At 44.4% G+C, this 122,251-nt stretch overlaps 2 protein-coding genes across 3 annotated transcripts; both read left to right on the top strand.

The window, feature by feature from the left end:
- The first annotated feature begins 8,004 nt into the window (after nucleotides 1-8,004).
- Nucleotides 8,005-76,515, top strand: NIBAN1 (niban apoptosis regulator 1). Its single transcript, XM_086617692.1, has 14 exons — nucleotides 8,005-8,059; nucleotides 39,090-39,220; nucleotides 40,626-40,757; nucleotides 41,068-41,182; nucleotides 42,724-42,891; nucleotides 60,049-60,164; nucleotides 66,228-66,332; nucleotides 66,426-66,588; nucleotides 67,539-67,726; nucleotides 68,034-68,195; nucleotides 70,975-71,085; nucleotides 71,684-71,791; nucleotides 73,623-73,734; nucleotides 74,631-76,515. The coding sequence occupies exons 1-14, from the start codon at nucleotides 8,005-8,007 to the stop codon at nucleotides 76,328-76,330; spliced, it is 3,366 nt and encodes a 1,121-aa protein (XP_086473818.1). The 3' UTR covers nucleotides 76,331-76,515.
- A 3,005-nt stretch (nucleotides 76,516-79,520) lies between these two features.
- On the top strand, nucleotides 79,521-113,039 carry EDEM3 (ER degradation enhancing alpha-mannosidase like protein 3). Of its 2 annotated transcripts, XM_086617288.1 has the most exons (21): nucleotides 79,521-79,678; nucleotides 81,636-81,681; nucleotides 87,266-87,366; nucleotides 91,280-91,319; nucleotides 92,685-92,797; nucleotides 93,373-93,526; nucleotides 94,684-94,818; nucleotides 95,741-95,846; nucleotides 96,442-96,539; nucleotides 97,874-97,999; nucleotides 98,597-98,680; nucleotides 100,572-100,655; nucleotides 101,204-101,328; nucleotides 101,839-102,004; nucleotides 104,240-104,394; nucleotides 104,915-105,068; nucleotides 105,561-105,755; nucleotides 106,527-106,692; nucleotides 107,599-107,784; nucleotides 108,656-108,703; nucleotides 109,345-113,039. In XM_086617288.1, the coding sequence occupies exons 1-21, from the start codon at nucleotides 79,521-79,523 to the stop codon at nucleotides 109,740-109,742; spliced, it is 2,838 nt and encodes a 945-aa protein (XP_086473414.1). In that variant the 3' UTR covers nucleotides 109,743-113,039. The 2 variants fall into 2 exon arrangements, with proteins under 2 accessions (XP_086473414.1, XP_086473415.1); XM_086617289.1 differs by lacking the exon at nucleotides 108,656-108,703.
- The last annotated feature ends 9,212 nt before the right edge of the window (nucleotides 113,040-122,251 follow it).

Here is a 122,251-nt window from a genome sequence, read left to right on the forward strand (position 1 = left end):
TTCTCAGGGTTTTTTTTTCCTTATGTTTTTTAGCATTAGTTAACATAAAATCATATAGTTAACATAGAAGATTGTCAAATAAAGCAAAGCTAATGCAACTCATTTTGTCCTAGATGGACATATATGTTTCACAAAGATACACAAAGACGCTATTTTGAGAGAACCCAAGTCAGGTAACGAGCTAAAAATGCAGATTATTTGTTACCCACAGTAACAACTAGAAGATCAATACAGTAAGCGTAAGAAAATCAGTGCCCAGGTAAGTAATATATGAATTAATTACATTTGCTGTCCTAAAGGATAACGAAAAACCCTGTGTCCAGATATTGCTACCCAGGTAAGTCTTGGTAATAATTCATTGCTAAGATTCTTGCGTCCTGCTTTACTGTAAGATGCTTGGTGTGATTTATATACCCATCGGCATCGCTGTGGCAGATCCTGCGCCGTTATCGAACATAGCGTGACACAAAATATACTGGAATGGGGGAGCTGCCCCCGGACGTGCTGGTGCAGTCGAGTAGGTGATGTCCTTCTCTTGTCTGGGCTAATTCTTGTGTGACTGCAGATGAGCCGGAGAGGAGCATGAAGCTAACAGGATTACAAGGATCAGCGGGTGCCTCACCCACCGACGTGATTAGTACATGGTGTCCTTTGTTGTGAAGGCTCATCACCACGTGGCTTTTCCCATGTCAGAAGCCAGGCTTCATGGATGGACTTAGATGGAAGTGTTCAAGGCCAGGTTGGATGAGGCTTTGAGCAACCTGGTGTAGTGGAAGGTGTCCCTGCCCATGGCAGGGGGGTTGGAACTAGATGAGCTTTGAGGTCCCTTCCAACCCAAACCATTCTGTGATTCTATGACTTATGCTCTGAGCATCTAAACTTAATGAACAGAAAAATTTGTAAACGTTCTGGAATCCATTCACTGTAAGTTAAAAACATAGTAGTGCTAAAGTTTTTATAAAATGATCTAGAAAGAAAACGAAGCAGACGAGACAATCGCTTCTGAGAGAGAGGGGAAAAAATACCAAAAATCCAAACTATTCAGCTTTCCTTTGTGTATTCTTTTGAACTCTTGCAGCCCATTCAGTGTGCAAGATGGTTTAGCAAATCCCATTTCAGTCACTACATATGCCTTCTTGGATAGGCTCCCAATGAGAAGCTTCTCCACGGAAAATGGAGACTTGGAACAGGAAGGCTGTGTTTAAACCCTGTGCTTACTCTTAATGAATATACTCGGAATAAAAAGCAACCAAAACCATCTGGGCCCAGAAGAAGCAAATCCAGATGTCGTGGGGATTTAGCCCTCTCCTTCGTTAATCATGTCTGCGGGATCATTCAGCTTCTGCAGCACATGCCTGCTGTACTTTTGAAGGGTCGTTAATAATGCAGGAACATCAGCTCACTTTGGAAGAACGTTTCGGTCACATCTTTGCTAATCAAATGGAAACAGAGTTTCTTACTCCTCTGAGTGGAGTCACACTACAGTTTACTTCATGAAGAAGAAAAATGACAGATCTAATTCCTAGCTTTTGATGTCTTGCCTCGCTAACAGCTGTTTAAAGGCAGTGGGATGCCTTGAGCCTTCCTCCGTTACCTGAGCCGAAAGCCTTTAACGCTGCCTCCTTCAAATTCCACCCTATGGACTCATGTCCACCACCTCTGAAGGTTTTCCTTTTTGTCTTCCCAAGCAGGTGCGGCTGCCCGTCTGAGACAGTAAAGAATCCATTGGGTTTCCAACAGACAGATTTTTATCCTGGATTTTCTGCTGAGATCAACAGATTGAGCCGTGCCTTTGCTCTTCTGTAGCCGTGTGAGCGCCAGGCAGTGAAAAGTGCAGTCAACTACGGGTTTTTTACTGGTTTCTATACTCCACCTCAGTTTCAAGGTGAGGGAACAAATCAATGTGTCTTGTTTGACAATGAGGAAGCTTGCTTCAACAATTAATTTACAAAGGCCTGTATGTTAGCTACTTTGACAAGAACGTCCTAACTAATTAAAATCCAGCCTCTAATGGCAGCTGAGCAGGAATGATCACTTCTAGCTGTGTCGTTTAACAGATTTCATAACCTAGTGGCTAAGCAGAGGAGGAAACGGTGTCTGAATTTACCAAATATGATTTGTCTGTTTCGTAAACAAGAAGAGTTCAACACGTATAATTTATTTTAGTTTACATATATACAAAACTCTGTAATTACTTGGCCACTGAGACAGGCAAATGAAGTATGCAACAGCTGGAGGTGATTCTCAGCTCCAGGATTCTTCATTTATAGGCAATAAAACCAAGAATCACATCTTAAAGATTCTGAATTTCACACTCCTATTCAGGGTCTTCATTCCTTTCCCAGATCCCCTTAGTCCCATGTCATGTCCTAACAATCATGAGTTTCCTCCTTACCGATTCCCATTTGTATTGGGTTTGCTGCACCTCTTTACTTTCCTGTTCTTCTAGATCCAGCATTGCCTCTCCAGCCTTCCAAAAGCAGATTCCAGCTTTGAAGAGTCTAAAGACAAGGCTGACATCTAAAGAACAAGCTCAAAACAGGGTTCTCGTTGGGTTCCTGACATGGCAGGTGACAGGGCCAACAGCATTCCTGCAGTAAAACCAGAAAGGGAAGGAGAGAAGACCAGAGGGACTCTTTATCACAGAGCTGGAGGATAAATTATTTCAAAGTTAAGGTAAGGCAAAGTCTCTTGTTCTTGTGAAGTTACTGGTTTCAGAGGATTTTTCTACTTAAGTACTCATGGTGTGCAGAGCGTTTTTTCCTTCTCCACAGCCACTGTCTAGAGCTGTACTTGAGAGAATCTGTTTATTTGGAATAAATCAATTTTAGAATCCATTTTGAAAAAGCAGCCTTGACATCCAAGTTGGTAAAATGCCCAAAGTACTAAGAGCTTGTGTATTTTGTTATAAATAGTATAACTTGCCCAGAATATGTTTACAAGTTTTTCTTTGTATTCCATGTGAACTGGGAACCTAAGACACACTGAAGGGCCCTTATGGATAGGAAAGAAAAGAACATACTTTCTCTTGAGTCTATACCACTAGCATCATGCCATTCTCCTAAATTTTGAGAAGCAATTCTATGTAAACAGCATTCTTATGTTCTGCTTACCTAGTGTCTTCAAGGCCCAGCTGCTTAAATCCTCCCACTCAAGCATCTTAGGTGTCAAAAGAGAGAAAAGCTCCTCACCCTCATTTCCAGCATAGCTTTCATGGCCCCACCTCACTCTTTGACAACTGAGAAAAATGCGTTTTTACCCCAAGTTTTCTGCCTTTCCACTAAAAAGTATTTATTTTTGAGTAACAAGATGTGTGCTGTTTGGATACCGAGGATGGAAATTCTAGATTTGTAGCGACGCTAATGTCTAGCTGAACCTCACCGTGGGCTAGGTATATATATTCACTAAATGCAGGTGGAGAACTACTGAACTCTGACGTGTCACCGTTAATACATTGGAAGAACATTTCATTGCTGAAAAGTTTCAAAACCCTCTCAGATTATGGATCAGATTCAATGCTGTGGACTAAATGGACATTTATGAACCATTTGCAACCAAGCAGGGTAAAATGATGAAAGTTATTTATGATTTGGTGGTTTCTGAGCACTGGTATTCAATGAGTATTCAAACAAACGTTGTTTACATGTTGAAAGGCAATAAAACATAATTGGGAAGAAAATCAGGAGTGAGGAAGGCAGGCAGCAAAGCCTCCTCCTGCAGGAGGTTGTGCGCTACGTGGGCTGGTTGCGTTTTTTCCTGCACCGTCTTGTACACCATGTCCTTTCACAGAACTACTGAAAGATAGAGATGAAGATACAAATGATATAATTTTACGACCAAGATACCATCTGCTATGGAAATACACCTCTGCCTTGCTCTTCCTCCTTCATGAGTAGTTTAGATGGTCATCCATACGTTTTGAAGTCGCCAAAACAAAGGGGTTTATCTGATTTATCTCTGCCCATGGCAGGGGGGTTGGAACTAGATGATCTTTAAGGTCCCTTCCAACCCAAACCATTCTATGATTCTATGATTCTATGATTCTATGATTTCTTTCTTTGAATAATGACCATAACCACCATTTTTCTCTCTTCCCTAGAATATAGTAGCACTTCATATACTGTCTCCACGCATTTCCCTTTCATCTTGATCTAAAAAATATTTTTTTACAGTAAGAACAATCAATCAGTGGAACAACCTCCCCAAGGATGTGGTAGAGTCCCCATCACTGGAGGTTTTCTAGACACGACTGGACAGTGTGCTGGATAATCTCTTCTCAGCTCCCTTTCCCACAAAAGGTTGGACCAGATGATCTTTCGAGGTCCCTTTCAACCTGGGCTGTTCCATGATTCTGTGGCTAAGAATCTATTAAAATCCACTCTTCTGTCTGTGGGTTTGCAGTGCTTCTTGCTGGGCTCTCAGAATTAGGGTAGTAGCCAAAGAACAACCAACTCTTGACTTCTTTTAAGGCTATTTTATGAAAATATTATTTTTGGCTCTCCAAGCAGACCAGTTGTGATCCCCTTAGAGTATCTTCCCCAGCTAGATCTTAAGACCTTCTATCCTCTGAAAATAACTCATAAGATTAATATTTTTCTGTGTTACTTAGATGGAAAGGATTCAGAATCCTGAGAAAAGGGCTGCTTTTATCTTCTGACACATCTTCCCAGTACTACTTTCTGCAGCCTGACAATAATGATTAAGTTTCCTCTAGCAATAGATAATTATTATTTATTCATGATGGTTTTATTATATTTGCAGCTGTCTTTGTCAACAGCACCTTGTTATCCTGCGTACAGAAATCAGTGGTGTTAAAATGGCTACTTTCCCTTGGAGAAATCTTACAAGGTAGTTTTGGATAATGACTTTTCTCTGCCAATGGCTTTCGTACTCATTTAACTCAAAAGCTTCTGTTTGATAACGAACTGTGTTTTGGAGGCAACCAAGAAAGCTGTGAGATGAACCTCGTGGTTCTCTTGAAAGCAAAGGGCACAGTCGAGGGCCATTATGCAGCATGTCAAAGCAGCCTGGTTCCTTTGCATGTCTTATTTACAGTTAGACAAGCGTTGGTGCGCAGGAGAAGTAGTGGCAAAGATTTTATCGGTCTCTCTTATGACACATCTGCAGCTTGGCAGCCCTGTGGTCATGTTAAGGACTGTGTGTTTGATGAACAACGTCAAGAAACCACCTCTCTCCTGATGTCAAGCTGCTACAAGTGAAGTCACAGAGGCAGCGGAGACAGATCTTCATTCCTTTGTTGGGGAGGGGGTGCTTCTCCTGGTCCCGTTCGCTCCGGAGTTCACTCTCTCTATAGGATGGCAGAGCTCCATCCTGTTGCTCTTTCGGATACGATACAAAACAGGTGTTTAGAGAAGGAACTCTTCGGGAGAGTAAAGGAAAAAAAAAAACTCTCAAAGATCAGGATTTCATTGGAGAAAAAGTGGGGAAACACTTGTTTTGCCTCCAGTGGTATTTTTGTTTGGATAGTCTTAGTTTATCATCGATAACTGCAGTGCAGATATGTTACATCAGACTAAAATCTAACATGGCCAATTTCTTATCTTAGAGAAGGATGGCTTTGTTATTAAGCAGGATAGAAAGAGAATCATTTCTATCTGATCCTGGCTTTGCTCACATTTCTCATGGTATCTTTTTAAGATGCTCAGGATATGAACTTTGCCATGAAAACACAGCATTTCCCTATCTCAAAAGGAAAATGATGGTCTTTAATTAGCAAGCATTTGTGAAATGCGTGGGGATCTTGGGGATCAGGTATTACCGAAGTACAAAGTGTTATAATTAAAAAAACTATTTGCTTCTCGTTTTGTTTTCACCCGAGCTGTAATTAGGCAGGGAGGTTTCCCATTCAGTATGCACGCTGACATCTGTTCTTGGGTATAAACTTCTGGGATTTGGCATAGTTTCATCTGCTAAATGACGAGACAGAATAGCAATCCAGTTTACGGCTCATGAATTTTCCATAGTTTATCTCTCCAGACTCCTGGAGCTGACTTGCCTATTACATGTGACTGTACGTTATGAAAGGCTTCTCCAATACATTTGATGAAAGATACACCACACTCAGTGGAAGCCAAGTTCTCCTCGGAGTTAACGCCTTTAAAATGCACGACAGTGAAGGGTATTTCCTCACCGTTGTCTGCTCACGTGGCTCGAAGATGTGCAGCGAGCAAACCACAGCATCCACCTTTCTGCCAGCAAGGGCAAAGCTCTCAAGCAGACCTTAACACCCAAATAAATCAATAATAAGAGTCTGACTCACATTCCACCTCCAGAAGTGCCGCTGATTTACTGTTACATTCTCAGCTGAGGTGTCTATAGACTTGTGAAGCGCCGTTTTAGTGGTGCTCTAGAGGAACCTGGTCTCCTCAGGGCCGTTGAACAATTGCTCCGTTACACTGCGGAACAACTAACGCGTGCGCAGAGGGGGAATTTTTATTGCAGTCGCCTTCGATCGGCTTTCTTGAAGGAAGAGGCCGTTTAGCAGAATACTGACCTTGATGTTACATATCATCTTCAATATGTCAAATCCGATCGAGTTTAGTGTTCGTTCAAGAGGGTTTAAGGTTCAACCCAAAAATCTGTAAGTATCCTGCGATCAACCGAGCAGCAAAGTGTTAAACGTACCTACTGCACAGTCCACGTAAGCAAAACTGGGCGATGTTCGAGTGATTTCACAGCAAGTGACACCTGTGTATAAGCTCGGGCAGGGACACCCTCCACTACACCAGGTTGCCCAAAGCCTCATCCAGCCTGGCCTTGAACACTTCCAGGGATGGGGCAGCCACAACTTCTCTGGGCAACCTGTGCCAGTGCCTCACCACCCTTATTGTAAAAAATTTCTTCCTCAAATCTAATCTAAATCTCCCCTCTTTCAGTTTAAAGCCATTGCCCCGTGTCCAATCACTACATGTCCTTGTATGAAGTCCCTCTCCAGCTTTCTTGTAGCCCCTTTAGGTACTGGAAGGCTGCTAGAAGGTCTCCCTGGAGCCTTCTCTTCTCCAGGCTGAACAACCCCAACTCTCAGCCTGTCTCCATAGCAGAGGTGCTCCAGCCCTCGCATCATCTTTGTGGCCTCCTCTGGACCTGCTCCAACATCTCCATGTTCTTCTTGTGTTGGGGACCCCAGATCTGAATGCAGCACTGCAGGGGGGTCTCCTGAGAGCAGAGCAGAGGGGCAGAATCCCCTCCCTCGACCTGCTGCCCACACTGCTTTGGATGCAGCCTGGGATCCGGTTGGCTTTCTGGGCTGCCAGCGCACACTGCTCATTTATTGAGGTGACATGCATTTTAGTGCCTGTTTACATAGGTTTATTGTTCATCCTGGAATCGCATGTTTAATAGCAACCTATGTAGGCTACCGGGATTCCCAGTAGGAGGCTGACTGGAGCAGGAAGATATGGCCCTGAGGACTGGGCTGTATGAATCCCGTGGTGTCTCAGCATGCCTTGGAGGAGAAGGTGTCCCATTTGAAGGACGCTTCAGGTGGTTCTTCCCTCTTGAAAAACGTTGGGAGAGTATTTCTCATGGACTACAATCCCACGACACCTACTACATGTGTAATCAGCGGTCTTTAAAGTAGCCTCAGTGGAAACGGAAAAGTTTAAAGAGCCTAAGCGTGTCTCCGAGGGGATGCGGATTTCGGGATGAGAGTAGCAAGCGCCACGTGGGGAAGAGAAAATAGATGGGGGGACACTCATACCCCGAGGCACCCCGCGTCCCGTTGCCTCCGCAACTCCTGCTGGAGCCTCCTGCCGCCTTCTCCATTCCCGGGATGGGCGAGGGGCGACCCCGGCGTCTGGGCAGGGCAGGAGGGAGAGAGAAGGGGAGGAGCAGGGGCCGCCGGAGCCCTCCCGGCGCCAGGGCCCGGCCTCCTTCGGCGGCGGGAGGCGGCGCCTGCGGGGGAAGGGGCCGCGGAGCGCGGGGCCGGGCCGGGCGGCGGAGCGACCCGCAGCGCTGCCGGGGCCGAGCCGAGCCGGCGGCAGCATGGGCGGCTCTGCCTCCAGCCTGCTGGACGAGAGCAAGTGCGCCTACATCCGAGGTAGGGCTCTGCGGGGGTAGGGGGGGGGAGGCTTTTTCTCTGACAAGACCGACCGAGGATGTTTTATTTTGTATTTTAAAAAAAAAAAAAAAAAGTGTTTGCATCTGCCGTCGTGCTTTCTCCGCGGAAAACTCGTGGAAAAGCAGCTGGAGGGGAGGAAATGCCGAGGTGGAGCCGGGCGCGGTGGGGTTTGGGCACGGAGCTGGAGAGGGACAGTGTGCCATGGGCTTTCGAGCAACTGTTTTTTTTGTTTTGTTTTTGTTTTTTTTTTTTTTTTAAAAACAGCAATGCTTTAAAAATTCCCCAGGAGTGAGTTATACCGAAGGGTAGACGGTAAAAACTTGCAAGAGTGTGGAGAGATGCGAGCTGAAAGTGTCGCTGTGCCAGTAAGGTCCCAGTTCCTCAGCACTGGCAGCTGAAACTTGGAAGGCACTAGATTTCACCAGGGTAGATCGCATCGAGACCTGATTTTTTTTTTCACAAAGCCTGTTGAAGGCAGTGGAAAAACTGCTAGGGGGATTTTTAGGTAAACTATTCAAACTTGAGTAAGAGTAATTTTGTATCCCATTAAGATGTTAGGAGAGAGAAAGCAACAAAAAGAAAAGCTTTTAATTTGTGCATATTAAATTATGAAGGAAAAGAGCGTAATTTTGTACTTTTGGGGGTATTTTTGTGATTTGGGTAGTCAGAAGATGAAATACATCTTGCTCTTGCCTGTCTACCTACGCTCCTTATCAGTAAGGTAACAGGTAAAGTATTTACAAAGCAAATTTTACAGCTGGAGATTTACAAGCGAAATAAAAGTTTGCATGTGAAAAGGAAGCCCTGTTCCAGTGTATTACGTATTATGCCAGAATCATCACTGCTGTGGACTGGGATCCAGTCTGGAGACTGGGAGCCAGAACTCAGCGATGATGATTCAGGCCGAAGGGTGACTCCTGGGTGGTGCCCGCAGCCGAGCTCATCCTTTCATTCTGTTGCCCTTTTGTGCGATGTAAAGGGAGTGTGAATGTTGAACTGATCCTCTCTTAAGGCTCTTTCGAAATCACAGTGGATCTTTCAAAAGCTTCCCATAGTGGGAAAAATGTCTGAATATGAAATGGCTTTCACCCAAAAAGCAATCGGCGAAGCTGCAGGCCTCACATGGGGAGATTTTTCTACAGTGTCCCCTCAGTATTGCAACTTTCTCCTGCCCCGTTGAGGGTGGCTTGAGGTCCCATCAGAGCCATGAGGGTGCAATCCCCACGGATTTCTTTTTTTTTTTTCTCTCTTTACGCTCATCCCCATGCTGCAGCCAAAATTGCACTTCCATAGTTCAGCATTTCAAGTTTTCTGATCCCTGACCGAGTGAGGGCAGTTCTGAGCACCTGAAAGGGCTGATGTCTAATTACTGAAAAAAAAAAAAAAAAAAAAAAAAAAAAAAAAAAAAAAGAAGGAGATTCAGGGAGCTTATGAGCTTCTTCACAGCTGTGCAAGAGGAAATCGTGAAGGTCTTTGCTCTGGACATCATCTAGAATAAACAGGGAACTCATGTCAGAGGGGTGGGAGATCCGTGTTTGTTTAGACACGTGTGAAACTGGACTGGGTGGATGTGTCTGAGACTGTGCTCTGTCACTTCAAAATGCTGAGCAGCTCTTCAGACCCATCTCTAGTTTGCCTGTCACGTCTGTGCAGAGGCAAGTCATAAAGTGAAATGGTTGTAAAAATAAAGGAATGAAACCACGGTGCTTATCCCCCAGCTTGAGTCTGCCGTTCTTGCTGGAACTGAGGATCGCTCACTCTATACTCTTGCTTTGAAAAATCATTAACGAGGCACTTTGTACGGAGGCTGCTCATAAATTGGTACTTCCAAGAAGGAAAAGGGATTGGGAAGAGCATCTTAATTCGAAACAGAGTGTGGTCCAGCCAGCTCGCCAAACCTGCTGCTCATGCTGAGGCTGGAGTTTGCAGGATTCAGACCTCACCTACCTGTCATCACGTCAAACCAAGATGTGTATTTTCAGAGCGAGCGCGTGGTGACCTCTCCTCGTTCGAAGAGGAAGCAGGCTGAATCACTGATTGCGTAGATTGAGAAAGCAGCACATTTTTAGCTGGCTTTCTAAAGGTTAGGTGGGTTTTACTGAGGGACTGGGAGTTTTGGGGTTTTTTTTTCCTCCAAAGATGATGCAGGGGAGTCGTTAGTAAAAAGGGAAAAGAGTTATTTGCTTTTTATCAGTAGAACTGGTCCACAGTGCTTGAATGGGTGGGTTCTGGTGAGGGAGGTGGCGAGATGGCAGGCTCGAGAGTGCTGCCTCCCGCATCTTATTCCAAAACTGCGGCACGCAACATTCTCCGAACTTTGCACATTTTGGGATGCTCACTCATATTGGCCCGAATATCAGCAGACTCAGCAGGACATCCCGAGTATTACTTCAAGTGAGAGTTTGGTCTCAATCATCTCTAGTGCTCACTCCCATCGAGGGTTTTGGTAAACAAACGTATAAGTGCAATCTACATGTCCCGGTTTTGGTGCTAGGATTTTGCATCTTCGTCGTAATTTGGCGATGACTCATGCCCCGCTCTCCTTGTCTTCGCAGCAGAAGCTTGCTGCGATTGAGTGCTGGTGTCCTTCAAGTTAGTTCCTGCCACGCTAACCTCAGCCTGCAGCAGAGAAAATTATTTGGGTGGGATGTCAGCTCTGCGGCATGCCGGGCTGCTTCCTGCACAGGGGGTTCGCCGAAATTGCGTGGGGCGGAGATTAAAAGTGACTGCTTGAATGTGTAGCGGCGTCGCTGTGTGGTTGTTGTCATGATGGTGTCATTTAATTTCTTGTTGCCGTAAAATAGAATCATAAAACGGTTTGGGTTGGAAGGAACCTTCAAGATCATACAATTCCAACTCCCCTGCCATGGGCAGGGACACCTTCCACTATACCAGGTTGCTCAAAGCCTCATCCAACCTGGCCTTGAACACTTCCAGGGATGGGGCAGCCACAACTTCTCTGGGCAACCTGTTCCAGTGTCTCACCACCCTCAGAGTGAAAAATTTCTTCCTCAAATCTAATCTAAATCTTCCCTCTTTCAGTTTAAAGCCATTGCCCCGTGTCCAGTCACTACATGTCCTTGTACGAAGTCCCTCTCCAGCTTTCTTGTAGCCCCTTTAGGTACTGGAAGGCTGCTAGAAGGTCTCCCTGGAGCCTTCTCTTCTCCAGGCTGAACAACCCCAACTCTCTCAGCCTGTCTCCATAGCAGAGGTGTTCCAGCCCTCTCAGATCATCTTTGTGGCCTCCTCTGGACCTGCTCCAACATCTCCATGTCCTTCTTGTGTTGAGGGCCCCAGAGCTGAACACAGCACTGCAGGGGGGGGTCTCAGGAGAGCAGAGCAGAGGGGCAGAATCCCCTCCCTGGACCTGCTGCCCACGCTGCTTTGGATGCAGCCCAGGACACAGTTGGCTTTCTGGGCTGCCAGCGCACATTGCCGGCTCCTGGTGAGCTTCTCCTCAACCAATGATAATTTGTCTGAAGCCGTGTCCCTGTGTTGTAAAGCCTGGTAGTTTGTTTAGACAAGATTCAAGCTAAAACATGATATAATGAGTGGAAATGAGGGACTGAGGGCTAAAGCCGGGGATGCAGTTTTCAGCAATAAACTGGTAACGTTTTTTTCATCAACATACGTACAAATCTGCAGGTTTTCTATTTTCCAAAAGTCCGCTTGCTCACATTGTTTGAGGGATGAGAGGAGAGCAAAACAAGGACAAAAATTATGTGACATGTAAAGTTAGTTAAAAAATATATGTAAAAGCATACGTGTAGGTGTCTGTATAAACCAGAGCATGGCCCTTTGCTCTGTGCCGTTCCTCACGGGTGAATATACACGAGCCTCATCAGCTCGGTCGGAGAATCGAATCCCAGAGAAAATCATGAAGGCATCTTACACAGCATCTCGGTGACTGAACACAAAGGCTGTGATTTCCACCTCAACCCGCGTCATCTTCTGTGCTCTTAAGGAAGGAGTTGGAACCAGCCAAACTGCAAATCGTTGAGAGTTGTGTCTGCTGGTACATGGGGCAATATCTTGAGCCATACCTGAAAGTCAGATAATAAAATTACTGACACGGTAATGTGCGTTTTCCGCAGCAAATAATGCCCGAGAAGAGAACAGGTGATGCCAAGGTGTAGGTGTAATTTTTGAAGCGGTCTTTGCTCGTCTGCTAGCGGTACGATACACGTGAGGCCGTGTTGGGAACTGCGAGGGCAGGGATCGTCCTTGTGCAGCCTGAATCAGGGACAGGTTCTTCACAAGTTGCCTGAAGACTGATTCGGGGATGATGATGTTTTGCAGAATGATTTTTATACTCAAAAATCTCTGCAAGGAGGACCGGGGCAGAAAGCCAGACCACGTGCAAGGCAGTGTTACTAGTCTTGAAACCTTTGCAGTTTCAAAGGTGTCTTCTGTTGTGGGGTGGCACGAGCTTGTTTTTCTAACCATGCCTATGGAAAAATACTTTTTTTTCCCCATTTATTTAAGCTCCTTAAGATATTTTAAATATGCAGACCTTATAAGCAGTAAAATTATTTAAAGACCCCTGAAATGAAGAGAAATTTTTACAGTGATTCCCCTAGGTTTTGAGCTGAGCCCTTGAAAAAGAAGAAAAGACTTGTGGAGGAGATAATCCTTCTTTGAAGGTTTTTGGTGGGACTACATGGGAGTGAAGTAGATGGAGTTTAAAAAGTGGCAGTAATAATTAGGAGACTGAGAGTTGGTCATGTGAAAAGGGTTTATTAAAAAAATTCCTGCTCTGGGTTTGATGAGGCGTGGGCTAAACTTGTGATGGGAGGTGTTGGTTGCGTGATTTGTCTAATGGTATTTAACGAGTGTTACACCCAACCGGGAGCGGTATAGGGCGGTCATGGGGATTATGGACTCAAGCTGGAATCATGACATTGGGGAAAAAGATGAAAGAGCCTATTAAAACAACTTAGTAGTATGACCTGAGGGATTGTGCTGGAGGTTTCAAGATTGCTGATAGAAATTTTTTGCTTCGAGTCGCTCATATTAGACAAGAAACAATCAAGGAAGCAGATCTCACAGTGAAGAGAAGGTGGAAACAGCCCTGAGAGTCTTAATGATTTTCCATTTCTGCAATTTGAGCAGCAGCAGTCATAGGGGACCAGGCTCTGCTCTGTCACCTGTGGTCTGTTGGGATCAATTTTTTTTTTATATTTGGAGAGGTGGAGAGATTTCAAGCACCCAATGCCAGTAATTTCAACAGGTGCATCTTCGAAAGAGTTTAGCATACAAAGAGTTGAACTTCTCTGAAGGTTGTCTTTTTATTAAAGGTGCTCAGCGTGCTTGACTGTATCCAATCTACCCATTTCTGTAAACCTCAAGCTATCCAGAAGGCCAGGCTTTGTAGCCATTTGCTTTTGATCTCTTTCTTTAAATGTGGATTTTCTTTCTTCCTTCCTTCCTTCTGTTCTTCTCCATCTCTTTGCTCACCAGATAGATGGGACAGCCCAGTCGAGGGACGCAGCGATGGTGCTGTGACCCTGCAGCACCCAGGGATGCACCCTGGGGTTTTCCTCATTGTTCAGGACTTTTTTTGCCGAGCAGACCTTCCAGCTGTTGTTTTCAGTCAACAGTGAAAGCCATTACTTAATGTCTGTAAGAAATTTTCTTCTAGTAATTCTTTTTGCCTATGAATTTCGGTATGGTACTAATTAAGACGGGGTTTTTTGCACAAGGATATAACACTTGAGATGTGTTCCTACAAGATGCAGCGTACTTGGAAAAAGCAGATAGATGACTCCTATTCTATCAAGTTTTAGAGGCTGAAGAGGAGCCCAGTTTACCCTTTACTTCAAAGACAAGATAAGGAAATTGGTCACCAGCTTTACAGGAAACCGTCTGAGCAAATGCCGTGGATCGTACGGAGATAAGTCGCACCCACTCAGAGGGAGATAACCCAAGTGCCTGATACAGCTTGGAGTGAAATTCTCCCCAGCAGCCAGCCAACGTGCACATAGCTGTGAGCAGGGATGCTGGAGAATAACTTGGAATTAACTGTGGAAAAGTTGGCCTTTTTTGGACAGGCACTCAGACTGGATGTTGGATTTTTCTGCTTTAAACTGTCGCGTAGTCCTTCTGGTTTTGATTTGGTGTATGACTGCAAGTATAACAGAGTTTTGTAAAACATCTGGCTACACATACTGCCTTTTTTTTTGCAGCCTGTTACAAGCCATGTCTTGCCGTGTTTTGGAAATCCTCTCATTTTCCACAGGTGACCGTGGCTGTAGCACCATGTAGCGCAGGAGCGTGGTGTTTCTCTGGACTTAACCAGCATCTGTTTCGTAGCTCTTAGAGAGGGCTTTTCTGAGGTTTATGGTAAAAGCTGATGCGATTGTTCTGTGATTCCCAAAATCTAAGGAACAGACAGTGATATTTTCTTTTCCAAACCTGTGTTGAATCCAGAATTCATGGTTGCGAGTCAGCACTTAGCAAGTGCTATCTAGTCCAATCCAAATAGACATAAATACCCATGGAATGAAAAAATGAAGTAAAATGCTTAGGAAATTCAAATTTCCATATAGATATGAGGTTCTGTTCTTCATTATATGCACCTTGCTAAGTTTCCAAGTTCTTGAAGACCTTAAGAAATGAGATTTTGAAGAAAAATCCTTTTGGCTTTACTTGCTTTCTTGAAAGTTTTAGTTCTCAGGGAGGTTGTTGCTGTTGGAGCCAGTGGCAGATTTTCATCCCATAGTTTTAATAAAGGGTGCCTGTCTGTGTTGGAAAAGAGAGGCAGCTTCTTATGGGTTCTTACATTCTTTAATTCGGGTGGCCAGGCACTTTATCTTACCTTTAGACTGAATGCAGGGAAAGGCGTCCAGGGACATGATTGATGGGAAAGGTATTTACCACCCAACTTGAACAGAATTTACTGTACTTGGTAACTACCAGATTTCAGTTTTGGGAGATTAAGGCAGGAGATACCTTATCTGTTCGGTTTCCATTGCTCATATAGTCCCATTTATTAACTTCTTTCAAAAGTACTGCGAGCAATTTTGGAAGTTGACGGTCACACATGGTCAAGAACTTCCCTAATCAAAGAGGGAGGTAAGATTTTGTTTTTGCGGGTCGTCAATGCAAGGATTGTCTGTGATCACATCCCATTTACCTTCTGTAAATAGCTTGAGGTTTTCATAAACCCAGAAATCTCAGTTATCCGGTTCGTGGCACAGCTCCTCCTTCTGCCAAAGCATCTGGAAAGCCGGGTTAGGCTCCTTGCCCCGCCAGCAGGATCATCTCAAGCTCCCTTACACCAAAGCAAACCATATCGCTCACATGAGAACTCACGTTTGAAAATGGAAAGGTGGTTTCTTTCTGGGAAAGAAGGTCTTTTTTTGGGTAGTATGAGTAAAGGGAAACCACGGGGTGGTAGGGGAAGACGTAGTGTTTTTTGTGCTTTTCTACTGTCTGTGTAGAAGAAATGATGTATAACGTTGAATTAGGCAGAGGTGTCAACAGAAAGAGCTTCCTCTCAATAGAAAAAGTCAGAAATGTGCTCACATTTGCACAAAACCCTGCAATTGAGAGGCACGCTGTAAGTGTGGAGTCTGCTGCTCTTTTGTACTTGGCATTTTCTGAAATCTTGAAGATTGGAGCTTCTTTAATTAGCGCAGCTTGGCCGCAAATTATAAGACAGTCTTTGCATCTGATAGAAATTTTATTGATATTCAGGGGAGAAAAAGCAAGCTCTGAGATGATTAAAGCAGCTTTGTTGTCGATGCCCTTGGGCAGTAAACAGCTGAAAAGCCAGTGTCTAGATCAGGAAGGATGATATTCATAAGCAATGTGGTCATGGCTGCTTTTAAAGCACAGCAGCATTTATTTCTACAGCTTTTTTCCTTTGCATACAATAAAGATGCTGTTCTCTTCGCACTTAAACAACGATTACGAGTGGCTTCAAGTTTTTGAACGGGATCGCAAGCACTTTAGTTGCTTTTGCAGTTAAAGGACAGGGATGAAACGAGGCCAACTCTTACATAAAAGCAAGATTAAAGCTTGTGGAAATGGCTCAAACTTGTGTGAAGAAAGAGCTTTGGCCTGTTTGGGTTTTCTAAAAACTTTTATTAGTCTTTTTTTTATTAGTCTTATATGTAAAAAAAAAAGTTTGATGCTGATTCTATACTAATACTTAACTTGATACGCGTAACCTAAGGTTTTGGTGAATTAATTTCTCCAGGTGTTTATTGATGTGTTGATTTTTTGAAATCATAAGCCTTTAATCTTCATTCTTCTGTGATATTAATAATATATTAGACATGAAGAGTTGCTCTTCCACTTTCAATGGCAGTAAAGCTTTAAACCTATATATTAGGCCATTGTAGTGCTACCAAAGTTATTATTTGGTTATTGCATCATTTTTTTGCCAACTAGGTAGATGTCTTCGCTAGCAGTATTAGGAAGTGAAAAACAAAAGCAAGGCTGACTCTTGGGTTCTTCTGGTTAGATGATAAAAAAGTTAAAAGCAATATAGTTTTCAAAAACATGTAGATTATTTTTGTGTGGTTGAAATTCTTCTAGGAAACAAGTGAAATAAGGCATAGAGTAGCTAATCTAGTTTCTAAATACATTTTCTAAACCAATAAATAGTTATTAAGAATAACTTTTTGATGTTGTTCGTCCTGGTCTTGATTCTAAGCCCGTTCTTCTGCCTTGCCCTGAGCAGCATTGTTCCTAAGGACCGTGAAGATACTACAGAGGCTTTCGTCGTGGAGGACACGCTCCGTGTTTCTGTTTAATCCCTGTTCTGTGCCAAACCAGCCAAGGGTCTTCCAGGTAGTTTTCTACTGAATGTGTGGCGTATCCGATGTGAACAGGGGGAGGCACCACGTCAGCCATCAGAGCGGGACCGTGGTGGTTGGTAGATGTTTGCAGCTGGCTGTTGCAGGTGCGTGGTCACGCTTGGGGATTTCGGAGAGCGCTGTGCCAACCCTTTAGGTCAGAACAGCGTGCACTCCTTCGGGACTGCCTCGAACCGTGCTCATTGGGCTGGGATAGCTGCAGCGATGGGATACAGCCAGGCAGTAACTCCAGGCTGCAAAATAACAGCAGAGGTTTCCGGCTTTATGTTCTTCCCAGGAGTGAGCCATGATCTGTCCTTCAGAGTAAATTCTGCTTTTGAGATTTATGCCAAGTGAGTGTGTCAGCTAATCTTCAGGTTGTTTTTTTCTACATGTCGTTGCTTAAACAGTGAACATAGAGCCTCCTCCCTGTTACGGTTTCTGGCCAGGTGGCACGTCAAGAAACGCCACCCACATCAGTGCCTGGCCCGGTTTTGAACTCTCCACTGACAACACTGGCACCAGCAATGCCTTTTCAAATGATAGTGGGCTTGTGAGGAGATCATGGGTAATGGTGTAAGACAGTCGGTTCGTAGCTCCCCAAAAATGCAACTGGTTTTTCCTGGTTCATTCTGTACTGTGCTTCTGAGGGCACGGCAGTTTGGAGCGTGGCTCTCACGCGTTGCAGCAGGCAGTGTGCAGGAGAGGGCTTCTACGCTTGAGTTGCACGCGAGTTGTTGCGCAGGGGACGTGTCGGTCCTCGCAAAGAGGGTTCGTGGTGCGAAGCGTAACACCAGTCCTTGTTCTGGGCTGTTTACTGGTTCAGCAGCAAAACACAAACAACTAAAGCAGAGGCCCAGAGAGACAAAGGTGTAGGACCAGGGAGTGCCAGGACTAGGAGAAGCAGCCTGTGCCCATCCCCAGTGCAGGGTCAGGCCTCTGCGACGGATCCAGCGGCACCGTGCTGATGTGTCCCAGCCAGCCAGAGGTGACGGCTGTGATACGTGCGAGGGACCAGCAGGACCTTAAGCACTCGCACTCACTGAAGACTTTCACAGCCAACCTTAGGGTAAAATGTCTACAGCTTCTCTAAACTGGAAGACGGGAGATTTAGATTAGATAGAAGGAAGAAATTCTTCCCTCTGAGGGCGGTGAGGCACTGGATCAGGTTGCCCAGAGAAGTTGTAGATGCCCCATCCCTGGAAGTGTTCAAGGCCAGGTTGGATGAGGCTTTGGGCAACCTGGTGTAGTGGAGGGTGTCCCTGCCCATGGCAGGGGGGTTGGAACTAGATTGTCTTGAAGGTCCCTTCCAACTCAAACCGTTTTATGATTCTAAGGTTCTTCATGTTATAAACACATCGGGATTTCCCATGAAGGTTTATGCTCCCCAGGTCAAGGTAGCTGCAGGTTTCGCAGAGCTCAAAAGCCCACTCTGTCCATGCATACCATTTCCAAAGATCCCCTGCTTGCTGCCTGGGACAGCTCATTTGCTGGAGTAATGCCTTCCTGGATTTACTCCTGGTTTTTAGTTCTGTGTGCTTGGGATCCCAGCTAAAAACTTTGTCCTCGTGTGCCATATGTGGAAACTTGTTGCCTGCCAAGGAGCTTTTCCTTACTCTTTTCAGAGATACACAGGTGTCATTCCTTCACGTTTACAAAAGGTGCCACCACCATCCCACCGCTCAGCATCCAGCTCACTCATCCCTGTCTTTTTAGCCAGTGCTCTTCCACAACCTCTCTCATCTCTTATCTTAGGAAGTAATTTTTAAAGCTTGACGCGGTGTTTTCCTTCCTCTACATGAAACCACAGTTGCTATTTGTGCTGTGATTCTCTGCAGAGCTTTGTTGTGATGTTGATAGCTGAAGACCTGATTCTTGAAGCAGCATTGAGGATGTTAAATATCTTAGATGAGCATCGTCTAAAGACTGGCTTGCTTTTGCTGAACGTGATACGGAGGATCCTTGTGTGTTTTCACTTGATATTCCATATATTGTAGTGGTCACTAGAGGAAAGGCAAGCTTTCATCATCCCCAGGCAAGGATTTAACAGCAAGGTCTGTGCAAAGGAAAAACAACAAAAAAAAGCCCAACCCCTTTTTTGCTCTTAGGGGTGTTCTGTAAAGTCCTATCGTTGTCTGTAGTTTAGTCTGCCAGACACTTTCCACTGTTTCCAGTTGCAAATGAGGCTTTGCCAGTCTTCAGCTGTTCAGACTGAAGTTTCCATGCTGAGCGTCTGCCTCGAATTGCATTTTTGAGAAAACTCCAGCTAAAATGCATGAGCTTTTTAATTTTTTTTTATTTTTTTTTTAAATTAAGCTAACAGAAAACGTGGTTTTCCTCTCTCTGAATGTTCTGTTGAGCAGCTCAAGCGTATCCTGCAAGAGGAGGAAGGGGCTTGGAGGCCATAGAGCTGGAATAGGGAAACCAGAGGTGAGCGAGCGGGGTTTCTAACCGCTGCCAGTGTTTTACCTGCTGAACTAAACCCCGTTGTTCCACATTTGCCCCTGTGCAGCAAATAGCTGCGAAACCCACAGCTACCAGCAGCTGTTCACTGCTGTAGACAAAGGCAATGCCACGGAGCAAACGTGACTTTCTACCGTGTAAGCTTGCTGCGTTAGCTGAAAAGGTCCAAAGGTCCGTAGATCTGAAGCCCTGAGCTCACCACTGATGCTCGAGGGAGGCCAGGTTGCAAAGGCAGCTTTTTGGGAATATTTTTCTATCAGCTTCATTCAGTAGGAAGCCCCAGATTTGTTGTTTGGTTTGGTTTTTTCCCTCCCCTTCGGAGATTTCCTGTACGCTTGCCAAGCTACAAAATGCTGCCCAGACATCAATCAGCTGATCTTCCTGCTGAGACACCGTGGTAGCTGGGGGCATTTTATTTCATGTATGAGCAGTTATGGCTATTGATTTGAGGCTTGACAAACCTAGTGCTTAATTTTTCAGGGAATGGGCCCTTTCAGTTCTCTCCCCAGATTTCCAGCCGGGCTCTGGCTGTGTTCAGTTGTGGCTGAGGGTGCTTAGCACTTCTGTAAATCAGAAAAAGAAGGAGGCAGGAGCCACCTGGGACCTTCTTCCATAAGCGATGTGCATTTTGTCCAGCTTTACATTTTGTACTCATTCTTTGGGGTGGCATTTACCTGCCTTAAATATAACTCAAGTCCCTGCAATTTCCAGCTCACCACACCAGAAACTTTCAGAGCTCCGCAATGAATGAGGCAGGTACCGTATCGAGTTGATTAAAAGATGGTAATTTTAGATGTGATTGTAAAGAAAAGTACATTTAACCACTGCTGCTTGTGCTCCATTAGTCTTTGCTCTCAGCCCAGGAAGCAGCAGCAAAACTACTGGCATGAGGAGGATTTGAGGTTAGTGACGGTTTGTGAGCATGGCTGGAGAGAGGTGTCCAGATGTCAGGGTTCCATTTGATGTGTCTGCAAGGAGCAGGTCCAAAGTCATCTCCATTGTCAGCTGATCTGAGTTGATGGTGGGTTTTAGGGTGCTTTTGGAAGAGAAAAGATCATAGAATGGTTTGGTTTGGAAGGGACCTTAAAGATCATCCAGTTCCAACCCTCCTGCCGTGGCCAGGGACACCTTCCACTACGCCAGGTTGCTCAAAGCCTCATCCAACCTGGCCTTGAACACTTCCAGGGATGGGGCAGCCACAACTCTTCTGGGCAACCTGTTCCAGTGCCTCACCACCCTCAGAGTGAAGAGTTTCTTCCTTCTATCTAATCTAAATGTCCCGTCTTTCAGTTCAAAGCCATTGCCCCGTGTCCTGTCACTACGCACCCTTGTCCCTCTCCAGCTTTCCTGTAGCCCCTTTAGGTACTGGAAGGCTGCTGGAAGTTCTCCCTGGAGCCTTCTCTTCTCCAGGCTGAAAAATCAAAGCATCTTGAAAACTTTTATCCTGATTTAGCCTTACCTCTAGATGTGTGATACTTCACCAGTCTGGTACGTGGGCCACACTGAATTTTTTGAACTGGTAATGGGATTCAGCTCCTGTTTCTCTCATTCCTTTTCAGATAAGTATTTTAATTAAGTAGCAGATGCTTTCCTTAGGGAACGGCTGTAGCATGCATGCTTGGTTTCGTGGTACGTAATTGCTGTGCTGGTGGAGGGACGGCGGGTGTTTCATTAGCACAGCAGGTCCTTTGCCTATTCAATTGTCCTCATTATGGGGTTTTCTCTGAAGCTCTAGAAGAAAGATCCCCATGTTCTTATATGTAGTTCACTGTTCTCTACCAGAGCTTCAATCCCTCCCTCCTGCTCTTGAGTTTCATCCACTTTTTAGCTGAGAGCAGGTGGGCCCAGCTTTCAAATGATGTCTCACCAAACCCGAGGGAAGCAGTGGGGAGGAAGAGTGCCCAGAAGAAAATCAAGGCCGTGTTCGCTGTGAAACACACCCGAGATCTGCAACAAAAGAAACTTCTGTAGAAGATTTTGGGCATCTGGGGCTTGATGCGTTTGAGATAATCCCCTGGGAGCTGTGGCCAAATAGTGGTGACAACTCATAAACCGAAACAGCCCAGTGAGAAGCAGCACTGGTGTTTGTTGGAGGAAGAAGTTGGGTTCGAAGTGAATGAAGAAGGAAGGCCCTTGTCTGAATTTATCACTGACTTCCTTCATGCATGGAAAAAATCACGAAGCTGCTCAGCACATCTCATACCAGAATGGGGATGTCTAAAGCCGATACCGCACTGAGATACCAGGGCGTTACCAACGTAAACAAACGTACAAAAACAATGTGTTGGTAAGAGTATAGAACACTATTGGTAATTCTGAGCAAGAGCTTGTGGTTTCTTAGTTATTAAAGTCACTACGTGGTTTTTCCTGAGCTGCCTGAAACATTTGGGCAGCAGGAAGTGTGGCCAACTGAAAAGTTGCTGTGCTCTTTCCGGAACGCTTGGCACTGGCAGGTGTTAGTTTCACGCCTACAAACCGAAATCAGACTTGCTGGGGAGGGTGCTCTGGCAGCCAGGGCTGGAAAGGTGCTGGGGCTGAGCGGCCTGGGTGAACCCTGGCTGGGTTTTCATTGCTACTGCCTGCAAAAGAGCCATTTTCAAAAGTCAAATCCAGCCCCTCCGCTGGCGGAGGTGGCCGGAGTTCTGCTGTTGGAAGGGACGCTGATCCAGAAGCAAATTTAAAGCTGAGTTTGAGGGTGCTACACAAAATGCCAGGGTGGGTTTCCGTGACCGTTACGTGTAGTAGCGTAGGCTGGATCGGTGCCAGAGGTGCGAGCGTGCGTAGCCCTGGGAGGATGTGAAAGCCGTATTTCAGATGGGGCCCATCTCTCTATTCATAGTTTTAGAACATATTTATGTTCTCTTGGATGATGGGAATGGAGACATCTGTAAAAAGTAATAAGTCCCCTTTCCTTCCAGAATAAGGCTATGAGTTTTCCAGCTGTTGGCTAAGACAGGTTTTCCTGTTGAAATAGCTTTTGTCTGATGTAAGTCTAGAACAATATGGTTATGGTAACTGAAAATATTTCTTTGTCAATTCTGTCCCCTCTTAGTTTTAGTTGTAAAGCCAAGTATTTCTGTTCATTGTTGCTTCTCGTAGCAGCTGGTGGATTTTTAAAAGCTTGTGGAGCCTTCCAGTAAAATATAGGCTGCTGATAAACTGCAGGATCGCTTATATTCCGTATTTTCTTTACGTTATTGTGTGGCTAATTTTCTTTTCTCTTCGTAGTGGATTCTCACAAGTACAGAACATGCTCTTGCTTTCCTTCAGAAGTCCTGTCATCTTGAATAATGCAGAAACGAGCCATGACATCGATTCATGTGGTTCTTGGTTGCAACCACAATAATACGGACTGTGCCATTATTTGTCAGCTGACGCCGTTTTAGATTCATAAAACAGGCCTTGGGATCTTTTTTTAGATCTGTAGAGTTTAAAGATTAGCTTATTAGGCAGCTCTCTGATGTGTAATTATTCTGGACTGGATGATATGTTAACCAGAAGATATGCCATTTATATGCACTAGGCAAGCGAAGAAGAGCGTATGTTCAAAAAACGAGTTTTCCAGAGCAGTTTTGCAAAAAACGTAGTTCTAATGCATTTAAAAGACTCATTTGGATTTAAGTAACTTTAAAAAGAAAAAGTGTGCTGGCCAGTGAAGCAGTTTTACTTCTGTGCCTTATGTGTTCCTTTATGAACTATAATTCTGTGTTTTCATTTTAAAACACAGCATTTTACAAATTAGAGAAACACTAGGAAGTGAAGAGTTTTTAAAGCATGTTAGGATATCTGCTCAATCTTGAAGCCAGGGCTGCATTATCTCCTCCAACTTGCTGCACATTGCTCTGTACTAGTCATTCTTGAATGAGATAAGATCTGATGCTTTCATGTTTTTCTTGCAGAAGGTTCTTCTGAAGCCCACCAAGCAGATATTTTTAATACATCCAAGCAAAAATTGTAATTTTTAGAACTTCAGTTGGCATTTGGACTTTCAGTGTGGCTTCAGCGCCCACCTGGTGCCGGTGGTTGGTCTCCAGCAGTCCTAGAAACACAAGAAGTTGCCTCACACTGGTGCCAGCAAAAGTAGTTTTCCAAAAATACCTTTGAATCTTCAACCACCTATACTGCCCTCTTAGTGACAGAGGTACTTCTAAAAGTGCAATAACTACAGCACAAGGACCTGACCTCGTTAGTGATTCGAAAGAGGTTGTAAGAACGCGATCATCTCCTAGACTATGTTTTTTTTGTGGACAGTAGCTAATGCACACATTCTCCAAACAAAATTGGAAACCAGTGTGTTGAATCTGAGGCGTGAGTTTTGTTGTCCTGACCTCTGAATGCAAACTTTTGGAGCCAGAAGGTTCATTGGCTTATTTTCAAAGGTTTGGTGTGTCTTTGCTAGTCAAGTTTGGCGTAAAGTGGAGACCAGAAGATGCACTTTTTCATCGCTGTATCTCCTATTGGCCCTGGTTTTGCATTGGAAATTATAAAGAATCCATGAATCAGATTGATGGATTTTGTGAATAAAGTTTTGTGAATAAACGGGCCACAATCCCTGGCCCGTTCCTATTCTATCATCCTTTTCACCGATCTGCTTTTTAGTTAACTGAGACCCTACCTGCTCGTGTGAAGCTGCTGGGTTTATGCAAAACCCATGGCAAAACTGTTGGTGAGATCATTGCTCAGCGATGCTTGAAAGGGTAAATAGCAACGGAGTAGAGTCTCAGGGTGAAAAGAAGTTTTACTACTGCAGCCTGAGTGGCATCTCGTTGGAAAAGATGATTCCACTGTATAGTAGAGGTCTTTATGAGTAGTGGGAAGGGATAGAAAAGTCTCTGAAAGGTTGTTGTGGATTCAAGAGCTCTTGAGGGTGTTTTGAAGACACTCTGGATGCTGTTAGGTGGGAAAATATTTCGTAGAAATTCAGTGCTCATCCTGCACTTCATCAGGCTGGTGAATCCCATCAGCCCAAATGAAGCTAGAAAATGGATTTACGCGGCTTTCCCTGTGTTTATTTCTCAGAAGGACACAGGCTGACTTTAAGCCACCATTGAAGAATGCAAACATGGCTTGAAATTTAGCTGTAATCAGTAAAAGCAGGCGGCCTGTGGAGAAATTCAAATTTGGATGAGATTCAAAATGAGCATTACTCTGTTGGAGGCAGTTGTGGGTCTTGGACGCTTACATGGGCTTGTGGCAAATTTTTGCAGAGCAGCCCTGGAGAGGCTGAAGCAAAAAACGGACCATCTCATAGGCTCTCCTTGATCTTCTACAGTCACTTAACTGAGGAGTTTGGAGAAAGAGACAGAGAAAAACACGTCATATAATTTGGAAATTTCGAAGCGACACCACGTAATCATAGTTGTTTATTATTATCCAAAATCTGCTCTTTCCTGTGAAGACCTGCACTAACATGAACATTTTGTCACCCCTTTTTGCCGCAGAAGGTGCCTTTAGCATCCTTCTCCCCACTCGTGAGTCTGTAAATGAGACTCCTGCCTGGCGGCTTCCCGGTGAAATGAACTGTGATAGTGTGCTTAAAGTGCAATTAAGTAGATAGGAGCTAAATATGTTTAAAATAACATTACTAATGATTATTTTTGTGTTCAGAAAATGAAAACGTAATCTGATACACATCAATTTGCCAGATAAAACTCTTATCGCGCAAAAGTTATTGTCTTTTATTCTTATCAGCTCTTGCATGTTGCATTCTTAGGGCTGTTTTTTTCTTAGTCTCCTAAATAAAACGTTTTACAAAACACGGAAAGTTGAAGAATTGAAGTTTTGATATGGACGAACGAAACAGAGGACTATATTCTTCTCCAAAAAGAGAGGAAGAAGTATCAGCATCTACACTGGTAGGAGCTCAGACTGGATTGATGGAGAGAACTTTATGGAGACCCATAATGGAAGAACCAACACTTACAAAACCAGAGCTCCATAATTGATTGTACAAAGGCAAGAGTGCTGGAAGCAGGCTGCTAAATGCACTAATTGAGGTATTGCCCCCAAAGATTGCCAGAGATGTAAAACCAGGCCTCCAACCCGTTCCAGTTACACATTGCCACAAGTCGTGGCGTACAGACAAGTACTTTTGGTGTGTCCAGACACGGAGGTCCTGCTGAAGACCTTGAGGGGTGCAGGGTTACTATGAAGCAACAGAAGAGCTCTCATGGAACCGTTTCCAAATAAATTCTCAGGAGCACATTTCCTCTTCTTAATAATAACCTGCTGGACTGTTTTTCCGAGCCCAAAAGCTCACGTGAGACTACTGTACAAACACTGTACTGGAAGAAGGTGGTTTTGATTTGGTTTTTTCCTTTCAAGTTGTGTTGTGTTGTCACAAGCCCTGCTGAACGTGAAAGATAAATGGAGAGGAAATGAGGCAACTTGTCTTTTTTTTAAATTTTTTTTTTCGAAAAGGAAGGAGCATTGAAATGTTGCGGCGGAAGAGCTGAGCAGCTGAGGAGACTCAAACACACGTTTAGTGAGAGAGACAATAGCTGACGGGCGCTTCTTCCCGGGAAGTCTTCTTTGGAATGGAAAAAACAAACACCAGCACTAACCCTATTGTCTTCTCAGTGATGCTTTCATGAGCTCTTGAGGAACGGAAACTTGTCCAGGCAGAAGAAGAATAATGTACAACATTTGGCTGGATTGTAACCCCTCTGAGCTTGATTCCGTCGTGGATAAGTGGGCCTTAGTGAAATCAGCTCCACGGAGGAAACAAGAGGACTTAGAGACTCCACCTTCCCATCACAGCAAGTTGTGCCTGTCTGGAAGGTGCAGTCGGACACTCAGCGGGGCTCTGGCGTTTCTCTGAATTACAGCTAAAAACAGACATCTGAAAAAGAAAATAAATACTTTTCAACAGCTTGCTGGGACAAAGAGTAATTAGACCTTCAACCCCAGCATTTGCACAGGAGTGACTATAAGATAAGGCTCTTGCTTTGTGTGTGTCCTCTGTTATATTTACATCAAATTCTTTTTGAATACAGTTTTTCTTTTTCCTTTTTTTTCCCTTAAATTCGCCTAACCTATGGCCTTGTAACCTGGGAGTATTTCTTGTACTTTGGTAATCTGGATTGCTGGCACTGGCTGGTTGTAGGAAGAGTGAACGCGAAGGCAATCCTTCATCTTCGATACTGCTGTGATTGCAGAAAGTTAGGGGCTGGTTTGCTTTCAATTGAACTCTTTTCCGGATAAAATTTACAGAATTAGTTCTGAATTTGCAAGCAGAAAGTATGTTTTTATTAGTCAAGTCCCAACTTTAACTGAGAAAAATCAAAGGCATAAACTCTGCCAAGTAAGGAATGATTAAGTTTAATGGGTCCTTTTAGCTTTGTAGAAAAAAAAAAAGAAAATGTTGGGATCACTTTGTTTCCTCCTTTTACAGTGCTTTGGAAATACTGGGATCTTAATTATGGCCTTGCTCAACTTTGGATGGGAGAAGAGAGGGAAAAGGAGGCCACTACCAGGTCTCACGTGTTGAGAAGCCCCAGACAGCCGGAGAACCATCTCCCATCTTCTGTTTGCTTGTTCCCCTTTATTTTCTTTTCACGCTCTTTTGTCTCATTTTCTCTGCTTCTGCACACAAATTGTCCCTGAACTAAATTTAGCAGGGGCTTTCAGGGCGGTCGCAGTGGTTTCACAAGGGAAGGGAAGACCTCCTTCATTCCGTTGCAGCCAAGTCTGTTTGCTTTGCACCCATTTCACAGCTGGAAGAGAGCAAAAGGCTACGTCCCCTCCCAAACTGGGACTCGTGGACAGTAGCAGCCGCTGTAGTAGAGTCTGAGTAAAGCATAAGTGAGAAAACCAGACGTACTCGTTCAGACCAAGATTGTTTTGAAGGGTGAGAGGAGACTCAGTTGAGGTCTCTGTTTTCAGCTGAGCATCAGTGCGTCTTCCTCCCCTCGTGTCAAACCAGACGTTGCTTTCACCTTGGAGAACCCTTGATCCAGGTGGCTAATGGCCCAGTACCGCGGTAATAAGCAGAGTTCTTGGTGTTTCTCCACTCACTTGAGTTGTAAAGCTTATCTGCTGCATCACAGAGCTGTAGTTTCCCTTCTCCATCTGTAATATTCCCAGAAAAAGAGGCTGTTTTACATGGGATTTGGTGAGCAGAGTCATGTAAATAATTATACGCTTTTTTTCTTAGACTCTTAAGCTTAATTGATGCTTTTTTGCAGCCGTAGGAAGGAACCTCCTTCCCCACAGGATGAGGTGCCAACGCTTCCTCCTGTCTCTTCTGTAGCATTAAAAATTCAGTGAACAGTGTGGTTTTGCTGGCTGGGAGATATTATCATCCGCGGAGAAGTAGAGAAGGGTTTGTTTGTAAAAGGGGAGACTTTTATTTGCTTGAGTATAAACCCTTTAATGCTTGGAAGTACTTCTTGCAAAGTGTGAACACAATAATGTTTTAATCTGTTCGTTTCTAAACATTTAGCAAATGTGTTTAAGGATATTGTCATATTTTTCTGAACGTGAGAACAGACTATCAGCAAGGAGAATTTGTCCAGTTTGGCTTAGCTAAAGCATCGAAAGATTAACCATATATTAGGAAAAATCAGTTAGAAATGCCAGAACTAAGAAACATTCATCTGCTGATCCATTTCCCCAGCTTAAAACCACTAGTCCACACTGGTTGCTGTTCCGCAGCTGCAGGACGGACAGATGGACAGGTGATAGGATGAAAATATTTTCTTCAGTATGTTTAATACATATGCAAAACAGGTTACTCAAAGTCATAGTGAATAGTTCTGGCTTTACCAGGGCAAGCATGCAGACTCTGCTGGGATCATGACATTGCACCCTACGGCGTAGTGCCGTGAAATAACGTTTTTGTCGTGTAGGTTGTGTCAGCCCTGACACAGTTCCTACTTCCTGATTCCTCTTGTAGCATCTTTATGGCCAACACAGCCCGCGTGGCATCAGAAAGCGGTCCCGTTGTATCGCCGTGCTTTGTAACAACAAAATGTCTGACACATTAAGGAGATTCTGAGATGATGCTCCACTCAAACCTCTAGGTTTTATAAAGTGAGTCCTCCCATCCTCTCCCCAGCAATGTTTTGCTGTGACAACAGGTCCATTTCCTTGTGTTCATCTTGCAGTATTATAGCAAGAAATTAATGAGAACACGAAGCAAATAACTAAAAATGCACTACAAATGAAATATTTTCCCATTTTTGTTGTAAAGCGAGAGGTGGGGTAAAAATTTCCTCAGGATGTGAACTGCATTTTACGTATTCTTCTTCTGTAATAGAGAGTTCTATTAGAGGCTTAATTATATTTTTTTTTAATTTGTTTGCCCTTTTTTAAAAAAGAGAGAAGTGCAATAAGATTGATTCTTGGTTTTTACAAGGAGTTGTCTCTTTGTCCATACGAACACTTATGTTGTCAGTAGATCGAATAATGACAAATAATTCTGTCTCCTTTGCTATGTGAAGTACACATCTCTTATTTTTCCCCTTCTGCTTACTGAAGTTTGCAGCACAAGTGTCACTGTGGTTTTGACTTGAAAGAACTTCCTGGGATGCTGTAGCAGAGATGCAATTTTAAAAATACCTATTTACCAAGAAAGCAGCGTGTCAAAAGACCGCAAGAGGACATTGCCTGAGAGATCTCAACAGCAAAAGGCGTTTGCAAGCTCCTAAGCTGGAAATGGGAAGAAGAGCGTCTCCGAGAGTGCTCCTCTAACGTACCCTTCCCAGGGAGAAGATGCGTGCGTTCCTTGCAGTCTCCCTCCAAATGTCCTTCCTCGGCTGCTGTCCCTCAGAGGACCAAGGCAAGGCGGTGTTGGCACAGGCTAAGAGAAAGAGATGAAGTTGGAAAATGATCCCAACTTACCCAGTTGGTCTTTTAGGGTTCAAAACGGGCAAGGAGGAGATCTGAGGCTGAAATTATTTCCTGTGATAAAATTAAGAGATGTCGTTCTGGTGTTGGAGAGCCATGGAGACTAACACCTGTACTTTGAGGCCTCTGTTTAGTTTAGTTCAGGGTTTAATCTTGTTTTTAATCTTCTTTTGCACATAGGCTCGCTGAAATATTGTCCTTTGCAGTTCATGACGTTTACTCTTTTTCAGTGCATGTGGGAGCCGAAAGAGAATCAAATGGCTTAACGATTCAGTGAGAAAACTTGCAAGGGGGACCCATCAATACCCTTATTCTCATCTCATTACCACACATAACCCTTCTCCATTTTCTGGGGTTTGTGTGTTTGTTGAAGAGAAATGGAGTAAAATATTGCCATGGGATAATGGCCTTATCATGGAATCGTAGAATGGTTTGGGTTGGAAGGGACCTTCAAGATCATCTAGTTCCAACCCCCCTGCCATGGGCAGGGACACCTTCCACTACACCAGGTTGCCCAAAGACTCATCCAACCTGGCCTTGAACACTTCCAGGGATGGGGCAGCCACAGCTTCTCTGGGCAACCTGTGCCAGTGCCTCACCACCCTCAGAGGGAAGAATTTCTTTCTCTTTCTTGTATCTAATCTAAATCTCCCCCCTTTCAGTTTAAAGCCATTGCCCCTTGTCCTATCACTACACACCCTTGTCCAAAGCCCCTCTCCAGCTTTCTTGTAGATCCCCTTTAGGTACTGAAAGGCTGCTAGAAGGTCTCCCTGGAGCCTTCTCTTCTCCAGGCTAAACAACCCCAACTCTCTCAGCCTGTCTTCATAGGAGATGAGCTCCAGCCCTCAGATCATCTTTGTGGCCTCCTCTGGACCCACTCCAATAGGTCTGTGTCCTTGTGTTGGGGACCCCAGAGCTGAACACAGTACTCCAGGTGGGGTCTCCTGAGAGCAGAGCAGAGGGGCAGAATCCCCTCCCTCGACCTGCTGCCCACGCTGCTTTGGATGCAGCCCAGGATACGGTTGGCTTTCTGGGCTGCCAGTGCACGGTGTCGGCTCATGTTGAGCTTCTCCTCAACCAGCACCCCCAAGTGCTTCTCCTCAGGGCTGCTTTCAGTCCGTTCTCTGCCCAGCCTGTACTTGTACTTGGGATTGCTGTGACCCGTATGTAGCCTTCTGGTACAGTCCTTAAAAAGTGATGCCTTCATGGGAAACTGGGTACTCGTGAGAAGTCCATCTGGGTTGACTTACTCTAGACTGATGGTGAAAGGAGTTATAAGGGAATAAAGGGAGCTTTAAGACTAACGTAAGGTGATGTCAGCATGTATGAGGTCCCGCATGGAAAGATGTGGATGTGTACTCATACCTGTGTGCAATGTCATGTAGGCCCTTGAGTAATTTTGTAATAGACCTTTCTAGTGTGGCATAATTTTGGCAAAAGAATGAAGAAAAAGGAAATGAGAAAAAATATCTCCTGGATCTATTTGTGCACACTCCAGGCATCTTGTGCAGGGGTGTGCGTGTGTATGAATATCCATATATTCGGAAAAACCCTCAGTTAGTATTTTGTGAAGGTTATTATCCCTGTTATCTGTATCTCCGACAGGAGAATTGTTTTCATTATTTTTATCTTGCGGATGGTCAGGCAATGAAGTAACTGGCCTGTCACCCGCAAGGGAAGGAAGAGAGGAAATCATCCTGATTTAAAGGGTGATGCAGCATCGGCTTACACTTTTGGAAAGCTGTTTAAATGTTCCCAAGAAATGTTCTTGTATGACCTACCATGACATGTAATGTGCTACTGAGATCCAGACTGGAGAAAGCTGCTCAAGACCTCCTTGGTGTCCGGTTCCCCATTAGTGGCTCAGCTTGTGGCTCACAGAGTTGAAAAAAAGCAACCCAAACTTGGAAACCATTGACCTTCACCAAATTAACTTCCTACAGAGCATAGTTTAGCTTCTTGTGGCCCCCAGGAGCTAGATTGGGTTCATTTGTTTTATTAAGTCCCTAGTTCTGCTGCTGCTGTGAAATAAGCTTATAAATAAAGGATTTTCGGACCGTATTCTTGTCGAATTTGACTGTGAGTAATTGTTTCGAGCCGGAGCCTTGCTGCTTCTAACCCCATTACCAATCAAGGATAGATTTCAGCAGCCTTGAGGATAAGCTTGTCTGACAGAGTGTTAATCAAACCCTTGGCTGATGTTGGCTTGTGTCTGCTTGATTAACCACGAGCTTTGGCCTTTATGTAATTCGTGATTATTAGGATTTTTTTTACCTGACAGAAGTACAAAAGCAACTCGTGAAATCGTGTTTCCCCTCTTAATAATGGTTTGGTGATGGGAGTGTGGCAGAGCTGCCGGCTGGTGGCCTCCGCTCTTCGGAACAGGAGTGCCTGATGTCACTGGTTGCAATTCAGACGTTTGAAGGTTAAAATTCCCCGTCCTTCCCATTGTTTTCCTTATCTGCTGCCCCAGGTTTACGTGTTTAGGAGAGCTTTAGCACTGCCAATGGCTTCCTGATGTTTAATGCATCTCTCCTCTGCAATGCTGGTGGAGCTGCTTGTGCAGGACACATCTCCAGATTGTTGGAGAGAGGTTGTCCATCCATATCCCGCAGCACAAGAGATGACACACGTACGGGAAGAGGTGTGAAGAAGCTGGAGGGAGTGGTGTCCCAGGGCTGGCACATGTCTGTGAAGCGCAGGTGAAAAGGAGTAGATGTACTCAGTGGTGGAAGAATCCCATGCGTTGTCCCAATGAAAGACGTTGTGCATGGATGGCTACAAGTCACATCTTCAGATGTCTGCGTCTCTGCTACTTCTGCGTTTCAAGTGTGCATGAAACACGTTGCACCCCAGCCCGTTGCTTTGCAATCGCTGATTGATGCTAAAATACATCTCCCTGGTCATTTCCATCTTGGCAGCTGGTCTCAAATAAAATACCCTGGCAACGTGTCGTGCAGTCGGAGGGAATCGCGTGCTTCTTGCAAAGGACGTAGCATGGAAATAACGTGAGTGCCATCGAGATATCCTCCAGAGCGTTTCAGGTTACAGCAGATGCTTGCGAAGGCGTGGAAGATGCACTTCATGATGGTTAACCACAGATCAAAGCTCTGATAGTCCTGGCTCTGCATTTGCTGAGAAGGATTTTCTTAATCCTGCTCTGGGATGGAAGGGGAAAGGGGAAAGGAAAGTAGGAACGAATCTCTTGAGCTTGACCCAAGAACCGGTCTGTGTTTAAGCAGGATCAGTGCTCTGTATTTTGCTCTGTGTTTTTAATAATGTATTCAGAATTAATTTAAAATGGCAGGATCCATAGTTAAATCAGAAATACTCTGAAGAAAACACGCCTTTTCTTTAGAGCCTATGAGCTCTGTCTCGCCCAGGGCTGTCTGCTCCCTCGTGCTCATGAAGTTGCCCGAGAAGAACATTATCAGTGTACAAACCTGTTGAAATCTGCGGGATAATTGTGCAGCTCAGTATAAAATTGAGCCTCGTTTAGCAGAGCACCTGAGGAAGAGCTAAGCACTCGAGTAAAACTGTAGAAAGGGAGATCTGCAAGGCTGGAACGGAGCCTGTTATTTTTGGCTCCTCCTTTGCCTCGGATCAAGTTTACATCAACTTGCAAACATCTTTGCTTCGCTTGCCCTGGGAGAGAAGCTTTGCTTCTGGTGGAGCACAAATTCCACACTCACGGTCTCAATTAGCAAACTTGCTTCGAAATCTGATTTTTTAAAATTTTTTTTCCAAAAGGCAGCTTCGACTTTCCCACTTGTCCTATAGGGAAGTTGGGTTGAGCACCCAAGGAGTGCTTACATGGTGAGCTTTAGGAGGAGGATGATCTGAGGTGTGATGGGTGTTATTCTCTCCCATGGATTGAGTTTTGGGTGACTCACTGGAATTTTACCAGTGCCATTCAGCATCCGCGTTGCAGATGGATAATCTGGGAGTGGTGCACGCTGGTGTAGTTACAGCATTACAAGTTTTTAATGAGAGTAGCCTCCATTAATACGAAGCAAGGCTGAGAGTAAATAGTTGGTTTCGATATTTTATCGGGTGCAAATGGTGCTCTTCAGTATGTCTGCACAGGGAAGAGGAGAGGCTCCACTGGAGAACTTCTGGGTTTGGCTGGGCAAGTGCAGATAAACCTGCGGAGAGGTGATGCAGCCAAATCAGAACATGGGGTTTGTGTCTGTCATCCCTTTTTTTGCATAACAGATACTAAGTCATGACTCAACGGATAATCGAAATGCTGTTTCTATAAATACAGATTAAACTGGGCTCTGCTTTCAACAGCAAAGAGAGTGTTTTATATTGTTTCCCTGTACCCGTGAGATAAAGCCTGGGGGCACTTGGATTTAAACAGGAACAATTTCCAGGTGGTACCTTAAGTATTGCACAAGAAAAGACCGTAGGAAAGAGGGAATCGCTGGTAATTTCCGCTGCGCTATTACGTCTCCCAGAGAGCTGGAAGGTGGTAGGCACTGTTAGAGAGGATATGCCAAAGAGAATTGCTTTTACAGGTTTTCTGGTCACCAGAAGTATTTAATAAGTGCTAATGATGTTTGAAATGTGTGGGTGAATTCAGGAAGAGCAGCTTTTACGTGCAGTATTGCAGCAGAAGCAGCTTCTCTCCACGGCGAGCATCCGACCCGTTTCCGATTCACAGGGCTCAAGTAGAGCATCTACAATTTCAGACATTTGTCTCAATCAGAGGTTGCATTTATCTTGGACTTGGGATGAAGTTGACCTATGAGCTGAACACTGAAATAATTTTGTTAACTCATTTTGCTCCTACCTTGATGGTCTATAAAAATAAGATTATACGTCTGGATGGATGGATGGATGGGTGGTAGTAATTCTAAAGCTTGTTACTGAACTTGCTGACTAACATTAATGCACACAGTAGGTATTGTTTAGAACCATGTCCCCAGTTGGGTTGCAGTCCTGGCTGGCCAACTGATCTTTTTATATTTACTTCTGACAGCTTTGCTTGTGGCCTCGTTGGAGAAATCCAAGGACTAAGTCATTTGTTCCTGTCGTGTCTCAGTACTTCACACTTGTTAAAAGTGCTGGGTGTACTGGCACTCAGCGTGCACAAGGCTTATTGTTTCTTTTAGGTTTTATTTTGTCTAGAGTTTGCTTTGATGCAGCAAATCATCTACCCTTTCTACAGTTCATGTCCCTCAGGGCACAAAGTATATTTTCCAGCAGGCTTAAATGGTTTAAGAACTTAAATCCCCCAGACCTCCAAAGAGATTTGTATTCACTGATGGTGGTATTTTTTGAAAACCCCATTCAGAAGGTGCTGAGTGCAAGCAATTGTGCTAGGAAGAGGTCATCTTGCTACCCTTGGAAGGGTCATCTTACTACCAAACACCATATTTAAGTGGAATAACAACTTTTATGGCAAGTCCTTACCTCTTTCTCATCCTGACTTCCAAATGGCTGGAGTCCAGTGAGTGTGACCAACCCCTCTCTTGTATGCCAGCCAAGAACTTATTGTTTTCTGACCTTTTTTTCCTGAATTTTCCTGACCTGCATCCGTAGTGGCCATTTGGCAACACGTTGAGAGCAAAGGAGCGTGGCAGGGCGAGTTAGCCAGGCTGTGTGCGGCCGTCCCACCAGGCTGAAAGCCAATGACTACACCGGCAGAAATTTCATGGGAGAACTTGCCAAAGAGTGCCCTTGTCTTTGAAAGTTGTGTGTCAGTTTATTTCAATGAAAGCAGTGAAACCCAAAATACAAAGTCATGTATTTGAGGACATGCTGTGGGTCTGATCACTTGAGTTGCATACAAGTGTCCACCATGGGTGACACACAGTTAAGAAGGTCAAAGGCGGCGGAGAAGTGGGAAGAAACAAGTTTAGGGGAGAATTCCTGATTTCCAGTGGGGCAACTGGCAGATGTTTCTTGCTTCTCAGCACAATGACATTTGTTTTTAGTCTTAAAAGACGTATCATAACTCGATGCTAAACTTGTGGTCAAGTGCAAAGGTGATTCGGCAGAAGAGGAGATGCATCATGAATCAATTGAGAAGTTTATTCTTTAGCAAGATCTAAACACTCAACAAGGAGGGAACATCTGTGTGAGCAGACCCTTGCCACCTTAATTTGACAGAAGTCCTTCCACCTCCATCACTGTCATCTTTTGCTGCTGATAGTTTCAGTTGCATGCAGGCTTCTGCTGGAGATGATGAAGTTAGGTATTCTTCTAGGATAAACATCCATCTAGCTGCCGAGTTTCAGATCATATTTATACGGGCTGGAGCTGCGCTGGTGCCAGAGCAACCAAGTGGGAAAGTTGGCCTGGCTCCATATAAACAGCTCTGACTAAGCAAGCCTCACTAAATTTGGAAAAGAATGAGGGAGAATTCATTTTTCTGCTGCCCTGGAGTATTTTATCTGCAGTTACCCCGTGTTATCATTTCATGGGAAGAGTTTCTATTACTCATGACTGTTCCCATCGTGTTTGTTTTCAGATAGCGTATTTTTATCTTCTGTAAACCAAAAGAGTTTAAAGATCCATCGACGAACAATGGATCAAGGGTCCATCTGCTTCTCTTCCCACCCGCAGGTAGCATTGCAATTCCTGTTCAACCAAACAATGCAAGGCCAGATCCTCCTGTGGTGCCACTCACAATCTCTTCAAGAAAACCTCTTCTTCTAATTTTAAGAGGGAATAGTATTTTTAATACAGACATCCTTTGCTACAAGTAGTGCAAAGACTGGAATAAATAGCCTGAAATATTTGCTTCTCAATTCATGCTTTGGTTGATTGTAAATATAGTCTGCACATAAAGATTATGCCGATGTCATATTTCTCACTTGCATACATTATGAATTGCATAGCTCCTTTCTTTTTGGACTTTAAGTCAATCTAAGAAATGTTTGACACTGAAGAATCATGCTTCTGAGCCCATTTACCCATAATCGAAAGACTTTGCCAAAATCACAGGTATTTCCTGCAATTGTTGGAGGGTTTTTTCCCAACACCAGAATTTTGTTCTTTGTCCCACTTCCTCTACAAATTTTTACTGCAGGATGCAGGCAGCAGGCAAGTGAGGTCCAGTGTCCCGGAGCTCTCCGTAACACATTAAGAGGCCACTGCAAGCTGGAAAAGAAAAAAAACATGGTAAAAAATAGGGGCAAACCCTGAGCAGGAAACTCTGCTGGGGCTGAGGCCAACAACATCCTACTGCTGGCTGGGACCAAAAGAGGAAAAAATGAAAAAAAATGCTATAAAGAAGATTTTGGGAAGCTTTGTCCTTATTTGGAGAATAAGTTTATGCCTCTGCCCAAAGCAGGCTGGTTTCTAAATTTATTTTACTAACAGTTGCTTGAGAGGATATCAAGAAACAAAGCCAGATCTCAAAAACACCTTCCCCCTGCCTTCTCCCCGGCTCTACCTGCTCCCCAGCGGTGCAGGGGGATGGGGAATGGGGGGCTGCAGGTCAGTTCATCACACAATGTTTCTGCCGCTCCTTTCCCAAAGGAGGAGGACTCCTGACACTCCTTTCCCTGCTCCAGTGGATCCCCTCGTCACGGGACAGCCCACAGACTTCTCCACCGTGAGTCTTTCCCACAGGATGCAATCCTGACCCACCGGATTGCCCTGGCACGGGCTGTTACCACGGAGTCACGAATTCTTAGGGAGCTGCCACCCGCTCCGGCGTGGAGTCCTCCATGGGCTTCAGATGCATCTCTGCTTTGTCATGTGTCTCATTCCCTACGCCCTCCCTCAGGCTCAGCATCTGCTCCAGCGCGGGCTCTCCCCGGGCTGCGGTGGGTCTGTGCCCCACACTCTGCTATGGCTGTGGGGGGCTGCTGCCCCTCCCCGTGGGCTGCGGGCAGTCCCCGCTCCGGCACCTCCTCCCACCCCACCGCGCTGACCACGGTCCATGGGGCCGTTTTTCTCCGTCTCAGCCCTCTCCAGATCCCTTGGCCTAGCGCACCCGGGCATGGGGTCCTCCCTGCGCTCTCTCCTCTGCGCCACCGCGGCCATCTTCATCCGGTGGGGCTGGTTTGGCGTGGGCAGAACCGCCCAGGGATGGGGAGGGGGCATGATGGATAACTTTCTCTTTTGCATGCACGTCCGCCTAACTACAGCCATGTGAATGTAATTACCGGGAAGTTACGGAGTAATTAAATATTGTGGCTACCTGGATTAATGAGATTACCTCCAACAGCCTGGTCTTGTCCCACATTAGGAGCAGATCGGAGCTGCACCTGAAATAAGCACCTTACAAAATCTTTTGCCATTGTCCATCTCTGCAAACTCCTTAGCAAACTACCTGTTTGTCCATGGCAGTCTCAGCCACACAGATTTGGGGTTTTAAAATGGAAATAAGGTAGCCAGAAATGGTGAATCTTGGGCCATGACATCTTCTACACCAGAGCATCCCATGTACTTTCTCCCCTAAAATCCCATACACTTAGTATTGTAACGATCCACAGCTTTTCTCTTCCTTTAACCGTATTTAAAATTATTTAAGATTTAAAAAGATGAACATCCAGGGAACTGCGCTGTCATTTAACCCCCCTTTTTTGGTGAGAAATAGCAATAAAATCCATAGTAATCCAGGAAGTTCTGCGTGGTTACTTTCGAAGGATTATGCTTTTATGCTTGAAACAGCAAATCTGTCCAGACCTCTCTCTGATTTCATCGTAGCTGTTACAGACTCACAGCCCGTTGTGTAAAATATAGAAACATCCAGGAAACTCCCAGTGAGTCCCTTTTGGTGGTGGTGCTGGTGGGTGGCTGGAAGGAGTTTGTCAAGCTGGGAACATAATCATGGGATGCAGGTCCTTCAGCTCTTCCAGGACTCTGGAGGTCACGGTGCTTCTTGCTGGTTCCCCTTTTTAGCCTGAATGCCAGTCCTGATTTAGGAATTCCATGTATACGAAAGGCTTCAAGAAATCACACTTTGGGAACCACCATTTTTTTGTCTCATACAGAAAATTTGATTTTTTTTTTTTTCCCTGAGAGGGACAAAATAAAATTTTGAAAGCATCCGAATTGCTTGAGGTGTGAAATCAAGTTTCTCTGGTTTACGCTCAGAAAAACCCCTTTGTTATGGGGTTCCTTAATACAAGGAAGAAAGGGATCTCTCCAGTATCCAGGACAATCTGGAAGCTCTCTAGATCATAGTCCAGGTTTTGGTTTTCACGTTGCCACCGACTTGTTGGGTCACGTACGTGCGCATGGCTTTAACTTTTAGCTTCACTTCCCTGTCTGTAAAGCGTTGTTATTTCTTTGATAGAGTTAATGAGTTAATTACTTGTAAATGGCTTTAAGGTTCCCAGAAATGAGACTGTCCGAGTGTTTATTGCTCCTGATGGGATCTTGATCATAGCAAGACAATACAAGATTAGTGTTTATTGCAGCGTGACTGAGTATCTGTTTACGTTAAAACAGAGACTGCAGTGCCCGAGCCTAGAAAACATCCTTTGTAGGAGCTTTGAGTCAGCTTTAAAATCTGATTATGTGATAAAATTGGCTAATAGGGCTAAACAGTAGCCAGCATCACTTGAGTATGTGTTTCTTGAAAAACCTTATCAGCTCTCAAACACCCACGGCCCTGTGGCACTGTGTCCTAGGGAGAGGCAGATGGCATCTTTTCTTAGAGAAATGGATTTGAGATATGTTTTGCCCACTCTTAGAAGGAAAAAACAATGTTTTCTCTATATGGGTAAGACCTGGACAAATTCCCTCTCTGCTTGGTTATCACAACAGCTGAACACATCTCCGAGGGTTTCCTGATTTGCCATGCAGCAAGTGGCCATTGGTAGGCTTGGGTAATATTTTGGGTCGCTGGTGATAACCGTTTCGGTTCTGCATTATGATTTCTGAGCTGATGTACGTTAAATACAATCAAATCTCTATTTCTCCTTCAGGAAAAACAGAGGCCGTCATCAAAAACTTCAGCCCGCACTACAGGCGCCAGTACGCGGTGGCTTTCTGCAGGCACGTGCAGGATGAGCTGGAGCAGCACCGGGATTCCCAGTCCCAGTTCCTGAAAACCAAGGTAGGGGGGCACGGGAGCCCTTCCCCTTCCTCAAGCTGCCATACAGCTCTGGTCTCTTGCATGAAATAATTAATGCATTAACTAGTTAAATCACACATGGAATAGTCGTCATGTATGAGAAACGTGAGCTGGAAGTGTCTCAGCTACTGGCTTGGGCTCAGTTTTCTTGTTTTGCCCGGTGTTGAATGCCCTCAAGTACAGTTAACAGGTGGTACAGATGCTCAAAGCCTCTAAAAGTCAAACCCGAAGGATTTTTAAAGTTATTTGAATGTTTCTGTATAGGCAAGCCCAGTACAGAAGTGTTCTTTCAGCTTCTTGTGTTGGATGGTTGAATGCATAATAAATACTTATCTAGGGCATTTTCTGTGTGTATTTTCTTGTGTATAACCCAAGTGTACACGGTAGTTCTGCAAGCACAGATGTTGGATTTGGTTCAGTTAGGTTTTTAGGTAGAAAAGTTGCATTTGGGTGCAGGTTTAAAGTTTGTTTTTTAAAATTCCTCTTTGTTATGGTCTCGCTTGGTTGTCTCATCGTAGCGCGAGGAGAACCATGACACGAGTTTCTGGTACAAAGCGTGCATTTCATCAAGGTAGAGTTGGACACTTGGACAAAACCAGGTTTTGCAAGAATCTTGGCACAGAAATCGTACGTTCTGGGCAGAAATTTATGTAGGAAACCTAATTAACCCTGTAGCCACATAAAGGGGCTACATAAAGTTCCATAAAGAAGATGGTGATAATCCCCTCTGTGAATTGAGCTATGGAGAGCTGGCTTTTGCTCGAGGAGGAGAGACAAAAAGAGAGATGAAAGTCTCTTTGTTAGAGGAAAATGCAGAGAACCAGCCTTCAATATTAAGAAGATACCTGTCTAAATTTTTCGTCCGTGTTGGAAGTCACGGGTTTCCAATGCTTTTGGAATGACGAGGGTAAAGCAACGAGGTGGGATGTGAAAGGTGGGATGATAGAAGAGCCATGTCTTTCAGAAAGATGCATGGCAGTTACAGGAGCACAGGTGCAAAAACGCTACAAAGAAATGGGAAATAATTTACTATTTTATAAAAAACCTCTTTGCTGCATCAATGAAGTGGTTTTAGTACGTAGTGGAAAATGGGAGATGATGAACTACAAGTCATCTTGTGTGCAGCATGCCACCCGAAAGGTAAATAAGAACGTCTCTGTCTCAGAAATCTGGAAGTATTTTTAGGAGGCAGAGCTCTTCTGCTGCCTCCTCACCTCAGGCTGCAAGAATTTGATCATGTGTGTAGTAGCTGCCCGGATCAGGGAGATGTTTGTGACTCCAAATTGCATTTGAAGACTCAAAAGGCCTCGTAGCAGCCTTGTGGAAACGTAGAAATAAAAGCTTCAAAGTGGCCAGTGATTTCAAATCTCAAAAATTGTCTTTGTAGCCCCCGCTGGAAGCTGGGACGGTCTTGTACGAAGCAGAGCTGCTGCATTTTGCCGAGGATCTGAAGAAGTGGAAGGACAGATACGTCGTCGTCAAAAACGACTACACCGTGGATTGCTTTGACACCAAAGAGGTAAATACTTCTTCCTCCTACATTCTTCCGCTCCCAAATAAACTGATATCCCGTGAATTTGCCGCTGCTGCTGCCTCTTTTTTAGGGATATGGCCGATAAGCACTGAGAGGGTATTTTTAAATGCATTTTTTTACATTTAACCATGGTTTAGATTTGACGTGGCTGGGGAATATATCCAAAATTCAGTCTGACATAAAAACTTCCCCTTTGGGGAGTATCCCCGTGCATTAGCTTTGTCAATAAGTTGCATATTTTCTGTGTTCCCTCTCCTTAAATCTCTCTTTGCCTCCCTCTCTCTTGATTTTCCAGGCCTACCAGAAAGGAGCCAGCCCTAAATATCACGTTCTTCCTGCAGGAGGCAAAGTACTGACTTCAGAAGAAGATTACAACTTGCTGTCTGATAAACATTTCCCAGATCCTGTTGGTAAGGCCCGCTCGAAGCTGAACTGCCAAAAACTCCCTCTTCCTTACGCACATCTCTTCTGGGCAGGCTTTGGCTTTAAATTTAAAAAGATGATGGGCACACAGCCCTTTTTCGGTCAAAGCACAGCTCCAGAGTGGACGTACACAGAAGATACTACAAGCTAACATTCAGAGAAATGCTGGCTCCCTGTTTTTTCCAGCATCCCGGCACAAAGGTGCTGGAAGCTGTGCAGAAGCAGGGCAGGAACCACACCACCATTGTTCCCGGGCTTTGTTAATATTCCTGGTTTATTTGTTTCCATTTTTAGATGCCAGCTGTCTGTATTGACTCACAGTTGATAAGAAGTCCCACAGAGAGGACAGGAAGGTTGCAGCTGCTGAATTTGTTGTTTCTGGGATGGGAACCGCTGTGGTCCTGCCCACCCCCACCCCGCTCCACGAAGATGGAGAAAATCTGGGCTTTAAAGGAGCCAATCTCATGTTTCAGAGTCAGACTGGGAAAATGGGATGCGACATAAGGAAAGGGCAACGTGTAGACAAGGATTTATATTTTGAGTCCTGCCTGATGCCACTTAAAGTTATGACTGTTGGGAGGTGTCCCCCTTACGCCTTTTTCCCAAGACGTAGGGTGGTCAGAGGGTAGCATGAGGCAGAGATGTCCTCTCTGTATCACCACAGGAGTTGGGGTTGAGCAACATGGAGCAGCCCAAGGCCTTGTGGGCTTCCCATGGCTCTCCCTGCACAAAGAGTGGCTCAGGTAGTCTTTTGTGGCCCTTCTCCCCTTCTGTGCGATGCTGAAGACCCTCTGAGATGATCCACTTGTGGCTGGGCTCTCAATGCATGGCGCAGAGACAAGAGTGGGTTTGGTCATCCATTATAGACAGTGTTGCACAGCATCTTCTGTGTGCAGTGACTCAGGGCAGGTGGAAACTGAAGCTACTTAATACTTTCTTTGGTTCATCTTCAAGAGCTTGAAGTGCCAGTTCATAAGGCCGTCTTGCAGTTGTGTTTGGAAACCCTGGAAGCCAGGGAACCACTGCTCTTCCTACATGGTTTAATGCAGTTTTTTCTATATGTAAGACCATATAGGATCATATAGTCTCTGTGGAAGAGACCAGTGTTGCCCATTAAGTTACTTACTTGCCATGAAAACCTTTTCCCTAGCAGTTACAATCCAATAAAATAGTTACTCCAGAATTTTACCAGAAATACGTAGCGTATGTCCACCTTGAATACAAAACAAGAGGGCATCACTTTGCTATGGTATAACGTAGAGAGGTGGTTGGTGCCTGCTGAGTTTGCCCGTCCCAGCTGTGTCCTCCTACCCTCCGTGCCAAATCGCTTGGATCAAAGAGAAGACAGGATTTTTTCATACCTCATGCTTCCCTGCTAGCAAGGACCTGTTCTCTCTGTCATAGAATCATAGAATGGTTTGGGTTGTGAGGGACCTCAAAGATCATCTAGTTCCAAAGCAGAAGAAAAGACCCAAACTCCTCAAAGAAATCTGCAGATTTCACATGGAGGTGTGTTTTTTTTGTGTAGGGTCGAGTGAGAAGGAGGTGGCTCAAGCCTTCGTTCAGCTGCCGAGGGAGTTCCCGGTTTACCTGTGGCAGCCCTTCGCCCGACACAGCTACTATTGCTTCCCGGAGCCAGAAGCTCAGAGGCGGTTCAGTGCCGTGCTGGGGGACTGCGTGAGACACTCAAACCACGGTGAGTGCACAAAGGACCTCTTCCTCCACGTCGTTCACCCCCGTGAAGGTTTAAGTAGCTTCAAATTATAGTAAAAAAGCTGTAGAAAAATGCGAGTCACTTAGGAAAGACACTTTGCTTTCAGTTCCTTGAGGAATGTGTTGACATACCTCTTCTTCTTGCTTTGCTGGCAGTGAAGTTAGGCAGATTTTTGCTGCAGCGTAGTCAGCTTGGGTAGAAAAACATGGGAATTGCTCTGAAAGTGGCATTCCGCGCTCTGACCACTCATCTAAATCCAGTATCACGATGCAAAATCATAAGAGATATTTAAATAAATACGGCACGGCAAACTCCCACCTGTGTTTGCAAGCTTGACAAATCCGTCGTGGATGTAGACGACCAGGTTTGTACAACGTGGAGGGAACGTGGTCTCCCAGTACGTTTCTGTGATGTTACACATACGTCACTCGTGGTCAAACATCTGATGTTTTCCGCAGGCGTTTGGATGGCAGCTCAAGCCCCAGCCGTTGTTAAGCTTTGTAGGAGGAACATGAACGGTGTGTAAGACACAGGAATGATTGTTTGCACAAGGGTAAACTTGAAATCTCACTTTCTGAGCATGTTAGACTGGAAAACTTAAAAAAAACCCCATAAACTTGTGTCTTGGTAGGATTGTAGAAATAACCATGCTCCCATGAAATTGGAGGAGCATTTATGAGTTGTATCCTTCAGAAAAAGAAACGCTTCCCTGTTTTTCAGATGACTTTTCTGTGTTTTCCATCAAGCTGACCTGGTTGCCTCGCTGGTGTCCAGGCTCTTTCATGCCTGTAGTGTCGCTTTTGAGTCTTATCAGCTCCTGCTGCCCTTGGTGGGAGATGGGAACACTCAGGAACTTCTCCAACAATCTCAGCTACTTGGGCCTGAAGGTTGTGCTTGTATATAGATGAATTGAGAACGCAGTCTGTGAAGTCACTTTTACTTACAGAAGTGGCTCCCAATGTTTTATTTTTTAGCAGTCACTTTTGTCTCTTGGCTATTATCTTTACCCCATTACCTTCAGTCTCACGCTGTCCTCCCCAGATGCTTCTCAACTGCCATCTCTTTTCATAGGATCATAGAATGATTTGAGTTGGAAGGGACCTCAAAGATCCAACCCCCCTGTCATGGGCAGGGACACCCTCCACTTTGCTCAAAGCCTCATCCAACCTGGCCTTGAACACTGCCAGGGATGGGGCATCTACAGCTTCTCTGGGCAACCTGTGCCAGTGCCTTACAACCCTCTGAGCGAAAAATTTCTTCCTTAGATCTAATCTAAATCTCCCCTCTTTCAGTTTAAAGCCATTGCCCCGTGTCCTGTCACTGCACGCCCTTGTAGAAAGTCCCTCTCCAGCTTTCCTGTAGCCCCTTTAGGTACTGGAAGGCTGCTAGAAGGTCTCCCCGGAGCCTTCTCTTCTCCAGGCTGAACAGCCCCAACTCTCTCAGCCTGTCTCCATAACAGAGGTGCTCCAGCCCTCGGATCATCTTTGTGGCCTCCTCTGGATCCACTCCAACAGCTCCATGTCCTTCTTGTGTTGGGGACCCCAGAGCTGAACACAAAACTGAAGGGGGGGTCTCAGGAGAGCAGAGTACAGGGGCAGAATCCCCTCCCTGGACCTGCTGGCCACGCTGCTTTGGATGCAGCCCAGGACACGGTTGGCTTTCTGGGCTGCCAGCACACATTGCCGGCTCCTGGTGAGCTTCTCCTCAACCAGCACCCCCAAGTGCTTCTCCTCAGGGCTGCTCTCAATCCGTTCTCCACCAGCCTGTGCTTGTGCTTGGGATTGCCCTGAACAATGTGCAGGACCTTGCACTTGGCCTTGTTGAACTTCATGAGGTTCGCATGGCCCCACCTCTCAAGCCTGGCTGGCATCCCTTCCCTCCAGTGTGTGTTTTCCCTTGTCTCCACTGCCAAAAGCATTCCTGGTCTCTTTCAGGATGCCATTCCCATGATGAAAACACACATTACTGTATTTCTAAGCAGCTCTCTAAGATGCACAGCTATTTGCACGGTGCTCGGTGGTGGCTGGTGGCAGGTGCCTTCTTCACAGGACATGCAGGATTCTTGATCCGGATGCGAGCCAGGTGGTGTACACTCCCCTGGCATTCAGTGGTCCGTCTCTCCAGCTCGTTTCCCAGCTCCTGCTGAAGGTGGTGAGATGCAGCGTGCCCTTCTAGCTCTGAGAGCCTCCTACAAACTGGAGGAAGCAGCTCTGATGCAAATCTGTGTAGGTGTGGAGAGGCTGAGGGCCAAAACACCCTGGCAAAGCAAGTCCCCAGGCACGGGGACTGCAAAGACTGTTTCACAGCTAGATTAACATGGGTTGGAGGCACCAATCTAGAAGGAACACACCTTCACTTGACATTTCCAAATAGCTTAAATCTCAATAAATATTCCCTATATAGCTGCCAGAGGAACCCGAATTCCCGTAGCGTGCCCGAGGGCACGTTTTTGGTATTGGTTAGCCTGGTTTCAGCTGCAGCGGTCATACGGTATGAACGCGCTCCGGACTTCGGAAAGCCACCCCTTTGCTCCTCACCAGGGTTTGGTGAGGAGCTGGGGATACAATCAAGTTTTCCTGGCACCGTCAGTCTTCCATGACTTGGAGCCTGTTGATTAGGTTTGGGGTTTTTCATTTCTCTCTTCTGGAGCAAGTGTAACAGGCTTGACAGAGCTTTTGGCAGCCTGTTTTTTTTCCTTAAAGTTCAGCACATTGCTCCAGGGGCCAATCCTGAATTGGCAGAAGCTGGGACTAGATGACCTAATAGGTCTTTTCCATCTCCAGTGCCTGCGAGCCTGTGTTTTATTTTATTTCATATGGCTCAGCTATTGCTCATTTGTTCATCTCTTCCAGGATTTATCTCTCTCAGCTTTTTCCGTGGTCAAATTCTTCTCTGACAGAAGATGCTTGGTGACACCAGAGTGCCTTCATCAAGGCTCATCCTTTCTGTCCCGTTATTTCTGCTCAACAGGCTGATTGGCAGATGAAGACAGTCTGGAGTAAGACCTACTGTTACACCAGTAAAAGTGAATAGGTTTTTACAGCTAAGGAAATAGGAGCCCATTATTTTCTGGATTTCTTGGAGTTATACCATCTCCTAGAAATCTAGGTGGAAAAATGATGACTGACCAGCACCCCGGTAACCTTAACTCTGCCCATAGAGTGACCTTCTTCAGGGCTTTATTTTTTTTTTTCCAAGGACTTTGTATTGATTTATATTTGTTCTTACATGACTGAAAGTTGTGACTTTATTAGTACTTTTTAAAGCCTTATTTGTGAACAATTCTGCCTACAAAAACCAGCTATCTGACGAAGTTACAGGCACATGCAGGAATACCATGGGTCGTAAGGCTCGTGACATGAAAATGATCTGTGTGTTCTTTTATTAAGAGAGAAAAAATGTGAAAAATCCTTCGAGTTCAGTTGTGGAATATAGTTTAGTGGGATAAGGAGCAGCGGCCAAGGCAGCGCTCGCCCCACCTCTAAAAAGCGCCGAGTTGACTTTTGCCAGGGCAGATTTGGCAAGGGCAGGAGAAAGACAGATGTAATGTCTGATCAGAAGTTGCCTTTCTGTCTTTTCTATAATCTCCCACTTCTGGAAAGGAAAAGATCACACTGGGCTGCAGCTAAAAACTTCGAGAAGTTTTTGATTCACGTCTCTTTTCTCCCAGGAAGCAGAATTACACAGTGGCTCTTGCTGACCAGAAAGCTGGAGTGAATCAGCGTGCGGTCTCACGGCGGAGCTGCCCTGGCATTCAGCTGTTTCCTCTCTTTCCAGTCCCTCTGTTAGAAATAACTGGTCCAGCCCGCGTTTCGGGGTTTTCTGGTCAGAACTCATGGTCAGGAGAATAATTACAAAAGCGTTTGGGTTTAGAGATCGCCGCGTGCGAATATGATTCAGATGTACGGACTGCGGGTTCTCCTCCCCCCTTCAAATTTTCCTGTTGTGTTTGTCCTTTTCACTAATTGATGAGGATTTCCTTCATTATCAATGGAAAATGTAGGTTTTTAACACCCTTCTTGAGTACAATTTGGATAAAGCGTATTTAAATCCTTTAAAATGAGCTTAAGCCAATCCAGACCTGACCAGTGGACCGGTTTCCACACTGGTCATGGCTTTGAAAATATTCTAGCAAACTGGATGCGTACGCTGAGATTCTCTGAATTATCCTTACTCTGCAAGTTGATTGAGTGATTAATCCGTGTGCAGAAATCATCCCAGTTCAGTGCTTCATCTGGGCAGCCCCCACTATTTGCTCTTTGCAAGATGGCTTTCGTGATGCTTCAGGATCTCGGGAGGGATCAAATGCTTTTTGGGTTTTAAGCCCCGAGGTTGGGTGATTAAGGGCTAATTAATGAAAACACAAGTGCCCAGGGAGCAGCAGCAGAACCAAAACAAACTGATGGGTGTAGAGGGGGCCTCGACTGGGCTGCCCTGGTGCTCAGAGGAGGGGGCTCAGCTCACGGTCCCACTGTGAAACCCACCCAGGTGGGCCACCAGCGGCTCTCCCAACCGCCTCGCAGTCGGAAGGGCTGTCATTGCCTAAGCAGGTACAGGACTCGTTGTAGGATGGAGGGGAAGAGCATTTGGAGATTGTGTAAAGCGTATTATGGGATGTTTTCCAGGAGACTGTGAGAATATGCGAGATTTATTATGGGATGTTTAGGGGAAGGACCCAAGGTGGGAAAAGGGTAGGATCAAAGTGGATCGCAGAGGAGCAAGCGTGGGATAACAAAGGGGAAAAAAGAGATAAAAGGGATCAGTTGAGTGTGAACAGGAGGCTGGTCAATACACTTGTCCAGTCAAGCCCCATGCTTGATCATGGAATCAGAGAATGGTTTGGGTTGGAAGGGACCTCAAAGATCATCTAGTTCCAACCTCCCTGCCATGGGCAGGGACACCTTCCACTTCCTACTACTGGAGCACCTCTGGTATGAAGACAGGCTGAGAGAGCTGGAGCTGTTCAGCCTGGAGAAGAGAAGGCTCAGGGGAGACCTTCTAGGAGCCTTTCAGTACCTAAAGGGGCTACAAGAAAGCTGGAGAGGGGCTTTTGACAAGGATGTGTAGTGACAGGACACGGGGCAATGGCTTTAAACTGAAAAAGGGAGGATTTAGATTAGATCTAAGGAAGAAATTTTTCGCTCAGAGGGTTGTAAGGCACTGGCACAGGTTGCCCAGAGAAGCTGTGGCTGCCCCATCCCTGGAAGTGTTCAAGGCCAGGTTGGATGAGGCTTTGAACAACCTGGTGTAGTGGAGGGTGTCCCTGCCCATGGCAGGGGGGTTGGAACTAGATGATCTTGAAGGTCCCTTCCAACCCAAACCATTCCATGATTCTGTGGTTCACTCACCAGCAAACTTCAAGCTGGACCATCTGGCAAGTGTAGGAGAGGAGGTGTGGGAGCCGGTGACCAGAGAGACCGTAGGACTGGGACCAGTACTGGAGGGGCTATAGGTCCGAACCAGCTACTGAAGAGACATGGGCATCTGAGAGTTACTGCCATGGGGAACATATGTCTGGACCTGCTGTCAGTGGGGGCAGGTGGGGAAGGAGAATTTTCTGCCCATAATATTGTTTTTTAACTTTCTCTCCCTAAGTTTTGCCTTAACTGAGTTTTTCTGACTGTTCACTGTTACTTTGAGAGAGCTTTGTCTTCTCAAGCATCTGTGAAGCTCAGGCCTTCATCAGTGTAGGATTTCATGTAATTCTGAGTTTTAAATACATCTCAGGTTTTTAAAGAAGCTGTGTTTGAGTTGAAGTGGACTGTGGAAGAAAGCTACTTCATTTTTTCCTCCAATTTCCTAAACCACTACTCCCAGTTTAGGTGTGGGTTGTAGCACCCAATTCATTGGTTCACCTTTATCTCCATGATCCCTCCACTTTCATCCACAGCTTGGCCTTCCTCTGCTTCCCTCTCCATCCCTATTTTCTTAGTGAAATGGTGAGAACCACCCACCTCAAATTTTGGGGGAAATTTACTGCTGAAATGGGCACTTAACCCCCAATGGGGAAGCGCTCTCCGTCCCAGAATGGCAATAATGGGGGAAATGCTCAAAATATTCACAGTGCTCTAATATTCCCCATTCTCCAGGCTTTAATCCTTTGTACGCCCCGAAAACCAGACTGAAGTTTCTTTGGAAAGCTTATTTAATTTTTTGTTGGTTTAGGAGGTCTTCTCGTTTCTTATTTAATTTTTTGTTGGTTTAGGAGGTCTTCTTGTTTCTTATTTAATTTTTTGTTGGTTTAGGAGGTCTTCTCGTTTCCTATACCAGGTTACCAGTTGTTGGGTTTCACTTGGTATTTGTTGTTAAAGGTGAAGAAGCCCAACCGCTTGGTGCTGGGATAGAGGGAAGTCTGCGTGACGAGACGGAAAATACAACTAGGGAGTTCTGGGAGACGCGGAGTTTCTCTTCATGATTTTGTTGTCTTTCACCTGGTTTGATTTCACATCCTTAACTTGATGATCACCCTCATGACACAGGAAGCTAAGGGACTTTCAAAACCGTATCCTGTCATCTCCAATTTCACCACAAATAACAAAAAAAAAAAAAGGAAAATAAATACATGAAAGAACAATGAAGAAATACATTAGGCAAGAGAGAAACACAAAATGTACTTTCAAGTCGATGCAGGGCATTCTGTCACAGCTACGTCAGGACAACTAGGATGCCTTCAGATTTTTTTTCTCCATCTCTGGCTTTTAGGGTTGCCGTTAGCTGTGTCCACATTTCTTTTTTTTTTTTTCTCATAGTTATTTCTAGTTTTCCTGTGTTGTATGTATATAGTACATACCAACTCTTGGGCTATAATTCAAAATAATCACTGAAGCATTGATAAAGGTTGAGAAGATGACATTAAATACTTAAGCTGAAGGATATATATCTCCATATACACAGCAAAGCAGCTGTCACGAGTCCACATAGGGCTTTGGAAAGATTTCTGAGTCTTCATGTTGCAAACAGGGTGGCTTTTCTTCTCCGGAGAGGGCAGCTGAAGAGAAGGATTTTCTCGTTGCCTTTTTCAGATGATGTGTGGAAGGAGCAATTAAAATAGAACTGAAGGAGGAAAAGGCTTTTTTTTGACCTTAAAGAAAAATGTCCTTCTGCACTGAGATGGAAGCAAGACCTTTCTGAAGGTTTGCGTGGGCATTTGGGGTGGGAAAAGGTCCAAAGGGAGACAGAGTATTCTGCCCTTTGCCTGCCTGACTCAAACCTGGGATTTGCCTCTTGGCTCCTCTCACTGCAGCGCCTGCACTTTGATTAATTAAATCACTTTCTGGTTAATAAGGTGAGATCTCCTGTGAGCTACATGAGCGGCTGAAACCGTGGCTGGTCTTTCACCAGGCAGATGTCTGGGGTCCAAATGGACTTTTCAAAACTGGTGTGTAATCTTCCGTAGAAATAGTAATGCTGTCACGTAACAGTCAAAACCATTTTTGCTCTGAATATCTTTGATGAGGCTTGTGGGGTGCCACGAAACTCGTGAAATGTTTTAGGGCACAATTTGGTTGTGATTTAGAATATTTTGCTGAAAATAAGAATCTGTGTCCTCTTTCTGGGATGCTTTTGCTCCACATCATCAGTCCTTCCCATCAGCATGGCTTTCGCTTTTCCAGTAAGTGTACTTGCCTACGCTGTGGGTAGGATTTTCAATCCGTAGGAGTTACAATCATTCTGAAACACCGAGATGATTAATGTGGTAATATCCTAATTGTGATTACGGTCTTCCTACCTCTCACCTTCCCACCCTGGGCTGGTTCTTCTTTTCTTAGGTATTACCAAGCGTGGGGTGGTGCAGAAGAACCACTGCCTGGTGCCCACCACCTGAGCCTATTTTAGGAGCCGTGAAGACACTCATTTGTGTGGGTGTCAGGTTGTATTTGGGCTCCAGCTTCAGAGTTCGGCAGCAGAAAAATTCTCACTTGCACCAGGAATATGGTAACTGGCTTGGAAAGCGCTTAGGAATTGTCAGAGGTAACATAGAATCATAGAATGGTTTGGGTTGGAAGCGACCTTAAAGATCATCTAGTTCCAACCCCCCTGCCATGGGCAGAGAAATCCTCCACTACACCAGGTTGCCCAAAGCCTCATCTAACCTGGCCTTGAACACTTCCAGGGATGGGGCAGCCACAACTTCTCTGGGCAACCTGTTCCAGTGCCTCACCACCCTCTGAGTGAAAAATTTCTAAAAATTTCTAAAAATTTCTAAATCTCCCCTCTTTCAGTTTAAAGCCATTGCCCCTTGTCCTGTCACTACACACCCTTGTAAAAAGTCCCTCTCCAGCTTTCCTGTAGGCCCCTGTTAGGTACTGGAAGGCTGCTATAAGATCACCCCAGAAGCTGTTCTCTTCTCCAGGCTGAACAGCCCCAACTCTCTCAGCCTGTCTTCATAGCAGAGGTGCTCCAGCCCTCTGATAGTCTTTGTGGCCTCCTCTGGACTCGTTCCAGTAGCTCCATGTCCTTCTTATGTTGGGGACTCCAGAGCTGAACACAGTATTCCAGGTGGGGTCTCACAAGAGCTGAGTAGAGGGGCAGAATCACTTCCCTTGACCTGCTGGCCACACTTCTTTTGATACAGCCCAGGACACGGTTGGCTTTCTGGGCCGCCAGCGCACATTGCCGGCTCATGTTGAGCTTCTCATCCACCAGCACTCCCAAGTCCTTTTCCTCAGGGCTGCTCTCAATCCATTCTCCGCCCAGTCTGTACTTGTGCTTGGGATTGCCCCGACCCACATGCAGGACCTTGCACTTGGCCTTGTTGAACTTCATGAGGTTCACACAAGGCCCATCTCTCCAGCCTGTCAAGGTCCCTCTGGATGGCATCCCTTCCCTCCAGCGTGTCCACAATACCATGATTCTTCGTGCGTGTTTATGACGGTGCACTCATGTCTCACGCTGCTTTGGACAGCTTTAGTAGAGGCATCGCGTGCTGCAAAGCGAAGGGTTAACCCCGCTGAACGTTGGTTTGATGGTCTCGGAGGGAACTCGCGCTGCAAAACTTTATTTGCTCTAAATACAGCGTATTATTGCAGGGTTGTATCCTGTTTGGAAGTGACCTCATCGAGCTTCTGTTGGTGGTTAGCAGCTTTGTACCACACGATCTATGAATAATACGGCAGTGCATTGCTCTCAGGAAGACGTCGGAGCTGTCAGGTTGATGCTTCTCAGACCCAGGGCGTTACACTTCGCCTCGTTCTCGAGGTGGATAAGGATGTGGCAGGAGTCCATTTTGTAAAAGTAAATGATGTGTCCTTTTATTCAGAGGATCATTTCTAGAGGTGCTGTAGCTGCGTTTGTTACAAGCCCTGGGCACGATATCCTTTCCTGAGGGCCACTTCCAAGCTCTCCTCATCTCCCCAGGTTCAAGCAGATGGATTCACTTTCACTTTCTTACCTGTGGTCCCCTTTGGGTTGGGACCATTTGCTTATTTTTTGGAGACAGAAATTTTCAGAACCTTATTTTTTTTTTTTTTGAAGTCGACGGCCGTGGCCCTTCTTACCAATTTTCTGTAATATCTTACAAGCAACAGCTCTTCAAACATGCCGGGAACTCGGGTGGTGGCGTCTTGCCTTCTGACAGTCTGGTGATGGGATGGTCTTGCTCTCTCTTAGCCATTCTCTGGGTCCTGTTCATCAGCCTCTGGGTGATGATGTTACTCGTACGCTTCACAGTAGAAAGTTGCTCGTCATTAAACAGAAACTATGTGAGCAACAGACGATAATCGCCGCAGTCCCTACCCACAGCAGATAAATTCCAGGCATGTATGACCAGAAATGCTACAAAAAACACTTCTGCAGGAAACTTGTACTACAAAGATCACTCTTAGAAAGGGAAATCATTCTTTGTCCTGCTCATTCATTATTATTTGATGGGCATCCCCTAACAGCGGTGTTGGGAGGCTGGCCGAATGATTCCTTAACTGCAGGGATGTCTCTTATTCCCTGATGTTCTCCAGCTGCCTTCACCCCAAATCCTTCGGCGGCCGGCAGCGTGCAACAGCTTTCTTTGAAGTACCAGTACAAGAGATGGAAATGTTCTGTGTATTTACACGGCTAAGACACCACACTTTCTGAAAATAGCAGCCTTTGCTTTCAGCAGCCTCCCTCTGGTTTGAGGTTACGTATTTTCTTTTATACCAGCTTTTGTTCCAAAAGAACTGAATTTAATTCAGTTAGAAACTTTTTTGTTGTTGTTGTTGTTAAAGAACATGTTTAATGGAAAGCCTGGGAAAACCAACAATCTATGTTTGAAAGAAACAAATGCCAAGGTGAGAGGAGGATCACTTGGAAGGACAAGAAAATCGGGAAAAATGTAATTTGCATTTCTCAGCATGAAATCTGTTCCATTGAGGAACAGATTCCAGTGTCCAGTGGAAAGAGTAAGTGGTGCAAGCACCATCTTTTGAGACTGCTAAAACCAAAGATAAGACACTTAAAATTCCAAATATTTTTCAGCTTTATCCACCTTCTACTATCTGTTTGTAGTATCGCAAGAAGGAAGGCCCTTCATCTGTACAGAGATTTTCCTTGTCGCAGGAAAATGCTGTATGAGGTGACCAGCAAGAAAGAGCTACAAAATAGATGTTTTGGCACTGCCTTCACCTGAGCCAGCTTTGCACCAAATAGATGAGGAGGCAAGGAAATGTCACTGTGAGGTCATGCAAAATTAAAGGCAGTTTCTACTAATTCATCATATTCCAAATACTATAGTAAGTGCCAAACATTCTCCCCATCAGTGAAAGGCCACCAAACTCACTCCTCTGTCATCTTCATTTCCTTCCAGTGACTGTCCTCCTGCCTTCCCCACTCCTTAGCTAACGTCAGCCCGTGCTTTTTGAAGATCAGAGGTGGTATTCACAGGCCCTGCTGTTGTGTGGAAGGGAACTAAAAAATGTATCAGGTTGTTAGTGACTGGTGTTGGGAGGAGACATTTGACCAAAGCTACAGTTATTGAGGATGGTAGGCAAGAGCCAGGCAAGGCTGCCTTCCTGCCTGTGGGCCTTTGCATAGAATCACAGAATGGTTTGGGTTGGAAGGGACCTCAAAGACCATCTAGTTCCAACCCCCCTGCCGTGGGCAGGGACACCTTCCACTACACCAGGTTGCTCAAAGCCTCATCCAACCTGGCCTTGAACACTGCCAGGGATGGGGCATCTACAACTTCTCTGGGCAACCTGTGCCAGTGCTCCACAATCCTCAGAGTGACAAATTTCTTCCATCTAATCTAAATCTCCCCTCTTTCAGTTTAAAGCCATTGCCCCTTGTCCTGTCACTGCACACCCTTGTCCAAAGCCCCTCTCCAGCTTTCTTGTAGCCCCTTTAGGTACTGGAAGGCTGCTAGAAGGTCTCCCCGGAGCCTTCTCTTCTCCAGGCTGAACAGCCCCAACTCTCTCAACCTGTCTTCATCAGAGAGGTGCTCCAGCCCTTAGATCATCTTTGTGGCCCTCCTCTGGACTTGCTCCAGCAATGATCATCTTTTATAAATACGGCCATCGTTAGATGCCACGTTGCTTTGATATCAATTATAGTTACCTACGGGAAGAATTCAGGGACCGTATGGAAAATAATATTCACTGAATGCAGAATCTGTTAGCAAACTGTAGGCAGCTCTCCAGCTCAGAAACCTATACGTAGATGTTTGTGCTGCAGGAAACGGATGAAGCCAGGGTGGATTACTTCTGAGTTTTCGTAGTCAGATGATGGGCGTTATGTCAGAATCAGCATTTCTTTAATTAAAACCCGTGTTCTCTGAGCTCAGGCTCCTGGATTCTGTTTTAACACTTGTTCATCTACGTCTTTGGGCCTCAGCCTTTTGTGAAATGTCAGCCAGAAAACTTGGATTACCCTCAGTGCTTTCGCTAGCTTTGCTAAAGCACTTTGTCCACACTCAATATGCCCCTTTACTTTTATTAACAATAAAAGCCATAAATGTATGGTAATAAAAGCCCACACGGGAGAAGGACGTTTACTGGATTGCAATAGGGGCACTCAGTTTGTTTTGAAGAATGACAAACCCAGTTTTTACACATCATAAAACACCCTGCCTGCAGTTCCTTGGCTCTCCGAGCAGCTGAACGCGGTCATGCCGCTGCTGCGTCCAAAAATCAGAGTCCTGGTTTGCAGAATGAGCCAAGGCGCAGAAGGGAGCCGTGACCCGCTGGAGTCTCAGTGGAGCAAAACCACCCCATGGATTCTGGGAGGTGGAAGATTCTTACTGTCTGCTTACTTTTGACAGGACATGTAGTGACAGGACAAGGGGCAACGGCTTTAAACTGAAAGAGGGGAGATTTAGATGAGATCTAAGAAAGAAATTTTTCACTCTGAGGGTGGTGAGGCACTGGGACAGGTTGCCCAGAGAAGCTGTGGCTGCCCCATCCCTGGAAGTGCTCAAGGCCCAAGTTGAATGAGGCTTTGAGCAACCTGGTGTAGTGGAAGGTGTCCCTGCCCATGGCAGTGGGGTTGGAACAGGATGATCTTTGAGGTCCCTTCCAACCCAAACCATTCCATGATTCTATGACTTTACTTGTAGCCGTTTATATTTTTTAAGTTAAACGATACACCATCCATCTTCAAACACCTGTTGGCATTCCTGCAGTTTGATGACTGTTTTAGCCTCCTTTTTCATGCCACAGTAGGGAGTTTGAATAGCTTCATTAATGACAATTAGTGTTCAGAGAGGGACATGGTTTCAGCTGGAAACTGAAATACTCACTTTTTAGCATGGCAGGAGACCCGGCGCAGCAATCTGCTGTGCATGCAGATAGAAAATTTGAATTGGAGTGTTCGAATACAGATTTAATACTCTCCAGCTTTGCTGAAAATCCACAATTTTAGCTCGAGGCAGTGAGGTCTGCGGCACTCATCCTGTCTGGTAACAAGGCCTGTTTCTAGAAGTTTTTGCCCAGAGATTTTCAGTGTTTTGACTGATACAAGACAGGTTGATCTACGGCTACAGACGAGACTAAATTCACCAGTGCAATTAATTTCTGCTGCTGTCTTTGGACACGCACAAGAAGCGTTAGTGAGCCAGAAAAATTGTTCAAACAGCCTTTCCAGAGGGGCTTTTAAACATTGTGCCAGCGACACATCCATCTCCAAACAAAGGTGCAGCTGTCCTGCTGGGGTGGGAGAGCACGTAGGAGCTTGGAACTGAAGATGTCGTCATTAGTCGCCCGTACGACCAAACATTCATCTGCCCAAGTGCCGGAGAAGGAGCTGCAGCTCATCGCCTGGAGCAACTCGTCAGGAGACGGCGAGTCCCACAGCAGCCGGAACATCGGATGCAGCTGAAATGAGGAATGGGACCCTCTAAGTTAATACTTCTGGAGCAGGTGCTACTCCGTGGGTGTCGAGTAGCCTGCTCCTCTGTGTATCATTTTGATGAGTTAAGGTTTGAGATTTATTATTTTTGTCTTGAAGAGGGATTTCAACTGTTCATACACTGCAAGGAAGCTCATTCCTACAGTCAGCTTTCTGCAGGACTCAACAAACTCGGCCATGCCTTGGAGAGGTGTGCAAATCTGGGGAGAATTATAAAGCCATGGTGTTTCTACATGTCCTTCTGTCTTTTAAGAAAGACCTTTATAGCATTTACTCTGTTATGTTTATAGAAGGAATCAGCCGTTAGCAAATTTTACCTGTTATTAAAATGAGGCTCCACACTTGGATATGTAAAGACAGAGTCTCCAGGTGGGTTTGCTTGGTTTAAAATTCAACAGAGCAAACAGAATTCTGTTTTACTCACCACAGATAAACTGATATGATACTCATTAGCAGCTGGAGAAGCTGCTTGGGTAATTTTCCAAGTGCAGACCAGCCTGGATTAAGCACATAGCAGCAGTCTGGGTACCTGTAAAGCCTCACCGGGCTTTTTCTGGAGGACATTCAGTAAAATTTATGGCTTTGTATGGGAGCTGGATAAGGACGACCCACAACCGCCGCCGCACCAAGCTCCCCTAACACGCTCCGCTTTCCACGAACAGACGCGTCACTCACGACGGGTGCCAGCCAGACGTGTGGAAGGGGCAGCCCCTGCCAGGGCATTTGGGAGAGCGAAGCACACGTTGTCCTTTCTGCTGGTGAACAATCGTTCCTGATAGCGCTGGGGTTCGCCACCTGCCCTGCGTGCAGCTGCAGCGTCTGCTTCCGTCTCCCACGCACCGTCCCCGCTCTTGCACGCGAGCGGGGCTACCCCAACAGCTTATTCTTTGTTTTCCTTGCTTTGCTGTGGCATAACGGAGCTGGCTGCCAAGCCAGCCGCTGTCCTCTAGCCTTCTCATGAACTGCTAGGTCTGATTTACAGCAGCCCTGGCTCTTCCCTGCTAAAATCTTGGAGGATGTGCTCCACAGCTCCGTTCAGCTTGGGTACAATTCCCTTTTCTTGAGCCGTATCCCATGAATGTGCCTCTGTCTTGTGTGCCCGCCCGACAGCTTCTGCACAGCGCAATGCTGGATGGATCTAGTTGCTCAGTGCCTTATCCCTGATGCAATCTTTTCCTCCTATGGAAAGTGGGAGTGAAATTGCCTAAATTAAGCAATTGTAGTAGCCTTGAAGGATAAAGCTTCCTTTCTACTTGGACCTGGTTTTGTAGTAAGACTGCCCTAATTGTGTTTTTCTCTTGTGTTTACTGGCGTAGGAAAGAATGCGCGATTGGGATTTTATGGTACTTACGGCTTGATATTTTTCCCATGAACTAGTCAAATGAATCACTCTTGGATTTTTAGCACCTTCTCCCTGCTTCTCTATGGGGTTGGGAACAGTCAGAACAGAGAGAAAATACCCCCCTTGAGCATGGAGTGTAAAACTTGATGATCTTAAAGGGCAGGTTCTTGTCAGCATTGGCGCGTCATCATCTCAGCACGTCCAAGATCCAGCCCTTTGGATGGCCTGTTGTCCCTTTTGGTTAGGAGGGAGCGCAGCTGCGAAGAAGGAAAACATGTGAGTCACGATCGGAGGGCTGCAGGAGCTGCAGTTCTCCCTTCCTCCAGCCAAGCCCAGCCCTCTTCTCATCAAAATATCCACAGTTTAATTTTGCAAGTACAAAAGCTGTCAGATACAACGCTCCACCAGTTTCTCAGGTGGAAGACTCTGTTCTTTCCTTAAAGCTGCCATCAGAGGATGTTCTCTTGGCGGTAAACTGCCAGACTTTCAACTCTTTTACTGATATTTTAGCATCCTGGTTTGTGACTAGCTATTAAAAATGCTGTAAGTCACGGAGGTAGCAGTGAAGGTATGGTTAGGATTTTACCTGGCTGTTTTCCTCTTGTTTGATCGTCGCATGAGCTTGAAGAAGTTGTGTGATCTCTCTGGACCACCAAATATCTGCAAAATAGGGACAGCATCTCTGGAGTGGCACTGAGAGAGGGTTTACTGCACCTCAGTGTGTATGACATACCTTCCTGAAGTAATTACTGTGCCCAGGGGAAACTCTGCAAGGGAAAATTCTGACATTTGGGCTCGTAGCAGATCTGAAACTTGGTTGCCCACCACGTAGATAAAATCTGTACAGTGCTGTTTTGAAGGAGCAGCCAGGGTGAAGCATTGAAGAAATTAATTATAGGTTTTTGGAGCTTTTGGGTTTGTATAAAGCGCATGGAGGAGATATTTCAGGCGTCACTGTAGTGTTAATCCGTCGTTGTTTCCCATAATTTGTATAATCCCTGTATCGCCCTCGGCATCTATGCAAGCCTCCTGTAAAGCTTCTCTCTTTAGAAGTTCCATGAACGAGTCAAAAGAAGCGTCTTGCTTGACAGGCAAGGCTTGAGAACTTGCTGTCTGACTCTTCACCTAACAATTGTTTATACATATCAGTATATTTTAAAGCAGCGTACTCACCTTTGAGAGAATTAACGTTCTTTCTCTTCCCTCCTTTCTTCCTGACATGTGGACAACAGGACTTGAGCTGATCAAAGCTTTCCCTTAAGATGATAATCCTCACAATAATCCTGAAGCTCTGCTTCATAGCAAAGACACAAGACTTGAATTCCTCAAGTATTTCGGTGGTGGTTTCTCATAGTCAGGTTTGTCAACAGCCTGATTGCTCTGGGGAGCTTTTCCACATTTGGAAGCAGAGGGGCTGTTTCTCCCCAAGTCATGACAAACGAGTTCTGCTGTGTGACTGCTCTTGCGGTCTTAATTAGCTGTGGGTTTGTGAGCTCTCATGCGAAGGAGAGCGTTGGCTGCAACCCTCTTGAAAGCCTTCAGCAGTTTGGAAGGAATACATTGCCTGAGATGTAATTTTTGTGGAACGACTGGTTATTCAGAGTTTGGAAGAGCAAACTAGCTCAGCCACTTCGCAGGTTTTTCTGTGCTGTGGTCTCGTTTGTACGAGAGGGTGTCCCCAGGCTACCACGTTGTTCTTGGGAAGAGCTACCATCTAGCAGCAGTAGCCATGGATGACAACCAGATACTCCAGAGCTGTGGTTAAACATTCCTGAAATATTTAGGGACAACAGCACGATTTTGTCAGAAGTTTTTGTGCTTAATCGGTATGAGCACGCCACTTACTTTGTCCAGGTCTATTTTATTGCACGTCCATGTGAAACCATCTTGATCATCAATTCTTTAATAAAACAAAGGAAATAAAAGATTATTGGGGAGCGTTAACTCAGGGTTTAGCAATTTATCAACGGCGTGGGTGCCGCAATCAGCTGACTATCGTTATCTTAAATTCTTATCTCACATTCTTAATTCTTGCCTTGAAGAAGCAGAAGCTCCCAACCCTTGGCCCTGGTACGTGCTGTCAAAGTCTTCCCAGGTACCATCTTGCATTGCTCAGAGGCATAAAGGCAAGGGATGAGCTTTCAGATGTTAATGGCCCCCTTGTCAAAGCCCCCCCCAGACAAGGCTTGCTGCCATAAGTAAAACTCTTACCACGTGCTTCGGATTAACATTTGCTGGTGTTGGTTTAACTCAGCAGCTCAGATGGGATGGCTTGGGATAGTTCATATGCGCGGTGGGATCGTTCAACGCTTCTAAATCTGAATGAAAGCCCAAGGTCTTCAGAGATCCGGGTTTAACAAAAGATGTGAAAATATCACTGCTAGATGCACATGGAGCAGGAAAATGAATCAAAACAGGATGGTTATTTTTTAAACGTTATTTATGGGTAAATCCTTTGTGTTACTTTTTGTCTTCTTTAGATTTTCTCAAGCAGACCACGTATGAAGTCGAGGCGTTCTTAGAAGCCATTCAGTTCTTCCGGCAGGAGAAAGGCCACTATGGGACGTGGGAAATGATTACCGGCAACGAAAAAGAGGTAAAAGGGTATCCTCCTGATATGCTTTTGGCTTTGGATACGGCAACTCTGAGGAGAGTGAAGGTTGTAAAGCCTCTTGGGAGAAAATCACAGAATCACAGAATGTTAGGGATTGGAAGGGACCTCAAAGGATCATCCAGTCCAATCCCTCTGCCGGAGCAGGACCACCTAAATCAGATCACACAAGAACGCATCCAGGCAGGTTTGGAACATCTCCAGAGAAGGAGACTCCACAACCTCTCTGGGCAGCCTGTTCCAGTGTTCTGTTCCCCTTACTGGGAAGAAGTTCTTCCTCATGTTTAAGCAGAACTTCCTATGTTCCAGCTTATATCCATTTCCCCTTGTCCTATCATGGGATGCCACTGAGAAGAGCCTGGCTCCATCCTCATGACAGTCACCCTTTCCATATTTATAAACATGAATGAGGTCCCCCCTCAGTCTCCTCTTCTCCAAGCTAAAGAGACCCAGCTCCCTCAGCCTTTCCTCATAAGGGAGATGCTCCACTTCCTTCATCATCTTTGATGGTTATGATGTTTTAAAATGATGTTTTAAAAAAGAAAATCTAATGTATAGAAATAGCTAAGGTTTCAAGATGCTTCTTACTGATATGTAAGTGAGAATTCTTTTTTAATAGACCCCATTTTGAGTTTTTTTTCTGGAAACGGAAAGAAAGTGTGCTGTGCACTAAAGCTGTTGTGTTGTGCTGGAATGCAGGGATGGCCACATTTCCACAAAAAGCTCATCCATCTACTTGATTTTTTTGCCACGGGGTCAGTTGGTGAATAAACACTGTGTCTAAAACAAGGTGCTCTTACCTTTGTTACTGAACGCAACAGTTGCCCGTTGCTTGTCCCGTGATGCCTCCAGGTGCCACCAGAGGAGATCAGGCTTTACGAAGAACAGAATAGCACCTAAACGTAAATTTTGAAGGATTTTGCTTTTCCCCAGTCTTTGGGAGTGAAGGTTTTAGGCCTGAGCAGATAAAGTAGTAGACCTGCTTACTGTGCCAGACTTCTGAAACAGTGTCTTGCATAGCAACAGACACACTTAAACACCAAAAGTTCGTGTAACTTCAGTTCTGCAGAACTGAGATGCTAAGCTCAGAGTCTGGGTCCATATTTGGGCACCTGAGTGAGCAGCTCTGGGGCACTGATGGAGCTGAAGTAACTCCACCGATCCCTCTGGCATCACTCCAGATGTCTTTTAGTGCAATTGAGACATTATTTGGGCCCTGATTTATACTTTTTTTCCAAAGCACTGAGCACTCAGCAGCAAATATTTACTTTAGTACCAGCTGCTGGGTGTTTTCTTTGATGAAATCTGGCTTCCCTTTGGGAAAATGGCAAAAAGCCTGATGGAGAGTTCATGATCCAGGGTTTTGTTTTAAGAAACAAGATTATGCTTTTAGGAGAAGTCTACCTTGGAAATGCTGAAAAATGTGGAGACTGGAGAAGAATCTGTAAACAGGTTCTTTCCCGGTGCCATCATGTCAGGGATTAAAGTTTCCTGCTAACATCTGATAATAAATTCCTTAATATAAGGAGTTGCATCCTTCCAGTGGAGGGAATGAAGGTTTTTCTCTTCTCCCCTCCTCCCTAAAGTTATGGAGCTATTATAGTGCTGGTTTCATTTGATGTTTTATTTTTCCTGTTGCTTGCCAACTACTTACTCACAACCCATGTACCTCAGGAGAACTGTAATCAGAAGACATCCAGACTGGTTACGCTATTATCTCCTTAGCAATAATTCATTCTGTAAGTATAGTGTGTTCTCATGCCTGCTTTGACCAAGTATAATAATTATTTTAGGCAAATATCCAGGCTAAGTGAATGGTTTGGAACAAGCAAGCTACAATTTGTCGCTGTAAAAAAATCTCTCTAATGCTGCCGGAGTCTCCGCAGCATTAGCTCATGCAGTTCTGCGACGTGGATGTAATATTAGTACGTACCCAGTCGCTTGGCTGCAGACCCACTACATTTTTGTGTGTGTCATAAATGTTCCTTTTCCTGGTTTTCTTTTTGTTCTTTTTCATTTTTAAGGCTTCGTTACCAGCAAAGGATAAATTCAGTTGTAGAGGGTATTTCTGTAGGTTGAGTGCTGAAATACATGCAGATTTTTGACAGTGCTCGTTACAAGCAGCAGCGCAGCCCCGTAGCGAAGGCACTACGACACACCAGTTTCCCAGTAGCCCAACTCCATTAATCAGTACTACACATATGTGGAAATAATATATTGGTAAATCAAGGATAGCGGAGAAAGGGATTAAAACACCCAACCCCCTACAGTGCACCTACTTATTAATAAGTAGGGTATCCATGTTATATTTCTGCAGGGGCCATCTTGTGCCCCGGAGGTGCTCTGTTTCACACTACGTGGCAAGCAGTCAGAGCCTTCATCACTTCCTTTTGCAGTCTAAATTCCTGCCATTTCCCTACCGTGTTGCTGGTGCACGCCTAAAACCCGCTCGGGCAGCCGTCAGACGTGAGGTTGAATGTCAGGAAGCGCCGGCACTCTGAGCGTGGTGGCAATGTGAAGTTGAGTGGTGGTTTGGCACTCTGTGTTGGCTCAGAGAGGATGGAGGACCAGGTAGTTTGGCTGTGAGGCATGACTGAAACTGTTGAGCAAGGTAGTAATCCTTTTCCCAGAGGGTATGAGAAGGGTACTGGACCTCCAGATGCATTTTTTCAGCTCCTCAGGCTGAAAGAGTTGGGGCTGTTCAGCCTGGAGAAGAGGAGGCTCCGGGGTGACCTTATAGCGGTCTTCCAGTACCTCAAGGGGGCCTACAAGAAAGATGGGGAGAGGCTGTTCAGGAGGGCCTGTTGTGATAGGACAAGGGGTAATGGTTTTAAAATAGAGAGAGGTAGATTCAGATTGGATATTAGGAAAAAATTTTTTACCATGAGAGTTGTAGAACACTGGAACAGGTTGCCCAGAGAGGTGGTGGATGCTCCATCCCTGGAGACGTTCAAGGCCAGGTTGGATGAGGCCCTGAGCAACCTGATCTAGTTGGAGATATCCCTGTTCCTTGCAGGGGGGTTGGACTAGATGACCTTTGAAGGTCCCTTCCAGCCCTAACCATTCTATGATTCTATGATTCTATGATTTTGTCTCCTTTTTTATAGGGTTGCTATACTTCTCTGCGATTTGCAGGATATCTACTGCACTTCAAAGCTCTCAAGAGCCTGTGGACAACCTCATGTCTGCTGTGTGGTCAGGACAGATAAAAATCCTTGATGAAAGGGTTATGTCCTGTTCTGTGTAGCACACGCACGGTAGTATTGCCTCTGTTGTCATAAATTGGCAGCTGTGCCAATCTGTAACTGCGTGCCAGTTCAAACATACCTGGGCAAGATCTAGGAACAGAAAACAAACGTGTCCGGAGTAAAAGATCTCCCTCCCTCCTCTGAGTCATGAGGATGAGTAATGACTGAACCAAACACAAGACTGAGGTCTTTAGTGCAAAATGGAGACGTTTTAAGTAGAGAAATTCAAGAACCCAGCATATCTCTCCAGCACGGATAGATGCCTCCATAGGAAACGTGTTCAGAGACCTGAGATCACAAAGACCTAGAAATAGGGCAGGTCTCATGATGACCTGCCTCCCTCTGCTTGCATAGTTTGCCTTGTTGGCCAACAGCAAGAGGAAAGCGCAGGAGAAAGAGAGGTCTTACAGCTTTCTCAGGCCAGAGAGACGGTGTCCATAAATAAAAAAAATGGGGAGGAAAGCCTAGACTCTCAAAACCAGATGTGTGCCTGTAACTCTCTATTTATGGCCAGTTTGGTGCATCTGAGTGGGATGGGCAGGAAAGAAGTTGTGGTTTAAGTCTCGGCAGAGGAGGTGCAAAGCCTGACAGAGTGGGTGATTCTGAAGGAAACTTCTGAAATGGGTGCCGGTGAATGAAACCAGAAACCCATCTCACATTCTTTCTGTATTGAAGAAGCCAGACTTTGGTGCTTCTTTTGTACAAAGTTGGGTTACACTATCAGGAGAAGCACAGAATCAGAGAATAATGAAGTTAAAAGGGGATCTCCAGAGGTTATCTAGCCCAGCCCCCCACTCAAAGCAGAGCCAACTTCAGGGGCTTTGTACAGTTGAGTTCTGAAGATATCCAAGGTTGATGACTGCATGACTTGTTCCCATGACTGCCCTCGTGGTCAAAAACATTTAATACCTGATGACTCTTTCCCATGTTGCTACTTGTAGCCGTCCATCCCTGTGCATTTCCAAGAAAAGTCTGACTCCATCTGCCCAACATCTTCCGTTAGGTAGTTGTAGACGGCTATAAGGTCCCACCTGAGCCTTATCTTCTCGACGCTGAGCAAACCCGCTTCCCTCCACCTCTCCTCACGTGCCATGTGCTTTATCCCCTGACCATCTTGGTGGCTTCTGCTGGACTCATTCCAGTGTGTCAAAATCTGTCTTGTACTTGGGAGCTCCAAACTGGACACCGCTCCAGGTCCGGTCTGACAAGTGCTCAATAGAGGGGAACGTTCTCCTCCCTCGACCTGCTGTTGCCCTTTGCTGCAAGGGCACCCTGAAGGCCGATGTCAAATTTCTTGTCCACCAGGATGCCCAAGTCCTTTTCTACAAAACTGCTTTCCAGCCAGTTGTTGCCAGCCTGTACTGGGGTACGGGATTGTTCCATCCCAGATGTTGGACTAAGCATTGGCTTTTGCTGAACTTCATGAGGTTTTTGTCCACTCATTTCTTCATCCAATCTAGGTCCCTCTGAATAGCAGCCTTGCTTGCCAGCGGATTGACCACTCCCCCAAATTGGTATCATCTGTATTCCCAGGCTGATGTCTTGTCTTTCTAAGTGGAACCATCTGCAGGACCAAATTGCCGGTTCGATGCTGGGATCAGGGAGGGTGATGCATCTCTTCTACAATCACTGAACCCTCTTTCAGAGTGAAAACGTTCTTGAGGGAGAAAAGGACTTGGTGTCAATTTAGAAAAATACAGCAATGACAGACTGACAATACACTCCCAGAAATAATCAAAAAAATAGGGCAATGATACATTTCCTCAGTTTTCCTACATTCCATCGTGAGTGCCTGATGTGTAGAAGTCCCCTTGACACTTTTCTTCTCCCTGCCTTTCTGCTGTGGTGCATCTTTGTCACAAAATGTCTTCTTAGGTCATGTATTTCATATATTTTTTGTTGAAGAGTCTGGAGGTGCTGGGAGGAGACTTTAACATGCATGAACTGTACAATGTGAAGGTTTTAAACCAGTATAGTTGTCTTTTAGTAACAAAAGTAATTGCTTGAAAAGTTTTTCATGAACTCCAACAGCTCTTTGTTTTATCCCTTTTGCCTCAGGATTCAGCTGGAGCCAATGAATCTTTTGGATCATGTTACACATTTTTGAAAAAAATCAGATAGAGTAGAATTATTTGTTTCACAGATTAGCTACATTACTGGATTCCATTTCTGCCTTATATCCTGTTTTTCCTGGGATCTCCTTCTTTTCTTGTTTGAATTATGAGGCTGGTGCTCACCCAAAAAAGTGCCAGAGATTCACATTGGTACAATCATATATTTCTTTTTTTGGCCAATTATCTTCCTATCAGAAGCATCCTTTGTCTGATGACTCTTCACAACAATTTCTCTTTGGTGTTCCCTCCTCTGGGAGAGCGTAGATGTCCCAGAACAAGGTCAGTTTGAGGAAGCAGCAGTCAGCAAACCAATTTCTCAAATGTTTTTGATCCAATTGCTCAGTGGATATCAATCATTTTACCTCCATTGATTTTCGCAGGGCAATTTCATAACAGCATGTAGTAAATTTTAACAGGCGTCTTAGTTCAGCACCTTAGTTTATCTGTTGTCCATTGCTGCATGGTCTCTCCAAGTCTTTCAGTGAAAAATGCTTCAGATGAAATGCAGAGAGCTTCCCTCAGGCATCCCTAATATTTTGAATCCAGTCCTTCCAGCAACCTGGAATAGCTGAGCCATCGTATATTTGGGGTTGCCGGTGCTTGCACATCGTTCTGTGATGTGAGTGCTCAGTTTGCAGGTGAAGAGCAGTGTGTGAACATGTCATTTTTATCTTCTGACCATATAGATCCTGAGCAACCTTGTGATGGAGGAACTCCTGCCTAACCTTCAGACGATGATCCTGCCTAAAATGAAAGGAAAGAGGAATGATAGGAAGCGGGCCTGGTTTGGTGTAAGTGCTGATACTTGCAGAGTCGTCGTTTCTCATAGCTGTTGTCTGCGTGTGCTGATTCTCATCAATGCTTCTTAATTTAATTTGGGTTAGATCGTAGAAGAAACTTATGGCTTAGTCCAGCAGCAGGTGTCAGAAGAATTGAGTACCTTGAAAGAAGAATGCAGAGATCTTGCAAAAACTCTTGAGGGAACCATTCGCTCGGACATGGATCAGATTTTGAACTCCAAGAACTTCTTAGCTGGAAAAATCAAAGGTGAGTGGAGGAACAGCTGTGTTTCGGAGCAATTTTTTTCATGTTTCCTGTTGCGTTGCTCGCATTACCAGATGTCATTGTTTTGAAATCCTCATACGATTTCAAAAATCCAACTGGAGACACTAATTTTTAGAAAACAAATGCTTTGAGCCTCTGCTGCCTTTGATGGGAACTGGTACCTGTGGCCACTGTGTCTGTGGAAATACCAGGTCTTCTCAAGTTGGATCTGGAGCTGATGAGTTTTGAGTGTCCTGATCGGAGTTGCTCATTCTACTTTCTTTGGTTTTCACTTGGACAGCCTTATGTAATGGAGATACAGGTTGCATGAGCATCATTAAAACTGTAGTGGTTTTGACCTGGTCTCTAGAAATGCTCCACAAAAACAGATTCTGGTCATGTGATAAATTCATAGGCTGCCAAAGAACGTTTAATCCAACAGGCTCCTTAGGTGGTTTGAAACTAATATGAAATAATTAGAATTTTGCTATGAATATAAAAAATGTAAAAAGTAGGCAAAACGTTAGTGGACGTTGCTGAAGCTAGCAAATAAACAAATAGCTGATGAAATAGAGGCTGTTTTGGTAAAACTCAAGATGTTCTGTTGATATTCTCACATACCAGACCAGGACGCTTTCAGCTCGGATAACTCCTCGTAGAGTCGCTGTGGCCACGCTCTCTGGGTGTCTGTCGGTACCGACAGCTGCCCTCTCCTCTGCTCTCACAGTGCCCCAGAGCTGCCAGCGTTTGGTTGGGTGGGGCCTGGGAAAAGATATCTCACTGCCACCCATAAAACTGTAAGCTCTCATCACCCTCATCATCTCTGTGGAGGTATGACTCCAGGGAAGAAGTCGTTTAATTCATTGTTAAGTAAATCAGTTCAGATTAGATGGCTTTTTTCACTACATCTCTTAGTAACCTAAACGCAACCGTTGTGTTGTCTGACACTCCAGCCGCTGTTTCTGAGCCTGCCCAGAAGTGCTGCACAGAAAACATCCAGCCATTTCTCACGTCCATATTAGAGGAGCTCATGGGTCCGGTGAGTTCTGGATTCACTGAAGTCCGCTCGCTTTTTGATAAAGAAGTTAATGAAATCATCCAGGACTTCCAGAAGACAAATGACATCACGAAGCTAAAGGAGGTAAGACAAAAATGCATTTTGGAGCCTTTTACATTAGCAGAAGGACCTTCTAGCTAGAGCTCGACTGACAGCAGTGTTTGCTTTCCCAGGTGACAGTGTGTTAGTGCTTGGTTTTGTCATTTAGAAGGTCTGGTGGTATTTGTGCAACTAGAGCCTAGATACCAGAATTTGGTTTAGGGCCACTGTTACTTTCTCTATTAAAGATTCCCCTCTGGTTGCTTTCTCTCCTAACCTGTTCCTTTCTCTATTAAAGATTCCCCTCTGGTTGCTTTCTCTCCTAACCTGTTCTTCCTCCACTGGAATGCAGAACGTGGATCAGCTTATGAACCTACCATTCAACTCTGTGAAAATGGAGCCCTGCTATCTGAAAGTGAACCTCCTCCAGGAGCTCCTACAAGACCTCAAGAGTCGCTTCAAGGTCTATCACATCGATTTTGTGATTCAGAGGACGCAGAACTTCATGCAGGAGGTACTGTAAGATCCAGTTTTTCCTCCTGGGAGAACAGGTTAGGTCTGTCCTAACCCGCTTCAAAGTAATCTTGATCAAAAGCTGTCCCAGGATATCTCTCAATCAAAGTACAGATAACAAAACCTAAGAAAATCACAGCTAGAAGCTGTTTCACATTTGTATTTCTGAGGTTGCATGCATGTGAGTCTTTCAGCAAGGCACAAAAATTTTGGATGGATCATCTCTTCCCCTGAACTTTCATGTTCCAAATTCTCAGTGTCTCAGCACCCGGGAAAGTTGTGCTTGTAACCCATGGGGTGGCTAAAATCTACCTGATTTCCATTCTCAAGGGTTAATTTTTCAGGAAGGGTCTTAAATATATTTTACCAAAATGGAACATCTGCTCTTTGGTAGTTTATTTTCTCACGAATATAAACTAAAGGCAATTAATGTTAGAAACTGGCAATTACTTGGACACAGATGACGTCTCAGGATGTAGCTGCATGTAGATGCTTTAACCAGCTTCACTTCTCATGGGAGTGGTTGAAGTGACTCCATCATTTCAGATGGAAAAAGAACTCCACCTCTTTTTCCCCTCTAGTGTGTGTTGGTGTAGGCTATAATTTTGCTTTGCTTTTATTTCTTCTGGATGCCTGGCCAGAAATCTATTAGGAGCTGGCCAGTAGACTTCTTTCCGTTGCCAGATCACAAGGCAGATTTGGCCTTGTAGCTCTGTGTGGAATCCTGTGATTTTCATCCATAGCTGAGAAACTACATATTTGAGTTGGTCACCTTGTGAAACGGAGCTGGTCCAGTTCTGTGGAGTGGCAGTTACGAGTATGGAAAGCGAGTCTGTAGCATGGTGCTGGGAATGGGTGTTCCTAACAGCAGCTCTTCTAAGTACAGCCATGATCAGCAGCCGAAGAATTATTCAGAAAGAAAATTCTGATTTCGTGTCTGGGTCTTTCAGGGGGGACCATTCCAAAACGCTGCCAAATTAAATGTCTTTCGATAAGTGAGGACCATGAGTCAAGACAAAGGAGTAGACAGAAAATATATCCCCTCCAAACCAAGCAGTCTTTTTTTTCCTGGACAGGAGTCAAAATTCACAATGAATAAGTTAGAACAATTTGTGCTTTAATTTAAAAAATGATGTTATTTCTTCTCTCTCTTTAAAAGGCTGGTATTTCTCATAAAAATAGTAAGTAGTAAGGTCAGACATGTCTGTGTCGTGTGATCTTAACATAAAAGGAGCGTTTGGCTTAAGTCTAACTCGGATGGAGGCTGGAGCAGGATTCCTTGGCTTGGGAGCTTGGCATCCTCTAGTGGCCAACTTTAGGAAATTTGGGAGCGCAGCGCTCAGCTGGCATAAAGCAAGTGGCTTTAGTGACTTCACCAGGACTACGTCAATTTATGATTTGCTTCAAATAAAAATTGAAATAAAAAATGCGTAGTTAATCTTTGAATTAGCCACACTTAACTCTACACCGATCCTTTTTCATGTATCCATGGTCTTGCAGGGCACGAGCCTTTACTGTACAGCCTTCTGATGCACACACAGATTGGGTGAACCTCCATCTTCTCCATTTCCATTTATAAATGCAGTCTGCGTAGTCCAATCCTACATGATCTGCAAAGTCGGTCAGAAAAATCAACCTTCGGCCTGTTTCAATTCATGAAAATATTACTAGCCAAGGAGGAGTTAAAAGCATGTCTTATCCATACGTCTGTAGATATTTGTTTACAGACTACAAAAAGTTCTTTATGGTACATGGCTATAGGTATATGGGCTGGGACGGTCCCGTGTGAGGTGAAGGAAGAGCTGGCAGTATGGACAGCCTCCCCGGGGGTGTCCCTGTGCTTCTCCAGTAAGAATATAGTAAATTTGCAGCTGAAAAAGGCAAAACCTCGTTAAGTAGACATAGTGGCAAAACCTCGTTAAGTAGACATAGTAACTGCTTGCAGAACTGGTTGTCTGAAATATCTTTTCAGAGAATGTTTTTAATGAATCTCTGGATGACCTGAAAATCTGGCAAATGTCCGCCTGACAGACGTCTGTGAGAAATTATTGTGCTCTGTGCGATTTTTGCTGATAATTGTATCATAAGGAAATACTGATTAATTACTTTTTTAAAAAATTACCTGCAGTATTAATGACTTAAGACCATTAGAGTGTGGTAGGAGTCAGTGGGAGTCTTCTTATTAGGGATAATGAGTTTTGCCTGTGATCAATTCTACTTTTCGTCTCTGTCACCATCGGTTCAGATGGTGACAATGAGATTAAATCTATACAGGAAAGCTATGAGAGCATAATAATGACACCAAGGCTGAATTTTCTTGATTTATTGCAACATTTCTCTGCATGTTAGCCTTCAGAGAACTAAAATACAGCAGGAAATTTTTGGACAATGTAAACAAATCTGCCCTGAGTGAGTTTTGTGATACAACTGTTTCTTTAGTTACATTAGCAGACTTCCTAGTATTGACCTGCCGGTAAACTTCGGATGGAAGCTGAGGTAGCTTTCTTTTCTTATTCTCTGGCATTAGATAATCTTCTTTTTGGTTTCCCATTCCAAAACTTGAGTGTTGCAGTCTAAACCAAACAAGGTTTTTCTTCCCTTTCCACAGTCATGTAAAGTACTTGAAATATTTATTGATTTTTAGGACAGTTATTCTTTCTCCGTTTCACCTTCTTAAAAATGCAATTTAAGTTAATGGTTTCATTTATCACGCTTCTGAATGTGTATAGGAATTTTATGTTACTGGTCCTTAACAGATTTTTTTTAACTATTACTTTTAGCTGATGGAAAACGCAGTTTACACTTTTGAGCAGTTGTTCTCTCCGAGTCGCCAGGCAGACTCAGCAAAAGTTGCAACAACCATTGAAAAAGTCAAGCTGAGAGTCCTGAAGGTAAACGTAACGCTGCAGCATTTGCACGGGAAGACCTTGGGTTCCGCCTCTTTGGGAACTGAGAATATATTCCATGTGAATTTATCTCAGTATTTCAAAGAAGGTGTCTGTTACCATCCAGCCGGGAATGCTGATTTGGTGGCACTTAGCAAAACTGCTTCTTTTGGGAGTAAAACCTACCTCTGGGCAGACTCTTGTAAAAATATTTACATGTGCAGTCTTTTTAGCTGCAATTAAATCGGCTGGAGGTGATGCTGTGGATCTGGGCAAATCTTGGTTTATTGGCTTTAGAATTAGCCTGCCCCTCGCCTTCGCTGCTCTCAGAAGAGGCAGTGCTGAAACACCTAGAGAGAGCAACCAGGGGGCTGTTTCTTGCCTAGGTAGAAAAAAAATGACCCCAGAGAACCAAATTTTAGGGAATTTTTGTAAAAGCTGAAATAACCTGCACGAGAATTCAAACCCCGAGTGCGGCTGTGATTGGTATCCTTTGGGATTCACCCATCACCAGTTACAGGTTAACAGGAACCAGTTCCTCCCGTGAGTGATGAATAACCCCAGACACGTTTGGGCTTGTTTCTCTTTTTGCCTGTTTTGACAGCAATATGATTACGACAGCAGCACTATCCGCAAGAAGATATTTCAAGAAGCGCTGGTGCAGATTACTTTGCCCACGATGCAGAAGACGCTGGCTTCAACGTGCAAACCGGTAGGTTTCTGTGATAAAAAAAAAAAAAAAAAAAAGGCAGGGAAGGATGAACACCTTGGCAGTAAATCCTCACCTCTGTGAAGCTGTTTCCTCTTGGGAAGTTGTGCAGATTGGCTGCCGGCTCAGCCAAGTGACACTTGGATTTGCCAGTTCATGGATTGGGTAGATGTGGAGCATAGAGAAGATTTCAGGAAACAGGGAAACCGTATATGCACCTCTCTTTCTCAAAGATAGCTGCAGACCTTTGCCCATCCGTGTTCAACTTCTTCCCTAGAGATCTGAAGTCCACTCAAACTGGACTCCTCTTGACAGCTACGATTGTAGGTTATGAGCTTGTCCTGGTGTTCAGCAGCCCCGCTGCAGGCTGAAATTCCCTCCATGGGAAAGGGCACTTTCCTCTTCAGCAGCACCCCAAGGCACGGCCGTGGCCTTCCACAGCCTCTGCTGACCTCCTCCCAAGCCAAATGGCTGCTTGGGCAGCAGGAGCAGCAAGCAGGCGGGCCAGGCTGTGCGCTTGCTTTCAGTGATGTTAAGTGGCAGGAATTGCATCAACAACAAGGAAACAAATATGAGGAGAGATCTCTTGTTGTCCTTAATCGTATGAGTGGGTTAGTACTTAGCAAGGGCAGCTACCAGAGTTCCGTGGAGATGTTATCAGTGTGGCTACGTGAGGGGCCAGGTAGAACTCTGTTCACCTGACTGAAAAAATAATAGTCTGTACATACCCTCTTGCATTTACACTGTACCTGCTGCAGGATGACCGCCCCGGGCCATCCCAGCATCTCTGCCCTTTCCTGTGATGTCCATCAGCTCCCAGAGGCTGTAAGCGCTCACCTCCGGTGTGCTGCTCTGGCTGCTGCTCTCCAGCTTGTTTCAGTCTCAAAACCAAGTTTAAAACCAAGTGTTTTGCCAAGTCATGCCTGCAAATCTTTAAGTATGGATTATTAAAACTTAGGGCTTTGAAAAATCTTTTAAAAATCACTCTCTTTTGCATGTCACTCTCTTTACTATCTCCAAAACAATCGTCTCTTGTGGATTGTCAGCAGTGCCTTCAAGACACGGTGTCGGTGCCCAGGGACAAGCGTTTCACCACCATGAATGTACTTAGAGAGGGTGGAGTCCCACATCGTGTCTCTGCCATGCAGGACGGACGCAGCGGTGGTGCAAACCTCCCCCGAGCCCTTTCTGTTTAACTTCCCACAAGCCTTTTGTGTTTGCGCCGCTGCAGAAGTGAGCCGCCAGCTCTGGGAGCGAACGTGTGGCACGGCTGACGTGCCCAGTCCAACTCCTGACCTTTTACTTGAAAACCACCAGCTGTTTGTCTGTAGGCGCCTCGTCTAGAGGTGGGCAGAGGTCACCTAATTTACTTTTTGTAGACCACCAAGCAGCTGCTTGGCAGTAATGACTCAATTATTGTCCAGACAGCCTGTTGCATATAAATCAGGGAGCTAAAAACGTTACACACCTATTAGAAAAACAAAACCAAGCCCTGTATCTCCCGTGCTCGCTGTGGATTTGCCTCCTTGGACAAACAGTGCGTGAGGCTTTTTCTCACCAGCTGTTTATTTCGGAACTGTTCATCGTAGGGCAGATGGCAATGATCCGCACTGCTTTTAAATGGAATTGTAGTGCAAGAATACTGCTTGATAACTGCGTAATAAATTGGGAACAAACATACTTCATTTAGTCAGAGTTTAAATAGTTCCCCTCAAGAGCTGGCAAGGAGCATTGCAAGACCTGCTGGATGGCATCTCCAAGGTGCTCTCTTGAGGTAGAACTCTCAGAATCTCTAATTTTTATCTATCTCCTCCTTTCCTCTGTGTCTGCGCAGGAGCTGCAGAAATACGAGCAGTACATTTTTGCCGATTACACTAGCGTGATCCAAGTGGAGAACGTGTATGAAGAGATTTTATATCAGACACTGCTTGAGGAAACCCTGAAAGGTGGGAACGTTCTCGAGGTGACAGTAATAACATTTTGGCCGTTGGCCGGTGAGTTTTTGCTTCAGAGCTTCCCAGAGTCCTCACCTGGCTGTTTCAGACCCAAGTCTCCCTCTCCCAAAGACTGGGGCTTACAGTGCTACGGGGTTTGGATTCAGCTCGCCAAAGATGCGTAGCAAGCCCTAAAATGTGAATTATTGGGCAACTTTACTAACCCTGGGCAGCTCACAGTGATAGCTTGGCACAAGCCTATTTCTAACAAAAGGTAATTATGCCAGCTTCATTTTATCTCGATTCCCTGGGCCAAGGAGTGAAATTATTCTCTCATTTGTGGAGTTGGAGCAATCTCTGAGGGTAGCAAAAATTAATTTCCCCAAATGAAATGTACTGCTGGATGCAGTTTCCAGTACATCACTGGTGCCAGTGCAGTACTCCCTGCAGAGCTCCCTGCTTTTGTGTCAGAAAACGAAACTATTCTTGATGGCAGATACATAAAATACTTGTATCCCTCTGGATCTGTCTGTCTGTCCGCACCCTGGATGAGCTTCTAGATTGCTCAGTAAATTTTAATAGCTCCTCTTTGGCACTCCTGTTCAAAAATATCAGCGTAATAATCAATGTAACGAGTACACTTTCATTCATATATTCAGTGTATATTCTGGTGGTTTTTTGTTACAGCAATGCTTACGTCAATATTGAAGTTCCTTTAATAAAATGAAATAAAGTAAAAATCCCTACCCTCAAAAAGAAATGTGAACTAAAAGCAAGTTGAAAGTGAAAATGACTGTTGTCTGTAATACCAAAACGTACAGCATTAGACACTCAGGAAAATGCTGTGCCTTCTTCAGTTTACCTCTGCCAGTCTTTCCAAACCAGTTTGATCTTTCTGTTTTATTTAGTGATAAAAGAAGCTGCCGTTATGAAGAAGCACAACCTCTTTGAAGATAACTTGAATTTGCCCTGTGAAAGCGTGTCCAGCTTGACGGACCTGAAGACCCCTTCGGGATCAGCACAAACCACTCCTGCGAAGAAACCTTCCAGTGCCCGAGCAGAAACGTCAGACACTGAAACTCAAAGTGACGAAACGCTCATTGTAACGGAAAAAATTTCTTGGGAGAAGGATGACAGAAAGTCATCAGACAAAGGGGCAGTCACTTCTGCTGGTGATCAGGCACGCAAAAGTGAAGAAGTGGTCCTTGCAGACATCGGTGAAAAAAAGGAGTCCCTTTCAGCTGCCCTTGAAAACCAAGAAGTTGCAGAGGGAAAAAGTGATTTGGAGAATGAAGACATGGTGAAAGCAGAGTGTGTAGCGAACACTGCGAAAGAGCCTAAGACACAAGAAGCTGTGGAGGAAAAAGTAGCTCCTGGGACTGAAACGACGGTGAAAGATTTTGGAGCCAGCCCTAAAAAAGAACTTCAGGTACATGAAGGAGCAGTGGAGGAAAAGGTAACTCCTGAGAGTCAAACAGCAACAGATGCTGCGTTTGTCGGCGGCGCTGAAAAAGAAAGCAAAACGCAGGAAAAAGTAGCTGAGATGCAGCTGACTTCCCCGCATGACAATGTAGCAGAAGCAGAGATTTTAGCGAGTGCTGAGAAGCAAATTAAGGCAGAAAAAGCAATTGTGGGAGAATCATCTCAGAGTGAAAACACAGTAGGAACAGGGTTTGAAGAGGATAGTAAAAAAGAAAGCAATGACCAAGGAGTGCATACTGAGACAAGGGTTATTTCCCAGGATGAAAACACAGGGAAGGGAGGGTTTGGGGATAATCCTGAAGAAGCAAGCAAGTCCGAAGAAAAGATTTGTAAATCCCCTGATGATGTGAATGAGATAAGGAATTTGCTGATGGTGAAGGTTGAGATACCAGCAGATACTCCGGCTGAGAACATAAAGGAGATTTGGGACGGTGAGGTATTAAAGTTGCAGGAACACAATGAATGTTCCGACGAGTTGAGCGAAATGGCTGCGGCAGAAATTGAAGTGAGCCAGACCGCGGTGAATAAAGACGCAGCGGAATGCGCGGAGCTCTCGTGGGTCCGACCATCTTCATCTAGTTTGGGGACGAGTGGTAAGAATTTAGTGAATGCGTGCGAGGGGGCCCGCAGTGTGGCACGAGCAGAGTGGCTGGTCGGAAGCTCAGCCGCGCCGCAGGAGGCACGGGCAGAGGTGGGCATCAAGCAAAGCGTTGGGTACGCGGGTGCGGGAAGCGGCGAAAGGAATGGATGGCAGCCAGAGGAACACGCTGAAAAGGTGTCAGAAGGCAAAATATTAGATGGGGAGGAAAGAGGAGCTGTCCTGGTGGAGGTAGGGACTGAGAGCTTTCTTCATACTCCTGCTGAAAGTGCAGACACAACGCAAGTGCCCATTTTGGATGCAGAAAACCCCAAACCAGGACTGCTGGACATGCTGGTTTCTTCAGCGCTGGAGCAGGGCGAGCTTAGCGCCGCAGAGGTCGCAGGAGCTGGAGAGGCTGGTGAGGGTGAAGGGAAGCCAGAAGATGAACCTTCTTCCCACGCAGAAATACAAAGCACAGACGTAAACGATATTTTCACAGAAGAAACCAGAAACGACAGTTACGCACAGCAAAACTCTGCAGAGTAAGACACGTTTTTCATCCCAGCCCTGCAGGATTTATTTACTCCAGTTTAATTGTCAATACTCAGCTGGTTCGGGGCTACGGGAAATGGGCTTTGCTGTGGTATTGCCAGCCCCTGCAGTCTTAGCACGGATCCCTTCCTGAGTGGTGGGTGATAGGTTTCTTTCCAGTTCAAGCCCTCGTTGTTTGAAAGCAGGTTACTGTTGGGGAACCTCATCTTTCGCTTAAAATCTGCTCCCTTTTGTGGTCGTAGGAAAAGTCTGAAAGCGGGACCGCTGAGTGCTTCGAAAGCAGCTCACCCCCAACAATAAAGTGATTTTAGCATCTGAACTGTTCTTAGGCGTTCTAGCAGGGCAGCAGCTCGTGGGTTTTAAATGCATGGATTTGGCAAGTACTGCCGCGATTCTTAGGTGGTTGGTACATACGTTATTGTTCGAGGATGCTTTTCGTATTTGCATGCAGTGTAGGGGAAATAAAGAAAGCGTTTAGCGGTTAAACAGAACCAAGTAGTTAATTCAGTAGGTTGCTCAAAAGCCACACTCTATGCAGTCTCTGCAAACTGATGACTTAATTATTTTAAAGTTTTGACGGATGTTAAAGACAAGCAAGTGTTCTGATTTTTTTTTTTTTCTCTTATTGCTATATTTAAAATGGGGAAAATATGGGAGCAGGTTTCTCAGTCCCACTCTGCACTTCTGGGTTATTTAGCCTTCCAGAGCACTTTATGGCTATTTTATTTTGTTTTGTTTTATGGAAGGGAAAGATGAGAATGTTTACAGTAACTATGACCATTAGGCAGCATCTTTCTGGTTTACTTCCCACCATAAAATATATTCACTTACCAAATATTAAGAGTCCTGCCATTCCCATTCTTACTGAGTTACCCGGCTCTGTAGGCCTTTTTAGGTGTGGAAATTATGTAATAAATGTCAATAATTGTGAAATATAACCACCATTGCTTATTATTTCTAACGCAGACGTTAACTGAAGCAAAAAGCAGCCACAGGTTATTCCCGTGTGCTTGGATTTTGGAGGGCAGGATCACGTTTCAAAAGCAGTTATTAAAATGAGACCTGTTGCTTTCATAGCTGGCATATTATCATCCGTATCAAATCACAATTATGCACAAAGTTGCTTCCGTGCATTAGTCACACGCACGATTTACAGACTGTGCACAGAAAAGCTTGGAAATTAAAACCAGCGTTTTAATAAATTGGGCTTTAGAGTTCAAGATCTCACTTCAGAGATCAGTTTAAGGCACCTTAAAAGTTTGCCCTGGTGTTTCAGACTATTTCTGAATAAATGAAATACAGTACAAGAGATTAATGATACATACAGCAAGGACTGTAGGATTTACACCCATAAAGACATGGGAAGAAGTAACAAAGTCCCGAGAGCACAATGCTTTTTGGCATTTAACTTCAACAAACCGTGCAAGGTCTATTATTTACTGCTATCAAAATATGCTATAATACTAACAGAGAATTGACACTAGAGGAAAAGGCAAATATTACTGCATAAGTGAGGAACGTTGTTGAGCAACTGGACCAACTGCAACGTCACTAATGGAAAATAAATGCAACTCCTGTTTATTCCAGAAGCCGTACTGCGGTATACAGACATTAAGGCCACAGATGTTTTCCTTGCAAAAATACTTTTCAGTTGTTTCCTCCTTATATTTCATGCAAAAAGACTCATTTGCAAACACACAAACCACTGTCAGCCAATTATTTTTAAAAATCATTAGTTATTTCTAATTGGTACTGGATGCTGAGTGACTTCAGATTTATAATATGTGCTTTACGCTTAAGCAGCAGTCTCTTTTAGCCTTGCTAAAATTACCAAACATGACTTTTTTAACACAGTGATTTATGCAAAGAGGAGCAGCGAGACAGCGACTGTGAAAAAGGCTGCAGCCTCCTACAGAAGCTGTTTTATGACTAATTTGAATTAGATACATCCGTACAGAAAGTATTTAGCATAAACACTCCCATCGTAGTAATTTTCGAGTTCTTTTATGGCAGGCTTAGACCTGGGTAATATTTTCTTGTAATATTAAAGAATTGAGTTGTTGGACACAGATGCTCAGCACATTTGTTTTTCACAAGCAGGATGGGAAAGGACAGGGAAGATTTAGCCCGTACATCGCCTTTTCCTGCAATTCAAAGTTCCTCATAGCCAGGGGACTGATTTTTTTTTTTGCCTTGGTGGATGTTTTCTGTACATTCAGATGTTTGCAAATGGATAGAGTCGCATTTTTCTTGTCTGGAATCAGCCTCGGGTAGAGGGGACAGCGGTTTAGAGGTCAGCAATCCGCACGCTTACGTTGGGCCACTGATGGAAAAAAGAACAAGCCACCCAGTCAGTAATTTTGGTCGCTTTCTTAGAATTTCCTACACTTACCTGCCATGAATTATTTTGCTTGTAAAGCTGGCACAATAATAAATGACTTTTCACTGCCTGGACGGTTGAGGTGCCCTGAGGTACCGGGGAGATGTTACCGCTGTTTGATTTCATGGGGTGGCCACTTATTGAAGGACAGGACATGAAACACGTTCTATCTTGCTTATAACTTTGTAAAAAACGCTTATCGTGACAATAAAAAGCAGCTCTTCCCTTCCATCGCTGGGAAGCTGGTTTTTTGCGTGTGGTAACGTCATTTGGGGGGGGTTTGTATTAAAACAACGTACTTCAAGCGGCTGCCGGGGCTAAGCTGCGACACTCGCCGTGCGTTCTCTCCGGCCGAGCGCTGCCTTTCGGCCTCGCTTACCCGCTGGGCCTCCGGCTGCCGGCGCAGCCGCCCCCGCGGCAGCCGCCGCCCTTCTCCTCAGGAGCGCGAACTACCCGTTCCTGCGCTGGTGCATGCCGGGAGCTGTAGTCCGGCGGCACCGCGCCTGCGCACCGCTCTCCTCCACCACCCCCCCCCACCCCCCCCTCCCCTCCCCTCCCCTCCCTCCCCGCCCCTCCTTCTGTCCACGTGGCCCTCTCGCGGGGCGCACCGCTGCCGTCACGCGCTCCCGCCCCGCTCCTATTGGGCCCGGCCGCGGCGTGGGCGGGCGGGGGGACCCGGAAGTGGCGGCGCCACAGGAAAGCGGAGGGGCCGGTTCCGGCCGCCGCGCCGTGAGGGGCGGGCAGCGGGCGGGATGGGCCGGAGCCGGAGCCGGGCCTAGCGGCAGCGGGCGGGCGGCCGCGGCCATGAGCGGAGCTGCGGGCTGCCCGGGCGGCGGCGAGCGGGGGCCTCGCTGGAGGAGGCCGTGGAAGCTCCTGGCCCTCGGCCTGCTCTCCGCCTCCTCCGTGCTGGCGGCCGCTCCGGGCGCCGGGGCCATGAGCAAGGAGGAGAAGCGCCAGTTGGGGTGAGAGCCGCCGCGGCGGGCCGGGCTGGGAGTGGGGGGAAACGGCGGCGGCGGCGGCGGGTCGCCCTCAGGCCCACCGGAGCTCTGTGAGGCCGGGGCGGTGGCCGGCGGGGCCCTGAGCCCACCGCCCGCCGTGGCTTTGCGGTGCCCTGGTGTCCTCTCGCCGTGCTGGGGCGGGCAGAGCTGCGCTGCCCCCGCGGGTTGGGTTGTGCTCGGCGGGTGCGGGTGGGCCCCTCGCCCGGCGGTGCCTCGGGAACGTCTCTCCCGTCCCTGCCTTTTCCCCCTGGAAGACTCCGCGGGGTGCGTGGCATCGCTGTCCCGTCAGTGTGCGAGGTGTGTGCGCCGGAGCCGCGCTGGGATTTGGGGTCAGGTCGCTCCAGGTGTTTCGCCTCTCGGCGTGTGGGGTCAGACCCTTCTGCCTGCCCTACCCTGGGAGCTCCGGTCTCTTGCGGCCAGTGGTTGTGTGCAATTCTGGGTAAAAGTGATCAAAGGTAAATCCATAGTCAGTTGATCTAATTACGGCTGTGCCTCTGGAACACGAGTGTCTGGGGAGTCATAAAAAAGGTAAATGTTTACATGCGTTCTTGCTCCTGTGTATAAGATTAACTGCTTTGGTCCCCCGTGCATGTTCGTGTGAGAAGCTGGTTCTCTTTTAATATGCCTTTTTGAGGGTGGTGGGGCGCTGGCACAGGTTGCCCAGAGAAGCTGTGGCTGCCCCATCCCTGGAAGTGTTCAGGGCCAGGCTGGATGAGGCTTTGGGCAACCTGGTGTAGTGGAGGGTGTCCCTGCCCATGGCAGGGGGGTTGGAACTAGATGGTCTTTGAGGTCCCTTCCAACCCAAACCGTTCTGTGATTCCGTGCTTTTGGGTTGAAGGATAAAGATTACAGCAACGTATTGCACTGTGCGGAGTAGGATTCTTTTAGACAAACATGTAAACGAGCCTATCGTGATCTCATTGTATTGCTCGGGCAGTTTCATCATCATCATCCTCTTCCCATCTACCGGTCAGTTGCACAGAATAATGATGCAGAAAGTCTGCTGGAGAAACACCACGGAGGCTTTCATGGCTGCTGATCATTAGATATAAGTTGATATTTAACTCTGATCACGTTTATAATTACTAGAGTTTTTCATTTTGGGTTCTCAGGGTGCTTTTGAATACTAACGTTTTACATGTTTCCTTCATGTGACTACATGAGAAGTTTAACCTTTGTTCACTGATGGTTTTAAAACTTTTGCATTCAGAACTCAAACTTTCTGTATCATTTGACGCCCCAGGCGGGTGCAGGTAATGCCCAGTTTGTACCTGGGGGCACCGAGCTGGGGCATTTCTGAATAACAGAAATCTGTAGTTGTTTAATGACAAGATCATGTCAGTTGCAGAGATTCTTGCAGAAAAGGCCCTGTAAGTGTAAGTTACATGGAGAGAAATAATTTTTTAAGCTTTCTGTATGCTGCACCCCTGAACAGTGCTATATGTTCAGTTCAGCTTAGTTCATCTGGACCTGGCACTTGTGTGCCAGACCCTGGGGTTTTGTCTGCTGCAACAGATCCCAGAACTGCAAACTGGACGTAGTCTGAAAAAAAAAATCACGCTCTGCTCTCTTGATGACTTAATGCATGTGATGAGTTAAAACTACTTCTTAAACTTCCAAGTCACTGAACTAAATCAGATATTTAGAATATAATTGTGGCGTTGTTGTCTCTTTGTTCAGTCTTATCAGCAGAGATTGTAAATTACATTGATGGTAGCTCAGAAATTAGTGTGCTGCTTTGCCTCGCAGGGCTCCTCAGTAAAACAGTTAGCAATGATGGGAGGTAGTGCTGCCTCTCAAAAAACACCAGTGCTTTTTTGTATAGCAGCGTTTCTCACCTTGGCTGCTGTTCAAACACGTAAAATAAATATATCTACAAGTTAGGCCGACTACTAATGCTTTTTCTCCTTTTCTTTTTTAGAAACCAAGTGCTGGAAATGTTTGATCACGCATATAGCAATTATATGGTAAGTAAAATACCCGTTTGTTGAATTTTTTCAGAGCTGTTATTGCTGACCTGGCAGAGAAAGCAACCTACAGTACATGACGTTCTAGAGAAACAGCAGGGAGGTAGGGGCGAAAAGGAAGCTAAAACAAATAAGAGCACGTGTAAAACCTTTAAAAAGAAAGGAACAAGTGGTAGTTTCAGGAAGAGCAGTGTCAGGAGGGTTGTGATGGCTTTCAGAATGGTGGAATTGCAGCAGCTGTGTTAATCTGTGCCGGATCTTTCCTCAAAACATTTTATCTCACATTAAGCTAGGAACAGTTTTCATCTCTGATAAACTATTTTGTTTGAAATTCCAAACTCCTAAAAACGTTAGGGAAAGGAAGCTCAAGAAGAGCTGTCAGTAGTCATCAGATTCTGGAGAATAAAATTGGTGATATTTATTTTGTGGGCGAAAATTCTGTGAAATATTTCTTCTGCAGTAGGATGCATTAGGTGCGGTTTGGTTGGTTTTTTACAAACAAATGGGGTTTGTAGAACAACAAGGGGATCTTGGTATCCCCTTGCTCGAGGGAAAGGGAGGGTTGAGGGAGGTGATTCTGCCCCTTTACTCTGCTCTCGTGAGACCCCACCTGGAATACTGCATTCAGCTCTGGAGTCCCCAAAACAAGAAGGACATGGAGCTGTTGGAGCGGGTCCAGAGGAGGCCACGAAGATGATCCGAGGGCTGGAGCACCTCTGCTATGGAGACAGGCTGAGAGAGTTGGGACTGTTCAGCCTGGAGAAGAGAAGGCTCCGGGGAGACCTTCTAGCAGCCTTCCAGTACCTAAAGGGGCTACAAGAAAGCTGGAGAGGGGCTTTGGACAAGGGCATGTAGTGACAGGACACGGGGCAATGGATTTAAACTGAAAGAGGGGAGATTTAGATTGGATTTAAGGAAGAAATTGTTCCCTCTGAGGGTGGTGAGGCACTGGAACAGGTTGCCCAGAGAAGCTGTGGCTGCCCCATCCCTGGCAGTGTTCAAGGCCAGGTTGGATGAGGCTTTGGGCAACCTGGTGTAGTGGAAGATTTCTCTACCCATGCCAGGGGGGCTGGAACTAGATGATCTTTGAGGTCCCTTCCAACCCTACGATTCCATGATTCTATCTGGTGTTATGTCTGTGCATTGTGGCCTCTTCTGAGGATGTGACTGTCATATGGCAGCGAGCCACGCTCGCTGTGGTTTCTTTTAACACGACTTGTGACTTTCTGTGCAGGTGTGTTCATGCTCTGGATACGTGAGCCATTCCGCACTCTAGTCAGCCTTGAAATGCGTCGGCTTAGTTTAGATATGCTGAAGAATAAGGAATTACTTGGAGTGGACTGAATTCCTCAAGTAGTAATTACTTTAAAACATACTATAAGTGATCTCCACTTGTGAGGAGAAACTGTAAACGTGAGTAGGATGAACATAAAAGGTGGATTCGTTAACTTTACGTTAACAATCTTTCTGTACCTTCTTTGTGGCTGTTGCAGAAACCTCTCGCTGAAGTTGCACCAGTTCCTGCCGGACAAACCGCTGTCTCTTGACAGTGTCTTGCCACATGTCCCAGTTTCTCTAGAATGGTTTAACACTTTAATACGTGTTAAAAGATGAAGAGCTTGTGATATACTGTACATGAGAGTTATAGAACTAATGGATAGAAAGCCAAGCAGGGGTCTTTTCAAAGTGGGTGTAGTTTTTCACATTAGCTCTTGCTTTTAACACCTCGGCAGTTGAAGAAACGTCAGTCTTTTTGGTGATAATTTGTAAAGTTGTTATTTGAGTCCCTGAAAAAGACTGGGCTGGGGTTTCTCGTGGCATTCTGAAGTAAAAACTGATACATATTTGGCAAAATTGGATAAAAAGGTTATATACTGATAGAAAGGATCTGTGCTCCTTCTGTTTATTGTGTTATAAATTGGAAACTGGTAGGTGTCTTGCTACATCTGAAGCAAGAAAATTCTGGTTGGAACAGAAAACTGACTTCAGCTATCCTGGAAACTTTGAAGCCAAAAGGATATTTACTTGCCACGTATGCCGGAACACTAAACCAACAGAGAAATATGACTTGTTTGTTTAAAGTTGAAGAAAAGATTAGAGTATCAGACTTGATTCTGTCAGCAAGAGAATTCAGTGGTTTTGCAGCTGCTGTTGAAACAGCCAGCTGAAAAATTTCGATTTTCTGTTTCTGTTAATAAGCATTTTAGACATGGGTCAGAAGACTGAAAAATTCATGTTTGCGTGCAAGTGGGAAACTCCCTTGTCTCTTTTTTTTCAGTTGTTAACAGGAGCTTGAAGTAAAAACTTGCTGGGTTTTTTCAGTCCTTCAACAATATTTGTAATAATCAGGATTTTTTTTTTTTCTTCTTGACCATCAGAAAGAATAAGTGAAAATGTCAGTCCCTCGAGGCCAGTAGGTATTTCTTGGTGTACAGCACCAGTAGCGATGCTTTTTTTTTTTTTCATTATTCAAGTCCTGTGCTGCCCTGAATTTACAGTCCTGACACAAGGAACCACCATCATCTGTTTGGTCAGAACATGTAGAAGTGCCAGAGTATCTGTTGAGCTCCATTTGTGTGATGTTTCCCAGAAGTTAGGTTGTTGTAACATTTGTGCCATGTTTTGTAGTTGATGGCTCTTACTACTTTGAGGTTACTTGAAAGGGGAGAAGATACCAGTTGGGAAATCACTGGACCCAGTAGGCTTTCCTGTTCTAGATGGAGAATAAATGAACTTTTATTTTTCAAAATGCTTTTAGTTCCTTATGATTTTGTGAGACTAAAAAGTCCATTTTCTCCAGGATTTTTACCACCTTTTTTCGCTGTTATTTAAGGCAGAGATCTTAGTGTTGATGTTTTGTCGTGTGCTTCTTCAATCTGTTTTTCTGAATACTTTGCGCAGATACTCAGAAACATCTGAGCAGTATTAAAATGATCTAGATTCTGGCTTTTGTAGTTGAACTTGAGGAGAACAAAGAGTTGTGCAAAGACCAAAATACTTGGGAGGTTGGTAGATAGGGAAACAAACGATACAGTTTCAAAAGAAGTTGCTGTAAAAGCTGTTTATTTATAGAAGAATGTTCCTTCTTTTCCTCTCTGTTTCATGTTTGAATATAGATTATTTTTTTTATACCAGGTATTTGGAAAGACTTTGAATGTGTTTACTTGCAGTTTCAGTGCAGTAATGGAACTTTTTTATCCTGCCACATTAGTTCTCCACTAAAAGTAAAATCAGAGAGTGCAGTACAGCAGCCAGTTTCCCAGTGAAACCAAAAGAGAAGCTCCCTCCCAAATTGCTTGTACTGGGCTTCTAATGGAGAGGCAATTTCGTGCATGTTTGCTGAAACTACTTATATTTAAGCTTCATCTTTCTCAATGTCTGAAAATTTTTCGGTAACCCCCTTCTGTCACACAGTGATGAATATAAAATTTGTGCCTTTTTCGTTTGATATCCCGTTTTGGTGGTAGTTTAAACCTACAGAACTTGCACAGGCTTGAGAGGGGCTAGGAACAGACGTTTTATTCAGTGGGCTTGACTTGGGCAATGGTGCCACTCCTGTTATTTCTGCCTGACTGGTGAGAAATAATTTTACAGTACAGATTGCTTCGCAGAGTGCTTTTTCTAGGAATATGGAAAGTAACGGTTGCTTTTTCAAAAAAAATCTAGCAATGTCTCTTTTCTTTTTTTTTAAAAAATAGTTATATTTGTAAAAGGCCCAATCTTGGTAAGCTTTTTTTGTGAATGTTATCATTTGTTATGCTTTTTGTGGTGATTTACCGATGGATTATTTTACCTTCTAAGTGAGTTCTCTTATCCGTCACCGATTGTGACCCTGAGTCACTTATGTTCATTGGGAAATTTCCAGAGTGAGTTTGAAGTCTAATTCCCCCTCATTTCTCCGTGAAACATAAGCCACTTGATAATACCTGCGTTAGTTTTAGATTTTAAACTCATCTTTGAGATGATAACTGTAAGAAATATTATAGGAAGGGTCATATGCATGATGTTGCAGAAAGCAAGCAATTAACTATTCCAGTTAATCAGTGGGGTTTTTTTAGATGTGTCGTTAGTTGTTCCAGACTTCTCTTGGAGATTGGAGAAAGAGAGAGGAGGAGAACGAGATCCTGTTGCTCTGTTCACAGTTTAATCGTTTCCAGTCACCCAAAGGAAAGCAGCTTTACAGAGAAGGACCTGAGGGTCCTGGTGGACACCAAGTTGACCACAAGCCAGCAATGTGCCTTTGTGGCAAGGGCAGCTAACGGTATCCTTGGCTGCTTCAGGCAAAGTGTTACCACCAGGTCAAAGGAAGGGATATTTCACCTCTACTCAACACTAGGAGGCCACACTTGGAGTGCTGTGTCCAGTTCTGGTCTCCTCACTATAAGACAGACATGGACATACTGGAGAGAGTCTAACAAAAGACCGCAAAGCTGGTTAAGTCTTTGGAAGTCTCTCCTGTGAGGAAGGCTGAGAGAGCTGGGACTATTCAGCCTGGAGGAGAGAAAGCTCAGGAAGATCTTATCGATGTAGATAAATACCTGAAGGAAGCCTGTAAAGAAGTTGGAGCCAGGCTCTACACAGTGGTGCCTAGTGACAGAACTAGAGGCAACAGGCACAAACTGAAACACAGAGGCTCCTTCTGAACATCAGGAAACACTTTCTGACTGTGAAGGTGACCGAGCGCAGGTGTAGGTTGTCCAGGGAGGTTGTGGAGCCTCCATCCTTCGTGTATTCAAAAGTTGTCTGGACACAGACCTAGTCAACTGGGTCTGGGTGGCCACACTCGAGTAGAGGGTGTCCTGGTTTCAGCTGGGATGCAGTTAGTTTTCTTATTAGTAGCTAGAATAGCACTATGTTTTGAATTTTGGGGGATTTGGTAGGAGAAGAATGTTGATAACACACTGATGTCTTAGCAACAGCTATGAACATCACGGACTTTTCAGCTTCCTGTGTTTTGCCAGGGTGCTGGTGCACAACAAGCTGGGAGGGACCGTGGCTGGGACAAAGGGCCCACAACTCCTAGTTTAGGATTTGAGTTTAGGCTTAGGATTGAGGCCCAAATTGGCCAATGGAATATTGAATATCGTGCAACATCATGCTCAGTGTATAGATGAGGATTGGCCAGGAAGCTCTCTTCGGGGCTCTTGAATTCCCAGGATTACGGGTTTGGGTCTTCTCTGTTCAGAATCACCAGTTGGGACGGGACGGATGTTGGTCAGTGGGTGGTGAGCGATCGCACTGTGCATTGCTTGTTTGTGTATATTATTATCACTATATATATACACATTATCTTATATTTTTATTATTATTATTAAATTGTTCTTATCTCGACCCACAAGTCTCCTTCCCTTTTCCTCTGTAATGCTTTTCCTTGTTCCCCAGGGGTGAGGGAGGGTGACCCGGTGTTTAGTGGCTGGGTTACACCATGACAGAGGGTTTGGACACGATGACCTCAGAGATTCTGTCATTGTCATTCAGTTTTTCTGAAGTACAACATAACTGGACTTCCTTTTAACGGGCTCTGAGGATTTGCCGGAACGGCTGTAACAGTAATAACTTATTCCCTTGTCTTTTTTCCCTACAGGAACACGCGTATCCAGCGGATGAACTCATGCCTTTAACTTGTCGTGGACGAGTACGGGGTCAGGAACCAAGTCGAGGGGACGTGGATGATGCCTTGGGAAAGTTAGTGTTTGAAATGGTTACTGTCTCATGTAAACATCGAGGACTATAAATAAGATTTGCAGCCCATAAAACTTGTTTCTTCAGTTGACATGTCATAGAACCATAGAACGGTTTGGGTTGGAAGGGTCCTCAAAGATCATCTCTTTCCAACCCCCCTGCCATGGGGACACCCTCCACTACACGAGGTTGCCCAAAGCCTCATCCAACCTGGCCTTGAACACTTCCAGGGATGGGGCAGCCACAACTTCTCTGGGCAACCTGTCCCAGTGCCTCACCACCCTCAGAGTGAAAAATTTCGTCCTTATCTCTAATCTAAATCTCCCCTCTTTCAGTTTAAAGCCATTGCCCATGTCCACAAACTTAAATTTGTTGAAAAAGATGCTATGGGTGCAGAGAAATCCATGATTTCTCTTGTAAGTTCTCCTGTGGGGGTAGGGGTGAAGCTATTGGAAAGAGAGCTCTAATTGTGAACTACTTGCAAGTTAGGCAGAAATACTCACTTTGATTATTTCCTCCCATGATGTTAACTGGTGTGAAATTGTACCTTCATCGGAAAAAGAGAATTGATCAGGGAATGAGATCCGGAGATAGGTGGTTTTTTTAATCATTCTCCAAGTATTTTTCCACAGGAAAGCTGACATTTATGGTATTAGTAAGTTTGACTACTAAATAGGGGTTATAAGGGTTAATTATCAGTAAACAGCGAACTATTATCTATTATGCTGGCCTGAAGTGATATTCAAATGTTTTTTTTTAGTAAAAAGCTCTTTGAAAAATGTAGTTAGTCAAATGATTATCATGTGCGTGGTAGCCTGATGCCTTTGCTGAAGTATAAAATGTTATTCCAGACATGAAAATTCTTCATGTTTTCCCTTCTAAGATAGCTTATAATACAGAGTGCTGATCCTTTGACTGGCAAAATTGTAGATTTAAGGACTGTTTTTCTCCATCTGAAATGGAACAGGCAAAGACAAAGTTGAATTACTCTAAATGTGTTTGTAGTTGGGTTTTATTTTTCCCACAAGGAATGTTGTCTCCGTGTGTGCTGTTTATAGAGCAAATCCATGATAACAAATAGCTGATGCCTTCCTTGATTGGTATCGCTGCTTGATGTCCCGAAGCAGAATAGTGTTAATGAAAGTCCTCGTCTTAAATACTGCTTCTTATTCACTCTGGGATATTGAGTATGTCATTTTGGTTATTTTTCATTACGTACGCAAGTTCCTTCGTCCAGAGATTCCTGTATAAGCCTGCTGCCTTGGATGTACTGAGAGATACAACTGATGAGGAAGAAGGGTCAGGAAAATGTATTTTTAATGGTAGAATGGTTGGAGTTGGAAGGGACCTTAAAGATCATCTAGTTCCAACCCCCCTGCCATGGGCAGGGACACCCTCCACTACACCAGGTTGCTCAAAGTCTCATCCAACCTGGCCTTGAACACTTCCACGGATGGGGCATCTACAACTTCTCTGGGCAACCTGTTCCAGTGCCTCACCACCCTCTGAGTGAAAAAATTCTTCCTTAGATCTAATCTAAAAATGCCCTCTTTCAGTTTAAAGCCATTGCCCCTTGTCCTATCACTACACGCCCTTGTAAAAAGACCCTCTCCAGCTTTCCTGTAGGCCCCCTTTAGGTACTGGAAGGCTGCTAGAAGGTCTCCCTGGAGCCTTCTCTTCTCCAGGCTGAACAGCTCCAACTCTCTCAGCCTGTCTCCATAGCAGAGGTGCTCCAGCCCTCGGATCATCTCGTGGCCTCCTCTGGACCTGCTCCAGCAGCTCCATGTCCTTCTTGTGCTGGGGACCCCACAGCTGAACACAGTATTCCAGGTGGGGTCTCACAAGAGCAGAGCAGAGGGACAGAATCCCCTCCCTTGACATGCTGCCCACGCTGCTCTGGGTGCAGCCCAGGACACGGTTGGCTTTCTGGGCTGCCAGCACACATTGCCGGCTCGTGTTGAGCTTCTCATCCACCAGCACTCCCAAGTCCTTTTCCTCAGGGCTGCAATCAATCCATTCTCCTCCCAGCCTGTACTTGTGCTTGGGATTGCCCCAACCCACGTGCAGGACCTTGGACTTGGCCTTGTTGAACTTCATGAGGTTCTCACAGGCCCAGCTCTCCAGCCTGTCAAGGTCCCTCTGGATGGCATCCCTTCCCTCCAGCGTGTCCACAACACCACACAGCTTGGTGTCATCTGCAAACTTGCTGAGGGTGCACTCGATCCCACTGTCCATGTCACCAACAAAGATGCTGGTCATGCATGCTGGTCATGCATGCTTTTTAATGACCTTCTTTTACGTGGTAACGTGCTATTATTTGAGCACAGACACCTTTCAGCCCCTGAGATGCATCGAGTAGTGTTAAGTATTTATTATTTTTTCTGTACACATGCTTTTTCTGTTCCTAATAATCAGCTATAGTATTATATATCAAGTTTTTTTACACAATCCTTTTTCTTCCCAGCTGGCTCACCAGTCATGTTCTGTACAAGCCTTTGCAATCACAAAGCAACAGGGTGGAAGAGCTGGGTCAGTTCTGTTTCTCTGGAGGGCCAAGGAGTATATTTGCACACTGGCCTTCCCTGTAGCTTACATCTTTACAAATTAAAGAAGATTATAATATGTGGCCACTTAATTAGATTTTCAGTGATGCTCCATGTGTAGTCGCGCGTTTCCTACGGGTTCTCAAACACTGGCGACTCGTGAAATTCTTGAGACTTGTTGTTCAAAAAGCAGTCGTATCCATTTCCAAAGTTTTCAATTTTAATATTGTCGTGTTCTGTAGATTCTGTTCTGTGTTTCTTAACGTAAGAGCCACTTTATCAGGTTAGGCCAAAGGTCTGCTCAGCTTGGGAGGCACTGGGAGAGGCCGAGAGAAGAATACACGAACAGGACAAGCTATATCGTGATAGTCATGTTTCAGACAGTATGGATCCAGCTGCAGCGGGGCACTAGGTGGTGTCTCTTTAAAAGCCATTCAAAGGTTTTGATTCTATAGATTTTTATCTCATCAGTTTTTGGATCTCTGTAAGTATTTGGCTTTTATAAAGCGCCCTGTGACAACGGGTTCAGTGACTTGATGTTCTTTTTTTTCACGGAATAAAGTAGTTCTTTATTTTAAGCCCGCCACTTGCCACAGCTGGGTGGCACCAGGTGAAAGTTACTGCAAGAAACAGCGAATAACAGATTCTCGTTCACTCTCTTCATGCCATGGGCGATTTAAAAATCTTTCTTTAATGACAATTAAGCTTTTGCAGGCTGAAGAGCACTGGTCTGTTCGCTTGTTCCCAGTACAGAAGCTCCTGTGTACCTTCAGCCCCCCCTTACTGCCCTTTATTGTATCTTTTCCTGTTCCCTTACATCCCACATGGAAGTTTCATAACAAAATAACAGCGTTTTCTGTAGTCTCTCACCACTAATTTTAACACTCACAACAAATTGCAGCTTTTTCTCAAGTAGCTAATTGGAACAGTTCCTGGTCGGAGAAATTTAGCTCGCAATGATTTTTTGATCTTCCTCAATCTTGTTGTTATTACACTTAAGTCAACGTTCTTCATTTTTTAAAAAAGAGGTTGGAAACCAAGACTTTGAACCATTCTACTTGTGTTTCTTAGTAGGTTTGATTGGAAAATAGAAATAAAAATTTAGTTTGCTTACAAGAGGTGTGAAAGCTTTGTGGGAAATAAAGATATCTTTATAATCATAACTTGTTTCAGTCAGCTCCTCAACCGGTCACTGACAAAGGGAAGAAACTTAGTAGAGTGTTTTGATATTAAATGTATTGTGTACGACTAATTTTTTAGCAGCTAGTGGTCTGTGAGAATTTAGTTTCTAATGGTATTGGTTACTATTAACAGTTACTTAATTTCTACACATACAGGTCTGTAGTAAATCTGGTTTAAATTTTGTTTCATAGGTTTTCACTGACCTTGATTGATACCTTGGACACTCTTGTGGTAAGTTTAATCTATTGATAAACTTTGATGGAGCAAGAAGTCGTCTTCTGATGTTCAAGCTTACTTTTAGATTTCTGTTTTGTTAATTTAGATATTAAAAATACTAATCTTTCTTCGCCTTTGATCTCTAGCCACCTGTTCCAAGTGGCTATTGCTTGTAAGAACTTCAAAGTGCTGCCTTGGTGGTGCTTGGAGTTCATTGCAAAAAGGATACTAGAACAGTTTCTTCACGTTTCATTGATACTTTATCTTGCTAACTTAACAAAAAATATGGGAGTTTGCTTCCTGTTACCATCTAAACCAACGTGCTGACTTATGGGTGAGCATCTCTTAATGCCTACTGAAGGTTGCCCAAAGCCTCATCCAACCTGGCCTTGAACGCTTCCAGGGATGGGGCAGCCACAACTCTGCCATCTCTTATTAAAAAGACTCCAGTCATTAATAAACTACTTTTTGTTAGTTTTCAATCTTTTTGGTGTATTTTGTCATCATTAAATAGAGTTCACAAATTAGACGTTTTTGGCCGTTCAAAATGGTAACAATTCAGGTAAAACAAATCTAAAAAGCTCAGAAAATCTTGAGTGCACCGATTCGATGCGTGAATCATATGATGCTCTTTCTCTGCAAGACATTCCCTCTTTATGATGTGCTGTGAGGTGACCCTTAGTTCTTTTGAATCGAGACCACAAACATGGGGAATGTGGAGTCTGAAACTCACAGTCTCTACCAGACACTCAAATGAGTTACTGTGGTTTATTTATTGTTTTCTTGTCTTAGGGCAAGACTGGCAATTCCAGTGTGGAATTCTTAGGGCAATTCCACTTGTGGAATTTAAAGGCGCTTACAGTAACGAATTGGCTAAGTCACAAAGATTCTTAAAGGTTGATTGAACTAAAAGAAAGTCAGTGTGGAAAAAAACCACAAATCTGTAGGAAATGCCCGAGCTGTTCTTCAGGCACAGGGAGAAAACTGTTGGGAGGAGGGAGACAGCTAGAATGACTCACTGAACTTAGGATGTGAGTCCTTGGTCCATGGATAGCAGCCCACTGCGTCCCGTTGCACTGCAGTCATGGTGTGAGAGCAGAGGAAGGAACAAATAAATCCCTGGATAATAGTTTAGGTACATTCTCAGTGACTTTATTCTTTGCCTACAGCTTTTATTCTCTTTCATGTCTCTCATGGGAAAAACAGTCACAGAAATGTGTGTTTGCACTGGGGCAGAGTGTGCCCCTGCAGAACCAGAGTATCAACCTGAGGCATGTTAAATGGTTTCTTTTTTATTTCACTGCACTTGTTCTTCCACACCTGAGTGTGACCGTGTTAGCTCTTGTGGAACCTAAACACCTGGCTGTGTTTGTATTCCAGGTGTTAAATAAAACCAAAGAGTTTGAAGAGGCTGTGAAAAAAGTAATAAAGGATGTTAATTTAGATAACGACATAGTCGTGTCTGTCTTTGAAACCAACATCAGAGTCCTTGGGTGAGTAACTTTCATTTTTTCAAAACTCTTAAAAAATGTGGGGTTTAGCTCAATGTCCTTAAGGCATTACCTTTCTGTCCTGTTTCACCTCATTTAAAACAATTTTGCTTCTGTCAGCATAGCTCAACACCCGCCCTCAGAGAGATTTGAAGATGCTAGGCAAGAGTTGATGCAGTGGCACTGAATCAAGTTGACCTCCATCTAACTGCTGCAGGCGTAGCTTTTTTGATTAAAAAAAAAAAATTGTGCCTGCTGAGGTAGCAGTATTTTTTCTTAGTGGAAACTGTCTTAAAGATTACGCTGTTCAATACTTGATTTAACAGATAGACCGTTTCAATACTTGGGATAATAGATTGGAGGGGACCTCTGGAGGTCTCCACTCTGACTTGGTGCTCTGAGTAGGATCAGAGCAGGTTGGCTTTACGCTGTTATATGAGATTTTAGAGGTGTTGATTGGGTTTTTTTGAATAACTGTATTGGTGAATCGATGATTCCGCTATTGTTTAGGACTGAGCCCTGAGCAAGGGCTACACAGTCATTTACATACTTGTCTAAATGATTTTTCTTGTGTTCAGAGGTCTCCTAGGTGGGCATTCGGTGGCGATTATGCTGAAAGAAAAAGGTGAATATATGCAGTGGTACAATGGGGAACTTCTGCACATGGCAAAGGAACTGGGCTACAAGCTTTTACCTGCTTTTAACACCACTAGTGGTCTCCCTTATCCAAGAGTAAGTTCTCTGGTTTCTGCGATTCAGAATTACTTCTGTAAGCAAAATTTTTGTTGTTTTTATCATGGTTTCTGAAATCACTTGTGTATTTATTAAGTGTATAGAAAACCACAAGCTGAGAAATTGCTCATGTGTAGTACATGCTGCCTAGAATTTTAAAATACAGCTTTAGGCTTTCTGAATCCCTACGTTTCCAGCTCTGAAAATTCTACACAATTCTATCCAATCCATTGTTGTGGATAAGTAGTAACTGCAGAAATCTTGTCTAATCACTGCTGATTTCTTGCTCCCCACTACTACAGGCACCACCAAGCAGCTGAGGAGAGTAATTAATTGTTGGTTTGGTACATATCTCTCACTAAGACAGTGAAAGAGCAACTTGCAAGTGAATTTAGCACAAAACTGATTAATCTTCATGGTCTACATCCACATTTTTAAGAGGGTAAAGGTGGCTGTAATCTAAAAACATTCACTTAATGTAAAACTTTCATTGAATTCAAACAAGGCGTGATACATATTATTCGAATGACAGAAAACTACTTCCTGTGCATATCATCCATTGAGTTGGTGGGATGTGGCTTTGATTGGAAACCTTCCCATAAATTAAAAATTTGGGCTCAGCAAATCAGCATTTTCTAGTGAAAATGCCTAATTCAAAATGTTCAGGGCTTGACAATCTTCTGCTGAGAGAGTCTGCTCCAGAATGTGGAAAGTTACATCGTGTTTGCAATAAAAGCCAGTCCATCTAACAGGTGTCCTCTGGAGCCAGTGGTAGTGAGATATTTATGGAGCGCAACTTCCGTGAGCACTTGGGATGTTCCGAGTTCCTGGTTTGCTGGTAAATAAATCACTAGAATTAGATGTTCAGGGTGGTATTCTTTTATTCAAATGTCCAGTGAGCCAGGCAACAGGTATTTGGGCCAGTCCTGATTTGGAGGATTGAGTATTTTCGATCCATCCGGATAATTTTATGTGCGTGTTTGAGTTGACAGTGTGTGGTAAAGCAGAGCAAAAGTGAAGGGGGCTGTGGGATCTTTTTTTCTTCTCTTTGGAAAAAGCATAGGTTATATAGTTGCTCTACAGACCTGTCTGTAAAGAGGGAGTATAAATTCTTTCAGGTAGTAAAAATAAAGATGATAATCTCTACTTTTCTCTAGGTTAACTTAAAATTTGGGGTCAGACATCCAGAAGCACGAACAGGAACAGAAACTGATACCTGTACAGCTTGTGCAGGTACCTTGATCCTTGAGTTTGCAGCTTTAAGCCGGTTCACAGGAACATCTATATTTGAGGTTTGCTTTCCATGATATCTTATTTTTGGGGATTAGGTATTCGTTAGTCTTCTGTTACATTTCTGTAATTTTGGAATAATAATTTTGAGTTTGACAGATGGGTGCATATCTTAGCTGTTCTGCACAAAAAGTTTGCGTGTGTTCGGATTTGTTGTGTTTGTGGGCTTTTTTCCTAAGTATTAATTCGATTAAAAAAAAAACCAAACAGGAAGTAATTTTGTTTGAAAGTAGTTACAGAAGTAAACAAAATAAACATACTGAAGAGTAGCTAAAGGATAATGCTTGCATAGTTATTTGGGTAGAGGGATCAGGACTAGGAAGAAGAGAAGTGAGACACTTGGCCCTTAAAATGCAGCTTAAAAATAAATAAAATAAAACCTACATTTGTATAATCCCACTGAACATGTGCAAGACCTACCTAGGGGTATACTGTCAGCAGAAAGCTAAATGAAAATGCTTGAAAGTATAGTTTCTTTCATCTGATACAAAAAAAAAAAAGAAAAAGGCAAGCTATTTTTGGATTAGAATTTTTTGAAATCTTTCAGTATGGCCCTGGTATTTCACTTCATCTCGCGGAACCAAGCGGCAGTATAGGTTGAGTATTTTGGTAAAACTTGTCCCCCTAAAATCCCATGCATATGTCTGGCAATTTAGAGCCATTTTTGTTGGGTAGGTGATCTTCAAGTTGTGTAGTCAAGCACTGTTGTTCCTAATCAGCAACAGAATAACTTTATATAAAACGTGGGCTGAACATCCTACTATTGAAGTGTACATAATACTGAGTTTTAGAATTGTTAGATATGAAGCATTTATGAAGTATTACTTCATAGCATCTTCATTTCAAGAGACAAAACAAAAAAGAGACTTTAGTATTCTGTGTTGCTCTATAATTCCCTTTAATGAAGGTTTTTTGTCCTTGCAGGAATACGCGCGGAAAGCGCTTGATTTTATTTGGGAAAAGAGACAGCGCAGCAGCAATTTAGTGGGTGTTACTATTAACATTCACACTGGAGACTGGGTCCGCAAAGGTACGTGGTATTCTGACTCAGAATCAGTGGTTTTGGGCAGGAAAAAACCCCCTTGACATACCCTCCCCAACACATTTATCCAGACTATTTAAAAATATTAATGGGATAGGCAGGTGGAGTTTCCATAATTTCTGTGCTGGAAAAACCTGCTACAACGAAGCCTGGCCTTGCTCTGAAAGGACATTTTGGGAGATAAACTAGTTTTATTCATTGCAAAGAAAGTGGTTTTTGAATCACTTTAATACCGAGAGGGGAATGCCTTGGGATAAATTTTCAGAAATTCTACTATAAATACATAGGAACAGTATAAATAGGACTGTGGTTGCTTTTGGCAGCCAGTAGAAATATTTTCGTATGAGAAAAGCGAAATAACTGGCTTTGATGCATGTTAGTTTGTATTTTTACGTGCACTTCTGCAAAGCCTTCAGCATAGATACTCAGTATTGTGTCTCTGCATCCATCTGTGCCTTAATTCCAGTGACAGGAGGCTTCTCCTTTTACTGAAAGAGCCTTTAAAACCAAAGTGAAACCAAGTGAAAACATCCCCTATAGCTACTTAAAGTCAAACCACCTTTTCATTTTCTGCTCTTTCTAGATAGTGGAGTTGGAGCAGGAATAGATTCATATTATGAATATTTATTAAAAGCCTATGTCTTACTGGGAGATGACAGTTTCCTGGAAAGATTTAACACGGTAAGTTAGCACCTTGCTCAGGTTTGCGCCTTCTGAAAGACAAATTGAAGACTAATTGCATCGTCAGTCAGCTGTTAGCCCGAGAAGCCTATGAAAAGATCCTTAGAATTTCTGTGACTTCCCATGTGTCTAATGCCAGGTCTCTTTAATATGAGTTTTTTTGGTGAACTGTCACCTGAGCAGCTATTTTAACCCCATTCAATCAACATCGGGATCTTCTGGACTTCTTTCCATGGTTCCAGTACAGGAGAAGCTGGATATGACAATCACCTTGGAGCGTGTAGTACTGCAAATGTTTCTGTAAAACAACATAAGGGCCTCTCCTTGCAAGCCATGGAACAATTTCTTTCTGTCCTGGAGGAACAAAAAAGATCTGAAAATAAAAGTGTGGATGTTGCATTGCACTTTAGATCCTAAGGCCCAGGATACAATCACGTGTACTTACAAGCTGAAAACCACACTTAGGTTACTGAATGCATAAGATGATTACCAAGAAACTTTGTGAGCATCATTATTCTTTTATGAAAGTATTCTTTCTTTTGAAAATGGCAATACCTAGTAAAAACATTTTTATATCATAAAATGATTTTATATCATGTAGCATGATTTTATATCATAAGCACTATTAAAATTGGGATAATTCAGTAGCTCAAGGCCTGTTGCAGCGCTTGAAGTGTAATGATTATTTCATATTCCTAACCTGCAGCTGCCATCATTATATTTTGCCTCAATTATGTCTATGAACTGTTTCCTATCGATTTGGCTCATGTGCTCGTGATTGTACCTGCTGTGCTTCAGAGAACAAGGCAGGCAGTTATCTTGGAATGTAGGATTGGAAGTCAGAAAGTTGACAAGTGAGCTTGTGGGTTTTAAACTTCTGAGCAATCAAGTCCAGCTGCCTTGTTTTTTCTTTCTTTTTTTTTACCTCCTTTTCCTTTTCTCCTCCTGAGATGTATTTGCTTTTGAATTCTCCTGTTCAGAGAGAGCAATTTCAGCTTTGTTTAGTGTCTACTTAAAGATTCAGCCAAAACAAACATGCCTTAACTGTGATAATTACTTGTTTATCACATAGCTGCTGAATATACTTTTGTGTCTGTGTATTACTTGGAAAAATGTGGTGTGAATTGCATGTACCGCGGAGCTTTTCAGTGTTTACAACACATCTTTTCAGTTTGCAAAACTAGAAACTACTGTGCCTTGCCAAATGTAATAATGATTGGGAGTGTAGTACCAATTCTTCCATGGAAAAAAAAAAAGCCATAGTCTGGTGATCCATAGCTGGTTTATAAAATGTATTGATAATACAAACTCATGATTTTTCTGATGTTTGTCAGCACTACGATGCCATAATGAGATACATTAGCCAACCACCTCTTCTTCTTGATGTTCATATCCATAAACCAATGCTAAATGCCAGGACCTGGATGGATTCTTTGCTAGCTTTCTTCCCTGGATTGCAGGTAAGGTTTAAAACCCATGCGCAGATGGTTGTAATAGATGATTCAATAGACTGGTTGTATAATTGACAAGTCCAACTTAGTAATTTGATTTTCAAAAATACCAAATGAGGATTTCTATACTCACTCCTCCTGCCACTCCAGTGCTGTGATGCGAGTTAACGTGCGTTTCTGGCCACGTTAAGAAAAGAAGTTTACGTCAAGAAAAATTTATGTCAAGAAAAGTATGTCTGTGTGATTTGCTTCCTTCACTCCTAGGCATGAAAACGCTCAAATTAAGCTGCCTCTTTAGGAGTCTAGTGACAAATTTTCTGGTTTGTGTGCCATTTACGTCTTTAAAACAAACCAAATCCCATTTCCACCACGGTTCTCTGTAAATGATAGAGATTTTTTTCTGCATGGGCATTTAGTCTGATTTTGCTTAAAGAGCTCTTATGGAATATCTATGGCTTACACTGAAAGGGGTAATATGTACAGTGTGTAGCTGCTGGAAATGTAGAAATTGGTCTGTAGCTTTCCATGAACATAGTGAGTGTTTCTAACTTTGAATATTATTCCTACGCATGTTAAATTAATATTAATTTTATTATTGAATTTTAGGTGTTGAAAGGCGACATCAGACCTGCTATTGAAACTCATGAGATGCTGTACCAGGTCATAAAAAAGCATAATTTTCTTCCAGAGGTAAGGTAGTAATTTTTCGATCATGTAAACTGATTCTTACCTCAATCTGAGCACTCTCAGATATCCATTTCAAAAAATAGTAGGTATATGCCTCGTTAAAGCCAAAGGCTCATTTCCACAGTTTCTGTCATTTCCAGTTCTGCATGTGTGACAACTGTTTTGCATATGAAATATTTTTCCTTCAGTTATGCTGTAATTAACACAATAATAGGAAGCTGCTGCTATTAATAATTGCATAGACTTTATATTTCGGCCTTCCAAAATTGACCTTGACTTATTTCAGCATGCAAAACTTGTATGAACACATTCGTAGGAGCTGCTTAGCAATGTCATAGCGTTGAATGCTGAAGATCACAGTCATCTTTATTAACCCAAGGAGGCAAACTAAAGACTGAATTGTTCTGAGAGAATGTTCTGAAATTTTGCATCAGGTACTTGAAAGTAAGTAGAATCATAGAATGGTTTGGGTTGGAAGGGACCTCAAAGACCATCCAGTTCCAACCCCCCTGCCATGGGCAGGGACACCCTCCACTACACCAGGTTGCTCAAAGCCTCATCCAACCTGGCCTTGAACACTTCCAGGGTTGGGGCATCCACAGCTTCTCTGGGCAACCTGTTCCAGTACCACACCACCCTCAATGTAAAGAATTTCTTCCTTATATCTAACCTAAATCTCCCCTCTTTCAGTTTAAAGCCATTGCCCCTTGTCCTATCACTACACACCCCTGTAAAAAGTCCCTCTCCAGCTTTCCTGTAGGCCCCCTTTAGGTACTGGGAGGCTGCTGTAAGATCACCCCAGAGCCTTCTCTTCTCCAGGCTGAACAAGTACCCAAACTTCTCTGTAGATCTTGCAAGTGCAGTCTTTGAGCAAGTTAATTCTGCACACAAGAGCTTGTTTACCTGCTGAAGTGTTTGTTTTTATTCTGCCATGACCCAGAATACAAGAGAAGGCTTCTGACTCCGTTTCTCATTTTGACTTTTCTCTGGTGTAAGCTTATTCCTGTTAGAAAACATTTTAATTAACATCACATTCACCTAACGTGGGAATTGAGACCAAAGAATGCTCTCTAAGCACTGGAATGATTTTTTGAGTGCTTTTAAAATGGTATGATTTGGCTCCTTAGGGATTTTTTGGGTTGATTTTTTCAATGCTTTCTTCTTAGGAAGGAAACTTTGAAAGATCAGTTCGTTGTATTTAAGCCAACATGCCATCTGCTTTAGCAAAGACATATTTTAAACCCTAATGTGAACTGGTGGTGAATGTAAACCATCACAAAAGTGGCTTTTGCCAGTGCATTTTAAGAGTGAGTACATAGACTAGGAAATTTTTAGATAACTGACTTCTGGTCTGTGGTATTTCTTATGTTAGAAAGAAATCCATCAGCCTGAAACGACAGTTTAATGCACTGGAAGAGTCAGGTGGTTGGTATATTTGCAAAAATGGTGTTTGCCAAAGCTCAGGTTGTCTTTATGTAGCAGCCCTTCACCAGGCTGCTTCGGTTGGGTTGCAGCAGTTGTGTGCCCGTGCCGACGGAGCCATCAGAGGCTGCCAGCTGCCTCCTGGGTCTGGAGCATAAGTTCTCCTCTGGCTCCTCTCGCCAGAACTCCGCTTGCTGGACACTTGGCAAGAGGCTGGGTGGTGTCTGGACTCCTGCACAAAGATGAGCTTAAATCTCACTCATGCCAAGCGGGCTAGAGCACTGGGCTAGGTTTTGGCCTCGAATATGCTAATTAGCAGAGGTTCTTGTAGCCTCCTGAGACTGATGTTGGGCCTTCGGTGCTCCACTGCTGTGTACTTTAGCTGCTGTAGTACAGGTAACGTAGGATTCAACATAAACCTGTTTGGTTTTTATTCTTGCATTTATTTTTGGCTGTTCTTTTTCTTCCTCAGGCGTTCACAACAGACTTTAGAGTTCACTGGGCTCAGCATCCTTTAAGGCCCGAATTTGCCGAAAGCACTTACTTCTTGTATAAGGTAAGATCACTTTCATTCCTCTGACTTTTGGTCACTTTGTCTAGCACCTAGAATTTTGTTGGTGTTTTATTTCAATATCGAAGGAGTAGCCTATCTCCAGCTTATTTTACCTACTGGAGCCAGTTCTGTATACAAACAAGAGGAAAGTATCGGTTTTCAAAAATTGTTCCAGAAATTTTGTTTTATACGCCTAGAATTCAAAAGAAAACTGCTAAGTGATGAAGGCTCGTGTTTTTAAAGAGATTTAGGTGTTGCTGGGCTCTTAAAGAGATCTTAGAGACTTGCACCTTGCAGAGGAGAGCAGTGCCTTAATGTCCTGTGTTTCTATAAGGGTTTCCAGGTGCTTTTCTGCATATCTGTACAAGGTTATGCAGCAGTATCTCAGAAGTCTCTCTTGTGACTCTAACACTATTAATAAATTAGACTTTACTGGTGTCTGAGAAGGTATGGAATGAATAAATTAGCATCAGGAGAATGAAAGCTGCTTGTTGTACAGTAAGTCTCAGTGCACCTATGTTCGATTTTTGGGTTTTGTTTTTCTTTTATAGGCTACTGGGGACCCTTACTACCTAGAAGTAGGAAAAACACTCATTGAGAACTTGAACAAGTATGCAAGAGTACCTTGTGGGTTTGCTGCAATGAAGGATGTTCGTACAGGAAGTCATGAAGACAGGTAAAAGATTTCGCAATAATTTTTTTTCATAAAAAGATTATAGGAAAAAAAATGTAGTTACCCTGTTTGTATAATGGAATTAATTGACTTTTGAGTAACTATCTTCAGTTACCAAGTCTGAAATTACCTGTTTGTCATAGTCCATAAACTATTTCAATAGTTTTATAATTTGTAACGTAAGAATATTTTTAGTTTAATAACATTTCATTTTCGTTTGTCTCAAAGCAATAGATGAATTACTGTCAAACAAGATACTCTTCAAATATAGAAGTTTGTGAAGAGGTTTATTTGTTTTTTCTATAATGCTGTTCTGTACTGAATGCTGAATCATTGCCCTCCAAACACAGTTTCTTCCAAAGGGAGGGAATGCTATTGGAAGCTCAACAATAATAGTCATGAAGTCTTCGGAGATGGAGCAATATGAGTATTTGTTTTACCGGTGTTTTAGAAAAAAGGGGATCTTCCTAAAGGACATCTTTTTTGTTTGTTTGTTTGTTTTTCTTCCCATAGAATGGACTCTTTCTTTCTGGCTGAGATGTTTAAATATCTTTACCTGCTGTTTGCTGATAAGGAAGACATGATTTTCGACATCGAAGATTATATCTTTACTACAGAAGCTCATCTATTACCACTTTGGCTTTCCACTACAAACCAAACCATCTCTAAAAAAAATACAGTAAGTTCCAGCTCAAATTGAGGTCCGTTTTAGTGATGCTTTGAAGCAGTTCCTTTTTTTCTTTGAGAGGAAATGGAAGAAAAATCATAGTTTGAAGAAGTACACCAGTTTTAACACTTTGTTTAATATGAACTATTTCACCATATTAATAGTGACAGTCACATGAGTATGAATAATATTTCCATGACTGGATTCTGCACCTCTGAATCCTTGAGAAAAAAAGCTGTGGAACATCAGCAATATGTAAAAAGAAAATCATTCCCCATCTCTCTATAAATTTGAAAGTAACACACTATGATGTTTTTATCTTCATCTTTTCTATTATTGTTTTCTAAAACATTTGCAACAACATGGCCAAGTTTTTTTGCTTATTTTACTACACAAACCCCTGGCAAATTTGGAAGGGTTTTCTGAGACCGCTACAAAGTCAGTTTGACAAGATACAGCTATAGCTTTTGGCATAATTGTCTTAGTCCATGTAATGGGCATCTATTGTGTAAATGTGAGAAACTTATGGGTTTATAAATTACTTAACCTTCCAGAATAACCTGTAGTAATAGAACTGTGCCGTGAAGCATCGTAAATACTGTCTCTTTTGTTTTTGTGCTGAATAAGGTGACATAATTAATCTTTAAGGCAATAATACTACTGGCAAACAAAAGAAATGCGTGAGGAAGTGAATAGAGAGGTGTCTGGGGCATCAGGGATGTAAATTCCTGTAAATTCCCTTCTGTTAGCGTGCCTCTGGTTTTACCCTTTACTGTGTGTTTTACAACAATGCCTGGATCAGAGGAAAATGTTGTGAGTCACACCATGTGTCCTGGAGAAATCTTAAAATTGGGTAGAAAGCGCTCTGTTTTATGGACTCTAGCCTTAGACAGTGAGAAACTTTTAATTGCTTGCTCTTGATGTCTGACACTGGTGATACAGTTAATGGGGGGTAAGTTTTTCGTGCTCCTCGGTGGTGAAGGTCCTGCACCCTCTCTGAATGTTCTTTCCTTGAGCATTTATTGTCTTTTGAGTTTTGGAAACTGAGACTGTGCTTTTTAAACTGCGCAAAAAGATCTCTGAAGAGTCCGAAGGAGCATTTTATATAAACTTTTGCTCCCAACATGAGAAGCTGATACTTTTGAGATGGACAGGATTCCCACAGCTGGTGCTCTGTGAAGTGCTGGCCTGACAGATGTGATTCTTGAGAACAGCAAATGTTAATAAAAGGCCAATAAAGAAGACAGAGTGACTTGTTCAAACACAGTTTTCTTAACTCTTTAAGTCAAAGCTGCTAACAAGTAGGAAAGATCAAGTGGAAATGCCGTCAACGAAATATGTTAAACAGCTAAAAGACGAGTGTGTTACTCCTTTATGGAATTTCTGATGGGGGAAAAAAAAATGGAAAAGAAAAATTGGAATGTGTAAGTTATTTTTTATATAAACACAGCGCTAGTCAGCCGAAATGTCTGAGAGATAGATGGTAATAGCAGCCCAACATCCTGTTTGTATTTGTTCTCATGAACAGGAAAGGTCGTGTCTTACTCCGCTGTTGCTTGCACTGGTGCTTGCAAGACCTTCTTTAAGTGATGTGACTACTATTTGTCACACTAAGAGCATAGGTACTTTAAAATGTTTATTCCAGTAAAGTCATACCCTTTTAGGTCTTGGTTTTTAGGGAGCCTTTAATTAGCTAAGACGTTGCAAACAGTTTTGGGGTTTTTTGCAAGCAGATGTAAATGCTATGTTAATTTTTATGGGTAAGAAAGCAAGAACTACCTAAGGCTTGCAGCTGGTCCACTCAGCATAAAGGCAATTATTAAATGAACTCATAACTACTTTAGTTTTCCAGCACATAAAAGCACAGGGGCATTAGCTATGTCATGAGCGGGCTTGAGAAGTACTGTTTGCCAGTAAAGGATTAGCTGTTTCAGCCAAAAATTTATAGAAACTGTGGATACAAGTTTGGTAAGTGAAAAATTGGAACTGGCGGTGTGTTTATGTAACTATCTCTCCATCCCTAGAAGAGGCTTGTAGTGCACTGGTTACGCTCCATTACAAGGTGTGACACGGGAGAGTGATGGCTTCTTGTCTCCTGGAATCTGTGTGGTTGCAGGACGTTTCTTGCCTTCAGCTGCTGTGTGTGCTGAGCACACAGGTTACTGAAGGGGAGGTCTGCCTGTTGATTTTCCTTGTATGAAAATGTAACCTGTGTTTCTAATCGATGATCTGTCTCTCTCGTTTCAGACTACCGAATACACAGAGCTGGATGACAGCAACTTCGACTGGACCTGCCCCAACACCCAGATCCTTTTCCCAAACGACCCTATGTTTGCTCAGAGTATTCGTGAACCTTTGAAAAACGTGGTGGATAAAAGCTGTCCTAGGGGTATTTCCAGAGTGTAAGATGAATGTTTTCTGTCTTTTGTAAGTGTAGGAGTGAGTGGAATAGTCTGTTATCCATGGAAGGAGAAATATGAGGTGTTATTGGAGCTTGTAGTCCTTTTGGAATGGATAGCCTAGCTACGGGAAAAATCAGTTATGTTTTGTCTGGCATCATCAGCAAGACTTAGTTCTTTCCCAGCAGGAATTAGTGAGCCTTTCAAAGCAAAAGGAGCTTAATAAGACACATATTCCGAGTGGGAATTGTGGCCTGGGTATTACAGGAAGTATATCTCTCTGATTTATATATGGTAGTTTCGTTATCAACATTGCCTGTGCTTTTGTGCACTTACAGAATTATTGATAATATCAACAACTTTTAAAAAAAAGCTAGTTTGACTGAGAAGTTGACTTTTAGTGACGCTTGTACTCAACATTATTCCAAAGAATTCTAATCTCGGGGTGGTAGGAATAACGTGAAGGTTATGTTTCAAGAATAATCTGGTTTTTAAAGCTTTGATCTCTAATATCTTTTGGCAGAGAAGAGAGTTTGGGAAGTGGACCAAAACCACCGTTGAGAGCCAGAGATTTCATGGCCAGTAATCCTGAACACTTGGAGATACTGAAGAAGATGGGAGTCAGTTTGATCCACCTGAAAGATGGAAGAGTGCAATTAGTACAGCATGCAGTGCAAGTAAGACCTGACAGTACTTTTTGAAAACTTGCCGAAAAATCCTACTGGTGATGATATTTGACTCTTAGAGGTTCAGGAGGGACAGCCAGACTGTGGAAGGAGGCACACGAGCTGGATATGCAACTATATTTAGCAGGCTGATGCTTGTTAATGTTTTGCCTCAGCGACACTTTTAACTAATCTTCCATTAAACTAGAGGGAGGCTGTTTATGTCCAAGTGATGTAGCTAACAGCATCTTGTCTGAAAATCCTAGTGTTCAGTGTTGAGGAGATCTATATATTTGTATGTTTTCAGTCTTCAGTGTGGCAGAGACACTAAAAGGTTAACTTCCTTCTTTGAACTGATGAAAGAGTGCCAGTCAGCATCCACTTTGTTATTTTAAAATCTTTATAGCAGTGGTCTAAGCCAACATAACTTCAATTTTTATTTTGTTTCTTTCAAGTTTCTCAAACATTTCAGAAGAAACTGTTTATTGTTTCTTTACTGCTCAGGCAGCGAGTTCGCTTGATGCTGAAGATGGCTTACGGTTCATGCAGGAAATGATTGAACTCTCCAGTCAGCAACAGAAAGAGCAACAGCTACCTCCTCGTGCTGTTCAGATTGTCTCCCATCCGTTCTTTGGCAGGGTGGTCTTGACTGCTGGACCAGCACAATTTGGGATGGACTTGTCCAAACACAAAGCAGGGGTATGTAAGGTGTATATGGGATCCGTTCCTGGCTTTCTGTTGCTTTCCTTATTGCATGAGCCTAAATTTTACAGTACTGGTACTGCTCCAGTGTGGCCAGAGATCAATTAATTACAGTGATTAAAAGAACAGGTCGGAGCAATGACAGTGACAGTAGTGACAGCCTTTAAGATGAGGGGCTTATCAGTCTGTGGCCCGTGCTCTGCTCTGAGTCATCAGTCATGATTTAGGATTTAAAATGCATACATAGTGTGACTTTTGGAAAGAAATTTATATAATCTGCAGTGCATATCTGAAGAGATGTTAATTTAAGGGAAGGTTTTCCTGCCGTGTCAGCTATGCATTTGCAGAAGCCCTTTTAGAGTTACAGTAGGCTGTTCTTACACAAGCTTTTATAAAAGGCTGTATCTAGATGGAATTAAAAAATACCAAGGCACAGGCAACAGTCCCTACTGGAAGCAGTAGGAAAACCCAGTGATTCCAATTGGGCAAGATGCAGCCCCAAAGAGAAGTTCCAGACTAGCAGTTCACGGAAGACAATTTTCCAGAGACAGCAATTCACAGATACAGACAAAATACACTGAATATGAGAATTAGATTTTCGCTCCGTTTCATTCTTTGCTTCTTAGAAGTCCAGCTTCAGGGTAAAGATTGCCTGCACTGACGGAAGACAACACTAAATGCATTAGATTGACTGGAAAATGCTTAGGAATCTTTCACAAGCTTGAACCTACTGCTCTAATTCTCTTTTGTTTTTGTTTTTCCAAACAGACAAGAGGATTTGTTGCAACCATTAAGCCATATAACGGATGCTCAGAGATCACTAATCCTGAGGCAGTGAAAGAGAAAATTGCTCTGATGCAAAGAGGCCAGTGTATGTTTGCCGAAAAGGCACGAAACATTCAAAAAGCTGGAGCAATAGGAGGCATTGTTATTGGTAAATAAAATTTTAAGTTCTTCAGATCCTAAGTTTGGGTAGACGTAACCCGTATTTTACAGGTTTGAAGATACTGGAGAGCTGACAAGCAGCTGTTAAACTCTCTGAGATGACAGTACTCCAGCTTGCTACGAAGACAGGCTGAGAGAGTTGGGGCTGTTCAGCCTGGAGGAAAGAAGGCTCCGGGGTGATCTTACAGCAGCCTCCCAGTACCTAAAGGGGCTACAGGAAAGCTGGAGAGGGGCTTTTTACAAGGGTGTGTAGTGACAGGACACGGGGCAATGGCTTTAAACTGAAAGAGGGGAGATTTAGATGAGATCTAAGGAAGAAATTTTTCACTCAGAGGGTGGTGAGGCACTGGACCAGGCTGCCCAGAGAAGCTGTGGCTGCCCCATCCCTGGCAGTGTTCAAGGCCAGGTTGGATGAGGCTTTGAGCAACCTGGTGTAGTGGAAGGTGTCCCTGCCCATGGCAGGGGGGTTGGAACTAGATGATCTTTGAGGTCCCTTCCAACCCTACGATTCCATGATTCTAACACAGAAATGGTGCTTTCAGAAAATGAAGAAATGTTTTGTCTGGTTCTGTGCAGAAAGTGTAGCTAAACAAATTGGGATGGGTGATTGCCACGCGTTTTGCAGATTATTTTAAGGATCGCCGAGTGTTGCAATAGTGCCATCTCCTGTGAATAACTGCTGAGGGAGGCTTGAGATACAAATGAAAAATGTTAAGGAAAACAAGTGAAGTTGGCTTTTTGCTTTTTACAACCAACTTATTATTTCCTGCCTGGACTCCTTGGAGCTGACTGGGCAGTCGAAAGCTGCTGAAAAAGTCCGCAGCAGTTCGGAGTTGTGGTCTGTTCATCTAACAGGAGATGTACTTGCTTCTTCCTTTTGCCTGTGTCTGGCTAGATGACAACGAGGGAAGCAGCAGTGACACAGCTCCTCTCTTCCAAATGGCTGGTGATGGGAAGAATACAGATGATATCACGATTCCCATGCTCTTCCTCTTCAACAAGGAAGGGAACATTATCCTGGACGCGATCCGGGAGTATGAGGCTGTGGAGGTGCTCCTTTCTGATAAAGCGAAAGACAGAGGTAAGATCAGAGGTTATTTATACAAATTTTAGCTTCCTTCCGTGCTGGGGGACAACGGGAAATGTACAACAGTGATTTCCGTTGCTACCCAAAGGTGCCAACATGTTATTTGGCACCTCTAGTTTTCTGTTTGACACCAGTACTTGTTTTTTAATGAGCAAGCCATTAGCTGAGAGGTGTCATTATCTGCTCCCCCCACCCAAGTTAACATTAACATCCAGAAATGCTGTTCCTAAGTTAAGTGTCGCTTTGACTAATGAGAAAATTCAGCCTTTTGGATTCCTGCTGAACCCTTTTTGTCATCATCTGCTTTGAAGTGGTGTCAGGAATAGCGTAAGTGTTTTCAGTGCTCTACATTGTAAATGCCTCTCATCCAGCTCCCCAGTGACATTCTGGGCACCCAGAAGGAGAGAGACAACTGTTACAACTCTTTTGCCTGTCTAAGGAGAAGTGGTTATCATGAGAAACAAGGCTGCTGACCTCAGCTGTTTTGCAGTTTTTTCTTGTATAACCCAAGAAAATTGCAAGCTCATACATTCCCAGTTAAAATGTTTGCACAGGGCAGCAAATGGGAGGTTTTCCTTCTGTAAGCCTTCCCCGTAGCACTGCTCTGTCCGAGCAGAGTACGTAAAAAGGAGCATCTCTAGTAAAACAGGGACAGTTTTTCTTTTCTGCACGTTTGCAAAGGGGATAATGCCAAAAGCTACAGTGTTGTTTCTCCGTAGCTGCTTACAGGTTCCTCCTGTTCATAACTGGGGTTCAGCTGCTCTAACAAAACACTAAATGCAAAAGATAGCTCTGCATTTAAGAATTTGTAATCCGTATCTGCTTCTTCCCTCCCCCTTCCTCGTGCTTCCGTTTGGAATCCCAGCAACAATCTTTAAAGGTAAAACGATTCCAAACTACATTATTGATAGCAGTAAGTATCCCATGTTAAAAATGACGTATGCAGTTAAACTCCTTAGAATTCTTGAGATATTAGTGTCCTGTGTACCAGCTGGAAACATCAAACTCCAAAGAAATCTGCATGGTTAAGTCAGAGAGCTGTTGTAAGGCTAAACTGGTACTGGAGATATGGATGTTAGTTGCTTTGAGTGGGGACGTGACGAGGGAGGGTTTGGCTTCAGCTCTCTCTTTAATTCACAGTTCAGTGAACTGATGAAGTTCTGTCCGTTCCCCCACTTGCTTAGATGTGGGATGCTGGTGGATCTGGGAGTGCTTTAAAATCTCATGCTAAAGTGGGTGTTTCCTTAAGGCTGAAGGATGGCAACTCAACTAGCACTGACCCAGAAGTCACTGTTCAAGTTTGAGGAACCAAAACTAGTCTCACTAGATGGTTTGCCCTCATTTAAAATGCGTTTAATTGTCTTTCCTCCCCTCCTTCTGTAAAAAATGTTCCTTAATAACATTAAATTTTCATATCAATGGAAAGTCTGCACTTGCTTGAGGAAATGAGGCCCAGGGAAGTGACCTTGCTTTTGAAATAAAATGCTGCCTTTCTGGTTTGTTTTGGTTTTTTTTTTTTCCAAAACAATTTTTTTTCTCTCTCTCCTCTCAAAGACTTGGAAATGGAGAATATGGACCAGAAACTATCTGAAAACGATTCACATAAACAGAATTCAGAAGAAGCTACTTCAACGCCTCAGGATGTTGGTGAGGAGCCTGAAGAAGGAGAAACCCCTGATGTTACTGACCCCGATTCTTTATCTCCTGCTCACACAGACAGTGACAGCGTTTCCATTTCCAATCAGGATTCCTACACCCCTGGAACCGAGGAGGCTAGTGCTCCGGAGCCAGCATGTACGCAAGGGGATCACCAGCCTCAGGAACAAAAGACTGAGACAGAGTCAAATTCCAAAGTTAACTGGGATAATAAAGTCCAACCTATGGAATCCATATTAGCAGACTGGAATGAAGATATAGAAGCGTTTGAAATGATGGAAAAGGATGAGCTATGACTTGTAATAATAACTTATTTGTTAGTAAACAAGTGGAGAACTTTTTGGGTAGAAGTGAGGCCCTGATATCCGAGAACTAGAAAACATATTCAGTATTGTGATGAGCACCCAGGTTTCACCTGGAAGTTACCACAGAAATCCAGCACGCGCTCTTTGTATTGTTTTAATTTTTCCTGTTTGAAAATGGGAATGTGCAATTGAAGCATTTGTCTGGCTCCTCTGCACGGGGCTGTAACCCAGGAGGCTCATTCAGGGAACCAGCCCGACTTCTGCGTTCCAGGCTCCGAGAGGTCTCTGGAAAGCACAAGTTGAACGCAGCGGGGTTAACGTACCGCGTAACGGTTGTCGATGAGAGCGCTTGAAGGCAGTAGGTCAGCCACTGGTCCGGTTGGAGCGAAGGCTCAACCCTACTCATCCCTACTGAGTTGAAAGCCTTCACTGATAGCAGCGGGTGTGAAATGGTTTCCAGTTGTCGTGTCTTTGAGGCAGGCTAGAAACGGTTCGATTTTTGTCCTGACGTATCGTACTGAGACGTAGTAGTGGTGTTCATCACTCTTTCCATCCGTTTTCCATGAAGAATGGCCACGATGATGTGCGAGTTTTCCCTTCTGCTCCACTTTCAACTGGAGAAACTGTGTAAACCAATGGCAACGGGTACTTTGTAAGCAGGTTCCATCAGGGAAACTTAAGGCAGCCTTGAGGTCTCCCAGATAAAAGGTTCATGGTGTGAGGGTTACGCTTGAGGTCAAGGTAAAGTAGACAAGGCAGGTGTTGAGCTTCAGGTATTTCCTGTGGCCTTCCAGGTTGAAAAACTCAATCTGCCCCAAGATACGGCGTTTAAACTGGCAATATTTTCTGAAAAGACACTACAGCTCTCACGAAAATCTTCCTTTTTCTACAAGTTGGACTTCTAGCAGCTTGACTTGGTTGTCACTCTTTTTATACGCGACTTCCGTACGTGTGATACTTAAGGCAACGAGGCCAGTACGTACCAGTAACGAAGCGCAACCGTTTGGGTCCGTAGCTCCAAGTGCAGTGGCGTGAGCTGGGAGGACAGCTGGTGGGTTACTGGGGGCTCCGGGACTTGGATAGAGGTAAGTGCGGGTCCTGGTTTGTTATCCCTGTTAGGAAAGAGGTTCTTTGAATAAAAACGGGGATGTTGAAACAACCGAGAGACGTTTTGACTGTGTCCAAAGAAACTGCCAAAACCTAATGAACTTGATTTATACAAACTGCTTTTAGTGAATTGTGGTTCCAAGAATTGTTTTATATTAAAGAATAAATTAATACTGCCGATGTGCTGCACCAGGCTAAAAACGGAGGTTTATATTCATCTTTACAGTGGAATTAAAAAAAAAAAAAAAAAACCAAACAAAAAGCCCCAATCTGAATTGCACCTTTCATTTAGCTGGTGAAATTCCACGTGCTGAATATGCAACTGTTAATTAGCTCCAGCCATACTGTATTTATTTGTGGATACTCCGGTACAGCGTGAGTGGCGGAATCCCAGGCACGTGTTGTATACATGGATACTTCCAGACACGCTTTCGAGAGTGTCGGAACGCACAGGCACCTCCTGAGAGCGTGGCAGGCGATCGGAATGTCATCCATCAACTGAATGATAACGTGAAGTCACTAGAGGAGGAGGCTGTTTTGAGGAGGAATAGCAAATAAGTGTCCTTTTAAAATAAATTAGCTTTTAAATGTAGTTCTGATTCCTTTGCACAAATAACTGTATGGAGGTTTGGACTGGGCTTGAAGCAGCTGGGGTTTGCAGTTGAGAAATTATTATTTTTTTTTAATTTATATTTTTGGTAACCTGAGTTTCTCCATGTAAGGCATTTGATGGTGGGAGCCTTTTAAGTGTCCTTCGTTACTGGGAGCCCCAGCCCGCACCCGAGAGACGCCGCGCTCCCCTGGTAGCGCCCGGGCTCGAAGCGACGTGGCCAAGTGCAGTCGGCTGCAGGCTCAAAACCATCAGGTGCCCATCAAAAGTTTCCACTCTCAGAATTCTTCTCATCTGTCAGTGCTTCGTGCCACAAAAGGAGCATTTCTGGCCCCGCGCTCTTCGACACGGACTACATCTTCATACTTGTTAGCTCTTTTGGTGGAAATGGAAGTATTTTTATAGCTGTAGAGGCTCTCTGCTCGTTACGTTAAGCAACTAAAGGTTTTCATTTTTTACCTGCAGAAAATTTAGGTGTAGCTGTAACATTTTATCAGAAGTTAACTTTCCTTGCCACCACCAGCTCATTTTTATTTAACTGCTTTTTCTACATCTCTTGACGAAGCAGCAGACGTTAGCTCTCCTGTTCAGGGATTTTCGAACGATCCCAGACCTCCGTATGGATTTGAAGCATCGTTTGGGTGGTGGCCTACCTCAGACAACAGTTGCCTCCTTCCTTTTGGGTTGGTTTTGGGGTTTTTTTTGTTACAGCTTGTTTTACTTTACCTTTGAAACCATCATGAGAGCCATAGCTTTGTTTACAGAACGGACTCGGGTAAGGTTGACTTTTTTTGGGAAAGAGGACTAAATTAGGGCGAGGGCAGTTTTATTCAGGTTATTTTCACTTTCTGTTTCCTTATGAGGAAATAGGGTGTAGTTAACCTTTTCATATCAATCTGAAAATAATTCAGTTTTCTGTCACTGTCATCTTTGAAAGCGAAAAGAATGTATTCCTCAAAAAGACCCAACAAAAGCTTTCGGAGAAGGGAGCAAGCCATCTTCCCAAATTTTTAGAAGTCTGCTCCCTCCATGTGGAGCATTGCTTGTACGTTATTGATCAGTACATCCCGTCTTTCTTTGAACATTCACTTGTATGGTGTTGAACACTGAAGAATTGAGGAATCACAGCTGGACCTAGCACTTACTCCATGCCATGCAATTGAGATCAGCCAATTCATTTCTTCTTTCATCTTAAAGGAATCGTCTCAATTGTTTACATTTATTATTTCTTAATGAAGTTTCAAAATGAGCCCAGCTTTGGTTCTCCTCCTCCTGCCAGCATAGCGGTAGGCATGAGTAAGTGTGTGTTGAGAGGTTAAAATCGGAATCGACAAGTCAGAACGTAGGGGAAAAAAAAAAAAACAACATTCTGTGAATGAAATATTGTATGTTCAGATTTTATAAGACATTTTTCTTTTTTTTTTTTTTTTAGCCAGCCCAATTTACAGCCGTATATTTTCTTATGAAAGACGTTTAATAACAGGTGCTGTAACACTATTGTTGGGTTTTACTGTCTGGTGATAAGCGTATACGATATTTCTAAGGGCGACTATGTACTGTGATGTAAAAGTCTGGGCTAAAATGTATATAATCTGTGTACATAATTGTGTACTTGATTATAATTACTGATTGTAAAGATTTAATAAAATGTAAATATTCTGGTCAAGCTGTGCTCAGTTGATGCTGATTTCTGAATTTCTGAATTTCCCAGCCAGGTCTGTTCGCCTTGATTTTTAGCAAGGCTTTGGTTGTCGCTCCGAGACTGTCCCGTGTCCGGCACGACGGAGCCGCTCCTGCCCTGGGGAAGTGGTTGGCACCCCGAAAGGCAGAGCTGCTGTTTGGGGGGGGCTTTGAAAGGCAGGAGAAAGCCCTGATGGGAACCTGGGAGAGTTCTGCATCTGGGAGTAGGCAGCCTCGTCCTGGCTGTCGCAGGGCAAGGAAGCAGCTTCGGAGGAGCGGATGGAAGGCAGGATATATTTCTTTACATATTTTTTAAATATATTTCTAATATATATATAAATATATGTTTTAATATATGTAATCAGAATCAGTGCTAAAATATATATTTCTAATATGTATATTTTATAGATATAGAATCATAGAATGGTTTGGGTTGGAAGGGACCTTCAAGATCATCCAGTTCCAACCCCCCTGCCATGGGCAGGGACACCTTCCACTACACCAGGCTGCCCAAAGCCTCATCCAACCTGGCCTATATATACATATATATATATAAAACCAGAACACCACCATTTCAGTGTGAAACTGGAAGTAGACTGGAGAGGCTCTCAGCAACCAGCTCTGTTTCAACATCTATTATTCTGTGACTTGGGCATTTTTTATTTTTTTTAAATCTATTCCTCTACTATTTCTGATCCTGATTTTTTTGTTGTTGGTTTGGTGTTATGTTTTTTTTTTCCCAATTCTAATGAAACGGGTGTCTCTTGGGCCTGATGAGGTAAGTCTCAGGGGAAACGTACTCCATCATCCTTCCTCTGTTACCAGCTGTCCTCTGACACCTCCATTCCTATGAGCTTTTCCTCCATGGATGTTAGGATTAAGAAAATAAAAAGATGCAGGAGCCCTAAATTTAAGCCCTCATCAAGTGTTCAGCAGTGTTTATGATCTTCATCAAGAAGAAACCATTACCAGCCTTGCCACTGAAGTGCTAAATTTCCTCAATTTGCTGTTTTGGAAACATCAGGGCTTCAGGGACTGGAGTATTTTGGAGCTAAGGCACCTTCTGCTTTGTTATCCCTTGGAGGGGCTTGAAGCTGGGATACTCCAAAAGCCTTTTGGTCCATGGGGTACACCACGAAGTAACGCGCTTGAAGTCCTGTGTGCTTCCTTTGCATCTCTTTATTCTGGGAGTAGCAGGTGTGCCTCAAATCCATGTCTGCTGACCCTGTAATTGTGTTGGCAGCCACTGTGGTCCTTACAGGCTCCGTGTTTTACCGGGAATGAGCAGGCAAACAGGTCAGATGGCCTAGGGCAACGTGTCTCGGAGAAGGGCAAAATGAGAAATGTACTTGGGAGCCCAACACCAACCCAGGTTTTTGCAGAGAAGATTAAAATGAGAAAAATGACTACCACCAGGAAACACACGCAGGGACGGAGGTGGAAGGAGGAAAAGGGAGCGCTGGTACGAGCGGTTGCTGTGACTACAAGCAGACAAATACATGGAGATGGGGCGTGTTCCTCTATGGCATCGCCTTGGAGTGGATGACTGTGGGTGAGGGCTGAGCCCGGAACGGGGCAGAGGGGTTTAGACCAAACCTTTCAGAACTAACATCTCGAGCGTGATGGAGCAGCCCTTTGCAATTTCATCCCTTTGCATGTTCCCACTCTTCTTCATAGTCCTCGTGTGTTCTCTGCCTTTCCTGCAGGGATGCCCCATCCCTGCCTCCCAGGCTCACTCACATTCTTCCCCATCTGTCCATTAATCCAGCGTTGAACTAACACCCAAAAAACAGGTGGAGACGTTCATCCTCTGCAAGCGTCCCGCACCCAACCTATGGCTGCGGGTCACCCACCGTGCCGCCCGTGCGGGCACAGGGATGCGGTTGCTTAGAAGAAGCACCAATTCTGCAGAACCCTGGTCCTCTTGGGCACGTAACACTCACTGTGGGAAACCAGGGCCTGAGACTCAGCGCAGGAGGGTTCAGGCTGTTGCCCTCCCTGCTGCCAGGGTCTCGCGGGTGGTGGACGGGGGGCTTGGGAGGTAAAAACTAACGGAAAAAACACTATACAAAATTACAGCCAAGGTGTGCCATCATCCCTGCTCCTCTTTATATTTCTTCTATAACAAGAAATTAGGAATATTTAGTTATAGAATCATAGAACAGTTTGGAGGAAGGGACCTCAAAGATCATCTAGTTCCAACCCCCCTTCCACTACATCAGGTTGCTCAAAGCCTCAATCGTTACGTATTTCTGAGTCTCACCACGTTCCTGATACTCCTGCTCCTTAGGGACACTCGTTGCCCAGATGTGTGAAGGGTAAGGGAGGCACAGCGGCACCAGAACGTCACACCTCCTATTAAAACTATCTTTAATAATAATTTTATCCTAACAGTTGTATTGATGGACTGCTACTCGATTTTCACATTTCTACTTCCCAGTTAGGTCACCTGAAGCTGGAGGACTTCAGTGGCCCTGACAAAAATTCAGCCTTAGCTGCTGCTCATCCCAAGCCCCATCATTCACGTCTGCCTGAAGCTGCTGGTGGCAGGAGTCCCATTTTCTTCTGAAGTGCTGCATCAAAAGAGAATGTTAAGAAACATTTCCAGCTGGAACGGTCTCTGTAATACAAACACCGTTCACCAGGGCAAGTTCACCCAAGCTATTAAACCCCAGCGCGGGCAAATTCACCTTCATCAATCCTCTGCTGGAGGGCACAGTGCCATTTGATACCAGGGCTGGTCCACCTGCAGAGGCATTTAAGCCAAAATTGTGCAAAAAAGTGTGTGTGGTACTTGGTGATTCCCATATGTGCTTTCGGAGAGCACCGGGACGGTTCGGACGTCCCACCGGCTGCGACACCAGGACAGCCCTGATGGCAGCAGTGCAGGGCAGAGAATGAGAAGAAACAGAGAAAGCCAGTTTCATCCTTAAAAAAACCTCCACAACACAACCCTACTCCACCGTTTCTCTGCCTTTACACCCTTCGTGATGCACTGCGCCGGGAAGGAGTCGCTGGGTTTGGGTGTGAGCCCCGGCCGAGGGGGATGCTCAGAAGTTTGCGCAGGGACACGTGGAGCTGGTGGAGCAGCAACGTGGGCGAGAAGAAAAGAGGAGCAATTCAGAGCTCAACACACTGAATTTGATGCATTTCAGGATTTCTTTATGGGCCTTTTCTCATGGGTGGGGGATAACAGAGGAAATGTTGAGCATTAGAGCCGTGGGTGAGCCTCCCCTCCCACCAAAAGCTGTTTCCCCATCCCTCCTCTGGCCCAACGCTCCTCACGCTCTCGTTTAAGAAAATCAGCAAAAGCAGCTTAGAAAGACATAAGGAAGGGAAAAAATCAAGGCCAAAGTTGTGCAGGAAAGGGCAAAAAGGCATTTCCGACGCGGGCTGGCTCTCACGGCTGTTTTATGTAACGGAGCACGTGGCTTTCCACGTTTATTTTGGGGCTTGACACGGGTTATCCGATTGCCAGGCAGAGAGCAGCGCCGCTAAATGATGTCAATCTTCGCCGCGCTGGCATTACAGCATCATAAAAAATTACACAGCTGCTATTTTGGGGAGCAGCTCTCTCCGACTCAGTGAATAAATGCATCTCCAGATGACTCACTCCGGGGGATTATTAATAGACACAAAAGCAGAATGCCAAAAACCCGAGAATATCACTCGGTTCCCACACGTCGCTTTCTAGTTTCTCGCAGCGATCGCGCTCGAGAACTTTTTGTCTCAAAATTTAATCTTTTATATATATATAGAGAGAGAGGGGGAACAAATTTTCTATGCAACTCATACCTTGAAGGCTTGCAGGGAGGGGAAAAGGTCTGCAGTGGTGGAGGATGCTCGTTGCTCCAGCTCTGGGCGTGCAGGGTACCGTTATTAATGATGCTTGAATTCAAAGCTCAGGTCTCCTTCTTTAGACAGAAACCACCCGGGACGGCAGAGCAGCGGGGAGGAAGCGAGTTGACCTTAGAGAGAAGAATTTAAAGTCCTTTCCATCCCAAACCATTCTACGATTCTATGACGGCCGTAACCGTTGGATAAAGCTCCGGACTCAAACCTGGAGCTCACCTCACCCTGGGGCCAACTTCTTCGTTCAACCAGCTCTTCAGTAATCAGGGTGAAAGTCATCGGTGGCGTCGTCCGCACCGTCCTGGTCCCACTGCTGCACTCGAATAGCAGCAGCTTTGATAACGTGGGCAAAGCTTTAAAGAAAAAAAGGGACGCTTTTCCCCTAAAATGTTCTGTTGGTGTTCACGACGCTGCCGAGATGCTGCTGTGGGGACAGGGAACAGGTGTCCATGGGGATGGTGTTATAGTTTGCTTTTATGAAGCGGGTTCACAGTCTTACACATGTTTATGATGAGGAAGATGATGATGAAGAAGAAGAGGAAGAAGAAGATGATGATGAAGAAGAAGAGGAAGAAGAAGAAGATGATGATGATGAAGAAGCAGAAGATGATGATGATGATGACTCTGCCATCTTCAAGCTCAAAGCGAGCCTTTACCTGGATGTCCTGGGTAGAGGCATGCAGCTAAATTAAAAACTAATAATTATATATTTTTTAAAGTGGAGAAATGAATGTTTTTGAATTCTACCAACTGTCACATTTCACAGTTCCCTGGAGCTGGGATGTCTTTCCCTTTGCCACAACAGGACAATAAAGGTAACAGGACTTCTCACTCGCTGCTTACTCAAACTTTTGGGTGTTTGACCACAAGGTTTCCTCCCCAAAAGGAAAGCAAATAACACACCCCTCCAAAACCATCCCTGTGCTCCTTGTCTCCTCTTCCCCAAACATCTACAGAATGAAACTAAATAGGAAAACATTTCAGCCTAAAAAGGGAGAGTTTCTCAGCGGTATCAGAAATTTGATATCAGAGCAGGGGCCAAAAGGTGGCAACTCTCCGTCCCGTTTGCCACAAGGGGTTCTTGTAGTCACGCACCTTTATAGAAGGTGTTGGCTTTGGAAAATGTTGCGGAACGTTTGTAGGGTTAGGAGATTGAAGTTTACAGAGGTGATTACATCGGGAATGTGGCTTCGTGGAGGCTGGTGCTCTTCGTTGGTGACGGCAGGGAACGAGGGATGAGCTCCACTGCTGCTCCTCGCCGGCTGCCGTGACGTGGAGGTGAGGGAGGTTCCCTCCACGCTGGGGAGGTGAAGGCACCCGATGGCCCATCAGATCCCAAAGTTTGCCAGCTCTCGGTTTAGACAACAAAGGGGACACGGCCAACGTGGCAAGACGTGTTGCAAAATGTGAGTATAAACCACGCGCATTGGAGAGGAAGCCTACGTGACGTCACGCTCTGGACTGGCACCCACGAAGCAGCAGCGCTGACCAAAGCTGTTGGTGGGACAGAAATGCCAACGGCGACTAGAAATCACCTCCTTCTCTTTAAAGCTTCAAGAAATTTGTTCCTCGGTGGATGCAGACATTAGCTGAAAGCTTCTCCTATCTTGAAGATCTGGCCTGTCAGCCAAGCTGATCTAGAGTTGAGTCATCGCTAGCTCCAAAATCAAAGTGACACGTAATTATTGTTTTATAGGCTTGATAAAACGGAAATAGCTGAAAACGATTATTTATCTTCAGTCTAATTTTCGTACAATGACGAAAGTCTTTGGAGCTTAAACATGTCTCCCTGGTGCTTCATCTACCCATTCACTCTTCTCTCCCAAGTCAGATTCTAAAGTAGGTGCTGTGCTGTGTGGGCAGCGCCAGGCGTCCGCCTGGGCTCCCTGACAGCAACGAAAAGGCACACTGCAAAAAAATCACGAGGTATTGCCGATGGCCACCTCCTTTCTCCTACAGCAGTCGCCTTCACGGCTGCTCGGCAGCACCATGCACAACTCCACCGGCCGCACAGAAGGTCAGAGCCTGCCCGAGTGTGCGCGGGGACGATGGGATGAAGGTGTTTGTGGGATGAAGATTTTATTTGTGCAGTAGGGCTTTGGAAAGCACTGCTATTCCTGCTGTGCGTGAAGGGCCAGAGAGGTGGAGTCAACCTGGGTTCTGCATGGCCCAAAAGGACTCATGGCAGATGATTATCCAGCTGCTTCTGCTTTGACGATCATCCTAAAGGGCATCTCGGCCAAAGTCTGCAGGCTGGTTTCTCTGTTACATCTATTTGCACATCCATCTTCTCCATCTCTCTATAGGGCTTCCAGGCTGCTCTTCACCCATGATACCATAATGTCTATGTGCCTCCCAACAGCACCAGGCAAATAAAACATTTGTAGGCAGGAGTCCTTCCTGGGGAGTCAAAGTGGATCCTGCTCTGGTCAGTCCAGACTTGTTTATAAAAAGATAAATCTAAACAGAAATTTGGAGGATTAATCAGAGGAAAGGGCATTTACTGAACATACTCGGCAAGTCCAAGACAACGTCCTAAAAAGCACCAGCCACACCAGCAAAAGCTCAGAGAGCTTCTAATACCCTGCCCGGTTCTTCACAATAAAGAGGGAATCTCTGCAAAATTTTAGAGAAGCTCAAAGTTTCTCAATCATCTACACTCTCCAGTGGTCCCTACAGAGCTTAGTTTATGTGGACATCATGGAACATCCTGCAGTAGCTCAGCAAGTCCATCCAACCATGCAAGCCTTGGTCCTGCAAGGGGGTGTTGCTCGTTTTCCTCAAACAGGACAGGCTGGGACTTTGCTTAAGTCCTTCAACGGTTTCCTCAAAGTCTTGGCCCTGGAGAGAAACCACTCCGGGTCCCTCATTTTACAGCAGAGACCTGGCCCAGAACATCTCCTGTTGGGGGTCCCGAGGGAAAAAAGTACCAGTGATGAATGATGCCTTCTGAGATGAAAAAAAAAAAAAGAACTAATATGGTTTTGGGTTTGTTAATCTAATTTAGGTGCAGCTTCCCATCATTCAAGCCATGCCTTGTGTCATATGCTGCTCTCAGTTATAGTGTGATGATGTTGAGAAAAAAAAACAGTGCCTTGGCATTGAGGGTTGGTGCTGGCACCCAGGAGCAGGATTTCCCCTCGCCCCTGAAAAACGCTCAGGAATACCGAAGGCCAGCCTTCGAAACTGAGCAAGGCACAAGTGGACGCAAAACAGCCAGCTCCTCCTTGGACCACCGTTAGAAAATTATGAGTAGAACTAAGCCTCACACACACCACTACATTCCAGGTGGGAAGGTAACACCTCTACCTTCTCCTGCCCACCACGACTGGACCTATCGCCTTGGTGAGCCAGACGATGGAGGGTGGAAGGGTTTGGGAGGGGGGCACAGGTTAAGAGAAACTCATAATAATAAAAGAACAAAAAAAAGGCATCATCTTTTTTGGTCAAAGCGTACATGTTGTGGTAGATACAACACGGAGACGGGCAGTGGCAGAAGGAAGACGTTGCCAAAACTTCATGAAATTAGACTGAAGGCAAAATGTGTCCCCATCCCTAATTACTAGTGACGGAGACAAAAATAAGCGCCAGACAGTCAACAGATTTTTTTTTGCCCCAGGTGTCCTTCTCCAGGTTGAATATGTCCTATGAGCACCACTGCAAACTGCGCCCAAATTGCCCCGCAAACATCAAAGTCCAATCATGACGGCCCCCAGCAAGCCCTGCTCATTAGGTGAATGGTGACGATGACACCGCAGCATGACACAGCTCTGGCGTGTTGGCTTCATGCCCACCTGGGACGGAGCATCCACCCAGGCAGCCCTTGGAGGATTATGGGTCCCTTAGGACACAGGTCCCTTGGGTTGGGTAACTGGGAAGCTTCTGCACGCACCAGCCATGGCGCAAGGCTAGATCCAGGGATGGTTGCCAGCCTCTTGGGCAACTCTTCCCATTTCCCAGTTCCTCTCCTCGCTCTTGCCTGGGGCTAAAGCTTTGGGCAGGCTCCAAGGAGGAAAACCAACACAGCTCGAAGGGCTTTAGAGGAAGGAAAAAGGATATCAAGGGAAGAAGGTTGATTGCAAACCTCTTCCACCACGATTTTCTTCAAGATCCCAGAACACAACTTGGAGATTATTAAACAGCGCGTCAGCCTCCTAAAGAGAAGTCTGGCCCCCAAATACTTTTCTTGGTATTTCTTTTAAAAGAAACTGGAAAACCCCATTTACAACTAAGCACAGCACATCAGAAATAAGTCGTTTTCCTTCTCTTCCCACCCTCCTCTTTTCCAACCCGCTGAATATATTTGAGCGGAGTAAAGTAACGTGGAAGTACGGCTTCAGGGAGAGATGCGTTTTAAGCTGAAGTAATCTGCTTAAATTATTACAGATCCTCAGCCACTGGGTATATTTAGACTTTTAACAAAATTTGCTAGGACTTGGCAAAGATGGAAGAGCTAAAGCAGGTTAAAAAGCAACGTTGATCCAAGCGACCTCATGGATCTGCCTGTGGCATGTGCAACTCCTTACAAGGGGGTTTGGTTGCTCGTGTCCTTTTCCCAAACCCTGCATGGTGGCAGTCGGGTCCCCACACTTGCTCTGGCCACGATTTTGCCGCCAGTCGCTGCTCAAGGCTCAAGGAGATGGTTATCCACCTTCAACAAGCAAAGCAGACTGCTCTTGGCAGCTGAGGTGCAGGGAGAAGGAAGTCAACCCAAAGCCTGACGTGCTTAGAAACCATCTTATACTCCATAGACTTCAGACATTCATGACTAGAAAACAGGTTTCTGCTTTGTTGAAGTTTTCCCTAAGCGTGGCTCCTTTTAATTACGTAACGAACGCTGATCTTCGCTTTTCCATATCCCAAAGAGTTTAAGCGCAAATCTCCTCCTGCCTGTTCAAGAAGCTGAGTCAGCTGAAAGCCATCAAGAAGCTCCTGGGATCTGCCTGGCACACCGTGACGGTCACAAGATGTGCCACGGCCAAGGATTTGCTGACTTGGTATGAACAGGCAAAACCCTCTCCCCCCCAAAAAAAAACCCCAACTCAATTCTGCCTATGTGTCTTGCAGAAGGACAGAGCTGATCTAAATTTGTCAGACTTCACACCAATCCCACCAGCAGCCTGGTGCAGTTCTGGAGCATGTCAACTCCAAAGACAGACAACTACTGACTCTCCCCAAACCTCCTGCCCCTCTGCGTGCCTCCACAAGCAGCAGCAGGACAGTCTGTGCAGGCATTCACTAGTAGAATCAT

The sequence above is a fragment of the Tauraco erythrolophus genome, chromosome 10 (genome assembly GCF_009769465.1).
Source record: "Tauraco erythrolophus isolate bTauEry1 chromosome 10, bTauEry1.pri, whole genome shotgun sequence".
Taxonomy (NCBI): Eukaryota; Metazoa; Chordata; class Aves; order Musophagiformes; family Musophagidae; genus Tauraco; species Tauraco erythrolophus.

Excerpts from the sequence above, each read along its gene's own strand:
- NIBAN1 (XM_086617692.1), top strand. The coding sequence starts at position 8,005 with ATGGGCGGCTCTGCCTCCAGCCTGCTGGACGAGAGCAAGTGCGCCTAC. Across the intron at positions 8,060-39,089 it reads CAAGTGCGCCTACATCCGAG|GAAAAACAGAGGCCGTCATC; the intron begins GTAGGGCTCTGC and ends TTTCTCCTTCAG. Across the intron at positions 39,221-40,625 it reads CCCAGTTCCTGAAAACCAAG|CCCCCGCTGGAAGCTGGGAC; the intron begins GTAGGGGGGCAC and ends TTGTCTTTGTAG.
- EDEM3 (XM_086617288.1), top strand. The coding sequence starts at position 79,521 with ATGAGCGGAGCTGCGGGCTGCCCGGGCGGCGGCGAGCGGGGGCCTCGC. Across the intron at positions 81,682-87,265 it reads ACGCATATAGCAATTATATG|GAACACGCGTATCCAGCGGA; the intron begins GTAAGTAAAATA and ends TTTTCCCTACAG. Across the intron at positions 98,000-98,596 it reads CTTTCTTCCCTGGATTGCAG|GTGTTGAAAGGCGACATCAG; the intron begins GTAAGGTTTAAA and ends ATTGAATTTTAG.